This window comes from Xiphophorus couchianus, chromosome 7 (assembly GCF_001444195.1).
Source record: "Xiphophorus couchianus chromosome 7, X_couchianus-1.0, whole genome shotgun sequence".
Lineage (NCBI taxonomy): Eukaryota > Metazoa > Chordata > Actinopteri > Cyprinodontiformes > Poeciliidae > Xiphophorus > Xiphophorus couchianus.
The window spans coordinates 16,241,306-16,364,095 of NC_040234.1; the positions used below are offsets into that span (position 1 = coordinate 16,241,306).

Genomic DNA, 122,790 nt, shown 5'->3' on the forward strand with positions numbered 1-122,790 from the left:
CAAAGGTAATGGGCATAAAATCAACATTTTGGGGTAAGGAGCAAAAAAAATTCCATTCTTGGTGAATTTCATTTCATATTTCAGTTTCAGAAAAAAATTCCATATAATAATATGGAACATTAACATGAGTGTGGAAAAAGAGCTGGAAAACAATTAGTGCTTTTGAGCAGAGATATTTCAAACTTTCTTTTCTATTTCAGGCACGGCGGTGTAAAATGAGTTTCACCATTTGCAGTGTGCAGCCTATTTATTATGGAGAAGGCGAGACTAAAACATAGAGGGATTTCCCTTTAATCAGATCTCTTAGGAGACCGTGTAGTGGACCAATACCCCAATGAGTTCCCCCTTCAAAAAACAAGCAATATTAGATTGGCTGCGTGCTGCTTTAGTTGGACCATCAATCAGAAGGAATTTGAGAAGATTTTGCTAAATCTAAAAGCCTTTTACGTTTCTGAAAAAGCTCATTTCTTTTAATATATTAACACTGAGCAAGCGGCCATGATCATTTATGCGTTTGTCCATTTAGAAATATTTAAGCTTGTAAGCTCTGGATCTAAGCACAATTTTTTTGAGCTTATGGATGACCAATCACAGAGGTGTGTGAGCCCCAGAGCTCTAAAGCAAATGAATCCTTCACAGCATTGTAAATCAGGACCTCAAAGAGTATTATTTAGCCTCAAGCTAAGAGTGCTTGTTTATCAGATGGTGTCTGAGTCTGGGATAAAAACTTCCTCATAAATTTGGGTACATTTTTATGTGCTCGTGGAGGCGGGCTGGCTCATTCTGGGCGCAGCGCTCTCAAGAATGCAAAGATAAGCAGATGTGTTCATGTCAAAGAGCTTGTTGGTGAGATTCCAAACACCTTCTAACTGATTTTAATGTGTTTTCAATTATTTCATTCATTCGCAGCCAAAACATTGACAAATTAAAATGCAATGCGGATTTTTTTCACATTCTCAGGTGCTCTAACTCTAACACGTCCAACAGATGTATTGTTTTATTTATTTATTTTTTGATTTTTACATTTTATTCAGTTGTCTGATGTATTATCACTCAGATACGACATCGCTAACCCCCAGATGATAAATCAGACGAGCGGTGGCTGCTTCTGATAACTCAATAAGCACCTGGACTCCTCCAAACATGTCACACCTGCACTCCTACGTAATACCACTCTCATTCTCCAGGCCTCACTGGGGGGCTCAATACACCTGCCTCCTGCATCTCAGCAGCCGAGCAGCTGGGAAAGAAACATCATGCATGCTTAATTAGGAGGCTCAGAAACCACAGGAAGATGTTGGTACTTTTTAATGCACAGGTTTGATGTAAATGCTTCCCTATAATAAAAAAAAACCCTCACTCACATGCTGTGGCATCAGCAAGTGGTTTATTTGTGTAGCTATTTAGTAAACAAAGAAGATGCAGTGGCTGAACAAAACAAATCCAATGATTTCTCTGTACTCAAGTATGCATATATGTGGTGGAAGTTATTTACATCTTTAGCTATTACAATTGGCATTTTCTGCTTCATTTACAAGGTAGAGAATTATAAGGCAACTTAATGAGCATGTCTGAACATATTTACCCACATAACACCAAAGGGAGCCTTTGCTGATCAATAATAATGCATTCTTTCTGTTTCGTCAATTTAGTGTCAGTTTAGGTGTCATTACCAAGTATAATGAATCCGCGTTTGTTTAAGAATTAATAACAAACTGGAGACATTAATTCATTTAAACAGAGGCAGGTTCTGAGTCATGTATGGGCAACACACAAAAACACACTGAAGGAATAGATTGTGTTCCATTACACATGGACTAAAATACTTACAATTTTAGCTTCTTGTTTAGCTTGCAGCCATAATTTTGCTGCCACTAGCTCAGCAACAGCGTTTTGGCTCTTGCAAAAAAGATGCAAGGAAATGAAATTCAATTTTAGAAAAAATAAAATACATTGGAAATATAAAGCTAAATATTTCCTTGAGCTGGAATTTGATATCATATACAAAGCAACTTCAGTTGTGTTACATACACTTCCACCAAGGTAGTGTAATATATAGGAAGCCATCTCAGACAGGAAGGTAAATTTGCAATGCATTTTTGTTGTGCTTCACAAGGACAATCTTGCAGTGTGAGAGGATTGCTTATAGGAAGAGATTGTTTTCAACTCTGCAAAAGCTTTGTGTTTATCACAGACTCAGGGTTGTGTATCCAGATCTGATGTTAGGTCCAGAGGCTATAACATCTATAAGGAAGCAGGAAGAGGAGAAGCAGCATGATAACTCAGAACGTCCTGCTGTAATTATGGAATTCATGAAAAGATGAAACTGAGTGCAGACTAAATCTGTAGCTTCGGGCAAAATCAGCAGCTCGGCATTACCGCGTGACCCTGCCTCTCCTGATGGTACTGCAAACATGTCAAAACTTTACTGCTATCTGCGCCAGGCAGGAGTGAGGGAATGAAGTGCATCGATTGCTTGTGATTATTAACTAGACTGAGATAAGCCCTCTCCTTATTATGCAGATTACTGAGGCTCCCCGCTCCAGCATATTGTACAGATGCAAGGGAGCAGCTGCTCTTACAGATGGTGGGTACACGGATCTATCATTATGCCTCCATTGTCTCCACTTCAATTGTTTGGGGGACAACAGAACTGCATCAGAGAGGAATCCGACTGCAATGAATTAAGAAAGAGAAACAAAACCCATCAGCTAAATTTATACACGGGAGGCCGCGGGATGGAGAGGAGCGTAAAGCCGGAGATCTCTCATATATGAAACCGTGGAGTCACCCAGTCATGTATACTGTACCCAAATCTGTTGGATGCAGCACTGTGCACGAAACATATGTTGTTGTTTTATTAACAATCTCATATTAATTCAGGATTCACGTATTAATTTGAAAAGCAAAAGTCTTTTCACAAACAAACTCAGGCCACACCCGCAGTTGTAATTCTAAAAATATTAAATCAGGAAGAAATCCTTCAAAACATGTTCCATTGTCCCACAAGGGCAACTACAGCAGGGGGAAGAATCTGCAGACGACACCAGTTTTTGCCCTTAAGGGGAACCTCTGGTTGTCCATTTGACTCACTACAGCCCCTGCTGTGCACTGCTCAGATCAGGACACTAGTAGCTCCTCTGATCAAACATGACATTACACTGGAGGGAACTGCTTGCTCACATTATAACAGAGAAGGTCACACTGTGTTGTAAGTCATGACAGGAGTCTCTTACTGTAATGTAGATCGCAAGGGGTAACATTACCTTAAACTCTTAATGCGGTGACATTGAACTGAGCACCGTACACGATGCAAACTGTTCCCAAGCAAGGTGGGAATTTAAACTTTGATGGGAATGTCCCTGGAAATGCAAGATATATTTACTCCTAGATTTCTAGACTTTTATTCATAGTAGTGGCGGTTTTATAAGGAAGAGAGTAAATGAAGCAAAAAGCTGCGTAAAAAATATAGAAAAACACACAAAAAAATAGTAGTAGAGGTAATAAATATAAAAATAATGTCCAAAATTACACGTATCTAAAAATGTATATTGCACAACTAAAAAATTATGGACAACAAACACAATATTATTTTATTTACAGAATATTATTTTATTTTCCCTCCAAGTTCCTATTTTCTTGCTTTGTGGAATATTATGAAGACAGAATAAAGGAGCATAATAATAAAATAAGATAAATAGTAACGAAAAGAAATAGGAGATGAAGTTCATAGGTATGTCTCTTGTGCTTAAATTCACAAAGGAATAAATGACTAAGTAAATAGTTACTTGTGTCACTTAGATAAACGATGATCATATAGAATTGAAAATATTAGCTTTTTTTTTCTATTTTCCCAGGGAAATGTTCTCTATGAATTGATTTTCCGATGTGTGTATCTAAGATGAGCTTAATACTTAAAAAATATTTGAAAGTGATTTTTATTTATTTGTTTTCACAAACAGAATAAGGGTTCATAAACTTAAACTGTGTTTTAAAGAGTCTCTGCTAAGTGTAATACAAAAAATACATATTTTGATCCCAAGAGGAATTAAATAAGTTATTAATGTTAATGTAGATATTATAATAGACATTTAAATAAAAATAATCAAATGCAGTCCAGATCTAAAATGTTGTAAAATATCCTTTTTAATAAAGCATCATAGATATCACTCAGATGTAGGGCATGCCAGTATTTTCTCTGTGCTTCACTGCAGCAGAGTGAACTGACTCCCAATTATCCGATGATTAAAACAAGCATTTTAAAAGTACTTTGGGGTCCTACGTACAGGCAAGTTTTCCCGTTTTTGACTGCTATGTCCTCCTGCTAGTAGGAGGACACAGTTGATGGAGAGCTGAATTATCCATATCAATAACTACCAGTGCTCATTAAGTTGTAAAATTATATCTATTTTTTTTTCAATTATTATCATTAGTTTTAAACCTAATATTTTAGTAACAACATTGCTAGAGATGTTTTACAAAAGTTTTGTCTTCCAGTCAGTTGCCACTTTTTTGCCTGAAAAGTCTTAACTTAAAAATGACCAGTCACACTGTTTTTGTATTTTTCTGCTGGGATTTGAGTTTTAATTTAGAGGACAAATAAACAACACATTACAAGAAAACAAAGAAATTGTGATAGTTGGTGACAGCACACCAAACTATATTATATTGTTTAATAAATAAAATTATAATAACAATAATCAAGAATCTTGATTTAAATGTTAGTTTTATCCTAAAGAGAGAAAATAAAATGGTCAAATTAATCACAATTAATGAGGCATTGCAAAAAAATTTGGAAAATCAGTTTTTGTACAAATGCAACAGTCCTGGTCATACAACGTAAGACAAAAACAAGAAGTGTGAAACAATCATGAAAATAAGTTTATACTGAGCTTCAAAAAACTACCATCTTAGGAAGACGATTTAAAAACAAGAGGCACTTCGAAGACTAAAGTCACTGCATAAAACCTGATTTTACTCTGCAACTTGTCATGGTGATTTAATTTGAGAAGTTTTGCTTGTTTAAAAAAAAAAAAGCCAAACCATGCAGTGATACGTTTTTCATCACTCGGCTGCATTAAATAGGACAAAGAAGAGAAACTTTGAGTTACGCATTGCACGTTTTCAAATTCCTCACAACTGTAGCAGTGCGGCTGAAACGTCTTGTTAAGCGGGGAAGCTGAAAGGAAGACCCATAAAAATGTCCAGCCTTCGTTATCCAATCATTTTCCCTAATACCGGTGTCAGTGTAGAAAATTAAGCCCAACCCAGCAGATCGACGAGAGAACTCAATAACCCCTATAGCTGGATTCCATTTTATTTCCAGTCGCTGTATAACCGATATAAAGAATGAATGCTGGATCTTTTTTTGTCTTTTGGTGCATTTATTCTGCATAACAGCAGCCATTGATTACAAAGAAAGCATTTCAACCAGAATGCCCACTAGCATCTATACAGTGTTTGCTGTTATTCCCATAAGGTGGAGAGAACAAACATTATTTTCCCCAAATAGAAAATCAATTCCAAGCAGAATATATTCTGTTCTCAATATCCAAAAGAAGCTGTCTGCAGATGGTCTCTCTATGAATTAATAAATTTCTGCGTGCCAACTTCTTCTCGCAAGCTATGTATTTATTCAGTGTTAAAGTAGAAGTCATTGCATAAGTGGTGCTTGCTAACATTTCAAATTCCAATTACGATTTGCATGTATAAAAAGAAAACACATAGGTCACAAAGAAGGTGTTGTAGCAGTAATATTGTAACTTGTATCAGCTTTATTCAAATAAACAACATGCCTTTCTTTACACATGTGTCATGGCTGGATAGATTGAGCTCCTGTCAGAACACAAAGCTCCCCTGGCAAGGCCACATCGCCGCGTCTGTTGTTAGGACCTGGTCCACATGGGGCCAAATTTGATTGGAAAGCCCAAAGGGAGGAGCTCCACCAGTCACAGGGGCATTGTTAGCGCCTCCAAAATGGTCAGAGAAGAATGACTGATTATACAACCACAGCTAGGGTTACTAATAGGAATTCTATTTGAATTTCTAACATAACAGATGTTTGCTGGGCACCTCTATGGAGTGCGCATACACAGTTATGCTAATTTGCCAGTGTTTCCCTTCAAGTTAGCTTAGAGTCATTAGAGCACACGGCTAGCTTGGATCCCTCTGTCAAACTAATAATTTGCCATTATTGATATTAATTAACATTTTTACTCTCAATGTCCTTTTTGACCCACTATCTGTTAGTAAACCCAGTTAGGGCAATAAAATCCACAGGAATCCATTGTAGCTGTGAGTCATTTATCAGGAGGAAAACATAAAGCCAATTAGGAACGGGTGCAGACAGTTGACTTCATTCTGCACTGACTACTTCTTGATCTCCATTATAAATTGCTAATAGAGCAGATTCTGGTGTAGGGAAGAGGTGGGGGAGTAGAGGGCTGGAACTTTCATCCATAAAACCAGGTGGATAGTTCTCCTCCATGATGGAAGGTGCACAACATAAAGCTTCGGTTTCATCTGTCAGTCTTTTTGATGAGGGTTGTCATGGTAAATCTCCCTCTCTATTGCCATGCTAATTGGCATGAATTAGGAATATAACCGAAAGATCTTCATAAGTTGATTACTATTCCTCAAGCAGCCATGTTTTCTCTTATTTTGCTTTGTGATGAAAAAAAGCATAAAACACATATAGCATTAATGGCTTAGATAAATAAGTCCTAATCGGTGTATGTGGAATGGTTTATTTTCCAGAAATCTCCACAGGGACTGAGTGAGAAAATACATCAAAAAAGCTGGTTGGATCTTCCATATAAAACCAATAGCAAACCTTAGCTGGATTTAGTTTTCACACTGCTCTCACATCATTTAGAAGACTACATGGTGCCTGGAAGAACTCACCAACAGTATTTGTCTGAAAGGGACAGAACTCAGCAACAACAATATCTGTCATACTATCCGTCTCCTTTTCTCAGAGATTTTTTTGTATAAGATCACAATGACAGAATTTAAACCTCTGATCAAAACTGTATCTGCTTGTGTTAGTATGTGTTCCTGCTTTCTGTATCCAATTTTTCCGCATCGTAGCTTTACGACGATGTACACTGGGTGCTACGTAAATGAGTGGTATTTAATAGCCTGGATTGAAGTGTAAAGGCTTTCTCCCTTGAGTATTACTCCAAGAACCTAATTACAAGTTTCATCATCAATCATCAACATTATTTATTCAGCGAGATGAATTTCTAATTAATAACTGATGAGCATTATGGCCTCAAACACTGTAAAGCAATTAATTACATTTGGCAACAGGGGATATCCCTGTAAAGTACTATCTGGTGCACAGTCACAGCAATAGGTGCCAACAGGCTAATGACCCCACCAAGATTAGACATTGGATAGTTGTCATTATTTACTGGGGGATCTCTTTAATACATATTATTAAAGTGACAAATAAGTTCAGAGAAACTGTATACAACTCTTATAAACTGTTAATTTTGATTCAGTTTAATGCAAAAATGTACACAAGGTTACCTCACAAATAATCCAAAATCAAAAGAATTACACAATAAGCACTGCTGACAGCAGCGCTGTTAATTAAGATTCTGAATACCTGACTTAAATCTAAATGTAATACTTGAAAACTTAAAAGGAGAACTCCAACTAAAACACATTTGGTTCATCAGCACTGGCCACCTCTGTTTGGGAACCATATTTGGACCTAAGTAGGTGTTCCCGCGACTGACAATGCTGACAGGAAATATCTCAACAAACACCCATTGTTCAGGTGTAAAGGACATTCTCAGGCCAGCTGATGGTCTCTTTCCTGGACCATATTTTTCATAGATTCCTAGATTACATCAAACAATTTCTAACAGGAAAAGGTAAAATGACTGAATACAAAAGGTTTTTAAATTATGATTTCATTTATTAACTTACAAAGCTATGGAAATCAATCTGATTCTATGTTAAAATGTTTTGCCCCATGTTAAATAATTAATCAACTGTTATTACCCGTATTTGTTTTGGAAAACTAACAAATTGCACCTTTGGGTTTTACCCTTGGGCTTTGGGACTTCCGTAAACCAGATTAAGAGCTTCTAACCACAACTAGGCAAAACATGAAACTGCAGTTAACCTTCCCAAGAGTCATGAAGATAAATGTTCGGCCATTGGTTTATGAACTTAAGAGTAAGAGTTCTCAGGTTAGGAGGACAATGAACTGAAGCATGCTGGTAATTCCACCTTTGACGGGCTTAAAAAAAGGAGATTAGGGAGTGATTTATTCAAAGAGCGTATGATTGACAGGCTGTCTTACTTGAAAATCTGGCTGATGTTTGATAAAGTTATTCAAAAGAGGGAAAGCTGCATGAAACTAGCAAATGTCAACTGGATGCTCATTTAGATAAAAAAGAAAAAATCTTAAAAGATAATCTCACTTTCAGAAGCTAAATATTTGATGATAAACTCAGAGTTAGTTTTGTGTGAACTGCCCAAAGATTTGTTTTTAACATAATAGTGTTGTCATCAACACTACAAATATTCTACAAATATTACCATTTTGATCAATTCATAGTGGCAATGTCTTTTATTAATTCCTCTTCTCACTACTGTGTCTCTGGCGTAGGTTTCATTAGTGTAAGAATATCAAAGTAAATAAGGCTCAAGAATCACATTACAAAGTATTTGACACTGTAGCATACACAATCAACAGGTTAGACAGGTTGCTACACATTTTTTGGCATGTTTAAAATTCACGTCATAGGAGGTTTACAGCTTGAGACACCACCATATACCACTAAGGAACTAATGTACATGCTTCTCAAATGTTACCTCCATAGCCTTAAGTCCTTACTTAATCTCATGTTACACTATGCAGACACTCTGTTTGCACTAATGAAAGATCAATTCACCTGAGCATGCTGAATGGTCAAATCGGCTCACACTAATGCACTCTGACCTGCTTTATTGATTCATCTAATGATTACTGTATAAATAACTGATGTATAAATACCCTTTAGGGGCAGTTATAGACTACATGAATATCCAGATGTGTAAGTGTGCAAAAAAAAAAAAAAAAATACTGATGACAGCAGCCTAACTTTTGTTTATTTAAAAAATATTATAAAAACGGTCAAGTTTGTCATTTTATTCAATTTGGAAATAAAATAATAATTTTGTGTTTACTCACAATCTAAGCAGAGATTCAAAGTGTAAGTACTTTACATCGGTAATATTAACTGCATACTATAGATACAGAACACAGATGGATTTAACCATCTTCTGTACCCATTTAATCCACACTGGGTCTCCCGGAGGTTGGTGCATTTCTCGGTCCCCATTACAGGTCACCATCCATCACATTGCAAAAAAACAGACAGATACAAAAACAACAAAGCACAGTTTATAGTGGCCAATTAAACTAACATCTATTTGTTCATCTAAGTTAAAGTACCCATGATTTAGAATTAAATGTAATATTTCTCCCTATAATTTTAAGTAAGCTGAGACTATTTAAAACTTAAAAAACCCATAGCTGATCAATAAAGTGACTTTTATCAGAAGAGATTTTTAGAATTTTTATTTTGGCTGGTTTGATTTGTTGAGTTATGGATGCAGTGATCATTTCAAGATATACATCATGTGAAAAAGCAGACAGATGCTTTCTTGATCATTTTAGTTTCAGCTGTCCTGCCTAAGGTCACAAAAAGGTAGAAGCTTACAGCAAGAAGACACACAATTACTGAGGAAAAATAAATTTTCTTTCCATTTTAGATTATGTAGATGATGGGATGAGAAGATTATAAAGAGTGGGGAAGCTTAAATAAGTCAACGTGTGGCTACCTTTAATTAAAATTATTTAATATCCATTCAAAGTAAACAGTGTCCTGTCATGTTCATGTTATATATGACTCTCTTTCTTATGCTGTTAATGATTATTTGTAGATTTCTTGAATTATGCTATAAATCTTCATATACAAACCAACTGACATTTATGCCACCGCCGCAGTTTGGTCTAATTTATACAAAGTGTTACATCTTCATATCACTATAATTGTGCTGTCTCTAGTTCTTTTCAAGCCTCATTTCAATTGTGGCATCTTTGCAGTAATCATTGGTCAAATCGAGATTGGTTAAAATTAAAGTAGATTATTGTTTCATCTGCCTCCAGACACTAAAATGAAACAATCACATTATGAAAGAAACATGAATAAAGTCCAAAATGATGATAAAGAACCACGAGAAGCAGTAATTCTTTCATTTAGAAAATGAAAATCAGTGAACCAGCAATTTAATTTATCTATTGTTTCCATTTCAGCACAATTTTTGCCCATTTGTGGCATATTTTTAAATACACATGTATTCATCTCACACCCAGCTCTATCTGCATGGAGCAGAGATGGATTGAGTCATGCATGGCTGTGTGAGCCTTTCTGAGTAAATGTAATAAATGTACATGACTTTAATGCTGAATCGCAGTAGTGTCTTAATATGTAGCACTGCTTCTTTATACAACAGAATTGTATTCTGCATATCCCTTAAATGAGTTTTGTGGTGACTTCTTGTGGGTACATAACTTAAAGTTTAAGCCAAATGTTTACATATACCAGTATAAAAAAACACAGCCTTTTTTCCTCACTGACTTTAAAACTGACTCTACTTTACCTTTTGTATGGCAGTGATAACAATTATTTCTAATTGCTACATTTCAAATGCAAGATAAGTGAGTAGAGAATTTTTTTATACTTACTGACAAAAAAAGTAAGCATAACTTTACTTACTTTTTTAGTGGAATTGCCTTTTAAACTGCAAGACATGGGTCAACCGTTTTCTGCATTCTTTCACAAGTTTCTCACAACAGCTTGCTGGACTTCTTGCTCATTCCTATGGACAGAACTGTACTTTAGTCTCAGAAAGTGACAAAAACAACAGTTAAAAGCCTTTAGCTGATCTAAAATGGTGCAACAAGAGTTCTGAAACTTCCCTCTTTTAGATTCCTCACAGAATAAAATTGAAACATATAAAGGCCTAAAGAATCCATGTGTCTAAAAATGTGAATGTTGAACTATCTGGTGAGTTCAAACTGAAGTTGTGTTCATATTCATATTTTTAACGGTATTTTTTATTGAATATAAATCAATAAATCCCCTACCTTTCATTAGCCATAATTACATTCTACTTTTATTTTATACCTATCGGTATTTTTAAATAACTGGCTGTAAAACTTGACAAAGAGCTCCAACTCACTCTTGTCTTGTACTTCTGGATGAGTGAGACATATAAGAGACAAGACTGGACTCATTCTATAAGAGTCCCTCTCTGTAGGTCTACAAAACACACATGCACACCCTTCCAAACACACACACTCCAATCTCTTGTCTTTCCATCTGGTAAAGTGGGCTGTTGTGATTGATTTGTGGATTTGCTCCCTCTTTTTTTCTCTCCATTTAAGTGAAATAATGTATGGAAGCAATCTGGCGACAGACATTTTGGAAAATCTATTTGAAATCATTTCACTTGAAGCCGTGGCAGTTTGTCTTCTTAGGGGAGAGGACCAAAGTATAATTGTCTGCAGTCTAGTAAAACACAGTATAACTGCCATCACACTTGACTGAGCTTATAGCCAGCTAGTCCCGTGGCCTCTAGAAGATAGAGCAGTTAATGTTCCCTTTTATTTTAGAGGATATGTCACTTGTATCGCAGATTTATACCATGATACAGCAATTTTGTCCAAACAGATGGATAATGGTGTCACCAGCAAAAAAAGCCCTGCTTTATTGGGTTTAGAGCATATTGTTTAGATAGGGGGATGTGCAGAACAGATCCTACAGCATTTTCTCTCTTTATCTCTCTAATCTTGCCCGTATTAGATTTGATCATTTTACTTTGAAGGAGGAAAATGTGGCTGTAATGGCTTCCTAATAGCAAACACAAGGGATACAAATCCAGGGACCTTGTTCTCTAGTGCTTCCATAAGCACCACTGATTTATAGAGGTCTTTATGACAGAAAAGAAAATGATCTGCTGCAGGTATAAATCAGGTGAGGAGTAGGAAATTGAACTTAGATATCATCTTGTCAGATGCTTAATGCTCTTCCTCCTGTCACATTCGATAGGACCAATTTGGAGAATCCTGCAGAGGTAAAAAGAAGACAATTAACAATGACAGTGTGGTAATAGATGAAGCTATAAAATGAACCCTGCTGCCTGCAGGATGCTTTGTATGATTTCCACATGAGGTGGTGGAAGCAGTTTGCTGTTTTAGCCTTCCGCTTCTTCCCCTCTCGTTGCAGTTTTTAGTATCCTTTTGAGTGTCATTTCTCAAATACAGGCAACATGAAGCAAGTGGAGATAAATTTATAGTTTAGCGTGCTTTATAATTGAGTTATTATTCATCATATAATAGAGCTTGGGAATTTTGATGTACTTTTATGTTATTGAATGCCAGCACATATTACCCCCTGAAGGTTTATTGATAAGTTTGTCAGTGGGGTGAGTGTAAAGTAATTATCTCACAAACAACCAAAATAAAACCCACTTATTGTGTTGAATTTTGATGTAAATACACCAATTTAAGTAACACCTACTAGAGGATAAGCTTTGGAAGGTGTTAAAATATTTGGAAATATTTAACAATATAGATATACTGTAGATATTTCGGTCAACCCTATTAGTTTCAAAGTGTAACATTTAATAATGACTTCATTTTGGCATTAGGAACTGAGTTGGATTCAGACTTAAATAAACTAATTTAAATAAGATACACAACAAAAAACTAATTTTCAAGTGTGTTAATATTAAATTTTAAACTTACTTAAGTTTCAAACTGTCATTATTTTTGTATGTATTTTCAATAAAGAAAATTTTAAATATTAAAGCTTTTTGGAGACAAATCCTAAACAATTGTACTTAAGACTGTAAGTGTCCTTTATTGCATTGAAACAAGAGTTCGTATCCAGATTTAATAACAGTGCTAATACTGCAAACTGAGGTTCTTAACCCTGAGTTACCTATTGTTAACGAGTAGAACTCAGATCTAACTGTCATGGAAAAGGTTTAGATTTCACATTGTTGAAAATGGAGTTGAGGCGTGCCGTGGTGGCTTAGGGGTGACCCATGTTTGGAGGCCTTGAGTCCTCGACGCGGACCTGGCAATGTTTGCCGCATGTTTTCTCCCCTCTGCTTCCCCCTTTTCTGTCAGCCTACTTTCATATAAGGGACACTAGAGCCCACAAAAGACCCCTGGAGGGGTACAAAAAAAAAAGAAAATGGAGTTGAAAGATTATGTCTAGCTTTAACTGGTTTAGCAACAGTGCTAATGTTAAAGTCAAACCAGCTTGCATGTGCTGAGGCATGTGCTTGCTAATAATCAACAAGTAAAAGCTTCACGTTACTTTGTCAACCTGGGTTCACACTGTGCAATCATTGGCCATCTTAGTCAAAATCTTTCATTGTAAGTTCTCTTCATACAAGATATTGTGATATTAAAACATCTCAGTATTTCTCAATGAAGTGACTTCTGTCTTGCAAGCACTAACCAGATGTAGTCAGAATGACTGTCTGATAAAGTTGTGATAGAAAATGCCACAGCTACTCATAAAGCATCTTTTTGGCAACATTTTGGCTTTCCAGTAGGAACGATAAATGGCAACAGAGTGAAAGACAAGACACACAATATGTAAGCACAGATAGTTGTTCAGACACTGAAGGATACAAGACACATTGCTGTTAAAAACAATGGTTGCATGTCTAGAGGTACATTGAGTTTGTAGCAAAATTGTTAAAAAGGTTTTTTAGCATAGTAAATTTGATCTTTAAAATTTTCTTGAAAGTAATATTAAAATCCCATCCCATCTCATTCTGATGAAGTCAATAACTAGTCTTGTCTTGTGAGTTTTAAGTATCGTTACATCCCTACTGACCCGACCAAAGACTAAAATTAGGCAGTGTTACGAATTATCAGGAAACATTTTTGTGGCCGCAAGGTTGTCGGTGCCTGTCGCGGCGGCAACCCTCGAACCCGTTGGTGGACACCTTCGGTGAGGGATGCCGTCAGGCTGAAGAAGGAGTCCTATCGAGCCTTTTTGGCCTGTGGGACTCCGGAAGCAGCTGATGGGTACCGGCGGGCGAAGCGGCATGCGGCTCGGGCGGTTGCTGAGGCAAAAACTCGGGCGTGGGAGGAGTTTGGAGAGGCCATGGAGAAAGACTTCCGCACGGCTTCGAGGCGATTCTGGTCCACCATCCGGCGTCTCGGGGGGGGAAGCGGTGCAGCACCAACACCGTTTATAGTGGGGATGGTGTGCTGCTGACCTCTACTTGGGACGTTGTGGGCCGGTGGGCAGAGTACTTCGAAGACCTCCTCAATCCCACCAACATGCCTTCCACTGAGGAAGCGGAGCCTGGGGACTCTGGGTTGGGCTCTCCAATCTCTGGGGGCGAGGTCGCCGAGGTGGTTAAAAAGCTCCTCGGTGGCAAGGCCCCGGGGGTGGATGAGATCCGCCCGGAGTTCCTTAAGGCTCTGGATGTTGTAGGGTTGTGTTGGTTGACGCGACTCTGCAATATCGCATGGACATCGGGGGCAGTTCCCCTGGATTGGCAGACTGGGGTGGTGGTCCCCCTGTTCAAAAAGGGGGACCGGAGGGTGTGCTCCAATTATAGAGGGGTCACACTCTTAAGCCTCCCTGGCAAGGTCTATTCAGGGGTCCTGGAGAGGAGGGTCCGTCGGATAGTCGAACCTCGGATTCAGGAAGAGCAGTGTGGTTTTCGTCCTGGTCGTGGAACACTGGACCAGCTCTACACCCTCAGCAGGGTCCTGGAGGGTGCATGGGAGTTCGCCCAACCAGTCTACATGTGTTTTGTGGACTTGGAGAAGGCGTTCGACCATGTCCCTCGGGGAGCCCTGTGGGGGGTTCTCCGGGAGTATGGGGTACCGGGCCCTTTGATACGGGCTGTCAGGTCCCTGTATGACCGGTGTCAGAGTCTGGTCCGCATTGCCGGCAGTAAGTCGGGCTCGTTTCCAGTGAGAGTTGGACTCCGCCAGGGCTGCCCTTTGTCACCGATTCTGTTCATCACTTTCGTGGACAGAATTTCTAGGCGCAGCCAAGGTGTTGAGGGGATCCGATTTGGTGGCCTTAGGATCTCATCTCTGCTTTTCACAGACGATGTGGTCCTTTTGGCTTCATCAGATCGTGATCTGCAGCTCTCGCTGGATCGGTTCGCAGCCGAGTGTGAAGCGGCCGGGATGGGGATCAGTGCCTCCAAATCCGAGGCCATGGTCTTGAGCCGGAAAAGGGTAGAGTGCCTTCTCCGGGTCAGGGGGGGTGTCCTGCCCCAAGTGGAGGAGTTTAAGTATCTCGGGATCTTGTTCACGAATGGGGGAAGAAGGGAGCGGGAGATCGACAGGCGGATTGGCGCAGCGTCTGCTGTCAAGCGGGCGCTGTACCGGTCCGTCGTGGTGAAGAGAGAGCTGAGCCAAAAAGCGAAGCTCTCGATTTACCGGTCGATCTACGTTCCCACCCTCATCTATGGTCATGAGCTTTGGGTCATGACCGAAAGAACGAGATCGCGGATACAAGCGGCCGAAATGGGTTTTCTCCGTAGGGTGGCTGGGCTCTCCCTTAGAGATAGGGTGAGAAGCTCAGTCATCCGGGAGGGACTCAGAGTAGAGCCGCTGCTCCTTCACATCGAGAGGAGCCAGTTGAGGTGGCTTGGGCATCTGGTCAGGATGCCTCCTGGACGCCTCCCTGGTGAGGTGTTCCGGGCACGTCCCACCGGGAGGAGGCCCCGGGGAAGACCCAGGACACGCTGGAGGGACTATGTCTCTCGGCTGGCCTGGGAACGCCTCGGGATTCCCCCGGAGGAGCTGGAAGAAGTGGCTGGGGAGAGGGAAGTCTGGGCCTCCCTTCTGAAGCTGCTACCCCCGCGACCCGACCTCGGATAAGCGGAAGAAGATGGATGGATGGATGGATGGATGGCATTTTTGCAGTGAGACAGCTACTAAACCAGATATCTGATTTATTTTTCTTCTTTTGCCTAGACAAGAGTGTTTCTGCCACTGTCTTTTTTACTTCCTTCTCTCCCTTTTACCAACCTCTGCCAATAAGAAGTTTATTAACATCTGTAACTTTTGTAACAAATTACTGATGCACAGCATCTACTGGGTTTTAGAATAGTTTTTAAAAGATAAGCAACGTTAGCTAGCTTTGCGACTGCAGCAATATTAAAGACATCCTTGCTAGTAAGTTGAGCTGCTTCTCACTACTGAGCTGTTGTCAGTGAAAGTATCTTATCTGCTCTTACTCAGATGTTCAAAACAGTTTTTTGAGCAAATGGGGTTTTTTTGTTGTGTTTTTTTTACTTCAAGTTAATTAACAAAATTTTCTGACTAATATTATCTGCTTTGTTTAATACTGGCGGTAAGCCTATCACAGGCTAGTTGATTTAGGCTTTTTGATTACATTCAGCCTTTGGAGTTTTTAAAATCAATAAGAAATTAACCAATTATGTTGAGTTAATACACTTTAGAAAGTGTGGACTTGTACTTATTAGAATTAGTTTAGCTTTTAAACGTACATAATTTGTCTTCAAATATTTTGAGTCAAAGATGACATCTTATTGGTTGAATTACAGCTGTTTTAAGTTTGCAGTTTTAATAGTAACTCTGCTTATTTGTTTTCGTCAAGTTTTCTAAATGTTTTAGAATTTTGTTTAGCTTACAGATGTATCTGCTGAGGCGTTACGGTTCTCAAACATGTCATAACTCAGCGGTATAATGAGTACAGGGTAGGACAGAGAATGACAATGCTCTCTGATCCCTGAATGTCACTTTGGTCTAAATGCAACACACAGTTTTATAGATAGGATCATGCATTTGGCCGCATGCAGTGACATTTGACAGATACAACTGAGGGGGGGGGGAAATGAAACCCATCTATCTGGGTGTTTAGGTTTCCACTGACTTAAATCTTTTTAAAAATCTGATTTCTTGGTAAGTGATGACCTTTAGTGAAAAGCTCTGTCAAGTGGCAATTCATGCCCAGGCACCCAAAGAGCTTTAGAGCAATAACCAGAGAACCACAGCTTGGGAACCATCAGCCCTCGCAGCTCATCAAGCCAGGCGCTTGTATAATCTAATTTGATTTTAATGCTTCTCCGAAGGAGATTGTGCTCTTATTACTGTGTAATGATGCTGTTGTCAAGATCCAGTGGCGATGTCTAATATCACACCCATGTTAACTACTTCTGTGACACTCATCTCAGCATTGTCTCACTCCAAGATGGCTTCTGCTGTACACTTATGACTTTGTTTTTCTTTCTGTTGCATTTGGCTTCATGACTGACAGAAACAAAAGCTTTTTTGCACAGCTCCCTTCCTTATTACCTCTGCCTGATGTGGTACTTTTTTCGTATTCAGTACAGTAGATAGAGCATAACGATGAAGGTCTTATCTGAGATGAGGAGAATTTCAAGTTGCTCTCACTCGGGGGCAGCAAATGGAAAAGTGACAAGCCTGGTGCACTTGTCTATTTTACTTATTCTGGCGCCTCTGTTTCATATTCCGCCTCGCACCGCAGGGTTATTTTCCTCCAGGGTTCAGGAGGCCACGCTCCTTCATTTCTTCAGAAAATTGTTTCGCAGGATTTCAATCTTTGGTGGCTAGATATGACAAAACACAGTATCAAGAACACTTATGTATCTTATCTACCATTTTTTCTAGGTATAAATAAAAGATCAGTATAAATTTAAGTCAAGTGGCCTCCAATACACATGTGAGAGATGAGCATATGAAGAACTATGAACCTTGGGACAGCCTCACTGTACATTTTTATTGCCTGCTCAAAATTACCTTGGAACAGATTTTTTTCCCCCATCATTTGTCATTCTTGGAAAAAAATGAGTCTTTACGTGAGAACACTAAATGTCATCTTTAAACGTAAATAAAAAGCTACAATGTAAGTAACTATCGATTAACTAATGAAATTTTGATGCTAGAAAATCATTTGCCCAGTCAGAGGTGCATCTCAAAAAATGAGTAAAGTAGAGCAGCATTTCAGGAAATTATTTGTGTTCATTTTGATAATTATGGCTTCCTGCTACACAGCGAGACCATTATTTTAAAGTTCAGACAAAATGAACATAGCACAGGACCAACGTCTTTAAATCTGTAATGTTTAAAGATCCATCTTTAAATACATTTGGTCCTTTGTTTTTCTTCCACTCAATTTTTCATAAATTTGCTTGGATATGTTTAAAGATCCATCTTTAAATACATTTGGTCCTTTGTTTTTCTTCCACTCAATTTTTCATAAATTTGCTTGGATACAGCACTCTTCTTCAGCAGTAACCTTTGGTGGCTTACCAACAATAACACCAATCACTCTGTGTGCAATTAATGTCTATACTATGAATTTTACTAAAGAAATTGAATTACTGAAAAAAAAAAAACATTTTATTGATATTCTAATTCATTGAGATGGACCTTAAGGGACTTTGCCCCAGATAGATCACTGCAGACAATATACTGCCAAAGTACCAGAAATATTCATGTTCTGTGATTATTTACCTCTCTTTATAAATTATGAAAAGAAAGAAATCAGCAACAAATACTTGGACAAAAAGAAATGCATTGTGCTAAATCTTCGTGGAAAGATTAACAGCTTTAAAATCTAATTTTTTTCTTTAAACATAAGAAGAATACAGTACAGCAATCTTTTGTTATATACCATACATCACATGATGATGCACATACAAGCAGACTATGTATACTGAACAGCATCCCAGCAGTGTGACAAAATCTAAACATTGTCCTATTGATGTCCCATTTTTCCCCCCTTTCTGTTCGGCTCTTGTCAGAGGTCAACCTCAAACAGCATGCGGTGGAATCAGGCGTTACTGTTGGGTGTCACATTGATGCATTACAAGGCCCAGGAGGTCACGTCTCAGTAAACATACATTATCAAAACCCATAGAAGATGTGGGATGTTGACCCCCACAAACACTTTACACGGCGTAGTCAGGAGGAGAGAAAAAGAGGTCACATGACGGCAGAGAGCAACTTTGTTTGGAGCAATGACTTTTCTCGTCACAAATCAAGAGGGTCAAGCAATCAAGACTGGTCAGGCTCTATGTCAAGCAGCATTATGTCACACTGTCTGAAATAATCAATGAGCAAAAATAAAATAATCACAAGTTAAAATTGGCCTGGTAATGAAAACAGGCTGTTAAACTATGGGGGAGCATCTGGATAAATAGAAGACTGGACGGCACATTGAAAAGATACTTTAAACTAGTTTATGTTATTTGGATTGTTAAGAGTGCACAATAAATTATTCTTTCAACCCAAATTCTAGCATTATGTTGCTGGAGCAGAAGGTTTAAAGTTTTAACCCAAAAGTTTGTGAAATGTTGTGATTCAGCTTGCTAAATAAGAGGCTAAATGAGCCTCATCGTTCTTGACAAGCAGACATTTTCAACTATGTAATGACCTGTGCAGACTTTATAGGACCTCTTCAACAGGGTGGAAGTCTGAAATGTTAAAATGGCACATTTATGTTTCAAGCTTGAGGAATCTGCTTTTTAAAAATCATGAAGAATTTTAATAAAGGGGAAAAGCAAAAACACCAAGCAACCTGTAAATTTTGTCCACTGACCGGATTAACGACAAGAGCCGGACGACATTTTAATTACAGCGGCCACAACGACAAGCAAGTAGCAATGCTACATGCACGAAACCCAGTTTCAACACTATGCAGATAAATAATAAGACGTAAATGATAAACATATAGCATAAAAACACACAGCAAGGCTAGTGCAACACTACTTTAGCCATGGCTAACAGCTTGTGCCTTCATTTCTGCTCTTTTTGGCGTTTCGGAATCGCCGCTCTAAGTGGAAACTCACTAAACCAGCAGCCGACAAAAGGAAAAATAAGGCTAATTTCATCAAGCCAAAAACATAAATCCCGTCTGACCTTCGGTGTTTGTGTTAGAGAATATCAACTTGGCTCCAGTAATCTGTTGTCCTTGTGTTATCGCCGTAACCAACACTATTCCAATTAGCCCCTTGTTTTAGCAACTTTAGCATTTGCTATACTTACGGTCTGAAACAGCGCAGAAAACTAACGTCATTGTTCATAATTTCTCCTTCTGTTCGTTGATTGGCCCGGACAAAAATCAACCTGAGATATTCTGAGTCAGGTGGTGAAAACCCAGATTGTGTTTGAAGCCAGAATTTTGTCCCGGCTAGGATTCTATTGGCTCTGATGAAATTTGCGTGTTTACATGGACTAAAAACGTTCAAATGCTGAATAATTTACTGATATGTCCAAGATACGTGTTTTTAGGACACATATCTTTGATATATCAGAGTATCAGATGCTTTTTAACAGCATGATACTGGTACTCTACTTGCCTTTCATCAGAGGATCATATAAAAAGGATTTGTTTTTAAATATGACAAATCTATTTGTCATATTTTGTTTTCTAAATTTGGCATGCAACTAGTGTGTAGCATGAAGTTTTGTTTTTGGTCATATCAAAACTGGTTTGTTTACAACTGGATGTTGCCACTGACGCAAACCAGGAAGATGATAAGACGTGGTAGGAAGATGATGTCACCACGTGTTTTTTAATGACTTGTCTGTGAAGAAACTTAAGTGTCATTTTGATTTAGTTTCTTGTTTAATGGAAACACCAAGAGCAAGACCTTTGAGGTGGACACCAACAATACTTTTAGTGCTTTTGGATATGTATTAACCTAACAGTTTTAAGTTTAAAATTGTCAATTTATCAAAGCACAACCTGAACCAGGTGTTGTAATCAGGAACCAGTTCTCACAGGTTTTTCTCAAAAGTTTATTGTGTGTAATTTCTACAGCACATGAATTTATACATCAATAGTCCAATAAAAACAGGCAGGTAATATTGCCTATTAAAATGTTTCATTTTATTGACAAAAAAAACAAAAACATATAAAATAGGCACTTAGGAGAAGAGTACAGTTGTAACAAGCCTATTTTCCTTGCTTTTAGTGATAAATACATAATGTTCTGCATGTGCATTGGGTCAACAGTACCATATCTGTGTAAAAACATATTTCCACCTACAGGCTGCCAAATATCCCAGTAAGCACTGTAAACAACAAGTCCAGCTATAAAAGACAATTGGCTATAAATATGTCATAAATAACATTTTTCTCGCAAAATACTTCATGCTTTGTACTATTTCCTGCTTACTGAAACAAAACGCCAAAAGTTCGGTTTATCACAAATAAAATAAGACCAAATGACAATGACCAAAAACATAAAATTAAACTTTGAAAATAACATATCTGGCATAATCCTTTGCTCTATTATTTTATATAGACAACTTGTTACTTCTGCTACAATTTTAAAAGCTGTTTTTAGCATCAAGGAGTTCAGCAGGTTTTAAGAGCTTGATTATTATTGTATCTTTGTAACTCGAAGGATATTTACTTGTAAACTGACTTATTTAATTCCCTCAAACAAACCCTGTTCCAGTGTACCATGCTGAAATCACCACCCTGCTATTTTATTCCACTTCCATAGCAGAAATATCCTGCTCATCATCAGATTTCTCAGAAGGCGAGTCATGTGGCTCTGAGCTGTTTTGGCTGTCCGGTGCAGAACCAGGCTCGGTGGTTGTTACTGTGCCTGGCTCCTGGGCATCACTTCCAAGCGGGACATCAGCAAGCTTGGCTTTTCCTGAGAATTAGACAAATGCTTCATTTTACATGTGAATGTGTCCCAAACAAGTATATAAAAAAAGGAAAAAGAGCAAAACAGATACAACAGATTAATATTGCTAATATTCCTATCACATTATCTGTCTTAAGGCCCCCAAATACTTGGGTGTACTTCTCTCAGCGGAGGTACCCACATGCTGAAAGGAGACATACGAGCACAGGTACATTTTTACAATGGTGTACTCCAAGTTGCACAGTAAACCCCCTAGTAAGAAACTGTATTCATATCATATTGTTTTGTAAGCACCACCGAGCTGATGAGGTTGAGAATCGGCGCAACCAGTCTGCCAGATTGCTACTTTGTACTGCAACAGATGTATGGCGGCTGCCCTGGTGGAGAAGAACTGGGGTTAAAGGTCCAGCTAGCTCTGCGAACTTCAGAAAATGAAGGAATTTGTCACGAGAAATGTAGGAAATCGGTACGCTCAATTATGAAATTTCAACTGTCTGCGAAATTTCGGACAGTTGTGTGTGTGTGTGTGGAAGCTTTATGGTTTCAAAAGCGTGCAAAACCACAGCTTTATGAAAATAATATTCCAGCATTGCCTATCTATACACCTGAAAACAGCAGATTTCATTTACAATTTGTAGGTCAGCTTTGAGCTTTTATTTAAGAAGGGTCAGAGTTTTAGTCAGGACTCACTTTTGTTGACCCAAACTCTGGGACTCTAACCAAAAACAAAAAAATCAGATTTTTTTTCTAAATACCTGAAAGAGGCTGATCCCCTCCACCAGTAGCAGATGATGACGAGGCTGCATCGCCTGCTGGCATCTTTAGTTCAGCAGCGAGCTCAGGGAGTCTGGGAGCCTGAGGTCTGGTCTTTCTCGCAGGGTTCAAGAAGTAACAATATGCACATCGGAAGGCTGAAACGACACAAATAAAAGTGCCATATATCTAGTTAATGCATACACTCTAATACACTGCCAAAGAGACAGATTAATCTAAATAAATTTTAACCAACGACAAAATTTGACTCAGATGCATAAACATTTCAGACTGATGCGACTTTGTGCATTCAATCGTGTTCTGTTTTCGCTTACAGGAGCTTGTAGCAGAGGAGGCATTTAAGAGCCGTGTGATATACTGTGCTGCCAAACGCTAGAGGGCAAATGAAGGCCCGGCTTCTGATTGAGACTGATAAACAGTGCTGTGATTCTCCAAGTCTTACCGATGTATTCAAATTCTTCTTTTAATGCCATGCCGTTATGGGAGAGACATTGCTGGCAGATGAGAGCATACCTACAAGAGAGCAAAGGCAATTCTGTGAAAATGGCAATGTTGTACAAGATTGGGAGAACGTGAAGGGAATTGCTAATGAATACAATGATTGCATTAAATGTTGCTCCTTTAAGGTCTGTACGGTCAACATTTGGAAAAAAAAAACATTATTAATATATAAAAACTACAATCACTGAGTTTTCAAAACTGCATGTCAGCTTCACCATCTTTCCATCAACTCGAATCAGGAAACATGAGGAAGTTTTGTAAATACTTTTACCAAACGTATTTTATTCAAAAGAAAACAAGCAATTTTTAGTATGTTTAAGTACATATTGCGCACCTGTTCTGAGGGCCGTCTCCGACAAGATACTCAATGACTCTGTCCATCGCACCCCTTTCCCTTGGGAGTACAGATCTGACCAGTGGTGGACCTGGGGGGTGCATCCCTGATTAAAAAAAAAAAAAAGTTTGTTAAATATAGTCTTATCTTAACTACTAACCTAAATGTAGAATAACCTCTCAGAGAAACGGCATGTTGCACAAACCTTTGACTGATTTCCCAAAAACCAGCATCTTTTCCCTTAATGATGCCACACCTGATCTCACTAGGAAAACATGTTGTGAACCCCTGCTATGTTGGTGGGTAGTAATTAATATAATTCAACATCAAGAGCAATCATAGGAAGATGACTGGTCATTTCTATGAGACTTGGCAGAGTCTCAGTGTCCTGCTGCTTATTAATTTACCAACATATGGAAACTCTGTGGTGACTCTTTGTATCAAATTGCTTTTCACTTTCAATTTTCAACAGACGCAGGTGATAACATGAAGTCATGTAAGCCATTTGTGAGGTGTTCCCGATGCCAAAAGCAATTTCACCAGGAATTATAAGGCACTTAGTGAGAACCCCACCACCACTGCCCACAGAAGAAATGCAGATCTGGTTAATTAATCATACTTAATGTTATCCAGTATTGTGCATACCTCAGTTGGCATTCCACTTGGCAATTACAAAATGCAACGTCCTTTACTTCAAAAACATCTCTTTAACCATTTATCCTTTTTCTAATGCAGAGTAGTGATTTCATAGATTTCTATTAAATATATAAATCTAAACTAAGAAGCTCTGTAGCATGCTGGTGAGACATTTTTCTTTGTAAGTTGCCAACAGTCATTTTTATCTTGTGATCAACATTATATTATTGCCTTGCAGAAGTGTTAGTACCCCTCGATTTTTACAACATTGTGTTACAACCTCAAAATTTAAATCTCAATAATATGCATTAAGCGGCAAAGAAACAAAACAGAGGATACCTGAAATTGAACAAAAAAAAGACATGATTTAAAGTTTTCACAAATAATCTAAAAAGTGTGGTGTGCATTTGTGTTAAATGGTTGGCACACCAGGGACATAGAGATGGAGAGAAGGGTTGCATGTATAGACAACCCATGAAAAATTTATAATAAAAAATATATTGTTTCAATCTAGTTCTGAAATATTCACAAGAAAACAAAGAATTACAATCTCATCCCTAATTTGCACAATTTCATTGTAGCTCTGTCTGCAGGTCGAGGTCCCTCCCCCGAGGTCCTTGCAAAATAATAAATATTTTGCAGCCTCTAACATGTTCTCTCCCAGGATTGCACTGGATGTAGTTCCCTGTACCTGCTGGACAATAACATTGCCACAGCATCATGCTGCCACCACTACAAAACACAGTGCAGCGCAAGTTTTCTGAAAAAAGGTAACCAATCAGCAGATGAAGGCATGGGGCTGAAAAACTTAGCAGTAACGTTTGGAGTAAAGCGCACATATAGGAGCATTACTGGTAATGTTGTTAATAAATGCTGTGAAGATCAGATGTCTGGGCATCTCACCATCCATAGGGTTTTCTGCCACACAGAACTTTGCATAAGCCATAAAGTCAAATATTACCCCTTCTGATTAGAGCAAATGTTTGCTCTGTTCTCTACATATTTGCTGCGTCTCCTGTAAGACTCGTGGCAAACTGCAAACAAGACTACTCAAGGCTCTCTTTCTGTGTTGATCTAACACAACCCCCCGCCCTCCCAAGAAAAAACATTGCAGTTTGTTTTTGCCACATCCCTAAATGTAAAACTTACTTGCAAGGCACTACATGCAATTTCAGGTACTGACCATATGCCTTTTCTTATTTCATAGTAACACCCTATTTTAAGAAAGGTTGAATCGTTTTAAAAGACATTTGAATACAACATTTATGCAATTATCTTTTACAGCTACTGCATTACATACCACAACCTTGGCGAAAACACAAACCACAGAGCTTTGAGCAACTGGGGACACAAAGCCGGGGATGAGTAAATCATACCTTAATCGACCACATTATGATCTGGTCCCCTTGTGTGCAGGTAACTCACCGACTCCTGGAACAGGTGTTCCCGGGGTCATGGGCCTCCTCATCAAACTCTGCTGAGCAGCGACTGCTGACAGGCCCCTCTCTGGGGGTCCACCTGGAGCAGAATGGGAAGCTCGGCCAGGATAGCTGGGCCCAGAGGCGAGAGGAGGGCGGGCAGCAGAACCGTTTGCAGGATTCGGCGCCACCAGTGACATGTTTGGAGTGACAATCCGCTGACGGAGCTCTAACAAAGAAAGATTGCAGACAATATAACAGTAGGCAATCCTGGATTTAAAATAGCATCTGAAGTGGCATCTTCCAGCCAGTAAAGACTAATTCATACCTTGTCCTGTTTTGGGAGTCAGCTGGGGTCCAACTGGAGTGGATTCAAGTTCCTTTACACAAACGGCAAGATAATAGAAGAACATGATTTAACAGGAGGTAATTAGTTTAATGGACAAGCTATTTGAGAAAAAAAAAATCCTGACAACTCACATTTTTTTTCTTAGACTCAGGATCAAACCTTTCTAAAATCATTTTGGCATTCTTATACGTCTCAGTTTCCATAACTTCCTCAAGCTTGGAAAGAAAAAACAACAACAAATATTAAAAACACATGAAAACACAAGCAGACTGCACTAAATAATTCCTCACGTATTAATCTGACAGTACACCAGTGTTTTAGTAATCGTTTGATCAATACAACGCAAGCAGATTGAATTCATTGCAACAGTTACTCCCTTCAAAACTATATTCTAAATAAAATATTGAACACTTGTGCATGTTTGCATTTAATATGAAGAATAATTGGATTCACTACTTCGATAATGGGGAGTGTGAAAATTCATCAGCCCTAATTATTGAAAGTTATTAGAACTTGACAGAGGATGACAAGCAATTTATCAGATTTATCTCCTTTCTCTATTAAATGCCATTAATTAAAGTGACATTAGTGGATTGGCTCGTTGGGTTAACAAACTCAAACTGTCTGCATAAATTCTACATGAGCTAAAGTTGCAAAATGCCCTGACCTACATTAAGAGCCAGGATAAAAACACCAACAATTCCATCAAATGGTTAAGAATAACAATTTGGACTAAAACTTAAAGAAAATAAGATCACTTACAATTTTCCTTTTTTGTTCTTTAAGATCTTCCAGTTTGTCATCTGAAAAACCAAAATATTGAAATTGCAATCTTTGTAACAAAATACTTCAAAGAATAGTTATGCGTAGAAATGAGGTAGGATCTTACTATTTCTTTCAGTTCTTCGTGAAAAAATAACGACAAGTGCCTTGCGAAGTAGCCACACTCTGAAATTCGGATTTCAAAAAGAGTTACTCGGCTTTGTCATGTTTAGGTTTCAGTGAACTTTCCATCAGTTCTGTTGTATACTTACAAAGCTGGGAATACTAAAAAGAGTAGAATCAATACGAGTCGTCCCATTAACTGTTCAGGCATGTACCACAAATACACAACAACGAGTGTGACCAAATACAGCAAACATGAGTACAGCAGCATTCCTCCGACCCATTTCTTTAACTGCTTTTGATACTTTTCACTGTAATCTTCAAGAGTCTGGATTTCCTGCAATGAAACAAAATATTTCAAATTCTATTTGATCATCAATATGATTTTACCCATCTTAATTTTGATACATCTTAATTCAAAAACATGCCCAACAATGTAAATGTGTCAATCTTACACAGCATTTGAAACTAAAAATATTTATGGTGACATAAAAGTTCATCTAAATGATGCTTGGTATATTCAGATATATGTTTAGATCAAATTCGAGATACACAATTGTGGGGAAGCCTGTAACTTGGCAGCAGCAGACACTCATCCACACCTTCGACAAGCTACACATTTGTTTTCTAAAGAAGATTGTTGTTCAAGTTGGTATGTCAAAGAATAATAATTGAGTGAAAGAAGAAAAAAAACATTGTGGAAAAAGGTGAACCACCAAAAAGAACAACAATCCTGCCTTTTCAAGAGTTTGGGGAAGATTCACAGGCTGAGTACTTGAGCTGAGTATGTACAATATGTAATGTTCCAATTTTCCAAAAAAAAAAAAAAAAAAGAAGATTTGTTTAGGTTTTCATTACCTGTAAGCAATACATATCAAAACTAACAGAAAAATGCTTGAAATAAAACACTGTTCATGATCAATATAATACAAATTGTACTGAAATAAAATAATCTTTTAAATGTATTAGAATTTAATGAGATCCAACTCCATCCCTACCCGATTGTCTGGCATAGGAGTCAAGATTCAAAGGTCACTGTATTACACAGAAGCAGTAATGCAAATACCACATAACAAGGGAACGTCCAATCAGAAAATAATTAGGACAAAAAAAAATAATTACCAACCAATTACATTTTAAAGTTAAACTACTAATTAATATTCTGATTCTCTAAATGGAAAATGTAAGCCCTGCTTCAAAGTGCTGACCAGGCTAGCTAAAAATAGCCAGTGGACAGAATAGGTCCCCCTCCTGATCCCTGGCATGTCACTGGAACATGTGTGTCTGTCACTCTAGGCAACAAATGAGCAGATCTCATTTTCAGTTTTACTATACAGTAGATCCTGCAAGATTATCCTTTCTTGTGCTGTAAACCAGCAGATAAAAAACTATATTCTGACAGAATTACAAGGGAAGACACAAATAGGTCTAATTCCCATCGCTTCACAACCTAAATACCACTCGACATCTTTCCGACGTGCAGACCTCTTGTGAATACTACTCCAAGAACACAAGCTGAAAATAGCCCAACGGTGGCTTGGTTTCAATACAGCAATGAAGCTCAGTCACTCAGCAAATCAATCAAAAATGTTGCCTGTGTTTTCAGTTCTTTGGTATTAAAAACTGACTGAATGCAGCAGCTTTGAAATCCTATACAAGAGTTTTATAACCTGGAAAAAAAAATTACATGAAATAATTTCACTAAATTGTAAATAAATGTAAAGATGCTGATAAAATTAAAAATATACTGATATTAATAAATCATTTTCCCCATTATATTCAGAAATAACTTCCCTTTCAGTTAACTTTACCTTTTCAAGTCTTTCCAAAGTTTCCACAGTGGAAGGTTTAGCCTGAAAGACAAAGAAATTCAACAGAGTAACTTATTTTCTGAAACAAAAGTCAATTTCCTTGCAAATAGCTTCTTTGTCATTTTCTTTGTCACCTTTGCTTGTTCAATACTTTAAAAAGTCTCAGTACATTACATTATTCAGGTTTAATGCAAAAGGGAAACAAGAGAACTTTGTCATATGCCCTGGTTACATGATAAATCTACATACCGGTAAAGACTTTCAAATGCAATATTAGATGGTTGCAATCAAGTTGAGTGTTAATCAACCAATACTCAGCACTCTGGAGGACACATAGAGAAGTGATATGCAGACTCTGTTGTGCCTAAAAATGCATAATTTTAAAAACATGAAGTTTCAAAGTTTCTGTAAACTGTGGAAATGATGATTGGAAACGTTTTTACTTTAGTTCTGATCAGAAACTAGGAGAATAAACTGGAGAATTCTCAAAACAAGAATAGCATGGGAGGATTTGTAGATTTATTCCTGTTTTTTGTGCTGCCAGATTTAATATAACTAATAAGCCCAAATTACTCTGCTGGTAATAACACCCATGCTTCCTTGTGGGAAGGCCACTAACACACTTCTTACCTAAATGACCAAATAAACTGATGTTGTGCTTCACTGACAACACTTTCCCACACGGATATTGCAAAATGTTTGGTAGCAAACCACTCATAAACTGGGCTACATTTGTTAGTTGGAATTGGGTGTCCATTGATTCCCTACAACTTAAGCAAAAAACTAACTTTATGATTCATGTTTTGCTCCCCAAGAAGAACCAAAGCGTACAATCTGTGTTGATTTTGCAACCGTCTAATCTAGAAACATAACTAGGAATACAAACCCTCCATCGTGAAATTGCAGACCCCATGCTTCTCCTCTTCTTAGGATCCTTCTCTGTCACTGGTTTTATATCTCCACCTGGGGACAGCAGTGGTTATCACTGAAACCCAAAACTAATTTTAAGTCAGCTCCCCCCCTTTTTGAGGAACTGAAACATTTGACATTGCTTCATCTTCGTGTGTTTCTTCCATGAAACACACGAAACACTCCGTGTGAGGCAGTTTACCAACTTTACCAAGCAAATTAAACACGTTAATACTTTTTGGCATGGCTTCAGCAGAGGACGTGGTGCCCCTTGCTAACTCCTATTAGCAAATCTTTACCACCGTAGCTCTGTTTTCGATGGCATTGGCAACAAAAGACAGATATTTAACGCTTTGTGTATGTTTGAACGTGGATGTTACAGCAATATGTTACTAAAACAACGTCACAAACGCCAACACACACGCTCAATTATTACCCGCAAGCGCTGTTGTTACTCTGGCTAACTTTTGGATAGCCGCTAGCTAGCAGTAATGCCCCCGTCTACAGCGGCAATCAAAACAACTATCAAGCTTAAGTTTCTACAGAGGTTGACGTTAAATCGGTGACAAAAGTAGCTTTTTTCTATACGGGTACACACGGCGAAGTTACCTTAGCAGTCGAGAAGCCCAGTTTCAGTAGCCTACAACGAAACAGCAGCCCGTCTTGTCTTCACTCCGAGTTAACATGAGGGGAGTGTCTTCCAGAGAGCAGAGCAGAGGAACAAGACAAACAAGGTTCACTTCTCTACCCTGGGCGACTCTTTATGCTTTAGTCGTTTAAGTAGAACCACAAGGCTCAAATCCACATGACTGATAACTAAATTGTGGATAGTTATTCTGGTTATATACCTAATTGATTCCGGAACCTTCCTGTTTGTCAACAGGGCCGTGCAAACGTTTTAAGGATATGTGGGCGCCCAAAGTTTGAGAAGGAACCACACAAAGTAAAGCAAAAGATGCTAAAAACAGAGGTGGGTGGTAAGTAAGTAGATACATTTACTGAGTTGTGTTTACTAGAGTAACTTGGGAGAGGGGGAGATACTTTTAGGAGTTGGTTTACAGCACTGTATCTTTTACTTGGGTAATGTTATTATAAAGTATTGCTACTCTATGGAAAAAATATTGTCTCATTATAATCAGACTTTTTTTTTAGAAAATGAATTTATAATACTGATTTGTTTTTTTTTTAATCTTGTGCAATGATGCATGTGATATTTTATCCCTTTAACTCCAAAACTCAGAAAATTAATGGCTTTATTAGTGAGGCCCAGTAGTAGGCAAGAAATTTGGGAATACCAAAATAGCAATTCTCTTTTCTAACACGCAACATCCTTAATTCTAACAGATCCAATTGTTTATTGCAGAAGCCAACTGGATCTGTTACACACACACACACACATACACACAAAAAAGGGTTTTTAATCTGAGTATGTAATGTTTTGCATAATCTCTTTTTGCCAACAGGACAGCCCCTTAGTCTTTAACTATATCATTGAGGTTTGAGCATAAAGAGGAAGATCTTTGAGAAATTCTCTTTGCAAAACCCTTCTAAAAATTTTAGTCCACTTTATTCAGTTTACCATTTAGGCCTGTGGGTCAAAATGCTCACACACAAAACCTTATTTTGTATGTGGTGAACCATTTCTTTGTTAAATTGACCTTTATGGTTTGGATCATATGGCAAAACCTATGGCACGGCTGAAAGACCCAATGACATCTTTCTTTTTCAATCTCCTCATATTTCAAAGAATTAATTGATGCTACTCTAATAACGCCCTTTGGAAAAGAAATAGTCCACAAAATAATAGATCTTCTACCTTGCTTAACAGCCAACATGGGGTACTTTTCTCTTTCATTCTTTGTTTAAAGTCAAACCCACCTGAGTGCTCCAGTGAAACTCAATCTGATTTTACTAAGCCCTTATCCACTTATACCTATGAGTAACGATTGAGTGGAAAAAGCCCCTTTTTCAATACCTACTTTGCTGGGGTTCTAAGCATGCTAAGTGGGGCTGAAAATGTCAGAAGACTGCCATTCACTTATTAGCTAGATGTGGAGTCGGTTGTCTCACAAAAGCAACTTGGGTACAAGAATTGTTTCTTTCATTTGTAAAAACTCACAACAGCGACAATTTAAAGCTTTAAGGAATTGACAATACTGAAAACAAAACTGTGGTCCAACGACAAGGTGCACATGTTTTATGCTTGGTGCATTGTATTGCATATGTCATGTTTCTTTTCAGACTCACTGGCTGCCCAGCTGTGACTACAACATCACATAGAGTTCCAGGTATTGAGATAAATAAATAATTCAATAAATGGGTTTTCCACCCCACTGGCAAATTGTACCCAAACTAAAAGATGGATTTTTCAGTAGGAGATCTTTTGTGAGATTATGCAGCTGCAATAAAGGATGAATTTATTCAGATTTGTACACATATTTACTGGGGTTTTCTAAGAGTGAGAAAAGTTATATACTGTTTATGAAATGATGGTGCAATATCTGATTGTATTTTAATGGTAACTTTAACTACTAATTTAGACAATGTTATCTGGTTCAGTTTATTTTAGATAATTCTTCTTTCAGCTAGTTTACAATCTGGAGCATCAAGATTATTTCAGCATCTGTGTCAGATTTAATGACATTCTGTTCAGAATTGGTGTGCCACTTTACTCAGTTAGCCTTCTGATGGTGTTAGAAGAAAATTTGGGGAAACACCAAACTTATTAACATTTATTGTAGACTGACCCTTGGTAGCTATAAAAAAAAAGGGGATGCAGCTATTATCCAGCAGATGTGGAGATAAATCGGCCTTTTGGTGAAGTAATAGATCAACAACCTAACATTATCATTTTTAAAGCCATCTTATGCCTTTTTAGCTGTGCAGCTAAAAAGCACCAGATGGTGCATTGACGTTTTTCATTGATTTAATTTTCACAAGTGTTAGAGGCACATTGTTTGTAGAGAAAACTGTAAATAAACACATCCCCATTAGTGAGGCAGTCCAAGAATGTGTTTAGTTAAAAAGATAGTCGGGCATCCTATTCAACCAGGCATCCTTGTAAGGACTGAGAAGGCTCATAGTAAAAAAACACTCTGCAGTGGTTAGTGAGTGGGACCAGTAACAAATAAGATGTATATAAACAACTAACAGGAGTTTTGTGAACACAATTCAAGCCAGCCTTTTAGATGGTTTTTATGTAATGTTGTCATAGGAAAGACGAGTGCAAAATGTATCTTCAGTGACGTGATTAAATGGTCCCAACAAAATGTGACTATGCTGTTTTGTATGTTTGCCCAGTTAGTGTACTGTGGTTACTCACCAAAATCTGATGATAATCAAGGTATTTCAAAGATCTGATACAAGAACTGATTTAATCCATGCCCTCTTCACGTTTTCCCAGTTATAACTAATATAAAACCAACCAAGCTTCTTAGAAGAATGTTGTTGTTTTTTTAGCCAAATGTACTGATGAAGCAGACATCCTGTGCCATAAGGGTTTCTCATTCTAACTTATCAGTGTGCTGTTTGTGTGTTTAACCTGTTTTCCACCATCATCAACAAGACCCAGTGGATTTTTAAACCTTATCATGTACATGTATGAAAATGTCATGTTTTGTAATGTGAAAAGCCGAAAACAAATGAACAAATCTGTCACAGAATGAATGAAAAGTAAATGTTTAAATCATTTGTAAATTTGTACAATTTAAGTCTGTCTTGCAACATAATTGAGGAAAGCGGTAAACAATCTAGCAGGAAAAGCAGAAACAAAAGACAAAACCCATTTTATGGTATAAGAAGAAATTACAAGGGAAGGCTGCAAGGTTTGCTAATTAAATCTATGTGATTTACTACCATTGTAAACTGTGACCCCATCTAAGAAAATACATTTTAGGAAGTGTCATGATTTCATTGTCTTGAAGAAATAATATCAGCAATGACCTTAGAGGATATTGTAAAGGTACCCATTGATTTGAGCAAGTGTTTTGAGTTTTTTTTCTCCAAACAATTGACAGTTGTTCTAGTGTGAAAAAGGATTAAGTTTATAGCTTTCAAGACAACCAGTTGTTACAAGATTGACGGTTCACTGTGTAATGCTTGACAAATAGTAAAAAAGCAACAAGTTAGAAACCATGGGCTTCAGTTAATATGCTGAAGGTTGGTTTGGTTTGGAGAACTTTCCAGGATAATAGATGTAGAGGATTGATGGATTAAACTGTGACTTTTGTGATTTTCTTCAGTGAGCCAGTCTCAATCTTTTGTCCTTCAATTCTTATCAGAACAGCGAGGTTTTGAAAACACACAGATCAGATCTAAAGCCTTAAAAAAACATTTTGAAAAGTCTCAATTAAATATGCGGAAAAGATTTGATCTGATGAGCTTATATGCATATGTGTAAACAGAAGATGGTGTCGGGGCTTATTGTAGGCTTGCAAAGTTGCATCCAAGGACATTTGCACTACTGGAGCGATGTTCTTTGGACATTGCTCCAACCAATGTCCAAACCAATGAGCACAAAACCATTGTGCTCAGTTGGTTTTCTTCCAGCTGAGCACAATGCCCAGCTGGAAGAAAACCAACAGATTGGAGGCATCTTAAGGTCACTTAGATGACCCTGAACACTTCTGAATGCATACTGTGAATTATGACATGCAGCATTTTAATTTTACAATGTAGCAGCAATGAAAAAAATGACAGAACTGGATGCAATCAAGACAATGAAATGATTGAATAAAACGAGTTGACATTACTTTTGGGCCATTTTTACTTCTACAATCTCCAGCAAGCATCCTTTGACCAATAGTCAGGTATAACTTCTTCATATCAGTATCAGAGATTTGATTAGTAAGTCACTTGGGTCCCAATCTTCATTAACAGAAATTAGCATTTTAATAAGGAATTTCTTATGTAGGAAAATAAATGAATTTTGCATTGAGTTCCTGAATTATTTAGATAACTATTTGGTTATTTGCTTTAAAAAAAAAAAAATTGTTTATTGTTAAAAATGTGGAGTCGTAAAATATTTTTGATACACTGAAAGTATAGCTCCAATTTATATTACCACCTTAAATAAATCCAGGCGGAATGAGCCATTGAAGTAAAAACTCATAAACCAATAAACAGCAATTTCCAAAATAATTGAGAACATGTTTCCATACATATGCATGAAAAAGGCATTTTCCATACCACCGGCTCATATGCACAGCGTAATTGATTGAGGGAATGACCTGCTGTATTAAATGTTATTTCAAAACCATCAAAACGCTACAAAATTGCAAATTGCCCAGCTTGTATCAGAATTAATACCTCATTCATCATCATTATGAGCTGATAAGTTAATTTAACCATTTCATTCTGTCTTAATGAGCTATAGTTGAATTAATGTCATGTAATATATGAAAGTAACATTTGAACAGAGGCAATGATTTGAGACAAACAGAGCAGAGACTGCTTTAGATGCATAATAGTGACATGGATCTCTGCAGGCTGTACATAGTCCATAGTGCACAACACAAAAGCAGAGCATTCTACAACATAAATTATGTTTTTATGTATAAATTGCAATGGAATAATCATGTAATTACATAGCTGTGCAAATGAATTTGCACCAGTTAAGCCGTCACAATTTTAACCATTTAATCACTGCGACTACAAATTTCAGTTAATGTTTTTTTTTTCAATAGGTCAAAGCAAACTAGTGCATAATTATGAAATGGAAGAAAAATCCTAAGATTTTCAAAAGCTTTTTTTTATGAATAATAAGTGTGACATGCATTTGTACTTACCACCTTTTAACTCTGATACCCCTAAATAAAATCCAGTGTGAGAAGCCTTTAGAAGTCACCAAGTCATGTAGTAAATAAAATCCAAATTTTTGTAGCTAAATCGCTATATAAATACATCTAGGCAGAGAACTGCTTGGCGAACTAACAGCATCATAAAAATTAAGGAACACACTAAACAGTTCAGGAATATTAGTTGTGAAGATGTTTGAAGCAGAATGTTTTGATCACATCTGAAAATGAAGAGTGTGGTACAAGTGTAAACTTAAAAGGTCCGAGGTTAAGAGGCGTTTAGCTCTGGAGGACCTGTAGATATCCAAAGCTTAGGTGGAAGTATCTGTCGACAGAACAACTCTGATATGAGCTCTACAAATCTGGAGTAACAAAAAGGCCATTTCCTAGGAAATCCCTAAGAACTGTGGTTTCAAGTTTACTTTAGGCACCTAGGTCAAACATGGGGAAGAGATTTTCTGGTCACATAAGACGAAATGGAAACTTTTTGGCATTTGTACAAGATGCTATGTGTGGTTGGACGACTAACTGCACATCTGCTGAAAACACAATGGCCACTCTGAAACATGGTGGTGGCTGCATCATGATGTGGGACTCTTGTCTTTAACAGGAGCACGAAAACTGATGGGAAGATTGTTGAAGCTAAATACAGTCCAAGAAAAAATAAATCCAGTGAAGTCTGCAGAAGACTTTAGACTGTGGCAGAGGTTCTCCTTCAGGAACCCTAAACATACAGAACTACAATGAAATGGTTCAGATTGCTGCATATTCACGTGGTAGAATGGACCAGTCAATGTCCCAACATAAATTCACTTTAGAGTTGGTGGCAAGGCTTAAAATGTGATTTTCACAGTTTGACTGATCTTGAGCTATTTTGAAAATAAAAAAACCCTATATATATATATGTGTGTGTGTGTGTGTCTGTCTGTGTGTGTGTGTGTGTGTGTGTTTGGCAAGAAAAACATTATGTTTTCCTTCTACTTATCAATGATCTGCTACTGTATGTTGGTCCACATAAAGTCTCATTAAAATACTTTGACATATTTGGGTGTAACTGCACAAGATGTAAAAAAAAAAAAAAAGAACACTGTGAGAGTTGAATACTTTGAATACTATCCAGGATACTGCATAATAAATAATGATGTACTTTTCTCATCCCCAGTAAGCAGCCAGTCCCTCCTCTGTTGAGCGATTTGACCGTGCATGTGTGCTCTGTGCTGTCTTCCAGTTCCACCTTAAACGCGTTTTGGCCCCGCTTGCTCCCTGTAGTTTAGCGTTTTTTTTTTTGTTTTTTTTTGTCCTCCCTGCAGCAGCTGTCACCCTGCATTACTCGCAGTCAGCTAAATGAAACATTATTCTAAACATATGCATCGTAATCAGTCCGGTCACACTTACAAGAACACGCGTTAATAAGGCAATCAATCACTCTGGAACAAGCGAGTTGTTCTGTAACAGCTCATAAACAGTGTGTAATGAAGAATTGGAGGTTGGCATGACACGGCGCTGATCAGATAATCAATGTCAAAGATGCGATGAATGTCAGTAAATGCAGTTTTCATGTCGTTTCTATAAAATCCACCAATTTACCACAAGCAGTTCAATTACCCTGAAAATACAGTCAATTAAACGTTGTTGGGGGACGAGGCGGTGATTGGACAGCAAGGTGCAGGATCATCGATCTTTGCATTTCTATCTCGCTGCTGGACGTTTAATTTGGTTTTTCTATTAGCACCAAAATAAAGAAAATATAAAATATATTAAACAAGCCAAAGATTTATGTTCTTGTCAAAAACCATTCAGTAAGGGTGACAGACAGTCTTCTACATTATCATGAGGTGTTTTTTTCTCTCTCTTACTGTCGCGCACATTGGATAGAAAACTCATCATGTTATTGTGGGCAGTGTTTTTCTGGCCTCTGTCTTTTCCCCTTTGCACCCTCCATCTATCTCGTTCCAACCCTCTGTTTAGTAAAGAGCAAGCAAACCTGGTGATATATCACAGCCCCTAATCCTATTTCTTTTAATGGGGACGTTCAAAAAAGCAACTTATCTTAAAGTCCCCCGGGGACAACTCATGGTGTTGGCTATATTTTTAAACCAAGTGCAATTAACGACAGTATCAGCTTGTATCATTTAGAGGTAATGTAAAAATAATGGTAAATTATAGGGCCGGAATGACCCGTGATGGCAGGCCTCATATTCCCTGCAGCTTTCTGCGTATATTTTTAATTAATGTTCGAGGATTTCTTTTGATTTACCACACTCTCCAAATAAGCCTAGATATCTTCAAATAAGTTAAGTATATAGGTTATATATTTTTTTTCTTAAATGTGACAAGTCAATTGATAATTATGATTTAAAATTAACCTTGATCTTTCACTTATTTTTGCAATAATAAACAAATTTATGTAAAGATTTTTTTTAAAATTTATTTTTCCAAGAACAAACACGATCAATAAATAACAGGATTTACATTTCATATTGCACATTTTTTTTTCAAGTTAAAATATTTTAATTCATACAGTCATTGATATTTTAAATACAGAGTTTAACATAGACCCAAAATGAAAAAGACTAATAAAAAAAATAAAAATAAAAAAATAAAAATTAGAGGGCCGTGAAGAAATGTTCTCCATCTCAATATTAATTCTCAATTTCGCTCAGGAATTTGGACTATTTTTGAATTTACAGACCAATAGGCAGCTCCTTCCAGTGTTTAAACATAAAAAAAAACATTCATCAGGTCACACAAAATAAGTTATATATATATATATATGTATATATATATATATATATATATATATATATAAAAGGAAAAGTGTTTGGAAAATTGCCTACCATTTACATTTAATTGTTTTTGTTGTTTTTTTTTTCAGATCAACAATCCAGTTCTCAGCTATCAGTAGGAATATTTGCATTTTTTTTCTCTTTTACCTTTTTTTTTTTTTAAACAATTCACATGTTTTAGAATTAACATATTGTTGATGTCCCAACAGGAACAACTAAAATGCACATTTTTAAAAAAATTCTTACTGCTTTTTTTTCCTTTTCTTTTCTTTTTTTTTTTTTTTACAGGTGCAGACACGTTGTGAAGCATTGTGGGGCCATCTGATCGGAGTCCAGTCCCATCACTGTGTGTGCAGAACAGGTCCTATAGGAATTATATATATACTGGACTGATGTAATGAGGTTCGGTAATGTAAATAAAGCACGTCCTGCTGTGTAAATCCAGTTTCCCCCCCCCCTCTTGTTTGGAGCAGAAGATTATTCAAGGAGCTCTTGGAAAGCTGCTTTATCTGAAACATTTTAAAGCCTCCATGTGTCAGCCGGTCTCCTCGTACAGGGTGCCAGGAGTGTCGCTTTGTTCCAGCTCTTTTGTATGTCTAATGACTTCCCTCCGCGGGTTGTTAGCACTTGACAGCGGGTCTCAAAACGACGAACTTTTCTTGCGGCCGTGTATTCAAAGGAGCTCCATCTAGGTGCGATGATTGGCAATTTTTGTCATGATCCTCTCGTTATTAACATAAAAATTGACACGGAAGACGCGATGTGAAATTATATGCACCTTCTAGCTGATTAGGGACGTCCCCACAGAGCAGAGACTGGGTGTTGGAGAAGCTATATTGCTGCCAAAATATCAGTCTGTTAGAGGCTTTAGTGAAGAAAGATGGACCAAGCTAAACATAATAATATGAACACCTTCTGCTTTTTTAAAGTTTGACGGAATGTACTTTAAAGCTGACGTAAATAGTCAGGTAAAAGTTTGATTGTCAAACCTTAGAAATGTAGGACTCCCTTATGGAGTACATTAGTATGAAATGGCACCCTGGTTAAAAAAAGCCGATGTAAACTAATTAAAGTGGGGGGGGGGGGGGTTTGTTTTTGTTTGCAATCGGACAATTCGTCACGTTGCAGCTTCTACGTCCAGTTCGTACCCAGACAGGTCAACCGGGTTCCCTTCTATTTGCGTATCAGTTCATTTCTGTTGATAGGGTTTTATTGAACTTTGTGTCAGTTGTCCCCTTACAACAGTACATCAGTTTCGTACGCATTTATTACCATTTCATTTATTTATTTTTGCTTCCATTTTTTGTTAAAAATAAAAATGTTAAATGAGTTGCTCATTTCTCCAGGTGGGTGTTTCTGGGATGAATTATGGATGTTTTAATTCTTGTGTAATTCATAGAAATATGTAAGATTTTACCTCCCTCATATTTCCATTGACTATGACTCCAATTCATATGTGATCCAGTCCGAGTAATGGTAATTTCGTCATTCAATACTTTTCTCATTTTGTTCGTTTTGTATGCAACTGTTTTTTGGGGGGTACGAAACAGTGTTGTCTCAAGGGACATATCACTTTGTAAGCCAGCAGATGGAAGTTTTCTGTCGCTTTAACGACCCATTATTTAAAGCTATTTTCTATGTTCCATTTTAAGGAAATGTGGTCAATATGTCTTCAAGTCAGTGCAGAAGATTGCATCGAATTGTTTTGATTTCATCAGATAATCTTTCAGATTTTATAAGAATAATCTGGTCTTTAAAAGGGGATACGAACGAATCTAAATGGGTATTGGGTTCCAACAGGGTGTTAATAGGACGTATTTAACTAATAATCTAACACTGAATTAAAGTAAATGGGAAATCTGAGCATTATGATTTTTATCTCCAATAATAAAAAATATTTACGAACAAAACTAAATTCATATGCAGTCGTGAAATAAGCAAAAATTGGAGGTAATGGACGAAATATGGGAATAATTGATCATGAAAATACTCCAGAATTTTTTAACATGTTATATTATTAATTTTAAAATATTTCTTAGAACCCTTTAATATCACTGATTTTGATTTTGATCTGTATCTCAACCAATATTGCAGATGTTGACTCGGATCAAAGGAAATATCTCTGAACGACCTCGTGCTGGTTTTAAACTTAATCACAACACATTCCCTTACAAATTACAGGAGCAGACTGAAGAAAACCCCAATAAATCATCGCTTCTCGAAGCAGGAAGGAATGGACTCGGCGTCAACACGAAACATCAGGTGGAAGATAAAAATGTTGGGCACGAAACAACCAAAACAGCAAAAGTAAAGAAAAAAAAAATGGTGGAAGGGCGAAATAACCAGCCAAGAAAAACTGGTTTACTTGCATGACGGGGGCACGTCTTTTGAAAACTGTTGGCTATATGAATTGCAATATCTGATGTCCACTCTTGCTGTTGTTTTTTTTTTTTTTTTTTGAAATAATACTTAGAAATGAAACATTGTGTCTGTTTACAACGCTTGACGCACACGTGTCTTTAGAAAACAGAGGCAGGGTGACCAGTTATCTGTTAAGTGAGCTCTCCTCTCGCTGATCAGGTGATGGGACTGAGGTCTTACTGAGAACAGCGGCGGAATACGGTAGAAAGCTGCTCTCTGATCTCTGCGTGGAAGCCGTGCAGGTAAAGTCAGCGCCGGCGCTCCTGGAGCCCAGCGCGCTAGCTGCCTGGCTGCTGCTGTGGCAGCTCAAACACGAACAGGGCCCGGAGGCGGACGGAGCGCTAACCGCGGCCGCCGCCGCAGCCGCCGCCGCCGCCGCGGAGGCCGCAGCCGAGCTGTTTAGGCCCGCGGGCGACTGGTAGAGTCCCGGGTGTCTGAAGCTGCACAGGAGCTCTGGCCGCGAATATGGATGGGAGAGGGCGCGGAAGGTATCAAGAGGCCGGATGGAGGTGGCGAAGGGTGAAGAGGCGGCTCCGGTGGCCGCGGCGGCCGCTGCCGCCGCCGTGACGCCGACGTGCGGATAGTAGTGCAGAGGCATGTGCGAGTGGAATGGGTATGGTAGACTTCCTGTGGCGGCCGCATGCGTCATCATGTAAGTGTAGAAGCTGGGGTCTGCAGGATGGGGCCAGGACATGGCCAAGCGCTGCCTCTTATCCTTCATCCGCCTGTTCTGGAACCACACCTGCGCACAGAGTCAGAACAAGGCCCATATTGAAGCTGCCGTGTTGCTTTCAAGCACCACATTTAGAAAGGGGAAGTGTGTGCTTGAGCGTGTGCAGCAGGAGGGACACACACACACACACACACCCCTGCTTTGACGATAAATATTTATTAGAAACGCTCCCGTTTTTATGAAATAGCAATAAAAGTGGGGATTTAGATAAGATGCAGCACTTAATATGAACAAATTCGTTTTGTTTGTGCAGTTTATTTATAAAAAATATCCTAAATGCAAAAAAATAATAAATAAATAATAATGATAAATAATAATAAAATAATAATTTTGCGTGCACGTTGGATTAAAAAAAATCTCCCAAAGACTTGCAATCATTATTCAAACATTTGTATAAAATTGTTAACTTATAAGATCTGTTTCAGCTATTTACACAGCGACCACAGATCTTTTTACGCCCATCGAGCATCGTGATTTGCAGCCTCACCTTAATTGTTGTTTCGGGTAGATTCAGCGCTGCGGCTAATTCGCACCTCCTCGGTCTGGAAACGTAGTTTTCCCGATAAAACTCCTTTTCCAGTCTCCCGATCTGTTCCCGGGTGAAAGCAGTCCGATACCTCCTGACCTGGTCGGTGTTGGAATTGTTGGCTCCTCCCGCCGAGTTTCCGTTCATGTTCGGGAGGGAGTTCGAGCTTGTGTTGGAGGACGCTGAATTACTGTCAGAAAAGACTGAAAAATAAGAAGAATTATAGGCCTATGCTTTATTAATTATTATTGTTATTATTATTATTATTATTAAGAGCTCACTAAATTGCAAGACAAAATGGACTCTTGTGCGCCTGTGTGGTCCCACAACTACATATCTTTTGATAATTTTATTTTTCTTATTGCACCAGTTTACGGTGCACACGCAAAAGAGCATGCTCAAAAAGCGAGAAAAAGAAAGAAAAAGAAGAAAAGACCTGAAAATTGATTGCACTATTTTTTTTGCTGGAATTGGGAGAAATTTAAATGTAAAATTATGGAAACAAAACACATTTTCAATTGTGTGATTTTAATTTTTGTAAATAACTCCGGGGAAAAAAAATGTAATAATATTAAAGAGCAGTATGCAGGCAACACAAAATCTCACCCTTGTTGTTTTCCTTGTGCTGGCTCGGCGAGCGATGCGCAGGGCATCCCACCTCCACATCACTATTTATGTCTGATTCTTGCGAAACTTCGGAGTAAAGACTCATTTTCTTTCTGCTCTCCGACGATGAAATCTCCGCAGAAGAGGCGTTCTCGCTGCCGTGGTGCGTCCCGAAAAGACTCTCTATTTCAAACTTGCCTTTCGTCGGGATGTCCCCGAGATTCCCATGAAGGGAAGCGGAGGTTATTCTCGGACTGAGTCGTCCACCGTGTTGGGAGTTTTCCAGGGCCTCCAGAACTGAATTTCCCGGCGCGTCCCCGAGCCTCTTCCCCGCAACAGGACTGTGCAGACCCCTCTCCATCAATATCATCTCTTTTCTTATCCTCTCCATGATTGAGCCGTGCCAAACAAAAAAAGAAAAGGAAAGAAAAAGAAAGGGGAGGAAAAGGCACTAAGACACAACACTTGTCCAGGGACGGGCTGGCGCACAAACGAGTTGTGTCAGAGCTAAATCCGCATGCAACTCTGCTTTACTGTGTCTGGATCAACCGTTTTATAAGCAAGACGCAAAAAAATGTAAGAATCTGAATGCAACCGAGCTGCAGGCGCGCATCCTTCCTTACACGCAGCAGCGGGAGGGGAGAAAAAAAAGTCATTCATCAAAAAAGTGCTCGATGTCCGTTGTTAAAATGCTGCGCTGACGCTGCTCCAATGATCATTTATTGTAACAGGTTTATAAGCAAATAAATAGGAGAGGGCTGTCACTTGATGATGGAGGCGGCCTTCGGTCAGACGAATAATATCCAAGTGGAGAGGGAAGAGAGGAGTGAGGAGCGAGGTGCGCGTCCCTGGCTTGATCTCCGAGTCTGTTTCAGATCGCTCTTGGGTTTGGCCTCTTGGGGGGGAATTGACAGTCTGATTAATAAAATGAGCCGAGCAGCATTTCCCTCTTCATTTAGGAATATTATTATGCTTTGATTCTCTATTGTTTGCCTCCTCTCTTTTCGCCCTCCCCCTCTCTCATCCTTGTTTTTTTTATTTATCCCGCTTATTACTTTTTTTTTGTTTTTTATTATTATTATTTTTGCAACTCCCTTTGATAAAATGTGCATTTTAGTTCCAAGATTAAAGGGAAAAACAATCATCTTTTTCACCTATTGATAAAAACTGTTTCTTCTTTTTTGTCTTTCGTTGAAATATGTCAATTTTTCCACCTATAAAGCTCACAACTATAAGTTATCATGCTTTACAGACGCAGCTTCAGGAAGACAAAATGCACGTTTTTATGGATCCCCCGACAAAAGCACAAAATATCTTTAGACCTTGGATAAAAACGTAAATGATATTTAAAAAGCCTGAACGTGTCAGTCGATCATTTAATGACACAAACAGAAAATAAAAATTCGTTTCGTTGACGGATTGCTGTTTTATTTGGTCTTTTATTTCTGCATTTAAATCGAATTCAACAACTTAATTTTTATCGTGTTTTTGCCTTAATTTTTGAATGAATTTAATTGATGATTTCTTCTGATCCTGAACAAGTTTCTCAGCTTTCAGTAGTTGTCTATTATAATTGTAGTTTCGTTTGTTTAACATGCTTTCTTCATGTAATAAAAAAATATCAATACTCATGCATTGACGCATTGTTTCACGATTTGAGAGGAATATGAAGACTCCTTCAGAGTTTCCTCTGCGCGTCCTCTGGCGCCCCCTACAGGTTTTTAGTATTAACTACTGGCTTTGATATCAGAAGCGGTTCATTATAGGCTATGTCCTGACTTGTCTCTTTCTTGACCTTTATTCGGAATATTCGCAGGAATTGTTTTGCATGCCAATGTCTGTAGTTATTTTGATGAAGCAGTTGCAGAAGGAAAACAGTCTGTAACTCAGACTGAATTTTGAATTATGAACGTGCCTTGATCTCAACATGTCTCAATTATGTAAGTTAAGTAAAAATTGTTCAAATAATAATTATGCTTTGACAGAAATATTTATTCAGTTTTTTAAATTTTTTTTTTTTTTTTTTAAATCTCAAAACAGATGAAATAACACACAAATATGTTTCTGCAGGGCCGGTCAGAGGCATAAGTAAATATAGCAACTGCCGTGGGCCCCCTACATATCTGGGACACCCAGCAGGAATTGTTCACAAAGAGCAAATTGACAAAGGCATCAGCTGTATGCCAATTAAAATCACCACAGTTTGAAAGTTATGACGACAAAGACAAAATAATGAATTAATTTCTGCTTTTCGTGTCTGACCTTAGAAAATATTTTATTTGCACTTGTGAATTGATTAGAGAGTAATAGATTTTTTTCTGTGATTGTGAGTAGAGCATCAAACTTACCTCTACTCTGGCACGTTAAATAAGTAAGTAAATAAATAAATCATGAACAGCATAAATGGAAAGTTAGTGATTTGTGTATTTATCTGGAGGTAAAGTATTTGCACAATCTTATACTGGAAATGATAGGAAAAAAAAATCATATCCACTAATATGCAATTTATATTTTATGTGAAAGTGAACGCACCTCAGTTATTGCCACCACAGCTCTTAATTCTTTGTATGCCCCCTATTTGCCAGTAAAATAGTACTGGTCTCTTGTAACTTTTCACAAGTTTGCAGTCTTGGATCCTCTCTTATTCCAGATTCTTCTCAGTTCAGGAAAATGTCTCTACGGTACTAAGATGATCATGGTAAAATGAATTGTCTGGTGAAAAGTTTCTTGTGTTTGGAAGTGATCCATATGTTTTTGATTAACTCCCAAATCCTAACGGGTCACCACAAGACTAGTGGCAACCCATTTTTCATTGTTTACACAGTTTAATTTAATATCTTGGTATTTTTTAAATAATTAATAGCACCACAAACAAGGTTTTAATAAGGTATTCAGTGAGTTTGGAATAAAAACAGGTCCACTGCATCGTAGATCCTCCACCATCTGTAGCAGGTCTGAGGCTCTTTGTTTCACACTAAACTCGCATGGAGTGTTTAATTCTTTGACAAATAGGAAACAAAGTTTAAATTCTGCTAAAGGGCTCAAATTCTTTGTTCTGTTAAAGTTCTGGTGATTTACATCTAGCATAATTAGATTATTTGCTCAATGAATCAGATGTCACAAACACATACAAATGTTTGCACTAAAGGCAAACGACACAAAAAGTGTCAGAGTTTCAAACTCTGTGACAAGAAGGTAACATGTTATTTTTTTATCATTATCAAACTCTTGGCAGTGTATATATAGCATAGTTCCCAGAGAAACTGAAGAACAAATTTGCAGTTCAGAAAAATTCTCTCCATTTATTAGGTCTAAGGGAATAGATCTAAGTTTTTATAGTGAGTGTATTTACAATGATTGCACTTAGCGGATCATCATTTTTTTTAAAGAGTAAAATTCTGTTGTGGTATAGCTTAGTTCTTCTTTCTCTTATAATAAAGATTATGGGAACAAGTGAACATAGATAAATACATTTCTTTATCATGACAAAGAAGAGCCTTTTAACCTTCTTCATGTTGTTTAAAAGGTTCCGTTTGAACCATCTCTTGATTGATGCGGTGATGTGATACTCAGGGTGTAAAATAGCTCTAAATTTTATTTATGCTGTGCTATTATGAACTGTAGGAAGTACATGTAGGGAAAAAGTTAGATTTTCAAGTGGAATATTGTAATAACAATAAACTTATACAGTAATATCAACCTCATCCTTAGTAACCTGTATCATTGGACTCCAAAGAGGTTGTACATTTGAATACCACATTTAGAAGGAATTTGCACTGAAGATAGAAATAAAAAAATAGACCATGACCCAAATCCATGTCGTTTCACTGAAAATAAACAAAAGCTTTTATATCTTTTGTTATTATAAAAGGAAGAAAGGTTTGGCAAACTAATTAACATATTCTGCCGGTTTTAAAAGGAACCTGTCAACTTTTCACACAAATATACTTTCTCTGTGTGAGTAAAACAATGAATGCCATTGGTTTATTACTAGCATATTTCATGGCTGCTGATGATCCATTCAGAAACTTGCCAGAAAAAGATTTTGGAAATGACTGATGAAAAATGACCTTAGTCTGACCAGTTTTGTTGGACCCAGTCTCTCTCCAGTGGTCAATGGAGGAACTGCAACATATCCCGCTAAGGAGCTATTTGTTCCAAAGGTCCAGAATCCTGGTTTCCAGAATTTACTGTTCTTCATGTTTTAGGCATTTTAGAAATGCTTCTACAGAATTTGTTGACATACTGAGGAGCAAATACAATTTCTTGTGACTCCACAACCTGCATAAAGGTTCTTTAATTGGTCCCCCCTTTATTGCACCAAGAACTGGCAACAGTTATGTAGATTTTTACTTTGGTCATTTTTGACAAGAGTTAAACTAATGAAGTCTGAATCCCATCATTTGAAAAACTTTGCCAGAACAAAAACTGGCAACCATTATTTTGCTTTTTATTAGTGTTGCATGTAAGATTGTGTCTTTTTTAGTCTTTTGTGTGACCTATACGTACATATGTAACTTATAGACCAATGATTCTGAACTTCATTTGCACCTTTTTATCTTATCTGCAGAGAATTTTGATCATATATTAAAACCTTTAAGAATTCACCCCAAAACAAAACTAATTTAATGCACTTTTTTGATAAAATAATTTTATTAGAACAAAAACACATATTTAAATAGAGTTAAATACTACAGATTCCAATAATTACATTGAAATCTAAATCATTCTTAGCTGTTATGCAAAATCAGATGATATTATTTTCCCTTTGCACAACAAAAGGAAGCACCACAAAATACTTTTATGTGGTTGTGTTTCCCTGGGCAGAAAGCCATATCACCCATTTTCAGGATCTTCAGTGAAATTCCAGTTCCAATATGGAGGTCTAGAAATGATTTTTTTTTAAACCTTCCTTTCCTACCTTCTGTGTGGTGAAAAGATAAATACGGGCAATGTTTGTCCAATTTCCAGTTCTTTACCACCTTCAATTGTTGGTTTATTGATATGGGCTGCTGTCTGGAAGTAGTCTCAAAACTGTGGAAAAGTATATGCCCCTTTACAAATTCTTCTGTTTTTGCTGTTCTTGTCTCGCCCAAATGTTCTGGATTATCAAGTAAATTTGAATATCTGGCAAAGATAACCCAGATAAAAACAAAAAAGTAGTTTTAAAGTTATAATATAATTTATTGATAAACAAATCCATTCAAACTAACCTGGGCCTGTGTATAAAAAGTGCTTTGTTGAGTAAAAAATTGTGAATAGCCATTTATTTGGAAAGCCAAGTTCACCAGCAAGTCCAGGTGTGATGAATAACAAATTTAAATAGAACCAGTCTGACTAAATGAAGTAGGCTACAATATATTAAGCATGCAGTAATATGAGACATTCAAAACACAAATGAGAAAGTCACTGGTGTCCATTAGTCTGGAAAGGTTTGTACAGTGATTCAAAAAACTTTGTGACTCTAGTGAATAACAGGAACAGCCATTGTCCACAAATGGGAAAAACATGGAATATCGCTGAACCTTCCCCAGACTGGTTAGCCTACCAAACTTATTCTGTGAGTGCAATACATACACATCCAGGAGGACAGAACAAAAATCCCAGAACAGCATCTAAATACTCATAGGTCTCACTCACCTCAATTAGGTTCAATGTTCATTATTCAACAACAAGAAAGAAATGGGGCAAAAGTGGCTTCCATGGGAGAGTTACAAGACCAAAACCCCTGTTGAAACAAAGAACACAAAGACTCTTCTCACACTTACCAAGATGCATCTTAATGATCTTTTACCATGTAGCTCCAGCTCTGGAGTCAGTGTCCTGACAGGTTTAGATGTCTTTGTGCTCACACAGCTGATTCAGATGATCCAGCTATGTCTAACATATATCAAACTTCTGCAGAGGCCTGCTAATGAACCTCATTTGAATCTGGTGTGTTGGCCCAGGGAAAGGGCTAAAACATATCGGCCCTTGAGGACTGACTTTGAAAAATATCCTGTGGATGGGTTTGACAACTTTTTGGAAGGAGCGTTTCCCATTACATCTGGAGTTAAATGAACAACACTTTGGAAAAAAAAGAACATAATGCTGACCAACATGATAGTGGTAAAGTCATTGTCTGGTTTGTTGATTCAGGATTACTCAACATAGTTTATGGAACTCTTCTGTTCTCTTGTAGAAGATCTGGTCACTAATTTATGACCATTAACTCAAGCACACTGGGTTGAAGAGTAGACTTTGAAAAAACAACAAAAAATAAAATGAAGACTTTGGAGTGGCCAAATTTAATCTTTGACTTACATCCAATTAAGTTGTTACCTAAACAGGCTCTAAAACATCCAAGTGTCATAAAATTTAAACAATTTTGCAGAGAAAATTGGACCAAAACTCCCCCTGAGGAGCCAATACTGCTGGCAAAGGTAATTACATTTAGGATACAGTTATGTTTTTCTTAAATGATCAGGTTGGCCTAGATTACAATTTTTGCTCAATAAGATAAATCATACACTGCCCTTTATATTTGGAAGAAATTTGTCTGACATTTAAATTTGTTTTATTATATGAAACCTATTAATGAGACAAAAAGGCAAAACTTTAAGAAAGGACAAATTGCAATGTCAAATGTAAGCATTGTTGTGTTTGATATGCTTTTGGAAAAGAGAATCTGATCAAAGCAGATGGGAATAAGGACAAAATGTATAGAAATCTTGGAAAAAAATATGAAGTTTGGAAAGACTTGAGAGTGGAGTGGTTCACCTTCCAGCATGGGAATGACATTAAATGTACAACTGTGGAATGGTTTAGATACATGATTCTCAAAATAGTAGTCCTTTTGCGGCTCACTATACTTAAAGGTCATTAACTGAACTACAATTGAAATCTAAAAAGCAGTGGTGGATAAGTACCTCATGGAAATATTATAATATTACAATATGATATTGCCTGGAAATACAATTACTGAAAATACAAACTCCTGTAGAAACGTTGGTTGACATGAAAGGAAATGGTATTAGCATCTATCAAGGGCAGAGCTAAGAAACATCTGGAAACTGAAGATGCACAGTGGTGAGAATATTTATTACAAGTTATTTCATATTTGTATACAAGTGAAATACAACATAGCAGGAAACTTCTCTAGTCACAATTTTCCAGAAATGTGAGAGATTATTGTTGAAAAAGACTTACAAACAGCTTAAATATGTCCTGCAAGAGTAAATACCACTACTGATTTTTACACCCAGCTTGATGACATTTGAGTAGTTTGGTTGTCTACTAGAGACAGAAGAGAAGCTTGTGCTACAATCTTCTAGTGTCTTTCACTGTGGTGGTAATAGTGAAAGACACTATTTCACAACAAAATATCCAACAGTATTTTGTTGAGTGGCATGTGGGAATAGTTTGGATCAATGCAAATTGATGTGAATTTGGCCTAATCAAAGTCCAAAGAAATCCAGTTGAGAATCTGGGGCAAGACTTGAAAACTGAAATTCACAGACTGTCTCCTTCCAATCTCACTGAATTTGATTTATGCAAAAATGAAGAAAAATGTTACAAATATACAAGAGGAAGTACTAATTTAGTGAAGCTGACTAGAATTACTTCAGACTTTTATTATAAAATATATTTAAACCATGCATCCTTTCCCTAATTCATAATATGCACTTACATGTGCTGGTCTATTGCAGGAAGTCCCATAAAAACATGGAACCCTAATCAGAAAACAACTCGTGTTCCGGACCGTTGAAATCAATATGGGTTGGCATAGTAAAAAAAAGGCTACATTAATCCATTAAATCGTTTTTTGTTCTTATACACGTTACCTCTTTAAATAAGCTTCAATCATTATTAAAATATCCGTTTTTGAAAATAATTTTTGAAAGTTTTATAACCTTTTAATGCCATAATAACATGATCATAATTACAACCTCAATTTGTTATTTATAAAACCAGACAATATATTGTACGGAAATGTTTGTGGTATTTGTGTTAAAGTCAAATGTTTCTATTGTATGAAATATGCAACAAAACATAGAGGGGGGGTTAACACTTTCATCAGCAGTGTAGTTGGCATTTGATTTTGACTTGATCCAAATCATTACTCTGCAGAAAATCTGACTCCAATAACATCAACAAAGGAACAAATGCTGAACATTAAAAATTAAAAAGTGGTTCAAAGGATCCGGGTGGGTCCGCACGGAGGGATAAGTATTGGGTCGAAACATGGTAAAATGTGTAAATCTTAAAACATAATATCGTCTTAACCAACAAGAAGATTATATTTGCTTATCAAACTGTCTAATTGTCAGTGTTGGTGTAGTTTAGTACATTTGTCTCCCACAAAAGAGTTTAGCCATTAACTACTCTGATTGCTATTCACCTAGGTTTCTATAAACTAAAAACGGTCAGTAGGACAAACCCCCTTTGTTACAGGAGCCGCATAATCAATTTTCTTTCCTTAAGAGAGAGGGCCATCTAGTGGCAGCTTCTTGCAAGTGCAGAAAACACAACCAGCAAAATGGTTGTGCAGGCCAACCTCTTTTTTTTTTTTTTTTTTTTAAACAAATTATAAGTCTTTCTATGTAGATTCAAACATTTTACTGTTTACCGTAGAAATTGGTTACAGGAGATTTACTTTTTTTTTCTTTGGAGGGTTTTCTCAGATTGTCTCACATTCTCAAAAACATTATGCTAGATATTACCGAGTCACGGATTATTTCTTAAAAGTGCATTTGGTGTTTGCATGTCTCAATTTTTTGCTTAAATGGCGCTAATACACATTTGTTTAATATCATGGCGTTTTTTTATTTTTTTTGTTCTGTTTGACGCTTTGTTGCTTTGTTTAATTTCAGGACGTTTTGCAACATAAATAAAACATTATGTTGCTTTCGACCAGGTCCAAGGTTCAGCTCATATCAAATTAATGCATTTTAACATTCCATAAAATCATTGCAAAATATAAATGCAAGTTAATTTATTTATAAAATGTGTTTTATATATAAAACACACATATAAATGTGTTTTGTTTTCTAATAACAATAAGTGGTTCTAAAGACACAAAATAGAACTGTTTGTATATTACCATAAACTGCTTATATGGCCTGGTGAAAATGCAGGCTGCTGTTAAGAACTCATTGCAGCCAATCGAGAAATGCATTCAGAAGCAGCAGCTTGAACCAAGACTCTTCCGTTTGTTTAATTCTCCACTTTTTCCTCGTGGTTTACTATTTTCTCATTTAAAACCTGTGATCGTATTGTTCTCAGTGAGCTCCATATTAAAGTGGGAGCTGCATCGCAGCGGATTATTATCACCGGCGATAATAAACAAGCCGCGTTTTTACATCAAACGAGCTGTTTAATTTTCCACTCAGTAAAATTAAATTGCTTATTCGAGAAATCACTCTCCGCAGTGAGTCTCAGGCCGCTTCCGTCTCCTCACCGTAATAACAGACAGATCGGAAAAATATTTAGCTGGAAATTATCTGTTTTTTTTTGTTGTTGTTTTTTTTTTTTTTTTTAATTAGTGCCTAATGGCTCTTCTTTTGAGATTTAATTTGTTTGAGCATGATTAACTCACGGCTTCATAATTAACTTTGCAAATATGAATAAAAAATAATTCAGTTTGCTCCTGATAATGAACACTCGGGTCTAGTTCTGGTTTAATGCGCAATAAAGCTTATGATTGTTTGTGTTCAGCGAAATAAAGGTGATTTCCCACATCCAAAGCGCGTTGCTTATTAACATGTGTGTCTTAATATTAGGCGAAATGAAAAGACTATTTTGTTTTTTTCTTTTCGTCTGCTGTGCTTATATCTTACGTCCTCTGACTAGCTGTACGCTGCTGAGAGTCTGGACGCTTCGACACGTTTCTCAGTGCAAAGAACTTGAACGAGGGGAGCAGCAAGTTTATTACCAAGGACAAAGGACGAGGAAGCGCTTCAGTCAAAGGCCATGGAAATCAGCCAGACCTGAGCGCCTCACTTTGGCTCCTGGCACCGTAAACACGGGGATTGAGGAGCTGTAAACGGCACTAAAACGTTGTCTAATTTTGCAATTTGGGCGTTTATGAGGAGTGTCCGTAGCTTTGGAGCCAAAATCAACTCAGAAAAAGTTAATTGGCTAAACAGGCAAATACTAGCATTCGCATTTGTTGCGTTTGATTTGCTTCAAGGAAAGATCAAAACAATCACATGTTGCACCAGCGGCGTGGCGCTGAATTAATGTCCGTTTGGTTGTTAAAATATATATATATATATATATATATATATATATATATATATATATAAGGGGCCCAGACAGTTGTCCAAGGATATATTATAACTTGGATTCCTTTTCTAAACGTCTGCGTAGAGCACATTTTGAGGCGCGTACAAAACAATTATGACTGTTGTCCAACTTTTGTATCCAAGCGAGGCATCAAACAGTGTGGAAACAATCATAACATTTCTGATCATTTAGATGAACCGCATGCCAATGATGAGCTGAAACTCCGCCATTAATGAAGAACTGACTCCAAGGTTATCTAAATGCGCTTAACTGAGAAAAGGGGGGAAGAAGTCGGACACACTTGTAAAACAGATTGTTGCAATTTGATCAATACGACTGAGTTTAACACCTAAAAGACACTTTAGTAAATTAGTTGAATTTGATTTATTGTTATTTTTAAATACATTTCTAGCTAATAAGACAATTTTGCTTAACTCATCGGGCCTCGAATGCTGACGAAACTGAGAATTGTTTTCTGATTTCGGCGTGAAACGCTGCTGAAACATTAACAAAGCTTTTTAAAGTTAAATAAAACCAATTGGACATGTTTTATTGTAATATTTACATTAACAAGCTGAAAAGGGAAATGTGAGGATTGTGTCAGGCTGGGGGAGGAAATGTTACATTAGAAGGGTTTAGAAACTGTTCTGTATGAATTGCTATGTGAATTGTCGCACGCACACACCCACACACACACACACACACACACACACACACACACACACACACACACACACACACACATAAAAGAATAATAAAATAAAACAAATCTATTCCACCGAGGTGCATATAAGCCCTTTCCCTGACAACCAAAGCTAGAATGTCCTGCTTATTGGGAGCGACTGTCTGAAGGTTAAAAAGTCCCACTTATTATTTTGGCTTGACTTCAGCATAGCAACGTGGCTAAAGTTGTTAAAGAAGAACTTAAACTTTTATTATCACATCTACAGAAACTTTCTCAACCGGAAAACGTATGAAAACTTTTCATTTATTCATTCAGTGTTGCTCATTACATATCAGCCTCACTGTTATGGATTGAACTTTGGACACAAGGGATGAGAATAAAGATGACTGAATCAACATGTTCAATGGAATTAAACTTAGTTTGGATTTGTTATAAAAAAAAAGAAGTGGCTACTAAGTAAACAAGGAGTTTCTGTTTTCACTTATTATTGCTGGAAAAAATGATTTTTCTCCTGAAATGAATGAAGTGTCTAATTTAGTTTAATCGAATCCAGTCTAGTCTGATGTAGGTAACATTTCATTCTAAGTTTGATTAAGGAAAACAAACTAATATGTCTGATTGAAACATAAATAATTTTATCGCCGAATATTGAATACCTTCCAAAATCCATTTCTACAGTGTGGCGTTCAAATAGTGTTGAATTCTCCGAAATGTCTTGAAAAGCACGTTGAACAATGTGTGGACACACCCTGCATGCGTATGAAAGCCTTAGTTTTGAACGACATAAATGCACACGTACAATTGGGTATAGAGTACAATGCAATATTATCACTCTTTGGCAGGATGCATGGGAAAATAGGAAACATTCCGAGCAAGAGCTCACAATCTGTAATCGAGTGCGTCTTCTCTCCAACTGTGTTGTGTGATGTGAACATTTGCCTGAATCATTAAGCACAATCAGAGATGGAAATGTGAGTTCCTTGCAGAATCATTTACAGAGAAGTGATACGGTTGTTGTGTTCTTCTTTCTGTTGAAGGTTACTTGCGAGAGAACTGCCGTTTTGAATTAAACTGCGAATATTTGCTCCACAGCGGATGTAGATGGAACATTTGGAAACTGAGTCAACAATTTTTATGAACAAAACATTAAAGGAAGAAGAAGAAGAAGAAGAAGAAGAAGAAGAAGAAGAAAAACGTTGTTGGCCAAATCAAACCCAGCGGAGCTTTTCGTGCTGATGTGTGTAATTATAACTGTGTCTTTTCCCGCAGCTTTAAGGCCTTTATACGAATAAAACGTGGCTTGAACAGCCTGTAAAATGGAAACCACAAAGAAAGAATCAACAGCAGCAGGTCTGTTACCACAGCGGCTCGGAATCTTTCATGTGCGGCTCCCATAATATGCATATGTTGCGCTTTATGTGAAAGAAGAATCGTTCCTTGTGTTTCCCTCTTGACTTTCAGTCACCTTGGTCATGTTATAGGTTGTGTGATAAAACTTATATTCTTAAGAGTTGAACAGAAAATATAAAGTTTCATAGGATGTTGTAATTTAGAGGTTCCAGTGTGAGAAAAGCTGCCCGTTCTAGTTTATACCAACATATTACCCCATGGATTAATTTTGCTTTGTAAGACTGAGACAAGGGTGGGTCGGACAACATATTTTGCATATCACGTGATTCCGCATTAACAAATCAACAATTACCTTCCCTTTATTCTTCTGGAGTTGCAAAAGGACCTTGCAAGAAAGCGGTTTGTGCAAAGCTCCATGGAAATGTGTGAACGGAATCCCTTAAATCCCGGCTATGTTGGTTCTCTGCTGAATTTCGCTGCCCCAGAATCGCTCTACTTCACCAACCTTCGCGGCAATGGGGCCCATATACCAGGGCTGCATCAGCTCCCTGCGTATAGCAGAAGAGAGGTTTGCGCGCACCCGTGGTCTCCATCAAGTTCGTGTGCGGCGGCTCCTCCGACTCAGAGCCGCCCCTTCGGAGGCTTCTGCCCGCCGTTCACCGGCTCCACCGGCGGCCTTGTCAAGGCGCACCCGGAGGAACGTGACCACGCTCGGTGCTTCGAAAAGACCCAGGAGGCTGGCAGGCTACAGGAAGCGGCGTATGCTGCGTCGGAACACGGGATCCGTGGAATCTCAGAGTTAGAAACAGAGTCACACTGCTCTGAGACTCAGCTTGATCCGGATTCATCAGCGCCTCTGCGCGGCACCAAGCAGGAGCACAAACCCACTGAGGCACCATCAAATAACGCGTGCTCCAGGACCACATTTGGCCAAGGTGAAGGACAAAACAAAGACTACTTTCTTTGCATATTTCAAGTCTAGTTAGGATAATTTGCCTCTTTTTAACTCTTTAAATCAGATGTTACTAACTAAGACCTTTGGTTTGGATTTAGGATTTTAAGAAACGGCTCCCTAACCCCCTCTTACACAGCTTTGTGGAAAGATCCAAAATCCAAGAGTTTACTTTTCACACTCTGTGCTATGCAATTATGACAAACAGAGATACATTCTATTCTGAAACAATCATTGTTATATATATATATATATATATATATATATATATATATATATATATATATATATATATATATATATCAAAAGTATATAACATCGAACTAAAGCAAAACCCATTAAAACATAAGAAATATAACAGTTAGACGGCGAATACTAAATATAAAATTGAATATAGTTATAGAAATTTTAAATTGGCCTCGAATTATACATAATGCAAATCTCCTACGAATAAAAACATTAAAAAGCAACAGAAGATGAAAGTGAAAACTCCCAAAGTAACGTTTCAAATATGACATATGAACACGACCGGTGCCGTTATGGCAGCCATGGTGGTATGTGCATATAAAGTACAAACTGGAATCGACATTACAGTAAGACGCAAGTGCTTTTTAATAATTCAGAAACTTCTAGAAAAGCATCGCTCAGGTCTTGCTGGATAATACAACTTTCCAGTTTTCTTCGAGAGCTTCCAGTTTGGACCTTTCCTCTTTTAATTTTCCGATATCAGGAATATATGAAAAATATATTAAATCACGCTTCAAGTGTAGCACTTTACAACCCAAGTGCAAAAGATGGAATCACAAGATACCAAGTGCATCGACATGCTTTTGCTTTGTGCATTAACAGGCTGCCAGAAATAGGAGTTCTTACTTCTGGTGCGTTGGATGAAAGAGGTGTGAAAAAAGAAATCTGCTTCTCAGTGTTTGATGATCAGAACTGATCCAGAGAAACTCGACTGATTCAGGCCTCTGGCCCATTGATCTGCGCAACTCGTGTAATTTGCACCGCTTTTCTTTCTTTGCACTTCTGCATCTACTCATAATTAATTTCATTTAAGTTTGAAAAAGCGGACCCACTTCCTTTGTGGCATGATGAAAACCATCCAATGCCGTCCGATTACATGAACAGATTCAGAAGTTATTCACAGTCCAATTTGACCGTAATTCTAATAAAATACAGTCCAACTTAGTTGAGTAACATTTGCCGTTGGGAGAATGTTGTCTATCCTTTTAATCATATTTTTTCTTTCAATTCATATGGTTTGTGTGTGTGTGTGTGTGTGTGTGTGTGTGTGTGTGTGTGTGTGTGTGTGTGTGTGTGTTTGTAAAAGCGTGAAACCTGTCGCCTCTCTTTCCTCTTCAGGTGCCCCCTGGTGCTCCTCGCACGTGAAAGCCCGAAAGAAGAGGAAGCCTTACACGAAGTCCCAGCTCGCTGAACTTGAGAATGAATTTCTGCTGAACGAGTTCATCAATCGCCAGAAGAGAAAGGAACTGTCAGACAGACTCGCACTAAGCGACCAGCAGGTGAAAATCTGGTTCCAGAACCGCAGGATGAAGAAGAAGCGCCTCATGATGCGCGAACACGCTTTCGCCTCGTACTGATGTGACCTTTGGACTTGATCCTGAACCGGCTGGGGAATTATTCCAGACTTGCTGTGTCGTCCCTTCTCTGTTTTCTGTATGTCTTCGCTGGTATTAAATTGTACGTCTCATTTTTATTATTTGGAGTCGTGGGAATGTTTTTGGAGCGGATTATTGAGCACAAAGCGCACGACTGCCACTCTACCGACCAGATGTCTGATCCTATATTTGCTCCTCTCTGTTTTCTGTCTCAGACAACAAAAGCACTTTGGCTATTTTTAGGTAAGGATGCCAGGAAAGGACCGCTTTCGCTTAAACCGGGAGTATTTTCGCTACACAAACGGGCACACTGTTGCACGCAAACACATTTTGTTTCATGGGACAAAAGTAAAAAGGTTAAAATATTAAGATTTAATGCTGATATTTCTTATCTTAGAGCGCAAAGTTCGTATTAGCTCAAGCTAAATGATAACATTTTTCTTTTATCGGAATTCTTCTTTTTTTTTTTTTACTACGAAGTTGTATTTCGCGCGAAGGTTGTCTAATGATGACTCAAGTGGTTCCCTAGTAACATTACTGTCAAGATTGAATGATTAAATATTACCAAAAAATGTAGTAAATTATGTCGTGGTGACATGTCCTTTCTATCACACGTTTCGGCAAAGGAAAATTCGTGCCCGCCTATTTAATTCCTTTCTGAATATACTTTATAATCTTTTCAATTTTATTTTCGTTTATTTATTTCTTGCTGAGCGAGTCGTTTGTTTGGGTAACAATTTAAACGAGCAATGTGAGTTAATGTGGAAGAATCTGAGGGTGCTCCATTAAACAATATATATTTGTTGTCTTTTTTTCCCCATATGGTTGCAAAGTGACTTGGTTCTTTTATTCGGTTTAATGCATGTCGAAAGGGCATTCGAGTGCCTCTCTGAATGTTTTTTAAACACCAGAAATGATGCATCTGTGGAATTACAAAGAAAACCACGAACAGTCTCCTTCACGGACGGTAGGAAAAATGGGTCGGTAGTCAGGACGCAACACCATAAGACACGCATCTGTAAATAAACGTAATTTTAAAATATTTGTTGTTGAATATTATTGTATAATATGTATATATGGCGATGTTTGTTCGTGTGTCAATCAGATACTCAGATATTTGCTCAGTGGAATCTGTACAGCTTTTGCTATTAGTTCTCTCTGCAGTTCTGCAGAAGTGAAACAGTAGTGGAGGGGTCAGAATTTACAAGCGCTCCGCTGCTTCAAATGCGTGCAACAAAGGGGTAATCATTATTTTTAGCCACATAGATTCCATAATATCATCGTTCCTGGATATTATGTTATGCACAATGTTTGTTGAATTTGCAATCATTTAAGCCCACTGCGCTTATTTTTAAATAACTTTCTAATTCCACTCAGCAGTCTTGCAGGGGTGAAAAAGTAGTGGAGAAAACAACGGATCAGGTTCTCTCACTGCCACTACTGTTTGACATGCGCACACGCAGCGATGAGTAAATGTTAATTTTAGCCCACAAGATCTCCATAAAACATTATCTCCTGAATCCAGCACTCAGTTTGATACCAAATACCCCAGCAGTTAATTTCACCTTGTTTATTTATCTGCGTAAATCTTCCTCGACGTGCATTACACAGCAGCCGCAACCATCACCCACAGTGGGCAATTCCTGTGGCTGTGACCTATCGTGTCGGATGTAATTCAATAGTCAAACACCTCCCGAGTATCTCTATTACGCTTGGTGCACATTAAAAGACCCCAAAGCAGACGTTCAAGTGAAAGTGTTTTTATTATACTATGATTTTTTTTCTTACAGAAATGCTGGCTTCTCATCGTGATTGAGAAGTAACCCGGTGGTCTCAAATTGTCATTCCAAGACACAGATAAGAGACTGAAGATCCTGTTTTGGGAGTGGGTGGGTGGGGATGACGAAACAGCAAAGGAGCAGCGTGGGAGACATATAACAATGGAGAGCGTCCATCTGTGGCTGTTCTACACATAATCAAGTTCTCAACAATGGAGCTCAGTTATTTCTCTGACACTTTATTCACTCTTTATTGTGCAAAAAGAGACAAAATGTTAGATTTGTCCCGACTGTCAGATTTGAAAAAAAAAAAAAAAACAATAATAATGCACTTTTACCATATTTTCCACACTCAATGAGTTTGTATGTATTTGTCATTTTCTTTGTTGTAACACCTCAATACACACACTTTAAGTGCTGTAAATGTTTTTTTTAAAGCATTATTTATTTTATCTGCATAGTATTTGCAGCATTATATTGCTGCTTCACTTTGCTCTTGCTGCTACACCTAAAAAGGGGTGCAGAAAGAAAGTTAAGGTCAAGTTAGCATGACTGCAGCTTCAAACTGTCCGAACAAAAGGACACGTGATTTTGTGAATGCAAAAAGGATTTTTACTTGAAGAATCCACATCAGTCTTCAGTATACAATTTCGGAATTTACACAGTAAATAAATTAGAGGCTTTGCAACACTATCATAGAGGGTTTTAGAAATAATAAAGCATATATTTTTGCATAATTTCTATTAAAAACAACATTGCATATAGAGCCAACATTGCATATACTTCACGTCTACATTTGAGAAATCGATTTGAGAAAGTATTTTGGTGCAACTGCGTTACAATGTTAAAAGCAATAATAAAATAACACTTTCGCCACAAACAGATAATTCATACAATTAACCATCTTAATTAAGACCACGGTTCCATGAAAGTCACCACAATTTGGGGTTGTTAAATTGTCCAAAAATAATATGCAACGAATAAGGACACCTGTGTGTTTTCCCCAGACAACTTCGACTTTCAGTAATCAACAGTTATGCAGTACTGTACGTGTTTTTAACCCCCCCCCCCCCCCCCCCCCCAAAAAAAAAACCCAACAAAAAAACAAGAACAATAGCAACAAAAAAAAAAACGTGATTTCAGGACAATAGAACTAGTTCTAATTTAATTCAGTATTTATACTTGATGGGCAACAAGTCCCGCCTAATGTAGGTCATTTCAAAATGATCATAAGAGAGACCAGAGAGTAACGTGCAGGCAGAAATCCCCACTGTTGAATAAAAGAGGTTGCCCCAAATCTTCACTGTTTTGATTATGCAAAGCAACCAACCAACAAATGCAAACTTTGTTTTCTGATTCACCTTTACTTGTCTTTGATGCTGTTCATTGCGCACTGTTGCTCTGCGTAAAGTGGCGCACTGACCCACAGGAGTTTGAATATATTTTACCATTTAGAGCCTTTAGATGCCTTAATATGAAATTGCTGAAAAGCTTTCTGTTTTGTGAGAAAAGAAAAAAACAACAACAACAACAACAACAAAAAAAAGCTAAAGAAAAACAATACTCACAATTCCAAACAAAATATTGTTCGAGGCTGGAGTGATGAGCTATCTTCCCCCTGTGTTTTTAACTTAAGTTTTCCCACCGAGGAAGGAGGCGAGCTTTACACGCCTGGTTGCCTGCGGGGCAATAAAACGATATGGTTGCAGAGGAGACTTGTTGGACATCACCTAGACACGGCAGACGGTCAAAGCCAGTTGTTTTGGACTTGGCAGTGCAAAATGTGCACAGATATTCACATTTGAATCTACAGGATTTTTTTTCAACTTTTTGTTCTTTGTCTGGATATTTTTTTTTTTTTTTACCTATTTAAGTATTGGATTTATTTATTTATTTGTTTAAACTTTTTTTAATGAATCAGTTTGCAAGCTTTCATACAGATTGAGGCATTTCATTGTTTAAATTGTTGCACCAGAACATTCTGTTTTCCATCACGCTGTTGCTTTTTGTCTTTTAATTAACATAAACACTCACTTTCCTCTGATCCTTTTGCTGGCTTTACTTTTTTGTTGTTGTTGCGTTACCGCACATTGTTCGTGAATTAGTATGAGATTTAAAATGTTTCTGCAAGAAAACGTGATTCTGCAGTCATGGTGACCTTGCATTAAGCGTGCAGATCATTTTTCAACTGTTGCTTACAGACAATGCATTCTCTAAATTTACTGACGCATTGAGTGGGTGTGGCTGCAGAGATCAATCTCCAGCGAGAATGATCCTGCTGTACAGCAATAAAGTCAATATTCCAGCAATGGTTAAAAAATTTCTTTTTTTTTTCCTATGAGCTTTGGGGCAAAAAAAGGGCTGGAGAGGAGTTTCCGCTGCAGCCAGGCAGCCAATAGAGTCTCTTGTAAGCGCTCACATGAGTTGCTTTTTTTTCTCCATGCTGTTTTTAATGACTGATATTGATGTATGGTAATTTCTTAGCTGGATCACATGACACAATTACCTCAGGAATCGATCAAGATGTATTGCAGGTCTGCCTGCGTTTCCGATTTTTCCTCTCTGTCGGGGTCTCTTCGCACACCCGCGGTGCTACAGATGGACAAAGTTTAACGCGGCCGCGCCGCCAACTCCGTCCCTCTGTTGCATGGAGGAAAAAGGAAGAAGAAAAATGACGGAATTCGACGATCGCAGCTGTGCGTCAAATATGTTTTTGCCCAGCTGCACTTATTATGTTTCGACGCCTGATTTCACCTCAGTCTCCTCCTTTCTACCGCAGACTACTTCGTGTCAGATAAATTTCCCCTATTCGCCAAATATAGCCCAAGTCCAACCTGTTCGAGAGGTCGCGTTCAGGGATTATGGACTGGACCATCCCAAATGGCACTACAGGGGCAATTACGCGTCTTACTACTCAACGGACGAGATAATGCACCGGGAACTGATTCAGTCGTCGAGCGGCAGGGCGGATGTGATATTTAAAAACGAGCCCCTGTACGGTCACCACGGGGGAACCAGCGCGCAGTGCAATTTCTTCGCGGGAGTGGGCCGAAACGGTGTTCTTCCCCAGGGCTTCGACCAGTTCTTTGATTCTCCTAACACGGAGCACCCCAAACAAAAGGCTGCAGAGACTGCTGCCCACGACCATCATGACGATGCTGATGCCACGAACATCAGCCAGGCTGTAACCAAACTGGAGCAACAAAACGCAGAACCTCCCGGGAGCGTCGACGAGGACTCATCTTCCAACTGCGGCGACAAGAGCAGCCGTCAGAGTGAGTCTAGTCTGTATTTTCCCTCATTACGCGATGAACAAAAGGTGTTCGGAGCCTCTGGGATGCACAGCGTCCACCTCCGTGGCGATCCGCGGGTTATATGCAGCTTTATAAGCATGCAAAAGCTTTTATATCCCAATAAGATTTACTTTACGGTTGTAAAGGAATTTACAATGGGAAACAGTTAAAGCAACCGTGCTTTAAGGTTTCCTGTGTGCAAGAACAATGCAATGTGGATTGATTTAACTTAGATTGATGGAGCATTAAAAAGTGATCATTTTTGGCGGAGGGATCGATATTTTTAAGGCAGATTTAAGATGAAAAAAATGGGTGCGCATTGTGCCAAAATACGCATGACAATCGGGTCTTTTTAATGCAGATAACCTCTGAATTGTGTGTGTTCGAGTGTGTGTGTGTGTGTGTGTGTGTGTGTGTGTGTGTGTGTGGGTGTGTGTGTGTGTGTGTGTGTGTATGCGCGAGCGTTCGAGCTGTCTGTTTAGGTTTGTGTGTGCGCGTGTGTGAGAGTGTGTATACGTAAGGGCCTTCCTACCAATAAAGGCCTGACTAAATTATTGCATTTGTTTTTTAACACAGTTTACTTCACTTGTAGACTCGGTGATCCTGGACACTGACCGTACCTTTCTTCTCTTGCAGGGGGTTGGTTTTTGTTCACGATTGTTTTCCTGTTTTGCAGGTTCATCAACCAAGTCCAGGAAGAAGAGGTGTCCGTACTCCAAATACCAAATCCGAGAACTTGAACGAGAGTTTTTCTTCAACGTTTACATTAACAAGGAGAAACGCCTCCAGCTGTCCAGAATGTTAAATCTGACAGATCGCCAGGTGAAGATTTGGTTTCAGAACAGGAGAATGAAGGAGAAAAAACTCAACCGCGACCGCCTACAGTATTTTACTGGAAACCCTTTATTCTGATATCTGAGGCTTGCTTTAGCATCCAAAGACACACAGACTGAACTGAACAAGCTTCTCGGTACTATATAAGAACTGCAAGCTAATTTGCCACATATCTTAGATAATTGGTACATTTATTTTAAGCTGTTCATCCATTTATTGGCTTCACTCTGGCAATTAAGTCAATCAGAATATTTTCATTGTTATTTTGAAATTATATTAAATATATTCCTCCTTCTTTTCTTTTGTAGATATATTTGTAACGTGCATGTATTAGATGTTGTGTATTGTCAAATAATAAGCAGAGCAAACTATTCTCTTTTACAAAAATACTCGCGTGCGGCTCAAACAACAAAAGAAGAAGAAGAAGAAAAAGAAGAAGAAGAAGAAGAAGAAGAAGAGCGATTTTGTGTTATATTTTGAGGGGCTTGGTCTTCCCCACGAAACATGAAGGAGCGCTATTTCAGTTTGGTGCTAGAAGTCTTGTATGATCCCGTTGTTTCCTCTGCTTTGAAAAACTGAATTGTTTGCTAAACCTTGAACCGTCTAGACAGCATAATAAAAAGTAGCTGTAAAGATCTAAATAAGGGGCTATTGGACTGTGGTGTTTCAGCCCCCCAGACCACATGAGGAACAGATCTTCCGTCCGGTCTTAAAGAGCTTTTCCTCCGCATCCAAGCGCATTTCTATAGGGTTTCCACCAGATTCAGATTTTGTTAAAATTTGTTTCGTTTCCAAGGATGCTTTTTGTTGTTGTTGTTCTTATCGATCTTGTTGTTGTTTTATTATGTCACGGACTTCTGGCATCACCTGCAAAGGACTGGAAAACTGCAGAAGAAAGAGATTTGTCACGTTTTACCTTATTTTCGAGTTTGCTTGAATGTGCGGAAAACGTGTGGAGCAGCTTCGCTTTATAACGCTGTTTTGCAAAAAATAAAAATAAAAAAATAAAAGTCTCGACTGCAACAAGTCTGTTTACAGAAACCTGTTCATAACGCTTGCAATGCAGAAGAATAATTAATATAGTCTCACTGTATGTTTGAGCTGCATTTAAGTCACGAACGAACAGGAATTAATGTCAAAATTATTTCTGATTCCTTTTTCCATGCACTCTAATTTCCCTGGGTCGTGATTTTATTCTGGCATGAAAAATGGATCACCAACTGCGTGGTGTGTGTTTTTTTTATATTCACATTGTATCCACATGAGGGCAGACTTTTATATTCAGTTGAATGGAAGTGCAGACTCGGGCAAATTTAATATGTATCCAACATGGAAACCGAGGTGGAACAATCTGTTCTGCCCAGGGATTACTGAGATTTTATTTTAAGCAGTTCCTTCAGCTAAATCATCTATTAGGCTTTTCACAATCTCTTTCCTTTTAGCCTTCCAGGCACACCCATAAAGACACTTGTAAAAGTACCAATAAATGAAAAAGGAAAAAAATTGCATCAATTATTCAGATTTTTTATTAATAGTTTTAAATGACTGATATTATTGCTATATATATATATATATATATATATATATATATATATATATATATATATATATATGTCAGAACAGGAGAATGAAGGAGAAAAAACTCAACCGCGACGGCCTACAGTATTTTACTGGAAACCCTTTAAAATGCTGTAGAATACTGCATTTCCTATATATATATATATATATATATATATATATATATATATATATATATATATATATATATATATATATATATATATATATATATATATATTTCCTATATATATATAGGAAATGCAGTATTCTACAGCATTTTAAAGGGTATATATATATATATATATATATATATATATATATATATATATATATATATATATATATATATATATATATATAGCTTTGTTTTCAGTATCCCAGTGTGTTGAAGAAATATAGTTTACCAAGTCGGATATTCTAGTGGTTTCATTGGATCTGAACTAACTGGTGAACAAATTAGATCAGTTCCATCCTTAGAGCTGTAAAGCTACGCAAAGCAAACCAGTGGCAGCGCTAAAGACTAAAAGGTAATATCACACTGTTGAGCTTGAACTCATCGATCTGTTATTTCATGAACAATCTGCCTTTGTCTGTATCCTTTGAATCATTTGATATAAATCATTGCCAAATTGAAAAACAAACAACCAAACAAAAATAATATGTTGTGGTTCGTGTCTGTCAACCTTTATTAAAACAGTTGAGTGAGAGTTTAACTTGGGGAGACTTTTTCTGATTATATTATATTATATTATATTATGTTATGTTATATTATATTATATTATATTATATTATATTATATTATATTATATTATATTAGACATTTTGTTTTATACTATAATTATTCTCAACAACAACAACAATAATAATAATAATAATAGTAAAACTTTGACATGTTCATTCATTTAAATTTTCTTAATGAAAAGAAATAACAGTTGTATCCTCGAGACAACTGGATGTCTTGTATCCAGTTATATCCAATCAATCTTATTTATGTTTTTAAGTGTATTTTTTGTCTTTCCTTGGAAAATACACGTAACAGAGGGTTGTTTACACATTGTCTTGAAAGGATAACATGATCAATATGGAGCAAGTTCTTATTAAAAGCGAAACATATTTGGCCTAATTTTACCTCCTCATTAAAAATATAATGTTCTGTTTATACGCGAGGTTGCAGTAAATTGAGCCACAGCATTTTATTCGCAGACTATTAATACTGCATGTAGGTAGCGTTCAATATATCTACAATACCTCTGCCGTCATTTCAGACTTTACCACCGTGTCTTCAATTGCGTGATTCTGCTTCCTGTTGTCATCATTGCCCATAACACTGGGACAAGTCACAGCTACTGTGGCCTACATTCTAGCATTTACTCAGATATCACTAAGAGCTGATTTTAGTGGAAACACTTCATCGTGCTCACATTCGCCCTCCTTAAAGGCTGAACAATGAAGCTCTTGATACTGCGCACCCCGCTGCTCCCATCAGGTTATTTTTAACGCATCGAGTGAAATTAAGTTTAGATAGAAATAAGAACGATCTAATTTATGACATGAATAACGTAAAGCCGCTCTCTGTGGACAAAGTACCAGGGGTACCTTCAGGCTTTGAAAACCCAGCGCCATAGTCGCATAAAGCGCTGCGGTTTGTGCCTTTTTGTTTGGGGTAACGTGTGCGCATATTTTAGCCTCTATGACTTGTTAAATATATTTCCAAAGACGGTGTCTCACAAATTAGACACATTAAACGAATAAGCCAAAAAGTGTATCTGCATTTTACATTTTTTAATGTTTTTTTTAAATTTATTTATTGAATATTTAGGTAATATCTAAATATCTAATATAATATGTGCATTTGAATATCTTCAAATGCACATATTTGTGAGCTCTTTTTCGTTTTTGACTTTGGAAAACATGATATAATAATAAATGTGTTTAAATTGCTAATACGCTTAACTGATTTTAATCTTACGATGTGTTGTCACCAATGCACCATTCAAACCGCAGAACACACACCACGCACAAGCACGCGCCCGCGACACACACCACACACACACACACACACACACACGCACACACACGCACACATCATCCACATTGGTACTACTCTATTACTCACAAAGGGAAATATACATACTTTTAGCCTTTGTGCGTAAAAACAAACACTGTTCTTGTAAAACAAAGAGACATCGATGAGAAATAAGAATTGCTTGTGAAATTCCACGTTTTGTTTTTATTTTAGATGTTCCTTTCAACGTAATCATACAGCCTCCTTCAAGTCCTGCAAAACCAATTTCAAGTCCGCGTCATAGGTGTCGCTGTTGACCACGTCTGCCTCCGCAGAGAGAGCGCGTCCAGCCAGAGGAGGCTGCGTCTCAAGGCCATTTTCAAATCTCATTGGTGGGTTTGTCATGTGGTCCGCAGGCATCCTGACTTACAGATTGTTTTTCCTAGACATGTCAGCTTACAAAAAGACATCTCTCTTCTCTTAAGAACTGAAACCTAACAAAAAAAAAAATAAAAAAATAGCGATGTCTTTCCCCAGCAGTTCACCTGCGACCAACCCGTTCTTAGTGGACTCTTTGATCGGCGCCTGCAGGACAGACAGCTTCTACTCCAACAGCAGCATGTACATGCCGTCCGGCTCGGACATGCACGGGACCTACGGAATGCAAACCTGTGGACTCCTGCCGTCTTTCGGCAAAAGGGGGGAGGTTGGACCCCAAAACACGGCCATGAGCGTCCACTCGTACATACCCCAGATGGACACCTGGACTGATCCGAGCAGAACCTGCAGAACAGAGCAGATGTCAAACTGCACGTTTCCACAGAGCATCAAGGAAGAGAGCAACTGCTGCATGTACTCAGATAAGAGAGTCCAAAAAGAGGGATATTCGAACGTCATTGGAGAACCCTGCCCCGTGGAGGGTCCGGAGATCCCGGTTCCGGGCTACTTCAGATTGAGTCAAACTTACGCTAACGGGAAGCACCCGGAAAACTACTGCCCGGAGCCGCCGAGCCCGAACCCGACACTCGCGCAGCTCAGCCGGGTCACTCCAAAACCGCAGCACGCCACCTCCTCCTCCTCTTCCTCTGGCTTTGCAGAGGCGGAAAAGAACGTCCGGGATCCAGAAACGATAACCAGCACACCGAACCGAGGGGAGAGTCCGGACCCAGTAAAGTCCGGCTCTGAAGAGAAAACCGAAGCGTCCAGCCCCGAGCTGCAGAAGGAAGGGAAAGGTGGGTTGGCTGCAGTGAAATGAAAAGCTTTTATCCGCAGCTCTGAGGAGGCTCCAGTAGCATCATAAAAGCAAGTATAAAACACAAACAGCCCTAAAGTCGTAATGTTTAATGATAGTCTTTCTCAGGTTGCAATAATGGGCAGCTGAATGCTTTTACCATGCTACATGAACCCCTCTGTCTCCTGTCTATTATTGTTTAGAAATATATATCATAGCACATTTTTAAGGCTATTTTCACAAATTGAACTTGTAATTATTTTTCACAAATTAATTGATTGACTATTTAAACTACATTTAATTAGTGCTAGACAGCAGTTGGAATGTTTAATTTGAACTTTTCAGAAATAGATTTGATCAATAACAACAACAAAAAAAAGTAAATGTAATGGAACACCATGGGTTTATTTTTAGTCCTTGCAATCACCTCCTCTAATTTATTTGTCTTATTCAGGGAAAGCATTTACGTTGCGTCTTATTTCCCAGAGGTGAGATCCAGAAGCAGCAGGTGAGATGTTTGTGCTCAGCAGTGTGCAATCTGCCTCGGTTTTTTTTTTTTCTCCTCTCTTTAATCTGCAGACTGCAAGAGTGACGCGCTGACGAACAACTGGCTCACGGCGAAGAGCGGCAGGAAGAAGAGGTGCCCCTACACTAAGCACCAGACCTTGGAGTTGGAGAAGGAGTTCCTATTCAACATGTACCTGACCCGGGAGCGCCGCCTAGAGATCAGCAGGAGCGTCAACCTGACCGACAGGCAGGTCAAGATCTGGTTCCAGAACCGCAGGATGAAATTGAAGAAAATGAACCGGGAAAACCGCATCCGGGAACTGACCTCGAATCTCACCTTTTCCTGAGCCTCCACGCGCTTCTGGTTATAGCTCTTTTTAAATTTTTTTTTGGTGTGCTTTTCGTGGCATTTGGACGTTTATCTTAACTTTCAACAAAGCTGTGACTGTCTCCTGTGTTGCGTGGCGTCGTGTGTTTCTGTTATTTCATCACAGGGTAGAGCACTTTTTGGTCTTAAAGCATTACGTGACGAGCAAGCACTCCTTCCTTCCTTTTTTTTTTTTTTTTTTACCAAAAAAGACTTCCTGACATAAAGTGGGGATGAAGAAGCTGTGGAGTCACGGAAGCACATTTTGTCGTGTTTTTGTGAAACATTTCTTTTGCTCTTTTCGTGCAAGCCTCCCTTCTTTTGCTTGATGCAAACACGTTTCCTTGACGGAAAACAATGATAAACTGTGGATTTATTGCATGTTTTGGTGCATGTGTATCTTGCAATAAATATGTGGTCAAAGAAGCTGATTTTATTTGCATTCGTGTGATCAGAGGTTATTTGATGTTGTTTAAAGTGGAGGAATATGTGCGCGAAAAAAAAGAAGAAGAAGGACATGTTAGGTGTGTGCACTTCGAATCAAAGAGCGTCGCTAGAATGGTTTAGTTGCAGAAATATAAATATATTAAAATACTTTAAAAAAGAGTAAAAATCTACGAACTTTCATTTGCGAGATATACATATGTTAGCACATCATTCTGTAGTATTTTTGCTAAGATAAAATTAGTAGAATATTAGTTAAACTATAACCCATCTCGCAAAGGAAAGCTCTTTATGAAGTTCTATGTGAGACAGAAACGCAAAAAATGTCTTATTTATTTGCTAATGGAAATAAATAACACTGCCCAATAATTATAATTATAATAATAATAATTAAAATCGCCCGGAAAAGTAAAAAAGGTAAGAACAAAAATAAAGTTCTTCAGATGCGATTTGTCGCAGAGAAAACACGTCGGTCTGCTTCTGCACTGGAATAAAGAAGCTAAGGGAATGCAAAGAGGCGGGGATTCTGTAATTAAAAAAAAAAAAAACACGCTAATGCTTTGATGGTTAATCCTGTTTATAACCTCACTAATACACCATAAACACAGCGTTAGAATGGGTTGTATCAAAGCATGAGTTCGTTTGGAATAAGAAAGCTCTGCGTGTCCTCCGAGATATTCATCCTCTTTGCCATTTATTCAAAAATAAATTCACACGTGGCCACAAAAAAAAAAAATGTCTATATTTTTAGAATTACAAAAATTCCCAAATTATTTTTGCAAGATTCATAAACACTACTCAAATGTAGCAATCCAATAACGTTTAATAAAATAACATAATTTTGTGGAATTGGGGTAAACGTTAGTTTGCTTCATATCAGCTTAAGAATTAAAATGACATTTAGAAAAAACAACAACAAATAAACAAACAAAAAAAAAAAAAAAACTAGAAAAAGCAGATTAACATCTAAACACAGAACACAGCTCTTTTGGAAACAAGGACGACACGCACCTCATAAAACATTTATTGATACATTATTGCTCTGCCTTGAATGAATACAATAATTCCAGCCACTGCTATTTCCTCCCTTAGCATGGAAAAACGAAACCAGCCCGTAATATAATAGAGTTCAACATAATGTACTTTTCCTTGCCAAATATTAACAATGCATACACCGCATTGTGAACGGAAACGGCGTCTGCTACTTTACAGCGTGTTATTACATCTCTTTTACGAGGACTTTGTAAGTCTATAAAGGGCTTTACAGGCATTCAGGGTATGTCGGGGCGACATTATAAGAGTATTCTTAGACATATACGGGACAATTCGTATTTATCTTAAATTTGGATTCTTTAATGTCTGATTTCTTAGAATACATATGTTGATTTCCATCGCGTTTTTTTTTTTTTTTAATGATTTCCTACAATGAAAATCTAAATTAAAGCTGATGAAAAAAGGGGGAGGATTTATTCACTGGCTGTATTGGTAAATATGACCACGTGATCCATGCAACCAATCCCTGTAAGATGCAGGCCAGCAAAAATACTATGATTGTTCATAGAGGGAAGCTTCCCGTTAACAGCGCAACCCTTTTTATATGAGTAAGGAAGGGATGGAAAAATGTCTTCCAGCGGCGCTCTCGGTAACTGCTTTGTGGACGCTATGATGGGGCAGGAGCCGGAGGAGATGTACGGAGCTCGCTTCATCCAGCCGCCGCACACCATGACCCCGAGGCCGCCGCCAGGTGCCGGGGACAGCGCAGACTTCTCCTCCTGCAGCTTTTCACCAAAGTCCGCCGTTTTCACCCCGTCCTGGTCCTCGATGCACCCTCAGGGACTTTATCACCCCTATGTCCACCATCACCACCACCAGTCCCATCTGCCCGCATCGGACAGCCGATACGTCGGCGTGCGCTCCTGGATGGACCCCATCTCCAACCACGTTTCCTTCGCCGGATTCCACTCCTCCGGCAGTAGACCGTACGGGACTAAACCGGAGCTCCTCCTGCCCGGGAAGCCTACAGGCGGGGACCCGCTGGAGGAAACTGAAGCTGGGACCGGAGCTGAGGCGCGACCCGTGACCGCGGAGTTCTCCTGTGGAGCTGCAGAGTGTCCGGAAAAGGCGAGCAGGGAGCGGAGTGGGAGCGAGGCTTCGAGTCATGGCGATCCCAAAGACGAAAAGCCACAACTTGACCCAAGTAAGTTTAAGAAAAAAAAAAAAAAATAGAAATAGCTGGTGCTGATTTACAACTGGGAGAACTGGATGAGCTGGGTGTGTAAAACTGGAGGTTTTACTAACCTATAAAAGTGTCTGGGACTATACTGAGGCTGCGTATGGGGGTGGGGGGGAAGCCGCCCTGAAAAGGTTATTGCAGGGAACTCTGGTCTTTTTCATGCAATAAAGTCACCCAAATATGATGCGTTAATATAGCAACAATCTTCTCAGGAAGATGAAATTAATTTAATCCAATCACACCTAATTATTGTACATAATATCTACCTGTATTCCGCTTTTTTTAAACAAAAATTCCACACTCAGGCCATCACAAATCCGCTATTTAAGAACTCAAGCCACATTCGAGATCACCTCATGTTATATCTCCTTTTCTAGATAACCCTGCTGCCAACTGGATCCACGCCCGCTCGACGAGGAAGAAGCGCTGCCCCTACACTAAATATCAGACTTTAGAGCTGGAGAAGGAGTTTCTCTACAACATGTATCTGACAAGGGACCGGCGCTACGAGGTGGCTCGCATACTCAGTTTAACGGAGAGACAAGTGAAGATCTGGTTCCAGAACCGGAGGATGAAGATGAAGAAGATGAACAGAGAGAGAAGCGGCAAGGAGGTCATTTAAACTCTTCATTTTTTTTCTGTGGCAAAAGGAAAACCCATCTGAACTATCTCACAGTTATTTTGTGCAGCCATTTTTCAAACGGGCCTTTGATTGTAAGTGACAGCATCATCGGACACACATGCATCACATATGAGGAATTTGTCCTGGTGAGATCCAGCACCGGATAACTTCAAGCCATACAAACTGGTTTTCATTTTTGTTTAGCCTCATCATCTGCACACTGGGAAGTTGGTGCGATATGAAGCGTGCCTGTGTGTGCGCGCGCGCGCTCGCGCGTGTGTGTGTATGTGTATTTTTCGCCTTTTTTAAGATATGGAGTAAAATATGTCCCCTTGCAGCAAGACATTTTGACTGCTCTGGTTCCGAGCACACACACACACAAATGTGATCTGTGCGACAAGGGTTATAAACAATGTTTACAGAAAAACGGTGCGTGTGTGTGTGTACAGCTTCTTTAACTAAGAGGGTGCGATATATTCTCAAAAGGCTTATTCCATATTTATAATTTACATCAATAAAGAAAAATTTCATGATTCTTATGTTAGTGATTCGATTTTTGTTTCCCCCATCAAAAATATCCTTCATTGCATTTTTGACAAATAACACCATGAGATAAGAATAACATATTTTCTCAAATTAAACATTTTTAAAGGTAACTTTTATATGAGTAATTAAGTGTTTATGATCGGGCGAGGGTGTTTTCGACGGATTTCTAATTTATTGTCCAACTTGCACCAGGAATTGCTTTAAAGCAGGAAGAAGCGCGGTCCAATAAAGCTATAGAAATGGCCAGACGTCTGGCCTAAATTAGTTTATGGGGCCTGCTCAGTAATTGCACTCGTTTTTTTTTTTTTTTGAAACCCCCCCATCAGCTCCTCTTTTGGCTTTTTGCGCGTCTCGCTGACAAACAGAAAGTATAGACACTCTTTTTTTTTTTTTTTCCACCACGGGTGTCTGGACGATGAATTGTTTTAGAGGAAATCACCCCCCCCAACACCATCCCCTGGCTTAATGGTCAGGTTTATTCATCAACTGCACTTCCCACCGATGGGAAAAACTTCACTTTGACTGCACGGAGCGCGTTGCCACCCCTCAATCTGATGCCTCTATTTTGGTCTGAGATGTTGAGCCACGCCAGGTGCCACTCCATTGTCATCATGCGTAGTTTATTTGCAATTGTGAAATTTGGTTCTTAAACTGACTGGCATGCTTATAGGTTAACTTCAGCTAAATCTTAGTGCTGAAATATATAGTTTCAAATGTAATCTTTCACCTTCTTCTGAGGCACTTTTAAGAAGAAAAACAAGACCGCTAGAGGGCGACGTTGGTCTTTAGGTGCAATTGAATCCTGAGGAACAACTAGTGAAATATCAAGTGTCCTCATACATGCGTCCAGTGATTTACATTGCAAAGATGTCCATTCAGATGCAGGTTTGCGCACGTTTTTAAAGCTGGACACATAATATCTTCTTTTTATGCGTTTATTGTGTGGTTTTTTTTAACCAGAGCAGTTGATTTGGAAATCTTTTGACACAATCCAGACCTCCCCCCTTCCATGATGCTGGAGAATGTCACACAGTTGCACAAAGGAGCAGACAGTTTTAATTGTCGGGAAAGAACAGTATACTGAAGTAAGCAGGGGTAGCAGGGAGTTCTTATTTATTTCGCAGAATTATATTTCAACAAAGAATAGTAATAATAATAATAATAAATGTCCCAATTACACGTTTTCCTGCACAAGCAAAAAGTGGTTTGCTGTTTTGTGGTTGGAGCAGGAAAAAAAATACTTAGAGCTCAGAATGATCTTCAACCAACTGTGAAACAACACTTTTTAACAACACAATTTATTTATCATTAAAAAGCAGAAACAGAGCTAGTGGATGAGGAGTCACCCACTAGCTCATGTACTTTAATTTTCAAGTCAAAGTTAGAAAAAATGTTACTGTCAAATTGAACAGCAGTAATTCAGAGTTATTGATGCATGAAAAAAAGAGTATATAAACTGCTATATCCTATCATCATGGTTGCTATTATATTGCTCTTAATACTGAAAATTGTGCTTGGCTTAGGTATTAATGAAAGAATGATAATTAATCCAAAATACTCCAGCGGGGAGCACTAGTCTATTTTATTTCAAGATGAAGATGAAGATGAAGAGCTGGTTGTTTATTTCTACGGTGTTAATATTGCTCTAATTTAAATTATAGTAGCTTATTGAATGGCTCCTGGATGGTTGGTTCCTATCTACAGCACCTCAGTGTAAACAAATCATGCCAACCTGGAGAAACAACAAAATCTACAGTAAATAACTACAAACTGCTTAGACAACAACAATAACAAAAACAAAAATCCCCTCTTTTGTAAGCAGGGATGACCCAGGTCATCCCAAGCTGTTTATGTGGGAACCAAATAACCACATGAGGCTCGAAACCTACAAAACCCACTAGAGAACTAAAATCATCTCACGGATCAAGTTTACAGATGAAATATTTTCTGAATGAATTATGCATTACTACCCTTGATGTTCAGTGTTGATCTTATCTAGATCATGTAACATGTTTTCTGTCATTTTTTTGTTTCTCTAAACAGATTTATGGTGTAGAAGTATATTAACTGTCCCCCACTTACAATGACCTCATCTTCAAAAGTTATCTTCAATAACTACGAGCTTCATGTAGATGTGGAGGATATTAGTAGAGATGTGATAACTCCCCATACTTGCACAGTCGTGGGTCAGATTTGGTTGTAAGTAAAGCAATTCTACTGTTAAAGCAACAAACGTTCACAATAAATGAATAAAAGTTTCCCTGAAAGAGGTTTCTATCCAGGATTAAACAACATCAAAGTCTTAATATAAAATTCATGTAGAAACCGAACTCCTCACTCTTTGTTGTTGAAGTGGTCTAGAAAAAAAAACATTATTACTATGAATAACACTAGCTTAAAAGAATGACAGCTGCATTTATTTCAATAACAAATTTAAAAAAAGACTCCTGAAAGCTTTGAAAGGGCTAACCACATGTTGGCCGCCGTTAGTCTTGGGGTTGGACATGAAAACCAAAACCTATGTCAGAAGTTTTATTCCGATATGATCCTGTGGCATAACTTGAAAAATAGGTCCAATAAAAATGAGTAGGAAAAAAATATATGTACACAAACCCCATCTGTGGATACAAAACCCCCTTGTCCCCTCAATACCCTTCTTAACATACTTTAAGTCGATTTTTTTGTGAATATCCTGCAAAAATTAGCTGAATGTAAATGTTAAAACATGCTAAACTTAGGAGTCCTTAATTTTGAAATTATTTAATTCTCCAAACTGTTTAACCAAGGTGTGACGTGACTGACTGACTAACTATATAACCAACTACCCAACCAACCAACTAACCAACCAACTAACTAACTAATGGATGTTGAACCTTTAACCTCACAAGTTTTAAAATAAAATAACATAAGGCAACATTGTATCATAACTACTACCGAATTGGAATGAAGAGCCTGACCCTGCATGGTGTGTGAAAGTTTAAAGGGGTGGTCATTAAATTGCCCATAATCCACCCCATGTCTCTCTCCTTAGTGGAGCTACTAAAAAAATAATAAAAAAATCCCACAGAACTTCGAGGATTACATTGCATCAACTTCAGCTCAGTTCAGTTCATTTTTTCCTACTTGCTAGCTATTGGCTGGATTTGTTTGGAAAAGAAATCACCAGGCAACCATCCTCTCAGACAATAAAAACAACTTCCGAGCAATAATTACCGTAAGACAACTCTCTTGCTAAAATAGCATAGATATGCCAAATGCCTAAAAACACTAATGGAAGTAAATTTATAATATTTACATGGACAAAAACTGTGCACAAATACTACAGAGCTTTGATTCCTTTTGACACTAATAGTCATGAGAGTCTCCGATGTTCCAAGTGTCCAAACACAAGCAGCAGACGGCGCCGTTAAAGCACAAGACTAAGACAAATATTAGAACAATCAGAGGACATGCTGAATTGATTCTTTGGCTCTTAGTCTGCAGCCTTGATGTTTTCTAGGTGTCCGTGTGATGAGCGCACCGCCTCTAATGGAGATTTTAAGGTGACTGTCATGGCTGGGGGGGGGGGGGGGTCCTTTGATATGTCGGCCAGCCACATGATTATAATTAAAACCTTTTAGCTCACAACAAAACATCAGTTCCATATTCCAGCATGTGCTGGAGAGATATCTCTCGTCTCAGTTGGCTGCAGGCTGTAAAGCAAACAATCGAAGCTGTGGGAGGAAAACACGGCTCTGGTTTGCTTTGTTGTGTAACCCGCTGGCTGGGGCTGAGGCCGGCCAGAAGGAATATAACGCAGGCATTCAAATCGTAGTGCATTATGTAGTGTTGAAAGTATTTTTCTCAGTGTCCCAGTTTCCGAGTCAACACACACACACACACACACACACACACACACACACAGAGAGAGAGAGAGAGAGAGAGAGACTTGGTGTCTTGTGCCTGCGCCGATCATGATAGCAGGGTCAGCTATTTCAGTCTGCAGTCCTGCTGCAGCCGTGGATTCAAAATATTCACACACGTTTTGTGGCCAGGCTGGAAGGAGGCCAAGAGGCTAAGCGTTAGCCACTGGAAATGCACGTGTGGAAAACGCTGTTTATTGAAGCCATTAATCACTGGAAGCAAGCCAACATTTGTGCTTTTAAACAACAAAAAAGAGCTTAAAACCCACAACTATAAAATGCGCTGTTAGTATTTTTATGAATGTTCAAATAAGTGCACAGCGTATGTTTTTTTTTTTGCTTTAAATTCATTTTAATTTAATTTTAATTTTAATTTAATTTAGTCACCACAAAACAGTAATAGGCTACACGACATTTCAAGACACTTTACGGTTGACCAACTCATCTCAAGTTAAATCGATTGAATACATTGTAATTCGATCGTAATTATAATACAATACACGAGTCACATGTTGATTATGTGGAAATAGACATACTTGTATTTTCTTTATAGAGCACAATTAAGCAATTTTTTTCTCTAAGAGGATTACAAACGCCTAACAACTGAAATATTGTTCTATAAGAAGAAAACTCGATGTTTGTATTTCAGTTCGGTTTTTTGGTCAAATCTGCATAATTGCGCTTAGTTGAACTGCCGCTGCTCGTTTCCAGCCTATATGAGTAAATTATATTCGGTTCGTTATATTTCAGTTCGATTGAATAGAATAGAAGTCGAACTCAGAAAAAGAGCAAAGCCTGGAGGCTGAAAGGGTTGTTTTTTTTTTTGACGCATGGTCAGAAATCGTCCCAACTCGCCAATATATGACGAGTCGGGAGTGAGAATGTGTTGAAACGCACTGCGAAAGGATACACACCCACTTAGTGTAATAATAAGTGAAGAGAAAAAATCCTGCATCTGAAGAGTTTTCAGTATCTCAGAGGAGACACTAGAAAATATGTAGGTAATAAACGAAGCGCTAGTTTTCATTTCATTAAGTTTTGTCGTTTTTGGCCTTATGTTTATAATGTTCTCATGATATTAGTTTGTGATCCATATCGATTTGAATCTTCTCCCATGTCTCTTTCAGTCCTGGAAGGACTGTGAGTGGCAAGCATGACATCCAATAAAATAAAATAAAATAAAATAAAATAAAATAAAATAAAATAAAATAAAATAAAATAAAACACTTAGCTATCCAAAGCCTGTTTAATAGGGCAAGGGGCCCAGAAAAAAACCCAAAACATTTTATTTAGGCCTTGCCCTCAGACAAGCCTTGCCCAATCCACAAACACCTTCTTGCTGGTGTTTGTGGATTAAACCAACACAGGAATCAGTAAGAATTTTAGTCCAATTTTCAAAAGCTGCATTGACATCAAATGTTGTAAAAAATATATAGATTACTTTTAGAAATGAGTAAAATAAATAAAAGTAGTTATTCTACTTAAATTCAGATCCTTTTGCATTTACTTCTGCTTTTTAGGTGATTACACTTATTAGGAAAGTTCAGTATAAGAAACAACAGTTTGACAACAAAACACTTTGCTCTGTTCCATTCAATTCAAGTTTAATTATTCAAAAACAACACAGTAAACTGTATTACATGTTAAAAACAAATCAGCTATTGTTTTATGCGTACGTTTTATAGCCACAAGCTAATTTGCAAGCCTAGTTCTTGGTTGGACTTTTTCTGACAACAGTTTCCATCCGCTTACATGTCCGCTTCTTTTTTTTTAATAATTGCATCAGTTCTGTCCAGCCAACTAACCAGCAGCTCAGTTCGCTTATGTCTTGTCCCAGCCGTGTAGTTATCATATTGACGAAAAACACACAATACTACTAATAAGTTACTGGTAAGAAAAAATTCTGAAATATTTCATCTTTATTTAGATAATAGAAAAAATTGGACGTTTTCCCACATAGTCGATATTTTCTATACTGGATTATTTTAATATTTAAGCCAGACATTAAAACATGTCAATATTTGATCATAATTACGTGATTTCGCTGTACACTGCAGCTCTGTGCGCGTCTCCAGTCTGTTAAAACCGAGTCAACAAAGATGAACCAAAGCAATTCGAGCATGACGCAAATTCACAAAGAGAAATTCTTGCAGAAAGTTCGTCAGGATGTTGATTTTTGTACATTCTCCAACTCAACTGAGATGGAAAGTAGGGAAAGAACAGAAGAGAAAGGGTGGGGGGGCTGATCTGGTTGTAACATTTTTATTAGCCTTAGGTGTCCAGTAGTGCTGGAGCTGTGCAATTAAATCCATCCACCAAACACCCACCCCCACTTAAGCTGAATGGAAGGGGGAGGAAGCCCATTTCTTTGAAATAATTAAATGAAAAGCATCCTCGCATTCAGCCAATAAAGCTCCACAGCATCATAGCTCTGAGGATAATATGCAGTTCGGAAAAAATTTGATTTCGCCTTTGAAAAAACAAAAATCGATTCTCTCGAACGCAGGCAAACGCACAGAAAACAGAAATCAAGAGGCTTGTCTATGTCTTATTTCCATTGAGCTCTATTCTGTTTTTAGATCAATCTGAACCAAGTTCCTGTGATACACCAGCCATCGTGTCCATTTGGTTTTGCTGCATAATCCGACCTACTGGAGATCAACGGAAACCGCTGCAACATGGCGGCTCTCCGACGTCAGACGACTTCAGCATTGGAACAAGAAGTGGCCAATATTTGAACGTTAATCCGTTGTTTTCCACTCATGAAACATGGAACAAAAATTTAAAGTCGCACAAGTCTCCACGTCCACAAGAAAGCACTGCTGAACACACATGCAGGAAACCAGAGCTACAGTCTGACAATAAATCCCACAGAGCTGACTCCGGCTGCCACCAAGCTGAACGGGAATGAAATGAAGGAAATTCCTCTTTTTTTGCAGCTGGCTAGGAATGCTCACAAGCATGAAACTGTGGTTGCCTTACTATTTAGCCAGCAAATCTCACGGGCCAGCAGTGTGAGAATATTCACACGGAATCAGATGTTGACTCTTATTTTATAGAAAAGCTGCACAGAGGGCAATGCCCAAAATGCGCACAGGCCGATTTCCGCCCCCGTCAAAAAGGCCAAAATAAATGTGACCAAACATTATAAATGAGAGTGGTCGTTTGTGCTTTTGTTGTTGTTTTGTTTTCAGGGTTTTTTTTTTTTTTAGAAACAGGTACAAATTAAAATAATATATTTTGTAGGGCTACTCGTTTTTGGGGACATTTCAGCTAAAAATGGGTTGTCTGCCTTTTTTTATTCTACATTTGACGCAAAATGTTTTCTAAATTTATGGCTTAGACTTTTTATAAGCGACAGCTTAAGATAGAAATTGCAATATTTAACAAACAAGCAAACAAGCATCCGAAGAATTTAATTATGCTTTATTATTATTTTACTATTATTTGTATTATTATTTTTGCATTTGCTGTTAAAAAAAAGGAAAAGAAAAAGAATTAGGCCCCGCATCTCGCTGTATAGTATAAAAATGTATACTATAATGTATACTATCTGTGTACAACACCAGTGTGGAAAGCTTTGTGCGTGGAGGACATTGAAGGGCTTCTTCATTATGCGCAGAGCTGGGGAGAATTGCTGCAGTCCAAATTCCTTTTTTGTGAGAGGACAATTTACAACTCGGCAATAGAGCTTTTTTATGCGCCTCCATCGCCTGTCATTGGATGCCACTGGTCATGTGTGAGAGGCAAACGTCTTCATGGCCCTTTTCCTGATTTCCCAGGCGACTTTTACCCCCTCACTGCATTCTGCGTCCATACGGCGTTAAAACCAAAACGAGTCAGACGGCTTTCCCCCCTCCACCACCACCACTCGTTTAAAATTTCTGACCGTTCGTTTCATAAAAGCGTCTGATATGATAGGCGCATTTTTTGCGCACACTACGAGCTCCCCGAGATGAGCGACACGGAAACAGCTCCTGCTTGATCCCTCCGTCCATTTGCAGAGAAGCAGCAACAGCTCATCGGTGCTTTGCTCAAAATGCGCAGCTTTGGCAAAGATGAAAGAATAAAAGCGGATTTTCTGCAGAATGCGGGTAAGATTTTTGACGTGTGTGGCGCGCCTGTGCGTGTGCACTGCCTGACAGCTTCCTGCTTCATTAGTCATGTAAATTAGCAGTGAGGTAATGCCACTTAGGTAATTTCGTGTGATGCGACGTGTGCTAAAATGCATTGTGATTGTTGTTTAGCTGCAGAAATGGTCAAAGCTAACGGATTGAAATCATTTGCTGTTTATGCTCCCTGGAAGGAAAATAAAAAAAAGTTTGATAAATAAACGATTGAAATTTGTATCATGGAGCTTGTTTACAATGTGCTGAAATATTGCTCGGATTTCCGACTGATCTATCCATTAAGCTAGATTGTATTTAACTGAACATTTTCCCAGTTGTCTTTTACTATACATGCATGCTGCTTATTGCATTCCCATATGTGTCAAATCTGAATGCATTTTTATGCTTGGGAGTCAATAAAAACTACAAACTAGTCCGCTGGAACCTTCACGCTATACCACAATTCTCGAATCCTGTGTTCGACACATAAGAGGAGCCCTTTGTTAATATATTCCACATTTGCACAGTCCAACATAAGAAGTCCAGTTCTCAGGGCTGTTTTCAGCTGCTTGGAGACGAGGCCAATTGAACAAAGACAGTATTTCACTGCAGCCTGACAGGCAGCTGCGAAAGTATTTACAGCCTTACTGCAATGCGGCAAAATGGACTCTGCAACGGGGGACAGGCGCAAATAGAATCTGGAGAAAATTAGGCAGCGCTTACTTCGACAATTCGTTCCTGGGTTTTAAGGATAATGACGATATTACTTTAAACACAAGAACAGAATTAAACAGGTGCGCCATCTTATATTTCAAACCGATATACTGTTTCATACTGTGTTGGATTATTTACCATTAGTGTGATATTTGGAGAGAGGCCGTTTTAGGCAAATTGTGTTTTTTAAATGTCGTGAGTCATTTATTAATGGATTTTCACTTCAGTTTACATCGGAATAATATGTTTAGGTGTTTTATTTGTATCATTTCATTCAAAAATGCTTTAATTCTGAGATTTATTTGGTACGCAGTTTTCCTTGACAATTACAGCAAAAATCAGTCTTTTAATGATTCTGTCACCTTATATGCTCTTATCCCAAGCACTTGGAGTCTGAAAACATGACAACATTGCATTTACATGACCTCACATTTTGTCATATCATGTCATTCTGAATACATCTGAATATACAGCAAACCAACTGTACTCTTTCGTTGGGCCATTTGATATTTGAAATGACAGATGTCTTTGTTCCCAGCTTTTCATTGTTGAAAAATTATATTTCTCTACTGAGTCACCTCTGCATCATTGAACATCCTGCGTTACCACAGTTGCTTGGTCCTGCTGTGCGGATACATCAGCAGTGGGACGGGCTGGTAAAATTCCAGCAGAAGGCGCTGTTGCCCAACACTCAAACGCTCACCTGCTTCATGCGCTGCTGCTTGCGAACAGTGAGTGGCCGAGACAGAAGTCACGTGATCAAGCTCAACTCTGAGTGGGGTTTTTTTTGGGGGGGGGGGAAGTGTTAGTTTCAGAGTTTTCCGATGATCTTAAGCTGCTTTGAGTGATGCAAGATCTACAAAAACCACGTGGGCGCATTTTACCTCATGCGGTCACTTCTTTGTGCAGGCAGAAAGTGACTGTATTTTTTATTTATTTATTTCTGCTATAGAAAATAACTTTTAAAATAGAGATTATTTTCACAGAGAGGCACCCATATTTGCGATGGGAAGTTTTTATGACGCATTTTACATGGACTTAAAAAGTCAAACAGCGTGTTTAGAATAATAATTAGAATCTACAGGTAAGGGAACGAATCAGTAATTAAAACAGCAGTGCACGCATGTAAGCAGATTTCGGCAAGATTGGAGTCCTTCCAGTTGGTCAGAAGATGATAGGAGGAGCAAATACGCGCTGCAGCCAGAGATTGGATGGAGAATGAGTGACATCAGCCTTGCGACAGGCTCGCTTGTGAAATAAATGCACTTGAGAGACTGTTTAGAAGGAAATTAAAGGGCAGGAGCTTCACCATAGACCCAAGCTTGAATGAAGAATAAAACAAACCTCCATTATTAAATCAAATAACTTAGCACCCATCATTTTGCATTATTATTAATATCAATGATTAGGTGTTAGGATTGTAAAATTAAATGGCCTGTACTTGAAATTAAATAAGTCGTATCCTTTTTTTTCCTCCTCTCCACTCTGGTTCTTAATTTCTGCTCCTTTCCCCCCTCCTGCGGCTCATATTAATGCAATTTGCATTATTGAGTAAGTGCAACTTTGAGGATTATTTATGGGCCCGCGCGGCGTTGTGAATGGCTGTGAGGAAGCACGTGACGCCATTAAAGTTTGTTTTATGGCCTGGGACTTGACAAGCCAAAATATAATTCTCATTGTGTATTAGTGAGCGCGTCCAGATGGGCTGGAATAGTGTTCCCAATGACAGACAGAGAGGGAAGCTCCGTCGGGCTGAATTTTATCCTCCTTCGCAGTGGATGCGCTTTGGCGCACGGTGCGCCATGTGTTGCGGTCTCCGTGGTAAGCTCTGTTTTATCATTGTGCTATATGGGCGTGTGATGTCACATGCGTAATGTTCAGACAGAGCCGTTTCCTGTCTGTAAAAGCCGGAGCTGCGCAGGGCTGGAAGCAAACGCAGCAAGCTGCTGTGAGGATGTTGGGCTTGACGTTGTTACTTTGGATCGAATCACCTTGTCAGAAAGCAGCTTGGGAAGCCAAGCTAAGCTGTATGTTTCGGATTTTATGATGAAAATCTAATGTTTTCTATTTATTGTGTTGAAAAGTCGAAATTCACTTGCCTGTCTTCATATGAACTTACATTTAGCCAGATAAGGACATGAAGAAATTTGGGATTTACGATAAACAGATGTTATTTTGTGTCACTTTTTCCCCCAACGTATTTTCGTTTTTTTATTCATATTTTGCCTGTGATGCTTTTATATATCTAATAAATAAAGCATGCTTTATTCGCAGCCTAATTAATATGCCTACGTTTGTTTTTTGTTTTTTAACTTTAAGGGAATTCTGGCCAATAATGAATGAAAAAAAACAACAATTGTATTTGTATTTATTCATCAATGATCTAATAGTAAGAAATATTGCAAAGTTCATCGACAATTTGAGATTTATTTTGCTTTTTATTTTTCAGTCAATTCTGTTTCTTCGCTGTCCAACCACTTTCCGAGCGAACAAACTTTGAGAATAATTGAAAAGCTGTTCAGACGCTCTGACTGGCCTTTGCTTTAGCTCAAGCTGCAGGAAACGCTGACTTTATCGTTCCCTTTGTTGTCAGTCTTTCGGCTTTGACCCGTCTAAAGGACTGGCAGGGGAAGGTGAAAGGCAGGTCAGGGCGTCTTAAAAATGTTGAAACACGAAGTGGGAAATGTGAGGTTTTTACCCAGATTATCTTTTGCATGTTGTACTTTTAGCATTTACATCTGTTGTTGTTGTTTAAATTGATAACTTTGGCACAGAAAAAGACCCTTATTGGTAGTTTTTTTGGTTTTTTTTTTTGCAGCTAAATTAATTTCTAAAACTTATTCACAAAAACTGACTTTCAATCTCTTGTGCTTCATTTTGATTTTGTTATGACATTTAATTCTCTTAATAAACACGACAAAACATTTACATCATTTTCAAATTCATCGCTAAGCAGTAAAAGTTAAATGTGCCAACTACGTTCTTTATTTATTTACTTATTTGTGTATGATCGTGGTCGAGTTTTTTTAAAAGCATAAATTAAAATGTGGTTTTCGAACTGAATAAACAAACCACCATGAAAACATTTAATATTAATTTTTATTATGATGTTGATTGGTTCCACTTTGATAAATATGATAAATACGTACATCTGCTGGGTTTAAAGAATGAATTCAACAAAATTTCTTAGTTTTATTTCATTTGTAGAACAATTTTTCAGCGCAGGCCTCTCTCCGGGGCGCGCCTCCCTGCTTCGGGTGACGGCTGGCGAGGGCTTGGTAAACTTTTGCACCCCTTTCAGCTGTCAGTAGCAGCAGAAATAATTAAAGTTTTTGATAGTTTTGTAAATGATTCGGTTTGACCCTGCTGGCCTTTAGCCTCATCTTTCGGCCCGTCGGTGATAAGAGCCTCAATAGGATCCAGCAGCCAAACGGGCTTATCTCCTCAGTGGTCCAGAGCCTTCTGACGATAGGCTCAACGTTAAATCCCAACGACAAGTTTGGGAAAGTGAAACCTTTTCTCAGATATAGAACTTTTTTTCCGCCCTATTTCTGCTTCTCTCTTTTTTTCGTAGGAGGAGTGAGTTTCTGTATAGGGATGCACTTGAGATGAATGAAAGGCGAACCGAAGATTACTAAAGGTTTTTTTTAATTCTTATTTTATTTTTTACATTTTTGGCTACAGATAGTCTTTATTTATTTATTTATTTATTTATTTATTTATAACCAAAGGTTTTGCATTTTTCACAAATCGGCAATACATCATTTATGGTTTTAAAAACTAGGCAAATGTTGCCAAAACTGAACTTTTTTTTTTCTTTTTTAATACTGTCTCAGTCGTTTGATATATAGGAGTACTTTTGCACCACAGTGTTAAAGTACTCCTTGGACTAAACCTTTCAGCTTTTAGTCCAAATTGAATAGTTTCTTCCAAATTACCAATATCAATTCCATGATAAATGAAACAACTTTGGTTGATGAAAATACGAATAAATTCAGTAAATTTGACTCATAGTAGGGCTGAGCTATTCCTATTTTTGACTAAACTATCAAATAAGAAAGAATTTTTCTATTACATGCATTCAGTTCCCTTATTTGAAACTTGGTGTTTTCACATATTTGAGTCCACTGAGTGGTTTCCACTGTGATAATTTATTGGGTAATTGTGATTTGCACATTGAATATAAAAATACATTGTAATTGCCCCAGTTGCTTTGCAGATATGTATAGTTTTGAACTTTTGTGCTGTATATATACATCGTTATATATTTTATGCATACTTTATTTTCCTTCATTAATATTTTGGCATGTTGACCTAGCTGGAGCTTTTCAACACACTCTTATCTTATCTTATCTTATTTTATCTTATCTTATCTTATCTTATCTTATCTTATCTTATCTTATCTTATCTTATCTTATCTTATCTTATCTTATATCATTTGCATGCTTTTTGCTGGATATATGAAACAAAAAAGATGTCTAAAATTGAAGAGTCTCGCTTCCCGTCGTCTATATATACCCTGTAGAACCAAATTTGTGTGATGGAATCAGAGTCACAGATTCGTTTCTAGGGGAGTATATGGTCGATGAAAAAACTTCGATTCCTTGAGTTATGGGCGTCTGAGGCTGTTGAGGGCCCAAAGTGTTGCTACAGTGATAGCGCTGGTAAATCTTAACAGCACATTACTCACAGAAACTCTATATGATTACGATGAGAGCGAATAATCTGATCAGGAAAGTGTCTGTTTTGGACTTTACTGTTTCTTTTTTGGAGTGAGGCTCCAAATGCATTTAGTAAAAGAAGCTGCAGCCCGCTCCAGCTGTGGCTTTTGGCTCCTGTGTCTCAACATTATTGATTTGCAGAGAGGAGTGCTGTTGCTGCCGCTGCCCAATAGGAGCCTGAGACAGTTTTTTTTTTAAAAAAGAGAGAGGGAGACAGGGGCAGATGAAGGGATGAGATTGGCGTAACTTTTGGATGACCCCTTCATGACAAAGACACTGTCCATCAATTGTCCCCAGTCATTATTTCACTGCTTTTATGCCAAGGGGCTTTTTGTATCTTTTGTTGCTTCCTCTGTTGAACACCATGCCTTCAAGAAACTGATCTATCTTTATGTATATATGTATATATATACATATTTGGATACTTGGATAAAACATCCACAAAAACATCCATAAAACATCCACATGTAAGATTTTTTTTTAATTATTCCTCTATGCTCCTTTTCTCATAACAATACATGGATTTGAATTTGTGTTTTTCGTGCACGTGTAACTTTTAGTGTTTATTTCCCTGTCGCTGTGCAGCAGATTGATATGTTTGTTTATTCTCATGAGTCTTATCTAGGTGTGTCTTCATTTAGGCAAAAGCGCGTTCAGTTGTATGTTTACTCGTGTTTGGACCCGCATCACCTCCATTGGCCGCTCTGGTCACATGGTTCGCTAACTTTATTCAGTTGACACCAAGTAGGAGGGCTCTATGGAGGAGAGGAAAAAAAGACAACTCGAGAAAAATTAGTATTTTCTACCTTCAGAAATTAATGGCCATGAGTTCGTATATGGTGAACTCTAAGTATGTGGATCCCAAATTTCCTCCCTGCGAGGAATACTCGCAGAATAACTACATACCTGAGCAGGGCTCGGACTTCTATAGCCCGGCGCAGGACGCGGACTTCCAACACCCAGGGATCCTCTACCCGCGGTCAAACTACACAGAGCAGCCGTTTAGCTGCAGCACTGTGCCGGACTCTGCGGTGCAGCCACGGGGTCACGCCGGCCACACTGCCCACTTTGACGCACAGACTGAGCAGGGCCCCCCGGTCCAAACGGCCGGAGCTCGGACTTGTGGCCAGCAGCAAAACGCAAAGAGTCAAAATGGGCTCCAAGCCAAGCAACCTGCAGTAGTTTACCCCTGGATGAAGAAAGTTCACGTAACTACCGGTAAGATTTACCTCCTTTTTGCCTCCTGGTAGTTATAGGAAGTCATTTAATGTAATATTTATGGGCGTCTTTGAAAGGCCCAGACAATTACACAAGTCATAAATTTTTATAGCTCAGGAAATAGGCCACAGAAAGCTTCTGAGAGAACATACTAGCCGCTAGTGATTTTATTTAATCTGAGGGAAATCTGTTTAAAACCATATTTTTAAAAGAAAATAAAAAGACAGGGAGCTTCTTCTTTGGGGTTGCTTTCCTTAAAGTTGTTTTTTTTTTTTTTTTGCGCACTGCTCACATCTACTTTCTGTTGTAGCATGTTGTTTTTGTCTTCATGCTCCACTTGGCAACATTTGGTAACTCTATTTCTGCTCTCCTTCTTCCACTTCTTGTTGTTTTTCCAAACCAGTGAACCCGGACTACACGGGATCAGAGCCCAAGCGCTCCAGAACCGCATATACCCGGCAGCAGGTCCTGGAGCTGGAGAAGGAGTTCCACTTCAACCGGTACCTGACCAGGCGGCGGCGGATCGAGATCGCCCACACACTCTGTCTGTCCGAGAGGCAGATCAAAATCTGGTTCCAGAACAGGAGGATGAAGTGGAAGAAGGACCACAAGCTGCCCAACACCAAAGGCAGATCGGCGCCGGCCTCCGGCCATCTGCAGAACATTCAAAAGGATAACCAGACTGATATAACAGCGCTATAAAGGACAGAGGAGGAGGATTCAGGACGAATATTTGTACATAAACGAAGACAAAGGCTGCATTTTGACTTCTGCATGGACTGATGTCGTTTGAGCATTATTTTTCAATTTAACAAAAAATATTCCAGCAATTTTGACTCAAGACTGTGTCAGAAAATCAATCATTTTGTATTACTGAGAGGTTTCAACTTTTCTTTTTTTGCATTTTAGTTTTTTTTAATTATTATTTTGTTTTATTGATTTCCTCACAGTCAGAAAAACAGTATTTTTCTTTATCTGGACAATTTTTTATATAAAACCCGTTCAAATTCACAAATTTAAACCTTTTTTCCCCCTCTCACGTCAATTTTACGTCGCCATATATATTTTCTTATTTTATTATAGTGCAGCAATGGGGAGAATAGATACAAAATTCCACATATTTTGTTTCACTTTTTCATCCACGAAAACGCACAACTTAGGTACTTGAAGAAAACGATATTTGCATAAACACTCATTGACCTTTCTTTGCAAAAAAAAAAGCAACTTTCTTTTCGTAACTTGTTTGTTTTAACTTATTTTGTAAAAATGTTCGTAGCTCGTATATTATTCTCAGACCTAAGACATTCCTGCGCGTGAAGGATTCCGAGTGCCCTTATAAATCTCTCCTGACACCTTTGTAAACAGTGTACATTTTCAGAAAACTCTCACGTGAAAGATCATTTGTTCTTGCATGGCACCAAATCTGTATTTCTTTCTGAGCATATTCCCAAATCCTGAATATTTAGGAATATATATCTTTGTTTTCCTTGATAATTCGTTATTTATTTGATGAAAGAAAAAAAAAAACATTTTCGCGTAGCACACACTTTCATTAAAAACACTTTCGATCAAAGTTAGTTTTTTTTTTAATATATATATAATAGGTTCGATTCTTGTGCATTTTCAGCATGGCTTTCCACAAACTTTTAGAATTTAGTTACAGATGAGAATCTTTTAAAAACCAAACCAAACCGAGGGCGAAGAGGGACTTCTTTCAGGTTCTGTTTCCAGGCAGATAATTCTTGTTTTAGACCGCCATTGTCCTCGGACAACAAGGGGAAAAAGACCCAGAAGTTTTCCCAGTATGAAGGTCTCTTTTCTGAAGTCTTCCTCAACAGAGAGCTGAAAAGGTATTAGAATCGAAGAGCGACAAAAGCAGCAGAGGCAGGTTCATCCAGGGGACACATTTCAGCCGCAAGGACTGACCCCAGCACCCCCTGACCCGCCGGACAGGCAGCTTTTTCTCTCCCAGGCGCTATTTTTGTTTGGATGGGGGGAAAAAGCCAGTTGGACAGTTTAAAACAAAGCTAAACCTGATTCACAGTAAAGGGCCAGTCAGTTCCACAGTCCTACTCGTATTTTAACAGTATTTATATTACCGCCCCTCCCTCCCCCTGTCGAGAAGGCTCTGATGTGTATTTTGTCGTGTTGCATTAATCAATATGCAATTTTTTTCATCAATTTTTATTTTTGTAAATGCTTTTTACCTTGTACGGTGCTTTGAAATGTGAGAAGTATATAAAAATAAAGATTTCTACTGATTATTCATTTGAATATTTGGCAAAAAGGTTCTTTCTCCTGGACGCTTATTTTCTTCACGCGGCAAAGACAAACAAAAGACAGATTTCGAGGAAACTACGCTTCCTTAACCGACGGGGCTACATACGATCTTTGTGACTGTTTAAAAAAAATTGCAGCTGTTGGAATGGAATTGCATCAAATTTTGGGCTATATATAAGCCTTTCAGGTTAGGTATATATATATCGTTTTCTCAAGTTTGAAGCTAAGCACGTGGAGCGTTTTAGAAAAAACTCACAAATGGAGCAAATGCGCGCTGCGTGGGCTTATTAGACCTTCCCTGGGAAATTATGACTTTAACTAACAAAGAATGTTTCACTTGCACGATAGCGGAAAGCTCTGTTTTGACACAAAAGAGGGTTCCCTCTTCTGTGTTTCTTGTTTTCAGGTGTGATTTTTGTATTTGTGAATAAACTCTTTTATACGAGTGTTTCACTACACCAAACGCAGGCGCAGGTTAAGACAGGACAAATTACGACAAAGTACACACATAAGGACTTTTATTTAACTTAGGTTAGACAAAGAATCTGTAGATTTGCATCGAAGTCTTTAAGGAAAGGGTTTGGAAAAGGTTGAAAAGACCTAAAAATATTCAAGGAGATCATATTAAACATTTACAGACATTTATTTATTTATTTTTATTTCCCAGATGAAATTCAAATAAAAAAAAAAAATCAAAACATGTGGACACTCAAGCAATGTAACACAGTGATTAAACTACATAATAATGTTTAAATAAACCCCCTCCAATAACCACAACAAATGTTCAGTATAATCAAGTGAAAAGCCCGGTTTGCTCTTATCAACTGGAGCGCATGCTGCGCGTAAAAACTTCTTCGTTAACTGTGCACAGTTAATGCTCTTGTCTCCTTTTTTATTCCAAAGAAAACGTTACTTAAGACTTACAAATAAAATTTATAAGAATTTTCACGTTATTCTCTCCAGTTAACTAAAACCCAAATAAGAAAAAATAAAAAATAACACACATATCTCTCCAATACCATATTAAGTCAGCTGTGACTCGTTTCCACCTTTACCATACAAAGACACAGAGCAGAGATGCATACTTTATTTGAGCTGCTTTATTGAGGATGACTCTCTGCAGCGGTGACCTCCGACCCCCCACACTACAGAATCAGCTCTGATCCAAACAAAGCGGCCATGAACAGACATGTGGAAAGACAATCCGCAGCCACACGCGTTCTCCCCCCCCCCCCCCCCCCCATTTCTATATCATCTAGATTGGGCCATGCTCTCAAACTATAATGCGCAATACAAACATGTCATAAACATGCAGAGGTAAAGGGATGCCTGCACAAGTGATCTCGGGGACTCAGCATGCCTTATTAGTCTATTAGCATAACTGTGATGTTGGTGGGTTTCACTTTATGGAGGAATCCCTCTGTACAATCTGCAGCTGCTGGAATCGCAACAAGAATTGAAAATAAAACGCCCCTCAGTTATCAGGTCAGAGCAGCCTACTATACTATACAGCGTGCAGCCACACTGACCTACATGTCTGAACAGCAATAAATGGGAGCCAAAGGCAGTGCCATTTTCAATGACACTGCACCCAGTGCACAGGAACAGCGCCGCTGCTCTCCATCCGGCCATATTTGATTTCCAGCTGTTGGTTTCGCAGAAGCTTCTGTGAGCCAGACAGGCGACCGACCAACCAACCAACCAACCTTCCCCCCCTTAAGATATATTAAAGTGCGCCGTCTGCATTCAGAGATATAATCCAGAGACTATACCACTCCGCTTCTCTGTTCTCCAACCACGTGATTGTCTAAATAATTAATGCAGCACGTCCCCCTAGAAACACGGCGTCGTCATTAATCGCAAGGACTCTATCAGAGTTGAAAACTGAAGAGATCCCCCCTCCAAAGAAAATAATATCCGATACTCGGCGCGACTGTTAGCTGCGGCTCTGAACCGATGGATGCTCGGGTAGGTAAATATTTCAGCATTTTTCATGTTGCCTCAGCCTGGCAAATGACGATATCAAATGTCTGTGATATTTGATGAATTGCACCTCCTTTCTCTGATGTGTGCGCTCCTGCATAGGCGCAGTTGTTTAGACTGTGGTCTATGGTCGTTACAAGCGCATTTATTCCCTGTTTAAAATAATATTAAATGTCTTTCCAGTTCCAGAGATGACTGGCTTGCTGTCTCTGCATGGACATTTGACTAAATGTCGGGGAGTAATCGCAGAAGCCTAAAAAAATCATTTCTGTAGAGAAGATGGAGTTTTAGCTCATTTATTTCTCATTTCACGTCAGAGTTTTGTTATATCTTAAGCAAACGCGCAAAACGTGGACTGGGTATTTTTCATGCGAGAGCTTTTAAAATGAAGCAAGGCTGTGATTTTTAAGGTAATTCTGATGTATAGTTTACTACAGCAGAAGATGAATAACTACTCGTGTACCTTTTGTGTTTTCGGCCTCCCCCCCCCCGTATTATTTTTATTCTTAGAGTGGCATGATTTGCTTTCGGTTCCTCAGAAGTGCTGGAAGTTTGGACAGCCTGACAGGTCTGCCTCCTTGTAAATCACTCCCAGTAATTCCTGAAAGGGTGCGAGCGAGCCTGTCTGGGGGGCCGGCCGAAAACTGTAAATCTTTCACTTTTATTACCCCTCCGAACATATGCCGGCGACGCTGTACCAGCCCTGCAACCCCTTTTTTTCTTCCCTTGTTCTGCAGCGACGACAACCCGCCGCTAAACCAAGCAGCCAGCCTGCGGCTTTGAAATCCTCCTCTGCTAATCCAGTTTGGTTTTTCCAATGCATTTGATGTTTTTTTACTTGGCATCGAGCATTCCCTTTATTTGGTGATTAATGCAGAAAACAACACAGGAGAAGGCAAGCATTCTCTTGTGACTCTTTGTGCTGCAACCATGGTGTTAAGGCAGACGTACACATATATGCACACACACACACACACACACACACACACAGACACACGCACCCCCATACACTCACTCACACACACGCAAATAACAAACGCGGGATGATAATTTGCTTTATTTGAATACAATCCACGACCAGCTGCAAGAGAAGCTCACATGTCATTTATTTCATAAATCATTAAAAACTCGCACATGTCAAACCAGCGTTCTGCAGAAACGCCACTCTCCATTATTTGGTGAGGCATAAAATGCGTCCTTCCTTCGTTTTATTACTAAATCCCTCCAAATATGTAGAGGTCCTGGATTTCTTTCAAAACGTTAGCACCATTGCAACGTGAAATTGACCTGACATTTTACACGAATGCATTGCAAAAATGCTGAAAAAACAACAACAACAACAAACAAAACAATACTGACGGACTAAAATGGACACAGGACGACAGAAACCATTCCGGAGTTGTAAAACTGTGTTGCAGTCCTTCATATTCAAAGAAGAAGTAGGGCCATTTTACCAATCACACACCTCAGACGAGCACATAAACGCCACCCTTTATCAAAATGGACCGGTGAGGTAAGGGCTCCCCGTTTGAAGACGAGAACAAATCACGTGAACATATATGCTTGTATCTAAAAGGCAGTGCCATTTTATTTGTCATCATAAAAGCTTCAGAAACAAGCCCCCCAAAATATCCCCAATCTACACAGGCCTATCTCACTGGTTGATTGATTGCCAGTGGATTTTTTTTTTCCTCCTTTCCCCCTCTTCCTTGGAATAAGGATACCTTGTTCGCTTTTTTTATTGGTAGCTGAACGCGAGTCCTTCCATTCTTTCGGGAATACTGTCTCCAACCGGTGTATGGAAATGTCTGAAAAACAGCAAGATCAGGTTTAGGACAGCATCGTCTGCAGACAGGGAGGAAAAAAAAAAAAGAGGAGTGAAGGATTTATTCTAGAAGCTGCACGGAGAGGAAGTCAGAGCTGAGAGGCAGCCGCTTTATGATGAATTGATTCGCAGGTAAGCAATTGCATGGCGAGAAAGCAACCTTTAACCGCGGGTTAATACAATGCAAAGGATTATTCATATTATGATGCCTTCCGTCCAAGGAGGTGAGGCTTGTTAAATATGCGGATATGGAGCACCCATCTCTTCCTATAACCGTTTATATACAATGTATTTTTCCATTCAAATTGTATCGACAGATTGAGTTCTGCGCTTTTCAGCCCATTATGAAAGCCTGCTTATAGGAGGAAGAAGAAGAAGAAGAAGAAGAAGAAGAAGAAGGAGTAGCAGAGGAACTTTTCTTTTTTGACTCTTGGATCGTAAATCACATTAATTTGTTGTCTTATCGTCACACTGGCGTTTGGTGTGATTTATGTGGTTTCAGCTGTATGTGGCTTTGTCAGACTACAACGTTGTATGTTTTGCGCGGATTCATACTGGGCGCGTTTTAAGGATTTCGACCTACAACAATAGATTAACGACATTTTTAAAGTTAATAGTTCGACAACTGAATGTTTAGTCCCTCGTTTATCCAGATTTTGTCTGCTGTTAAACAACTCGACAGGCGTTGAGACTAAACTTCAACTCATACGTGCTCTTTAATTTAATGCCAGAACGCATGATTTCACTATCAGACAAATTTCTAAATTGTAGCCATTCTGTAGTAAACAACAAATGTTTCGTGTATCTCTTGCAAATGCTACAAAATGATTTTGGAACACAGGCTGATTATCCTCGGTTTCCTCCTTTATTTATATATACATATATTTTTTAAATGTAATCTAAATTGCACAGGACGGTTAAACTGAGATATTGAGGGAATTTCGGAAGGTCCGATCGACTGCGTGAGATAATAACACTCCACTCCGAGTCCCGACGCATTGTGTGGAGCAAACTTACCGTGACAACGCGTAGGCGAAAAACACAGTTCGTGTGAAAAGGGAGGCTTGTCTGCTACTAGTAACTTAGGGCGCTCAACAGCAACTGGAGGGCGCATATTATCGACCGAGTCTCCTAATGTATTTCACAAAATAAAATAAAATAAAATAAAAAATAATGAGCAGAATTTTTTTTAAAAAAGGGAAGAAAGAAATGTTTAAATCCCATCATGTTTTACGCATGGATCCTCATGGATATTGAAAGGAAATGAATGAAAAATCTTGAGATTTATTTTCCATCCCTTGGTGTCCTCCTGGCTCTCTCAGCGCCCAGAAGCGAATCTGAATTTGGTGGAGACTTTTAGCTACTTGAAGGCAAAAATCCTCGTTGTTCATTAAACTTTGGCTTAATACAGAATGACCCAAAGGTCACCTAAAACGCTTATGGCTGCTGGATATTTGGCCTGCCGCTTTGTGCGAAAGTGCACATGTAAGACTTTTCATTCTTTGAACAAGAACGAAAAAAAAAAAAAAAGTTGAATGGTTATTTTATGGGTTTTAGATTATTCTGCTACTCTATTTTAAAGCTTTAAATTAACTGAATATTTGTCTTTCAGCTCATATAAATAAAAAAACATAAATATTTAATGTCTAAATGAACATAAAGTGCATATTATATTTTTATTCAAAATAAAATAAAATAAAGAAGAAAACAAAGAAGCAAGTCACCCAATGAGACATTTTTTTTTAACCCTTATTTGTGTTCCAGGTCGCGATGGAGGCGGTGATGAATGTGTGAGCGACATAAAAGAGATCCGCGCAGATTTCGGTGAGTAACATTTCTTCAATTAATATAGGAGATGCATAACTCAGCCAAGTGCTAACAAGGTGATTCGTTACTACGCTGCACATTTACGCTCCCAGCACAGGAGGCTGGAATCAAAGGCAGACATGAAGGATGGCCTCGGCTTTGCATCTGCTCGTAATTCTTTACGCAGAGTCCCAGTTTCTGCACGTTTCAATTTGTTCGCAAACAAAAACAAGAATTAAATCCAGCTGGTGGGGAAATTTTTCCAGTCCATTTTTTTCTTTCTTTCTTTCTTTTTTTTTTTTTTTTTTTTTTTACAAACTTTACTTGTAAAATAAAAAAATAAAATGCGTAAATTGGGCAGGAAAAAAAAAAGTAGAATTTTGGAATCGCAATTTTATCCAAAAGATGCTCCTGTAAATCACACTCTAAGGTTCAAAATAGGCTCCGTTTTCCAGCCAGAACTGCTGGCTCGCACTGCAGAGACGGACTGGACGCAGCATCGTTTATAAACGGTGGAAACCTTGCCAGCTATGAAATGCTTTCCCTCAGACTTCCTCCTACGCTTAGTTTCGCACTTCTGAGGGGCTTCGGACTCACTGGGAGTGTTTTGCTTTTCCATTCCTCTCTAAGGCCGTTTTACAACCAGGACATTTGCGGCCATAAATTTCGCCGCGGTCCACACTGACAGGTGCAATTGTAATGCGCGGCGAAAACTGCAGACCCCCCGAAGACATCAATGTACAGTAAAAAGGAGTCTTTCTGACATTTCTACTTTGGTTTTCATTTATGTATTTATTTATTTAGTTTGTTGTACTGAAATAGATAGAAAATTGGAAAAAAAAAATTTCTGAAGGCAAAGTAAAATAAAAAAGTAGAAAATACATAATAGAATGAATGAATGAATAAATAAATAAATAAACTGTGAATAACATTGGGAACATAAAAACGTGACATGCGCAAGCCATAATGAAAAATTTATGTGCCACCAACGCACCCTAACTCCATCACTCGCTCCCTCCCTTTCTCTCGCTCATGTGCACGCACGTTCACCTCGTGCACGCTCACGTACAGCCCACTTCCCCCCTTCATAATTCTTTTAATATCAGCCTCTCGCCTGCGTAAAAATGGACCCTTGAATGCGTGTGCACGGAACAACAATTAGTGCGCGGCGGGCTTTGTGAGGCCTGTGATTAGTGAAAAGGGCATTGTGTGTATGTGTGTGACAAATGCTGATTCAGCTTATTTGTGAGCGACTACTAAAGCCTCCCAGAGGGTCCCTTTTAGTAAAAAGTTAAACTTTAACTGCTTTGTGGAAAGAAAAAAAAATAGCCAAACGGCCAGACTTTGAAGCTGGTAAACTGTTGGAGTTTTAACTTGAAGGTTTTGAGGAGCAGCCACGGCCATTCGCTTTGTGCAATCCTGACTTTTGATTATTTGTATTTCACATTAAAGATGGTCCAGATGTAAAGAGTGATGTGTTTCTGCCAACAGCTCACAGACTGGAGCAACTGTGGGAAACACCAATCACGTGAATAATCAACACCCATTTTGTGGCTTTGAATCCACAAAATGCAGAAGGCAACCTACTATGACAACTCTGGACTGTTTGGAGGCTACACCTACCCCAAACCAGACTCCTACAGCTATGGCCCTGCTCACCAGTCCTACCCGGCTCCTAACATTGACACTGATTACCAAGGCTCTGTGTGTCCTATTCAAACCTCTGCTGTCAGGCCACCTCCAGCACTTAAAGACAGTGACCTGAACGGGGACTGCATGCGGCAAAGCAGCAGTCAGAGCAACAACAACAACAACAACAACAACAACAACAACAGCAGCAGCAGCAGCAGCAGCGGCAGCAGCCAAGCGAACAGTATTTCTGAGCAGCAGGTACCCCCACTGTCTGCAGCCTCCCCGAGCTCCAACAGCTCCACATCCCAGAAGAAGAAGTCTCCAAACAACAGCGCGTCGGGCCCGGCCACCCCGGCCCTCACCAAGCAGATCTTCCCCTGGATGAAGGAGACCAGGCAGAACTCGAAGCAGAAGAGCAACAACAACTACGCTGCTGCAGGTAGAGATCCTGATGGTGCGTATGAGTGTATGAGTGTGTGGATAGCATGCAGGGCCGGCCTAAGGTATGGGCAAACTTTACTCTTATTGGTCCCAGGAGAGCATGCTGATGACACATTTCCAGGGAAAGTTTCCAAAGCTGAAAGATGTGTTAGCAGAGTCATTGTGGAAATGACTGTCCACCTCTAAGCATTTTCCACTTTGGTCTAATATTTATTGTATAAACTAAACTCAGCTGAGTAAAAACCCGAAAAAATGTCTTCTAGCAGACCAAATATTAAATTAATTAGGAACATGATGAACAATAAATGCCATCTCTGATCATATTATTTCTCTTATGTTCTGAGCTCAGGCAAGCTTCATAGACTCATTATCGAATATAAAACATTGGAATAAATAAAATGTTAATAACAGGCATTTTATTTGATGTGCTGTTAATTTACTAAATAATTTAAAGTGGCTGACTTAATAGTAAGCATAGCATTCTGCATTATGGCCAGTTTAGTCAATCTTTGGTTAACCATAAGACGAGTTCTAGTGAATCCAAAAAATACTAACTTAAGCAGGTTGAGGCCAAAGGTGCTGTTTTGGCTGGAGGGTGTAACTGGAAAGTTGCCCCCAAATGAAATCCTGCTTTGACCCTCATTCACCTGGCAACTGCAATCACACCTTCTGGTTTATACATGAGCTGGAAAATGTGTTATTTTCACCACAAATTTTATTTATCAAATTGCATCAAAGATTTGCAACCTTTAAACAACAAAGTGCCAAAAAGTTAATTTACAAACCATTAGAAAGTCCAATTACCTTGAAGAAAAATATGAAGGAATAAGGAAAGACCAATGAATTATGCACAGTACTGTGCAAACAGGACTGAATTGTGAAGACAGCTTTGTTTGCATTTTTACTATAAATGTTCAGAGCATTTAAGAAATTCTGTAGATATTCCTCCAAATTTGGAAGCCACACGACATGATGTCTATTTCACATCTAAAAGGGAGTTTGTTTTTCCATAAAAATACAAACAAACAAACAAATGATGTTGGTTTAGGTCATAAATTCAGTAGAAAAATTGGCTAAAGTTCATAAATGTTGTTCCCTTCAATCTATTTGAAAACCAGGTTAGCTAAGCTAACTTTACTTATAAGTCACTTTAAAGAACAGCAATAATTGAGTAAAGCATATAACAGAGTAAAACTAATTTAGAATATTGCTTAAAAATAACATAATACTTAGAAAAACATGCAGTAAATATTATTGAATAACATGAATGACACACTTAAGATAACATTACTAATCTAGCAAATATTTTCATTCCAGTCTGCTGACTTGGAAACATGAGTCTAGAGTTAATATTTAGATTTTGTGCCCCTGTTTGCCTCCATGTGTGGCAACGCCCCTGGCCTTGTTCAGCCTTGAGCCGGCGCTGTTTGTGTCTGGGCCTTAACACTTTTACACTTCAGATGAACTGTTTTTCGTGTTGCACGACAACGTTAAGATGCTGTGATTTGTCTCCTCAGGTGGGGAGGTGAGTGATGAGAAAAGCCCGCCCGGACCGGCCTCCAAGCGGGTCAGAACTGCTTACACCAGCGCGCAGCTTGTGGAGCTGGAAAAGGAGTTTCACTTTAACCGCTACCTTTGTCGTCCACGGAGGGTGGAAATGGCCAATCTGTTGAATCTCACCGAGCGTCAGATAAAGATTTGGTTTCAGAACAGGAGGATGAAATATAAAAAGGACCAGAAGTCAAAGGGGCTGGCGCACTCCCCCATGGGACACTCCCCGGACAGAAGCCCGCCGCTGAGCGGGCCCAATCACACCGGATACGCGGGCCAGCTCCAAAACGTGAACAGCCTGAGCTACGACGCGCCCTCGCCGCCGCCCTTCGCCAAGCCCCAACAGAACATGTACGGCCTGGCCGCGTACACGGCGCCGCTGGGCGGCTGTATCCCTCAGCAGAAGCGCTACCCGGGCTCCGAATACGAACACCACAGCATGCAGAGCAACGGAGGCTTCGCCAACGCCAATTTGCAAGGCAGCCCCGTGTACGTGGGTGGGAACTTTGTTGATTCCATGCCAGCCTCGGGCCCCATGTTCAACCTCGGCCATCTCCCCCACCCATCATCCACCAGCGTGGACTACAGCTGTGCCGCTCAAATCCCAGGAAACCACCACCACGGACCGTGTGACCCCCACCCCACGTACACAGACCTCACCTCTCACCAAGTTTCTCAGGGAAGGATTCAGGAAGCGCCTAAGCTGACGCATTTGTAATATTATGACGTTTCTTGTGCGTGCGTGTGTAAGTGTGCGTGTGTGTGCGTGCGTGCCAAATTACGTTGCGCTCTTTTTTATTACCTCACTAGACTATTAACTATGCTCCGAGTGAGCCGTGTGTACTATGACAGTATTATTGATATTATTATTAATGCTATTGTGTAATTATTTTCTAAATAATACAGCTTTGTCCATTTCTCTTAAAATTTGGAGAAGCTCTAGCCTGATTGTTAATAGTTATTTTGTTGTTTTATTTCCCTTTTTGTTTATTCTCAAGTGCAATGCGCAATGTTTGACTGAATATTTCATGCCGTTACTTGAAGGTAAGTCTTGTAGATCACAAAAAAGTAGAAGCTCATCCTTAGATGGAAAGATTTTTAGGGGGGGAAAAAAGAAGAAAAAAATTGTCTGCTTGTTAAAGGGTCTCATTTTTCCTCACCCTATTTATTTATTGCGTCATTAATTTTGCATAATCCCCGGCACTATAGCATACAGCCTATTTAATTATTTAATTGCTTTTGTATTGCACATTATTTATCGTTTATTATGCGAGTATTTATAAGTGTGGATTTCCGTTGCCAGATCGGACAGAGCGGTGCACTTGTTGGGCAAAACAGGGTTTGTGTATTTTTTTTGCAGAAATGCTACCAAGTATTGATGGCGGAAGGAGCATTTCTAATTGTATAAATCTGCGACAAATGGGGGCATTTCATAGCGAGTAAACATGTCCACGGTTAATCTCGTGTCAAAACCTTAAGCGAAACGTAGACTATCGAAAAATCAAATATTACGCACACCAGCATGTCATTTTGTGTAGTCCTTTGCGTTTCAAGTTTTTGTTGTTATAATTATTTGTCTTCCATTGTTATTCCGTTCAGTTGGACACCCATAAATTTATGAAACCCCGATGATATTGAAATGTTCTATTTTATTGTGTTTAACATTTTGTAAATAAAGTGCTTAAACTTGTATTTGCTCGTTGAGATTTGTTGGTCTCTGTACAAAACGCCGCAGTGTCTCCTTGCTGCCACTGTAGCAGCGCGACGAAGGTTTATTGACCCACAGCCTTCACTGTACAGTCCAAACAGACAGAGGCGATCAATAATTAGACACCAGGATATCTAAAGCTCATCAGACGACTCTATGCTCCCAATGTAAAGTGCATTTTAGCGGAATAAAAGGCTCTCGCGAATATTGATGTTTTATTGGTATGAAGGGAAGTGAGTCTATGGGCTTATTGCATCCTCCACATGTCACTTATCATATTTTAAGACTCGGCCACATGATTAGCCTTCCTCCCTCGTGCAATAGAAAGGACCAAATAAGCTTTTCCAGTAAAGAGCGGAGAGTAACCGCTGGCGGTTTAATTGATTTCAAAATACTAATAAAGCAGATAGGTGCCAATAAAATAAAAAAAAAGGGAGAGAGAGAGAGAAAGAAAAATAAAATACACTGTGGTGTTTTGACATTGGGAGAGACGCGGCGATGTGTGTGTGTGTGTGTGTGTGTGTGTGCCTGAGAAAGAGAGAGAGGGGGTAGAAAGAGCAGTTCATCCTTTATTGCTCCTGGAGAGCCATTTCAAAGCTCATTAATCAAAAACTCGTCGCTTTCAGGCTCCTCGCTGATTCCCCCCTCCATGTGAACAAAGCATTTGCATTCCAAATCCAAGAAACACATTTCTAACCAAGCCAATCTTGAATGGTGGGGGGAGAGAATTTAAAAAGAGAGGGAGAGAGAGAGAGAGAGGGAGCAAGTAAGATGTTCTGGTTTTCTATAAGATGATAGATCCTGCGATTTAAGAGCGCATGAAGGCAAATGAAACTCTTGTCACAGAAATGATCAGCGGCTTTAAATCTGCGCAGGTTCACAGTCACTTTCATTCCCTTAAACTTTCCCTCATGCCAGACAGCCGTCTGAGCGCGCAGTTAAAACAAATCCCTTCTAACAAAAGCTATTAAATTGATCTGATCTTTCAAAACAAAGAGTCATACTGAATCATTTGAGCTACTGGGGGGGAGGCTGAGCTGCAAATCAGCCCAGTGTTCAGGGGACGGCGGCCATTTTACCCCCGCTGTGCTCTGATACTCCACATTCTGTGCAGAGCAAATCATTTAAATGGAATATGTCTCAAAAATAGGATTGGCTATGAGGACAAAGAGCGACAGACTTGTATACTGAAAAGGCAGCGAAAAAAACAACAACATTTTAATTAAAATATATAAAATCAGAAGAATAAACAATTTGACAGAAAACATCTATTTTAGAAGCTATAACATGAAGACGGAATAAGAAGTTTACATATGTATGAATTAATTAATTAGAAAATAATCAGCATCAGCATGTAGCCGCTCCAAATAGAGCAAATTGATTCTCAGATGATGTTTACATCTCACACTGATAAAATAATGAGCTAAAATGGAGTCAGTAAAACAAGTGTAACAATTTCAGCATTTTCTCCACTGAACTGTAATCAGGATTGCAGAGTATTTAATAGCTAAAAGACTTAAATAAATTGAAATTCAAGGAATTTACCAAACTAATTTTGCTCATCTGCTTTGTCCTCCACATTAAAATAAATGAGAATTAAGGATTGGTTTTTGATCAAGGCACAAAACGATGCTCTGCTAGACATTTTAATTCTATTCTAACAAGCTGGCATGACAACCGTTTCCCTGACAACCACAGCTAAGATGTGCCACACAGAAAACAACTGTGTCAGCGTTAAGAAACTTGACTTGCTCAGAAGTTTGACTTTAGCATTAGCAAAGGGAGTAAACCAATTACAGTTGATCACAAACATAAATTCTTGCCTCAACACGGAAATTGAGCCAGTTGCAAATGTAGTGGCGATCTTTACTGAATTGATACAATTGAAACCAGGAGTTTACATACACTGCATAGAAAGCACATAAAATCTTCTTACTGTCTAAATCAAACTAAACTTGTTCTATTTGAAATCAGTTGTTTTTTCCCCTAAATGTCATCAAAATTAAATGTTTTTATTATTATTATTATTATTTTCCTCTTTTAAACTGTGTGATTTGGCTCAGACATTTTTGATATCATTTAGTTTCTCACAGTAGCTTGCTGTAATATTGGCCCATTCCCTCTGACAGAACTGGCATATCTGAGTCAGTTTTATGGGTCACTCCCTACTCGTCATATATTTACGCATGGGACGGTCCGTCCTCGTCGCATATTGACGCGCAGGGTACCCCTTTTGCGTCAATATGTGACGCGAGGTGTTTTACCCTATGCCTTACCGTAATTTTTGCTCTAAACCTAACCAAGTCGTCGGGTTTTGAAGTGTCGGCAGCGGTTGCGAGAACCCTTCGCTTCAATAATCCACGTAAAACATGTGACCTACCCAAATCGTCAACATGTGACGCTGAAGGACCCTGCCCAAGTCGTCACATATTGACGCAAAGGGGGTACCCTTCACGTCAACATGTGACGCATGGTCAGAAATCGTCCCAACTCGTCAATATATGACGAGTTGGGAGTGAGAATGTGTTGGTCACACACACCATCTAATCTCTTCCCATGAATTTTCTATGGGATTGAGATAAGAACTTTGTGGAGGCCACTCCAAAACACTGACTTTAGTGTCCTTAAGCCACTTTCTACCTTCCTGGTATGCTTTGGATTGTTGTACATTATAAAAAAATACATTTATGCCCAATTTTTAGCCTTCTGGCTGATGTCTTGCAATGTTTATTATTATCTTTAATGTTTTCACATGTTATTTTTGCATAGCATCTGTTTTGTGAAGTGCACCAGTCTCTCCTCCAGCAAAACAGCCACACAATAGGGTGCTGTTGCTCCTCTGCACCAGATGGTGTTCTCAGGCTTGCATGTCTTCCAAATATAAAGACGGTGTTCCTGGGTGCATTTGAACATTGTAATCTTACTTTTTTTGTTGCAGTTGCTTTTGGAGTAAGGGCTTCTTCCAGTCAGAATTACTTCAGGCCATTTTGGTACAGGATTCATTTAACTGAAAATATCTTTATTCCTTTGCAGTTTGGGGATTGATACTGACATTTTGCACCAAAACATGTTCATCTCTCAGTTACAGAACCATCCTCCTTCCTGAATGGTAAAGATGGCTGGGCATTCCCATAGTGTTTATACTTCTACTTTGAAGAAAGTAATACAATAAACTTTTCTTTCATTATTCTGACATTCAGCAAATACAAATATTGTTGGTTATCCAAACTGATCTTTGTGTGACTTAACCTCAGACAAAACAAAACATGTCCTTTAATACCATGTAAACATGGTGTGTAGTCACACAATCCGTATGAACAGATATGCCAACGCTGCTGCACACAATAAAGGAGAATAACAGCTGACTAACGAACATCTTTAAATTTTTATCTGATAAAAATGTTTAGTTAGAATCTGTCACCTTATTGTTAGAATGCAGTCCTTATCCAACTCTACATTTCCAAACAAATGTATTTTTATGAAATTTTAATAGCATTGACTAAAATTTAATGTCCTCCAAGATGATTCTTTTAGTGTGACTGCGTACAGCGTAGATCAAATGTAGCAATCTGTCATGGTGAAAGAATGCTTCACCTCATTTAGGAACCACAGCAGCACAGTTCCGTCACTTGGAGCTGTTTTGTAAAAGAGAAACGTAATGGCAGGACGGGCATGGAGATTTCTCTCTCTCTCTCTCTCTCTAAACTTGTGTTGGAAGGATGTGCATGCAAATAGAACACAATTTATTGTTGCAATCACGAGCGACGATGCATGTTTAATTGTCTCACTCCAATTATATGTTTTTATTTTATTATCCATGATTTTTTTTTCTGCAGCTGAAATTTTTAAATAACTAAATCAATCCAGAAGAACTCCAGCGCATGGAGCTCATTTTGTGTCTATGATTGGACACAAGCCGATCAGACCACGCCCTCCCCGTGGAGGCTTGATATTTACATCCGTGGAAGTGGACCAACTATTAACGACAACAAGACATTCTGGCGGCCTTTAAACTCATAGACGCACAGGATGTGGCGGAAACATCATGCATCTAATTTGTTTCGATTTAATTTTTGTAATGTATGTCACCAAGACCGACAGACAGAAGATTTCAAACAAGGGTAGCAGTGGAGAAAAGCAGCTTCTCTTGTAAAATGTTCGGCTTATTGGCTGCACAACGGGAAGAATCGTCCATTCAGAATGCAGCATCACCCTTCAATCATGCCTCCAGGAAAGCTGCTCTGACCGTCAGCGTTGCAGGAACATATCGCGATGCCTTCCTCCGTGCAAGTGAGCATCATCCAATCCTATATTAAATTATATGTAGAAGTTTCTATTATTGTTAAAAGCGCGGTTTGAAGATGTTGTAAGAGGCAAAAGAAACTCTCCAAGAAATCCGGTGACGAAATCAGTTTCAGTTTTGTTCTCCAGCCGCTTTGTTCCTTTGTTAAGCGCCTCCTGCTCTGCTTTGTTGTCATCGCATCTCGTTGTGGATTATGACGCTTCTGGAAAAGATTGCCTTTTCAACTGAACTGATAAACGGAAGGTTTTTGATAGAAAAACAATTAGTTTCAAAGCAAAAATATTTTTTTTATATCGAGTTTGATTTTGGCAAAGGGAATAAATTATGTAATTTTACTAATGCATGCTGCCATGTTATTGTTGCAACTACTAACAATGTGAAAAAAGTTAGAAATGTGCTTGTTTATTGTAAAATTGTATTTTTGGATGCAGATGTGAAAAAAAATGAGATCACACAACCTAATCCAAAGAAATGTACACAGCAATTAATTTACATCATGTTTTAAGGAGGTTTCAATGTAATAAAGTTCTTTGCTTATGATTTTTATTTTTTGTAATATGATGGATAAAGTTTCTGGTTTTCCTCACATTACAAAACTTATGCTTTTGAATTCACAATAATTATACAATAACATTTACTGCAAACCTTGGTTTGGTCTGCATTAAAAATGCCTTGATATTTCTAAAAAATATCAAATTATGTACCTGATGTTCTGTGGAGTTTCTGTGATATAAATGTTTTACAAAGAGTCAAAATCCACGTGACCCCTTTGGATGTTTGTGTTCTGTGATGGGAGATTCTGATAATCACTAAGAAAAATAAATAAAGTTCTTCAAACCAGTGTGTCTTTTTGTGAAATATTTTCCCAATATTCTTCCACTTTCTTCTTTTTTTTAAGAAAACATTGTCCTAAAGAGATCAGGATATTTCTTTCTATTATCTCCCTGCATTTCTTGATTGCAGGTTTCCTCTGTGTAAAAAACTGTTCTGGGTGGAGTCTGACTGGATGTGGATCACACACCCTGACCATCTGCTGGAAGAGAGGACGCAAATGTCAGAGGACACCACCATCACCAGTCCTTCACTCTGTGGCCTCTGTTGTCATTAAACATTCACTCCACTGTGTGGCTGGCTGAATGGGCAGAGGCGACAGATGCTTTGTCACTGCATGGGGAGGGCATCTGGGTTTGTTTGATAACTCACAGAGTCCACAGTGAGCTGCTGCCTTTCACTGCCAGGACACATCCCATCATGTTTATGTCTCAACATTTGGTTGCAGAGGGACGCGTCTGTCCTTCAGTTTACAATCAGGCATATGGGCAGATCTGGATGAGGCCCCAACTTGATTTAATGAAGATGGAAAAATTCACAGTGAGAAATACGCACAGCACAAACTATTGCTGTTCCTCTTTTATTTCTACATCTGTGTTCACAGATAATTGGTAAGATTTTTAATGCCTCTACTTTTCTAGTTGTTTTGCTTTGTAATCATTTTAATAATTTTATGCTTAAACATCTCTAAAGTTTTTGGGTCATCTGACATAGTGTACAACTTTCTCCAGATGTATTTATTGATACGTCCTTAACAACTAAACAACACATTTACTGCAATAAAATAATCGATCAGTGGTAAATAAAAAAGAATAATAACAATTTTAGCACATTTTTCAGACATGGGGGAAAAAAATCCCACATGAAGGAAATTCTGTTTTTAACAAAACAGCTGGAGCTGCTAATAATGGTGCCCTTTTAAATTCTAAAAAAAAAAAAAAAAAAAAAAAAAACAGAATTTTTTTTTATATTTATACCATTATTGGTTTCAAGATATTTTATTCTCTTTGTTAAATGTGAAGTGACACAGGCCAGCTTCTATTAGTTAGCATTCTTTTAGGTATGTGGTAATCTTCAAGTCAGGAAATGTCACCAAACAAATATCATCTCACCTTCATTTGCCCATATCTACAGTCAGAGAAGCAAACATGTTTATTTAGAACACTGTTGATGAGAGAGGTTAAAAAACTTCAAACCGGAAGCCCCTGAATATCTTCACAACCAAACATTTTAAGACTTCTGCATAGATTGTTTTCAGTATCAATGGGACTGTTAGCTTTTTAGCAAAACTTTGAAGTTGGCCATTGTTTATGGTAAATAAAAGTGTTAATTCTATTTGTATTGTAATTGTAGTCATTCTATGAATTTTAACAATATTGTGTATTATCCCAGTGATGTTTTTTTTAACACTATCTCAGAATACTTGGCTTGCTTGCAAACCTTTATATAGATTTTATTAATTTTTATGGGTATTTTGTAACTAACCTTAGGTGGTATAATGGTCAGATTGATTTAGTACGCCACATTTTTCTTTGACAAATGTCAGAAAACAATCAAAGCTAGATTTTCTTGACAACTGTCAAAAAATATTTTCTTCTATGTTTTAAGCACCTTCGGTTGATTTTATAACAATAATATGAATAGAAATGTAAAAAAAGAAGAAAGTTATTAAAATTAGCTTGTATATCTCAGTGAACAGTCATAATCAGATCCTGTTTATATAGAGATTATTTACATTCAAAAGTGTAATACATTGCTGCAGCTTCAAATAACTGTGAGGAGGATGAAATTAGCACATAACACTAGTGAATGTGCTAAAGTTTGTTTTCTGATATCAGAACTACAGACTTATAGCAAGCAAAGACATGATTTTTTTCTCTCACTTTTTTCTTGTGCCTTGGAAGGCCTTGGGAGAAAAAAACCATTAATTTATGTTAAACCTTATTTTTTTATATATATATTTTTTCCAATTTTTATTGTATTTATTAAATGCAAAAACTGATATACAGTACAGACCAAAAGTTTGGACACACTTTCTCATTGAATTCAATGAGAAGGTGTGTCCAAACGTTTGGTCTGAACTGAGCACAGAATAAAAGTTTGGACACACAGTTGTGTCCAAACTTTTGGTCTGTACTGTATATCAGAAAAATAATATTGCTCATGTCCATAGTGTTACATGGTGGTGGCTTCTTCAGGCTGTGGAGATATTTTTGTTGTGTAGAGATGCTGCTCTGTGGAGACTGAGAGCACTAAATACATGGTAGACCTGAAGAAAAATTTTCTAGGGCTGCAGTCGGATAGTAGTGCAGGTTCCAGTACAAGAACAACCCTGAACATACATCTAGATGCACAATGGAACAGTTGAAATAAAAGTATATTCGTATACTGAAATGGTCTAGTCAAAGTTTGGACATAAACGCATTGAAAATCTGTGGCAAGACTTAAATTTGTTTTCACAGAGAAATGACTTTCATCCAATGAGACTGAGAAATTGTTTCAATAACAAATGTGCAACTATTTTAATCTATAGACGTGCAACACTAATGGAGATTTAATCCAAAAGACTTGCAGACAGTATCAACAATATTTCAAGTAAAGGAAGAATACAGATGCACACCACACATTTGAGATTTTGTATCATTTTCAATCCACTTTACAATTATATATTGCTTCGTTCTGGCCTATAACACCAAAGTCCAATAAAACACATTGATGTTTCTGGTTGCAACGTGACACATTTTGAAAAAGTTCAAGGGGTATGTACATGTCTCCGCGACTGACTGCCAACACGAGAGAAATGGCAAGTAGTCATGGAAATGTGTGAAAGAGAAACTTTAGATTACATCTTTGAGTTTCTCTTTGCAAGATGTGTCTTCTTGATTCATAAAACATGTTAGTGGCAGGAAACATGCAGCCAGCCTGTTCAGAACCACAGTAGTTGAGGAATCTCCCTACATGGATCACACATGCTGTCACAGAAACTAGTGCGCAAGGATTTATCGCAGTGCTTACGTGTTAGTGATATTGATATAATTGTAACTATAATGAATGACTCCCTCCTCAGGGGGATGATTTAGAGGGCCTGGCCAAAAGGCTCTTCTCCTCCTTCCTTGTTTGAAAGATAACTCGGTGATGTGAGGAAACCTGAGGTAATTCATACATTACCCCAAGCCTTGACTGAAACGCCCCGGTAGTCTATATCAAAAAGTATTAGTGCTTCTGCTCGTTTTTTGAGGTTCATATGGATTTGCTTCACGGCATTTTCTGTGTGAAATTATGAGTGAATAAATTGCATCTTCATTTATCTAGAAAAAAAAAAAAAACCCTTCTGTGCTGACTGCGATACTCAGCTCTCAGCGCTTTACATAATTATATTAGTCTTCTGCTACGCCATGAAATTGATTGCCCAAGAAAATGAACTTGGCTTTGCTATAAATTACACCTATGGATCATAAGAAATGTGTTATTTTGTTTAAAATAGTACCTAATGTAATTAGAGCTCTAATTCATGGCGAGCTACAAGTGTGCCTATTACAGTAACAGGGTTTGGAATTTAATCTGTCTGCTGGATAAAGAATGATCCTGTGTGGTTTTCATTTGTAATCCCAGACACATTATTTCAGTAAAATAGTCTGTGACTTTTAGATATAAGAGATGGATTGCTTGAAAGAATAACTATATTCATAAGCTACTGGATTGAAGTTAACACTTCATGCAAGAAAGTTTGCCACTCATCCCATATTCGAACTTTGGGAACTGCTCTGCAGGAAATTTTAGTTTTTCGGAGCAGTGAGAAAGTTGCTCATCAGTGCTCATGCCAGGACACAAATATGACTGAATTAAACAATCTTCACATTTGGGTAATAAAATCTAAACTGTTACAACTGAGTTGTAGCTGATAAATAAATAAAACCAGAGCAGGAAAACAGTTGAAATAATATTAACACTTTTCCCTTTCAACTCGGATCAGATACTTTATCCCTGCTATAGAAAATCATCCCCACAGCATCATGCTGTTGCCACCATGCTTCATTGTCTGGATGTTTTGTTCAGGGTGAAGGGCCTTCTTAGTTTGTCATCAAACATAACTTTTTGTGTTTAGACCGGAAAGTTCATTATGGTCTCAAAATGAACTTCCTGACCATCTAAGGGTGGAAGCTCTTAAAACTGCTTGAATCCTTCTTTCCTAACTATAGATGATGGTCCAAAGATAAATGAACTGGTCAATGGAGAGTTTTGCTTTTTCACTCAGGTGATTCTTCATCATAATAAATCAAAACAGACTGCATCACTTCAAGATGTTAGTTAAACTGATACTCTATAGTTTATGTTGGAAAAAAAGAGTGGGCCTCCTTTGAATTGTTTATGGACCAGACATCTCTATATTCTGACTTAAACAAGTTGAGGTATAGAGTTGACCATCTGGTTTTACATTTTTCTCAATCCCACTGAACTGATAATAGATTTCTTTTTTTCAAGTATGAGTCATTGTCAGTGGACTTCACGCTGACAATGTGTGAAGTTTGTGAAAAACTTTGCATTTTTTCACAAAATGTGAAAAATGCCACTGTATATAAGAGTAGTTTAACATAAACTGAAATGGATTTTAATGAAAGACAAAAAAACAAGCCAAATCTGATTCTTGTGTTGTAGCAAATTTATCACTCTGCCAGTTGAAGACAGCATAAAGCAGTTTTTTCTTCCTGTGCCTTTAATTCAGCCTAAGTTTCACAGGGCAGCATCTCCAGCACCATCCAAACATGACAACGAGAAGCAAAACATTTCGTCATTTATACACTATTAACACATAGGCGTATCTTAAACATATATAATAATATAACATAATCAAAGGAAGACTCAAAAACAGAAACTTTTACCACAAGCCCTTCCTATGTTAAATCCTTCTTCCAGGTCCAATCGGAGGTCAGATTTTAATATCTAGATCACTGAAATGTAAGAGTGGAAATGTACAACTTAGTAGCACCAAATGGGGTTTCACAGGGAACCGTTCTGGCAAAAATCACATTAATAATATAATCATTATGTATGATGAGGTGACTGAAGTATCCTCAAAATGTAATTTTGAAAAGCCATGACATTTTCATTATGATCAAAAAGGAAATCACACAATTAACTTCAAAACCTATATTAATTCATTTAAATTAAGCTTGTTTATGTATAGCATCAAATTAAAAAAATACTTCTGAATACATTTCACAAGACAAACAGTTTGTATCCAGAAATGTTCAATCCAATCAGTTTATAAAATCTAATCATAAATAGATTCAGATTCTTAACTTGGTCTTATTATAATATGAGGTAAAATTTATTTTACAATGCACCTTTTTAAGCCCTCTCTGTGTATGTAACAGACCATTGAGTCAAATTCTTTTAAAAATCAGTTTTAGTAGATTGATGGAAAAGTCTGGATCTAAACCAGACACAAATCCACTGTGAATAAAATACCACATCAAAATAACGTAGCTAAATTAAGTGCAATAGTTGGGAAACATTTTATTCCTGATTGAAACATTCAGAGTAAACAGTTGTACAATATGAAAGATTTGGACTGGAGAAGTTTTACCTGCAGATTTACTCATCTTATCAAAAACTCTAGTATTTTTTCGACATACTGTCTGCCAGTGAGTGCTACTTGATTAAACTACAGATTTATAACTCTCAGCCAGAGAGTTATAAATGGACCCAACGATTAACAAGATGATTTTCTCATGATATGAATCTCTTCAGGTTAAACAATTCAGTAATTGTTTAACCTGCCACTATGTTTTTGGTTTCTAGTTATATTAGATACCAAAAACATATTGTAATCAAATCTTTGAAATTTGGATCAGACTTTCATGAACCTCTTTACAAAATATTTTTGAGAAATGATCATCCTTGTTTAGGATGGTCTTGGTTTAGTCTTTTAAATAAGTATTTAACTGGGCGAAAATAAGTTTTACAAACTAAAAGATGGACATCTGCAACTTGATTTTTGATGTAAATCACATACAAGAGACTGAAGCATTTATTATGTTTCAATGAAAACGGCCTTTATTGAATTAAATAATCTACATAAAACAGCACATTGTGTCCAAATGGTCTGATTGTCCACCTTTCTTGGAAGTACATTAGCGTTTTATCTTTTAAAAAGATACTTTCCTTCCTCTATTGTTCTCATTTCCTGCAGGATTCTGCATTACACTCCAGAATGTAAAAGCACCACGGCAGCCTGCAGGGTTAAGTAATTCTGCACCATCCAGAAAGACATTTGATTTCATTTGTAGTGTGTCTTCCAGCGGGCGGAGGTGAGCCCACCTTTGGCTGCGGGAGGAGTGAAGCGGCACACATATCTACTGTGGGAGACACAAAATTGACAATGCATTTATCTTTGAATAATGTAAATGTCCTGAGAATACGGTGGCAGTGGTCCCGGTGTGTCCACCGAGGGCGCGGGGCTGTCAGACGGTGAGCTTCCTGGCCCTGCTGAAGCATAATGTGGCCTCCGGCTCCTTTGGAGCATCCCGCTGCTCTGCTCTGCTCCGTCTCAGGCCCACATACCCGTTTCGGCACAATGCACTGGCTCCCCACTTAATTTACACTCTGGTAGGAGAGGGAGTTAATGCAGAAAAGCCTGCCAAGAAGAATCTCATCTGCTCTCCCTGTTTAAAGGTGAAGCAGTTTAAAAGTAGAGGTGTGGAAGGGGATGGTACTTTTCCATCACAGCCCATCTGCTTCTTTAATCTCTATTGCTGTCTGATCATCTTTACTCATCAAGCATAAAATAAAATTCGACACATCTGTGATGAGACTAAAAACATTTGCAGTGGTTGAAAAACAACTTTTATTTAAACCACTTGGCACAATTTGAATGCTTCTTTGAATAGCATGAGTTATTGTGTTGAAGAAATGTGCCGCTTAGCGACTAAAGCGTGTATTGTTTAAAATGGATGGTTCCTGGCAGGCTGACAGTGCTGTTCAGTGAGGCAAAGTGCCAGTAAATTGTTTGTCTTCTGCAGTGCAGCCCTATAATTCTTCTGGGAATGAATGGCATTGTGTTTGCCAAAGAGAATAATGATAGATGGAATAAAATCAAACTGGAGCATTTTTGGGATGCACTCTGACCACCAGGAATAATCTGAATACATGTGTTCCGGGGAAGGATGCAACTATAATCTAGTCTGTGTCTAATATTCCTAAATGATGATTCATATGATGTTTCATTTACAATCATTCTAATTGGAACTTGACTATTCGCTGTTCAGGCTTAAATGTAAACACATAGCAATGCACAGATAGGGGATGTCTTTAATTTTCCCAGATAGGTTGTGCTGAATAACCCATATGCATATACTGGCACTTTAAAAAGAAAACAAATCGGGCTCTTTTGAAAACCCAATCCGGTGTCAAATATGGACAGAACCAACCCCTAAGTTGATTACAGCAACAGAGTTGGGTTATGAATGTTTATAGGTTTCCAAGCCAATTGCTTCCTCAGAATAATGTGCACATAATAAACCCTAGGCTTACTGAGAAAGTAATATTTTTCAATTGAATTGACTATTGAATATTGTCAATGGACAAGAGACTGAGTGCACAGGTTATCAGTCCAACACAGAGCAAAAAGACATGCACAATCACACTAACACTTAACAGCAATTTAGACTAAGCAGCTTCTTGGATTCATGGACAAAACTAGAGAAAACCTGCATGTGTGCAGGAGGGACAACATGTAAAAGCCACACAGGAGGGAACACTGTTTGCTACTGTGCCACAGTGCAATGACATATAAGAAAACACAGAATGTCTTTTCGTTTTTGTTTTTGTCTAATGTCCATCTACTACATGATTAACACAAATGACTGAAATTAAAATTATGGTACATAATAATTCCACATTCGCATCGTTTTCTGCAGTAGAGGCTTTCCAGCCATCTGTGTTGAGAGTTCAGCTAAATTCAGTGAGAATAATATCTGAATATGCTGTCCTTGGATTTCAAGTGTTTCGTGGCCACTGCTCCTGTTCCACAGGAAGGGAAGCAGTGAAAGCCAGGCTGTCAGTAGAAGGTGATTTGTTGCGAGCTCGGCCTTGCCAACTGTGAGGCACTGAGGTGTGACCACTGAGATGCCTAACATCTTCAGCTGCCTCAGGGCCAGCAAGTCAATTACAATATACTGCCTACCTAGAGCAAAGACATGTGCTCAATAATAGACCAAAAGCAAAAATAAAAAATCTCAGAGCAATTTGCAGCAATGGACACCATATCAATAGATTTTCATGATGAAATGTTATAATTTTAAAGTTAAAAGCAGTTAAAAAGCTAAAATTGTCCCTATAGTTTTGATCCAAAGTATGGCTGAAACGATTCATCGAGTAACTCGATTACAAAAAATCCTCGAGGAAATTTATCTGCCTCGAAGCTTCGCTAAATTTATTGTATTGTAATAAGCAATGCTGTTAAATACGCAGCACACTGGTCTAGCCGGAAGGTTTTTGTGTTGCACAACGCTACCACTTCCGTTAGCGCCTGGAGCACATGTGCTAAGTTTGTAGCTATGGAGGGAACCGGAGAATGCTCAGAAGGAGAACCCCGAAAGCGACAAAAAATGTCAAAAGTTTGGGAACATTTTAGGCTAAACAGAAAGGACAACACAGCGCAATGCATCCACTGCAAAGCAGAATTGGCGTACCACAACAGCACGACATCAATGTTGCAGCATCTGAAGAGAAAACACCCGCTACATGCATCCAACTCGTACACGGTTGCCAACAGGTAACGTTTATGTTCTCTTTGCTAACTACGTTGTGTGATAATCTGCCATGTTATAGATGTAAATTGAGGCACATTATTTTGCTAACGTTACATCTAAACATAGCGGTTACTTAACCGGGTGTAGTGTAAATTGTATGTGAGGGTGGAACTGAGAGAAATTATGCAGGACTTAATGTAAGTTTGTTAATAAAAATACGCAGCAACAGATTACAGGCATAAGCTGAAAAGAATTTATTTATTGGTGTCTTTCCATCCTGAAAAGTTACAGTCTTTTCTTCTCGCTACTGTTATGTATGAATTAGAAATTTTTGATTAATATTTTTTGTAGTAATTCTATATTTGTTTATACCTAAGCAATCAAGAATAAATAATAGCATCGTTTTAATAAAAATAGCAACATTTTTGCATTTTATCATGACTAGTTAAGGCTGCAGAACTCTGTACAAACTCAAACCTTTGCATTTTGAGTAAGTTTATTTTTTTCCTAACATATAGATTACATTCTGTTTTCCAATACATAAAAAAACATTTCACTGCATTTAGATTTTTCTGTGATGGTTAAAAATAATGCTTTTTTAATAATGCATCCTCAAAATTGCGTTATTATCAATAAAATGTTAGAGTTAAATGAGTTGTTTACTTAGTTCTTTTACGTGTATGTGTATTACTCACTGAAGATAAATACATAAACTAAAAGCTGGAGTATAGACATTTTTATAAGCATATTTGTGAGCCTGCCACTTTATTATTTGAATATAATTTAATATCTTAGTATAACGTTTCTTCAGGTTAAAGCAAACTACTGTTACAAGTAAACTTTCTAAACTACAAACATTTAACTGTTAGGGATGCTCAAAAAGGAGATATTGGACTGATCTGGACTAACTGGTGTTATTGCAGATTTGCCAATAGTTTATTTTATATATTTTTTTTATCAGATTACTCGATTAATCGTAAGAATAATCAATAGATTACTTGATTACTAAAATATTCGTTTACAACAGCCCTAATCCAAAGTCAATCTGCTGTATTTGCAGCTTACTGTATCCCAGAAATGGCATTTTGGTTGCTTGTAAACCTCATCTCTTTATGAGGGCCATGTGTGGGGAAACTCTAAGTGGGTTCCTGTTCAAAGAAAGCCTGCAAATCCTTTTGTGTAAGACTTTATCATGTGGATGCAGATGTGCTTTTTGTTGGAGCCTTGCACCTCATCCATTACAGCAGGGCTGCCAATGAGATAGCTGAGAGTGAATCCATTCAAAAGGACCATGACAGAGCCTGCTGCTCAACTGAACTTTCTGTGAACTAGGCTCACCAGCGGGGTCCATGCATCAAAAAAAATAAGTAATTTCTCTTCTCCGCTCTGGCCTGTGTTTCATACAGATTGCTGCTATCAACACAAATGGCATCCTCATGTATCAATCTGTCAATCTGATATTCATTTGAGCACTGTTTCTGTCTCTGAAGATTCAATCAAGAAGAGAACTGGAGTGAACTGGGAATTTTGTGAGTACTGCATCTTGTTGAATCTAGATTTCACAAGGCAGCCTGAACTAGATATATTCACAATGACAGAGAGCAAACAGTGTGCAGTGGTTCCAGTATTGTGAAACTGAAGCAGCTGTGAATAAGAAAAAACGTTTGTGAATACTTCAACCTATAGATGCATTAGTGGGTCAAAAATGACCTGGTGAGGCTGTTTTCTTGCAATATCTTTTTAGCCGTCTCTCGTTATCCAGTCCGGTAACGATCTTCTGTAGCCCTTTAAGTTCCCCTCTAGCAGCGAAACAGCGGCCTACATTAGCCCATGTTAGCGAACAGCTAGGTTAGCTTCGCTCTACATCTCGAGTAAATACAGCGGCAAAGAAAACAAACATTCAGTCCGACAGTTTCTCGTTGAAACTCTACTGTGTCCTGCTAACTTGCATACTGTATCTTATAACTTCTCCTTACGACAAGTCTGAGCTTACTCACTTCGAAACCAGCTAACTGCTCCTCCTCTGCTATCACCTCTCTCGCTCAACCAACTCTTCTTTTTTCTTCTTCTTCTTCTTCTTGGTATTTATTGGCGGTTGGCAACAAACTTACAGTAGCATTACCGCCACTTACCAGTATGGAGTGTGGTTCGAGATGGTCTATAAACTTGCACTTTCTACCTTTTCCCTCCATTAACTCCTGATTAAACATACCCCCACACATACACACCTGCTTATATTATCCAACTTGCTTATAGCTTTATATACCCCTCTTTGATATTCTTTACACATTCACACCCAACTTGCTCTACTCATATCCTATGAAATAGCTTTGTTTTTTTAAGATACCGAATAATTATTTGAATATGTCTACTCCCAAAATCTCTCCTCAAAAATTCTATTAAATTAAACCTTTCTTTAATACCTACACACTCTCTCAGCATGCATCTTCTCTCTTCTTCATACTTACAACACTCTAAAATAAAATGCTCTATTGTTTCAGACTTCTCACAATAATCACACTTTCCAGTTTTATGCTTTTGTATTTTAAAAAGTGAATAATTAAGCCCTGTATGACCGAACCTTAACCTTGTTATTATTCTTTCCTCCTTCCTATTCCTTCTTCCTATTCTTTCCTTTCCTACAGCCACCTGAATTTTATGAAACCACCTTCCTGTTAACCCTTTATCCCACCTTCTCTGCCATATTTTCATCAGCTCTTCTTTGACTTTACTTTTCCCTTCCGATTTACTCATCTTAACTGTAAAACTAATAGGATTATGTATTGCCTTCTTTGCCGTTATATCGGCCTTCTCGTTTCCTACTATCCCTATATGTGCTGGAACCCACACAAATGTAACTACTAATCCCAAATGTTGTATTCTAAATAGATTATGATATATTTCTAATAAAATGTCCATCCTACTGTCCGTATTATTATATTTTATGCTTAGCAAAGCTGAGCTTGAATCGGAGCAAATTATTGCTTGTAAAGGCTTTACTTCCTCAATCCATTGTAAAGCCAAAAGTATTGCTAACATTTCTCCTGTATAAATTGATAGCCCGTCTGTGATTCTCTTCCCAATATACACTTTGAAATCTGGAATTGTACATGCTATTCCTATTTTTCCGTCGATGTTTGAAGCATCTGTATAAATTTGGACATGTCTATAGTAATTAACTCTTCTTTTTTTCTTCTTCGCTGTTTTTTTCTCTTCCACCTGTGGTACCTTCAAAGACCGTGCTCCTGTAGGAAAATACAGTTTTCGCTGGCCTCTTTGCACCTAAGCTTCCGCGTTCGGGGAAAAGCGGCTCAATCTTTTCCGATCTATTGAAAAAGGCACTTTACACTGGGTGTTTGCATGGCTTGTCCAAGGTAACAATTAATGATGTACATCGATCCGAAGCCCCAACAAGTAAGCTGGAGAAAGGTTTTAAGATGTTCGCCTCGTTATACACAGATATGAAGGTGAGTTTTACTTTCTTTAAACTTTGTGGCTAACATTAGCTTTAGCTTATGCTAGTAGGAAATATTCTCTGACATTTTTCTTGTAAAAACGTGCTATTTAAGTATCTAAACATTTTTTATCCATTCTAACGGACAATGTTTTTACCTTGTTTTCAAGTATATTACGTGCGTTTATTGTCGTTAGTGTCAGAGACCAAGTAACAGGGATTTTACGGTTCAGGCTTTTTGCTTCTGAAGCACAACAACCCCATAGCTTAACAGTAGAGCAGCTCTGGTGTCTGAGTTCTAGTTCAGCTGACGGTTCAGGTTCAGAGTTGTTGCTTTTAGAAAAATATGGCCGTGTTCCTTAATGTCTCTGTGTTATTTTGTTTTATTAGTTTTGCATGCTTCTTGTGAAGCAGGACGGTGTTTACAGCAGTGTGTACAGGCGGATCAGTAGCTCGGCTGTCTGGCTCTGGTCTGCTCTCTCGTTCCCATAAACTCGCTCTTTCAGGCTCAATACAGAAGTGATTCCATGGAAATAATGCAGGAGGCTCCTTTACCTTCTTCTTTAGGCTGAAGAAGTTGATCCAGAGTGAAGTGAAGGCTGTAAACTTTGCTGTGCAGCGTTAGCTTTAACTGGTAGCGACGAATATTTACAAGCCACCGTCTTCTTAATTCAGGACCACTTGGAAATCCATGAAAACTTAAAAGCCCATTATATTAGGAAGACAGCAATGTTCATAGTTTTATTTGCAGCTGAAATACGACTTAGTCTTTTCTAACTCAAAGCGGAAAAAAGAGAGCCGCTGTTCTATCAGATAGCCATACATGTCAGAATAGCATAAATATGATAAGAGCGCATGCGCACGCATGCGCATTCTGCAGGAGGTCCGCGATATTGAGAGGAGTCGTCAGCTTATCATACGCGAGAAGAGACACAATAAAAAGTAAGTAAATAAATAAAATTTAATGCTGCTGCAGCTGCAGTAAACTACAAAACACGCCCTGTACGCGTATGACGATCTGACAACGCATGGCTATCTGATAGAACACCGGAACATGAAGGCTTTTCAGGTTAACATATCACATACACGACATGCTATCCAAGTTAGCAGACATGTTATCCAACCCAAAAATATCAAGGAACTGGGGGACGTGAATTTAAACAGGGCGTGTTTTGTAGTTTACTGCAGCTGCAGCAGCATTAAATTTAATTTATTTACTTACTTTTTATTGTGTCTCTTCTCGCGTATGACAAGCTGACGACTCCTCTCAATATCGCGGACCTCCTGCAGAATGCGCATGCGTGCGCATGCGCTCTTACCATATGTATGCTATTCTGACATGTATGGCTATCTGATAGAACACCGCATTTGCGCATGCGGTTGTGATGTCAGCGCGGCAGGTGCAAAGAGCCCATTCCCCTCAAAGTAAAGATAACTTATTTTTAAACAATGCAAACATATTTTTACTAACTTTATATGAACTTTGAAATGTTAATTGAAATAAAAGGATATAATAAATGAACTTATCCTTGCTATTTATTATCTTACACCTCTCTTATGTTTTTACTATCCGGGCTACATACTCTTACTACATGACATAGGCTTGCATTTTGTTGTTGACTTTATAGCAACCTATCATACTGAGCATGCATGTAACGACAGTGGAGAGGAAAAATTTATTATTGTGTGTGGATGTGAGCATGTGTCTGCATTGGTATGTGCGATTCATTTCCAATGTGACTTGAAGATAAGATGGAACTGTGTTCATTTCTATTTTCTTTCCACATTCTGTATTTATTTAATATTTTTATTCAATGTCTTTTTTTTCTGTTAAATTGATTTGTTTTCTCCTCAATTATTTCCTCGTTGTATTTTCTCCCCCTCCTCTTTCTTCCTTTATCTGTTTTTTTTTTTGTGCAGAGTTTCTTTTTCCTTCTAACTCTTTACGAAATTGTAAATTGGAAAAATAGAAAGTGGAGGAAGAGCGTGGTCGGTGGGGATTCAGAGTCAGCTTCTCTCCTATTGGTCAACCAAGCTCCATGTTTTGAGCTCAAGAAATTCAGATTCTGTTTCCTGCTTGTAGTCAAAGAAGCTTGAAAGGCCGGTTCTTGAAGTTTGGAAAGCAGGCATCAGCACAGTTTGCTGATGCACAGTTTGCATCAGCACAGTTCAGCTATCTGTGTCAAACCTGTTGAGAGAGGCCACCAATACATCAAAAGTTAGAGGAAAGTGAGTTTTGAAAATGTTGTCAGAAGATGTCAGAGTTAGCATGAAGAGCTCCCTCCAGAATTGGATCTTACTAGAAAATTCATTCAGGCTAAAAAGGAACATACATATTTTAGCTAAATTTAAGTGAAGAAGGTTGAAAGTCATCAATTTGATAATTCCTGCTCATCATTAGTTTAAAGTGAGATTTACAAAGTTAGCCATCAGGGACATGTAGATCAGTGTGCTATCAGCATAGAAGTGATGACACACTGATTAGTAGTTAGATCTTCTTATCATGGCTCAGTTTAATCCTAATTTCTTTGGATTTGACTACAAACTAGGATTTCTGAAAGATATGTTCAAATGTGTTTCAAAGACATTTAGACAATAAACAACTATCCCTTTCTTTATAATGACAAAGACTGGGTTTCCATATAAAAAGTCTGTGCACACAATTTAATTTCTGTCAGGAGTCAGGCTCCATGGCCACAGTGTTTTCCTCTTATGCCTTAGCCTGTGATTTTCACTGAGTATCCTTGTGAGCGGGAAACACAGTTAGTGATAAAGCCCTTCCTCTCCTCTATCCTCTGCTTCTGCCCTTAAGGTGCATTTCATCCACGTAGAAAATGAAGTTATAGCTGAACTTCGACCAATAATCTTGCTTGCCCAGGGGAAAGCTCGCCTTAGTATAACCAGACAGCACAGACTGCACAGTTCCTCACAAGTCCATCAATCTTCCTCTGCTCTTCACATACATACATTACATAACCATCTTCCCCATTTGGAAATGATCTAAAGATGAAAATAGGCTCCTTCTTTTAAAGATGCTGAAATTATGTTATACTTTATGGATTTTAGAGTTATGTTATACCATAATGTGTATAGTTTGCTGTATCTATTACTCCAAGATCTTTATTGTTTCAAATGCAGCAGCTTATACAGAAACTTTGTATCCCACATACACATGCTATGTCCTTTGACGGCTTGTCCTGGAGCTACATATGGAGGGCTTGGATTGTGTCCAAAAAGGCTGCAAGAACATCCTTCTCAAGAAAAATGTGTTGCTGACAACCTGCATGCAGTGCCTCTCGAAAATGGGCTGTTGTCGTTCCTAATGGCATGTAGCAGAGCAGAGTGTGTTCATGGCTCTTTTGCTATACGTTGACTGACAGCACTCCAGTCAGGTCTGACTGACAGGAAAATAAATTACATAATTTTCCTCCCGGGAAGTGCTGACATTAGCCGTTTTTAGTCAAGAGTTCGATGAATGTGACTTTCTACTAATGTGGTTCGTGCTCACACTGTTTCCCCAGAGTTAGTACTGCATGTGCACACAGCAGGAACACATAATATTATGTCTCATTGAGCATGACTCTATTACGCTCCATGTATTCAAAACCTGACCTCCCTAAGTCTCCGGGAGAGGTTATTAAATAAGTTGTATTTGACTCTTACATGAAACGCTCCAGAAACAGCAACTTTTTCTGTAACTTATTTCTGCTACTTTCATACATGTGTCAATCCAGTTATCCTTGCAGGGGGCTGGCACCTATCTCCAGCAGCCTTTGAGCAACATGGGCCCACACAGGCCAAAACAACCACGCACATACAAAGTCATACCCACGGACAAGACCAATTATGATAAAAGTCATGTCTGTAGACTCTAGGAGGAAGCCAGGGTATCCGGAGAGAACCCACACATGCGTGGGGACAACATGCAAGCTCCATGAACATGAACAAGATTCAAAACTCAGACCCTCTTACTTCAAGACAACAGTGTTAACTGTGCAGCCAATTGTTGCAATGGATGTAATATTTACATTATAGTTAAAATCAAAAGTTTACATATGTTGCACGAAAGGATACAGAGGCCCTTTCTTACCACGTCCCATCAAATTTGACTCAACATTTCCTTTTAGGCTCGACAGAGTGACCAAAATTGTTTTTATTTGCTAAATGCCAGACTTTCAAATTAAAAGTATGGTTTGAAAGGCCACTTAGTGAGGAAGACGTTATTGCTCCGGAGCAAAACAAGCAAAAAAACAAGATTATGTATGCAATTGTGATCTGAAGGTTAACGAAAAAGTAGTTTGTCAATCAGTTACTGATGAACCAAAACCAAATAAAGTTATGTGACGTATTATTCAGATTTAGATTAAAAAGTATTTTCATTAAACCAAGAATTTTGTTTCAGATGCAAAATGAAACAAAGTTTTGCGGCTGTCATTCTGCAGAGCCTACCTGCAAGAAGGAAATGCTAAATGGATAGAAAATAAAGATTAATTGTGTAATTTCTGCTGATAATGCAATATATATGAACAACACTGATTATGTTGGAACAGTAAACTGGGCTGCTTCATGCAAATGCCTCAGTAGTTATGGCACAAACACAGGAAAGTAACTGGTTATTTCAGACTCATTTCTTTTGTAGAAATGCTGAGGTGTCAGTTACATGCAATGATATTTGATAAGTTAGAATATTATTGAACAGTTAATTTACTTCACTTACAAAATGTACTAAGCGAAACACGTTATGCTGATTAATTGCACACAGACTGATGTCATAAAGCCTTTATTTCTGTTAATTAGGATTTTACACTTACAGCTGTCGAAGACATGACATAGAAGATTCGAAAACAATGTGAGACCAGTTAAAAACTGTTCTAATACAAAAAAGTATGCTTAGTACCCACTAAAAGGTTGTTAATTTTAAAAATGCTTTTGATCTGACAGATATGTTTCATGGGAACACATATTTATGGTGTATGGCTGTATAATCAGATTGATATGCAGTGATTTTACTGACTTTATTGCTGTCATGTACTATAGTGAGCAAATCTAAAAAAAATTCCAGTACT

General features: G+C 38.3%; 8 protein-coding genes across 14 annotated transcripts; 6 read left to right on the forward strand and 2 right to left on the reverse strand.

Moving 5' to 3' along the window:
• Positions 1-20,915: 20,915 nt before the first annotated feature.
• On the reverse strand, positions 20,916-30,169 carry lnpa (limb and neural patterns a). Its single transcript, XM_028023803.1, has 13 exons — positions 29,941-30,169; positions 29,309-29,385; positions 28,423-28,464; positions 26,761-26,948; positions 26,616-26,674; positions 26,489-26,529; positions 25,858-25,941; positions 25,706-25,757; positions 25,385-25,606; positions 23,324-23,429; positions 22,931-23,001; positions 22,470-22,625; positions 20,916-21,720 (listed from the first exon to the last, which is right to left on the reverse strand). The coding sequence occupies exons 2-13, from the start codon at positions 29,333-29,335 to the stop codon at positions 21,548-21,550; spliced, it is 1,221 nt and encodes a 406-aa protein (XP_027879604.1). The 5' UTR covers positions 29,336-29,385; positions 29,941-30,169; the 3' UTR covers positions 20,916-21,547.
• Positions 30,170-38,047: 7,878 nt separating this feature from the next.
• Positions 38,048-43,094, reverse strand: evx2 (even-skipped homeobox 2). Its single transcript, XM_028022146.1, has 3 exons — positions 42,199-43,094; positions 41,554-41,795; positions 38,048-41,075 (listed from the first exon to the last, which is right to left on the reverse strand). Exons 1-3 carry the CDS (start codon positions 42,587-42,589, stop codon positions 40,458-40,460), a joined length of 1,251 nt encoding a protein of 416 aa, XP_027877947.1. The 5' UTR covers positions 42,590-43,094; the 3' UTR covers positions 38,048-40,457.
• Positions 43,095-54,859: 11,765 nt separating this feature from the next.
• On the forward strand, positions 54,860-58,815 carry hoxd12a (homeobox D12a). Its single transcript, XM_028022025.1, has 2 exons — positions 54,860-55,434; positions 56,817-58,815. Exons 1-2 carry the CDS (start codon positions 54,915-54,917, stop codon positions 57,053-57,055), a joined length of 759 nt encoding a protein of 252 aa, XP_027877826.1. The 5' UTR covers positions 54,860-54,914; the 3' UTR covers positions 57,056-58,815.
• A 2,475-nt stretch (positions 58,816-61,290) lies between these two features.
• Positions 61,291-64,001, forward strand: hoxd11a (homeobox D11a). Its single transcript, XM_028021932.1, has 2 exons — positions 61,291-62,126; positions 62,821-64,001. Exons 1-2 carry the CDS (start codon positions 61,499-61,501, stop codon positions 63,054-63,056), a joined length of 864 nt encoding a protein of 287 aa, XP_027877733.1. The 5' UTR covers positions 61,291-61,498; the 3' UTR covers positions 63,057-64,001.
• Positions 64,002-66,749: 2,748 nt separating this feature from the next.
• Positions 66,750-69,074, forward strand: hoxd10a (homeobox D10a). Of its 2 annotated transcripts, XM_028021894.1 has the most exons (3): positions 66,750-67,775; positions 68,229-68,262; positions 68,354-68,488. In XM_028021894.1, exons 1-3 carry the CDS (start codon positions 67,067-67,069, stop codon positions 68,364-68,366), a joined length of 756 nt encoding a protein of 251 aa, XP_027877695.1. In that variant the 5' UTR covers positions 66,750-67,066; the 3' UTR covers positions 68,367-68,488. The 2 variants fall into 2 exon arrangements, with proteins under 2 accessions (XP_027877695.1, XP_027877694.1); XM_028021893.1 differs by lacking the exon at positions 68,229-68,262 and having other exon boundaries at positions 66,754-67,775; positions 68,354-69,074.
• An 817-nt stretch (positions 69,075-69,891) lies between these two features.
• On the forward strand, positions 69,892-72,486 carry hoxd9a (homeobox D9a). Its single transcript, XM_028021905.1, has 2 exons — positions 69,892-71,289; positions 71,703-72,486. Exons 1-2 carry the CDS (start codon positions 70,713-70,715, stop codon positions 71,945-71,947), a joined length of 822 nt encoding a protein of 273 aa, XP_027877706.1. The 5' UTR covers positions 69,892-70,712; the 3' UTR covers positions 71,948-72,486.
• A 7,641-nt stretch (positions 72,487-80,127) lies between these two features.
• On the forward strand, positions 80,128-100,367 carry hoxd3a (homeobox D3a). Of its 6 annotated transcripts, XM_028023959.1 has the most exons (5): positions 91,416-92,066; positions 92,158-93,377; positions 95,010-95,069; positions 96,543-97,137; positions 98,642-100,367. In XM_028023959.1, the coding sequence occupies exons 4-5, from the start codon at positions 96,621-96,623 to the stop codon at positions 99,391-99,393; spliced, it is 1,269 nt and encodes a 422-aa protein (XP_027879760.1). In that variant the 5' UTR covers positions 91,416-92,066; positions 92,158-93,377; positions 95,010-95,069; positions 96,543-96,620; the 3' UTR covers positions 99,394-100,367. The 6 variants fall into 6 exon arrangements, with proteins under 6 accessions (XP_027879757.1, XP_027879762.1, XP_027879759.1 ...); XM_028023956.1 differs by lacking the exons at positions 91,416-92,066; positions 92,158-93,377 and adding an exon at positions 80,128-80,489; XM_028023961.1 differs by lacking the exons at positions 91,416-92,066; positions 92,158-93,377 and adding an exon at positions 80,132-80,489 and having other exon boundaries at positions 96,543-97,122.
• On the forward strand, positions 85,641-89,431 carry hoxd4a (homeobox D4a). Its single transcript, XM_028023962.1, has 2 exons — positions 85,641-87,157; positions 87,561-89,431. Exons 1-2 carry the CDS (start codon positions 86,758-86,760, stop codon positions 87,857-87,859), a joined length of 699 nt encoding a protein of 232 aa, XP_027879763.1. The 5' UTR covers positions 85,641-86,757; the 3' UTR covers positions 87,860-89,431.
• Positions 100,368-122,790: the final 22,423 nt, after the last annotated feature.

Excerpts from the sequence above, each read along its gene's own strand:
- lnpa (XM_028023803.1), bottom strand. The coding sequence starts at position 29,335 with ATGGGGTCTGCAATTTCACGATGGAGG. Across the intron at positions 25,942-26,488 it reads AAGAACAAAAAAGGAAAATT|CTTGAGGAAGTTATGGAAAC; the intron begins GTAAGTGATCTT and ends TTTCTTTCCAAG. Across the intron at positions 21,721-22,469 it reads AGGGGATCAGCCTCTTTCAG|GAAAAGCCAAGCTTGCTGAT; the intron begins GTATTTAGAAAA and ends TCTAATTCTCAG.
- evx2 (XM_028022146.1), bottom strand. The coding sequence starts at position 42,589 with ATGGAGAGGATAAGAAAAGAGATGATATTGATGGAGAGGGGTCTGCAC. Across the intron at positions 41,796-42,198 it reads GCACAAGGAAAACAACAAGG|TCTTTTCTGACAGTAATTCA; the intron begins GTGAGATTTTGT and ends CTTATTTTTCAG. Across the intron at positions 41,076-41,553 it reads TACCCGAAACAACAATTAAG|GTGTGGTTCCAGAACAGGCG; the intron begins GTGAGGCTGCAA and ends CTCTGTGCGCAG.
- hoxd12a (XM_028022025.1), top strand. The coding sequence starts at position 54,915 with ATGGAAATGTGTGAACGGAATCCCTTAAATCCCGGCTATGTTGGTTCT. Across the intron at positions 55,435-56,816 it reads CAGGACCACATTTGGCCAAG|GTGCCCCCTGGTGCTCCTCG; the intron begins GTGAAGGACAAA and ends TTTCCTCTTCAG.
- hoxd11a (XM_028021932.1), top strand. The coding sequence starts at position 61,499 with ATGGAGGAAAAAGGAAGAAGAAAAATGACGGAATTCGACGATCGCAGC. Across the intron at positions 62,127-62,820 it reads CGACAAGAGCAGCCGTCAGA|GTTCATCAACCAAGTCCAGG; the intron begins GTGAGTCTAGTC and ends CCTGTTTTGCAG.
- hoxd10a (XM_028021893.1), top strand. The coding sequence starts at position 67,067 with ATGTCTTTCCCCAGCAGTTCACCTGCGACCAACCCGTTCTTAGTGGAC. Across the intron at positions 67,776-68,353 it reads GCTGCAGAAGGAAGGGAAAG|ACTGCAAGAGTGACGCGCTG; the intron begins GTGGGTTGGCTG and ends TTTAATCTGCAG.
- hoxd9a (XM_028021905.1), top strand. The coding sequence starts at position 70,713 with ATGTCTTCCAGCGGCGCTCTCGGTAACTGCTTTGTGGACGCTATGATG. Across the intron at positions 71,290-71,702 it reads AAAGCCACAACTTGACCCAA|ATAACCCTGCTGCCAACTGG; the intron begins GTAAGTTTAAGA and ends CTCCTTTTCTAG.
- hoxd4a (XM_028023962.1), top strand. The coding sequence starts at position 86,758 with ATGGCCATGAGTTCGTATATGGTGAACTCTAAGTATGTGGATCCCAAA. Across the intron at positions 87,158-87,560 it reads GAAAGTTCACGTAACTACCG|TGAACCCGGACTACACGGGA; the intron begins GTAAGATTTACC and ends TTTCCAAACCAG.
- hoxd3a (XM_028023956.1), top strand. The coding sequence starts at position 96,621 with ATGCAGAAGGCAACCTACTATGACAACTCTGGACTGTTTGGAGGCTAC. Across the intron at positions 97,138-98,641 it reads TGCAGGTAGAGATCCTGATG|GTGGGGAGGTGAGTGATGAG; the intron begins GTGCGTATGAGT and ends TTGTCTCCTCAG.